Here is a 144,179-nt window from a genome sequence, read left to right as displayed (position 1 = left end):
AGTAAATGCCATGTAGTTGTGGTGTGAGCGCTCCTAGCAATTTAAAATTTGCATGGGCAAAAATGTTACACCCTCTCCTTGGACGTACGCAGACATACACATAAGCTACCTGTTAACATATATGGAATAAGTATGCCCTTAATTCTACAATATAGGGAAACCTTTATTTAAAATAAAAGAGGTTGGGCAAGTGCTCCACCAATAACACTAGAGCAGGGGTTTTCAACTGGTTTTGTCCCAGGGACCACCATTCTGACTAGAAAGTAATCCGCTGCCCACTGATGTGCCTGCGCGCGTGCTTGTGTGCGTTCATTCGTGCATGTATGGGGAGAGGGAAGACCTGTCAGTGTAATATCTGGGCATGGTGAAGTCCACACAGCCTGTCTATTCATGGCGAAATGGTAGACAGCGACAGTCTCATATCATTCTCTTGACCTGTACTTGGCAACTTATCCAGAACTTAAGTCATATGAAAATCACGCAACAGCTGTTGTTGCATGTACTCAATAAGTTGGCATTCAAGAAAACGTAATGCGTCTCCATATGCTGCAATAGTTTCAACGGCTTCATAGCTTCAGTTGACAGTAATGTTGAACACACAAAACACAGTGGTAACTCCTCTCCTGCTCTGGCTATCATCACTGTAAATCCGTATTTGATGTATTCCTCATTGTTTTTTCTTTTTCTTTGTTGACTTTGTTTCCCTGTATCCTGTGAAGGTATAACTTTGTCGTGGCAGCCTGTCTCTCTCCTCACTAAACACCGATCCATTGGTGCTTCTGACCAGCTAACTCCAAGCTAAGGACAGTAGATAACTTCAGTCGTTCACCAAAAGTTTTACTTTTTCGACTAAACTTCAAAAGTACTCGTAGGCTATGCTTAACTGCAGATGCTTGTCAACTTTGCATGTGAGACTGTACGTTATGAATTATCCGGTATGGTGTGACGTTACGAACGCAATGCATTAACATCAGCAAAGCACAGGCTACCATAGACTGGATAGGTTCTGGATACATTCTGTCAGCGTGAATCATCTTTATATTATTTAAGACATATTTTTCTTATTTCAGACATTTTCAAGAGTAATCTGGAAATGTGTTGAAATATCAAAGCAAATAATAATAATTATTATTATTTTTATTTTTTGAAATCGCGGACCCACTGCAATACCGCCGCGGACAACAGGGGGCCGCAGACCCCCGGTTGAAAACCCCTGCACTAGAGCCCTCTCCCTAATGAAGTTCACTAGTTGTCACAACATCAAGTTGTGAAGTTTTAGCTCCAACTTATAAAGCTGATAAATAAATGCAATGCAAGAATATTCATTTTTTTCTGGGTTTACAGGCAGGGATTGGAGCCAGGCAACTGGATAGTATTAGTGTGCATCACACTGAGAAAATGTAGAATCTAAGTGCAGATTTTTAGGAAAAGGTTTTGTCTAGACTTACAAAAACAGTACATCCCAAAAAAAAACACAAAAACACAGAAGGTCCAAAAATAACAAAAGATATTTCGTGGACAAAACAGGGCAGATAAGATGGGCACATTCCAGTTCAAAAATGAGAAAAAACAAACAAGCATCCAACTGCTAAACAGTAGAGCAACAAACCAGTAGGCTAACAGCCACAAAAACTCACGGTAGGTGTAGCTTCTGCGTGGTGAACCAAGTTACACAGATTGTAAGAGCCATTCTTTGTATTTATTGTTTGTATTGTTGTTGTATTTAGAAGATTTAGAATAGGATTTCATATGTATATTTGGACAAACGTTCTGTTGCAAACGTGGTACTAATTGCACCTTGTTAGTGTGGTGTCCTAATTACCCCCTGTAGGTGGCGGCGAGGCTGCTACTTAAGACGGTGTGGTGACGCGGCCCAGACGCTGTAGGGGTGCAATGCGCAACAGTCATTGACCGTGTCCGTACCCGAGAACGAGCCCATGCGCGCGACTGTGCCAGCCTGACCGCGGCCTGTTGCCTCAAGCCAAGCCCCATTGAACCAAATTGAACTCTGCTTTATTTGTTTGATTTACAAGTTTACGTTTACAAGTTTATGTTACCCTTTTTGTTGAATAAACCAACCACTCATCAAGGAGAAAACAATAACGCATCCTCGTCCTTTCACGCGTCAGTCTCTTGCATTCATACAGTCAAAGAACAGTGAACTAAATGGGAAACAAATGGAAACAAGGAATTAAGGAAAATTAACCCGTTTTAATCACTGCAGTAAGTCAATGACTTCGCTGGACTTCGTTGTGGACAACTGAAGAACTTGGAAAAGGATTGTGCATTTCGAAGGAAAAGGAAGGCCGACGCGCCAAACAATTCAAACAAAGGAAAGCCCGAGGTATGTGCTTCTGAAACTCATTATTGGAAGGAAACGCGGACTTTGTGAGTATCGTTTTGTTTGATTAAGAAATTGGAAATTACTTTAGAAATATTTTCCTTTGAGAAGCACAATGTCTGTAACACAGACGGATGAAGTCATGTCCGGAGAGGATTTGAATGTTGTAGCCAGTAAACGAATGCGCGCTGGCAAAGTGTCGCATATTACGCGCAGAATGAAGATTTTAGAAACTCTTATGGCTGGCAATGAGTTTGTTGAGGAAGTGAAGGAAAACTTGACTAAACTTGAAGAAATGTTGAAAGAATTCGAAAGCATCCATAGTGCTTATATTGAAACTTTAAGCATAGAGGCCAAGGAAGCAGATATAAACACTTGGTATGAGCCCCGAAGGAAACAAATTAATTTCTTTCTCTCGAATACTGCGAAATGGATCCACGCTGCTGAAAACCCAGAAGCGCACAGCACTGCTTTACACTCCACTGCTGCTTTACTACCCGATTCTTCTGAACCAGATGCAGATACATATTTGAAAGATTTGGATGCTTGGTCCGTCACTAGCCGACGTTCAATGAGATCCAATGAATCAGCCTCCCAAGCGCTCATTCGCGCCGAGGCAGAGCAAGCGGCGCTATTGGAAAAGGCCGCGCGTTTGCAAGTAAAGCACGCTTTGGAAAAGGAAGATGAACTACTTGAACAGAAAAAGGAAGAAGTAAGAAAAAGACGAGAAACATTAGATTTAGACACAGAAATGGCTGCAAATATGGCAAAAATGTATGTGCTTAAAAATGCTGAACAAGCTGCGTTTGAAAACTTTGAGGAAGAAGAACAACTAGAGCCTAGGGATGCAATGATTGAATACTTTGACGCAGAAGAGCAACCATCAGCACATTATGAGGTCATGCCTGAACCAGATGTAAGGCTAAAGCAGGGAGTTAAAGTTCAGTTCCCCTATCGTACTCATTCTTCTGTGCAGGATCATGATAATGTCCAACAGACTTATTCTGTTCGCTCTAAGAGTTCATTTACTCAAACCCAAAATACAGTTCCAGTTAGGCAAGCCAGTAGTCAGGCTAGCGGCCATGCCAGCAGTCACACAAACACTACAAGCGGGCAGCCTAGCCCAATGTCTGCTCCATCAATGAAGCAGCCACCATCACATGATCTCTCTGATATTCTTAGGAGGCAAAATGAGCTGACCAACATCCTTGTGAAACAGCAAGTGCTCTCTACTTTACCACAAGGGGGCATTACACCTTTTGATGGAGACATCCTCCAGTACAAATCGTTCATTCATTCTTTTGAACACATGATTGAGAGAAAAACAGACAACAACCAAGACAAATTACAGTTTTTAAGTCAATACACAAAAGGAACAGCATTGGATCTTGTGAAAAGTTGTCAACATATGGACGCAGACAGAGGATACCCAAAAGCAAAAAAACTACTAAAAGAAAACTTCGGAAATGACTACAGAATTTCCTGTGCATACATGGAGAAGGTATTCAACTGGCCAGCCATCAAACCTGAGGACACAAAGGCATTGCGTGAGTATGCATTATTCCTTAGAACTTGTTGTACTGCTATGGAAGAAATTGACTACATGACTGAATTGGATACCATCTCTAATATGAGGAATGTTGTATTGAAACTCCCATATAAGTTGAGAGAGAAGTGGCGTGCAAAGGCATGTGATCTGCAAAGCAAAGGCAGAGTCAAAATGGAAAATGTAGTCTCTTATGTTGAAGGTCAAGCAAAGATCATGTCAGATCCTGTATTTGGCAACATACAGGACTCAAGTCATACCCAAACAAAGTCCAAATCAGTGTTGAAACCCAAAGGAAGCTTTGCAACTAATGTGAATGTGAAACCAAATCAAACACAGAAAGGCCCAAATAGCCCATGCCTGTTCTGTAAAGGTGACCATGAACTGAAGTCATGTGATGAATTGGAGAAAAAAGTGCACAAAGATAAGATCACATTTCTAAGACAAAATGGTGTCTGTTTTGGATGTTTAATGAAAGCAGGGCATATAAGCAAAGACTGCACAGGGCGTCTAAGCTGCTCTGTATGCAAGAAAAAACACCCAAGTGTGCTGCACATCAAGACAGATCAGACTTCAGCAAAGCCTACCATTAACAGTGGGCAGGTGTCACTCAGAGCTGGAGAGCATTCTGGGGCCGGTGATAGAGATGGCAGTAGAGAGTGCATGATGTCAATTGTTCCAGTGAAGGTGAAGCACTGCAAAGGAACTGAGGTGATAAATACTTACGCTTTTCTTGATCCTGGCAGCTCTTCAACCTTCTGTACAAAGAGTCTAGCCAACAAGCTGAACCTAACAGGGCGAAAAACTAACATCCTGCTCCGAACCATGTCTCAGGAAAAGTCAGTGAGCGCAGACATCATCACAGGCCTGGAGGTGTCTGCAATTGATAAGTCCCACTTCATCACGTTGCCAGATGTGTACAGTCAAAGCAGAATGCCAGTTGACACAAGTAACATTCCCAACAATGATGACCTATCTAAATATACTTACCTCAGTAAAGTGAGCATTCCCAAAATCGAAGCTGATGTAGAACTGCTGATTGGCAGCAATGTTCCGAAAGCGCTAGAGCCATGGGAAGTGGTAAACAGCCAAGCAGATGGTCCGTTTGCGGTCCGAACGAAACTTGGATGGTTCGTTAACGGTCCTCTTATTGACAGTGGCAGCTCCAGCACTCTTTCTGCTACTGTTAATAGGATATCTGTGGAAAAATTGAATGACACGTTAATACAACAATACAATCATGACTTTAATGAAAGCAAGGAAGACAAACCAGAAATGTCTGTTGAAGACAAAAAGTTCATCGAAATAATGGAAAAATCTGTCTGTCTCAGGAATGGACATTACACATTGGACTTACCTTTCAGGAAGAAAAATTTAGTTATGCCAAATAACCATCAGGTGGCAGAGCAGCGTCTTGCCAGTCTAAAGAGAAGGTTCCAAAGGAATGAAAAGTTTAAAACAGAATATACCAACTTTCTCACAGACGTCATCAACAAAGGACATGCTGAAGTTGTTCCACAAAATGAGCTGAAAAGATCTGATGGACGAATCTTTTATATCCCACATCATGGAGTCTACCACCCAAAGAAGGGCACCATTAGGGTTGTCTTTGATTGTGGTGCTAAATTCCGTGGTACGTCTCTGAATACAGAATTATTGCAAGGTCCTGACCTAACAAGCTCTCTGTTTGGTGTGCTCACTAGGTTTCGCCAAGAGCCTGCTGCTGTCATGACGGACATTCAGACAATGTTCCACCAGGTCCGAGTGTCAAAAGAGCACATTGACTACCTCAGATTCCTCTGGTGGCCCAATGGTGACACTAGTCAGCCTCCAGCTGAACACCGCATGTTAGTGCACCTCTTTGGTGCAGTGTCGTCACCAAGTTGTGCAAACTTTGCACTTAGGCAAACTGCTAAGGACAACAAGGCCATGTTCCATCCAAACATAATCAGCACAGTTGACAATAACTTTTATGTTGATGATTGCCTTAAGTCTCTCCCCTCTGAACAGGACGCAGTGCAGCTGGTGAAAAAACTAACACATCTCTGTCAAAAGGGAGGATTCCGACTGACTAAATGGATGAGCAACAGCCGGACCGTCCTGGGACACATCCCAAAAGAGGACAGAGCCTTTGAGGTCAGAAAACTGGACTTGGACAGAGATAAGTTACCAATTGAAAGAGCCTTGGGTCTGCTATGGAGTGTTGAAGATGACATGTTTAAATTCAACATCATTGTGAAGGACAAGCCTCACACACGTAGAAACATGCTATCCATTGTGAGCTCAATTTATGACCCACTGGGGTTTCTATGCCCTCTCACTCTACCTGCAAAGTTGTTGTTACAGGCTCTGTGCAGAAACAAGCATGACTGGGATGGCAGAATACCCCAAGCTGCATCTGATAAGTGGGGAAGATGGATTGAAGACTTGAGTGTGCTGGAGGGCTTTGAAGTGGCTCGCTGCGTGAAACCGCATGGATTCAAACCAGTCAGACAAGCTGAGCTACACCACTTCGCTGATGCCAGTGAGCATGGATACGGCACCGTGAGTTACATCAGAATGACTACTGACAGTGGTGACATACACGTCTCCTTCATGAATGGCAAAGCAAGAGTCGCGCCGATGAAACAGATGACCATCCCACGCCTGGAACTGGCAGCTGCAGTGCTGGCAGTTAAAGTGGACAAGATACTCAGGAGGGAGATGGAGTGGACACTGTCACAGTCAACCTTTTGGACTGATAGTCAGTCAGTTCTAAAGTACATAGCTAACGAGCAGGCAAGATTTCACACCTTTGTAGCAAATAGGATAGCTGTCATTAGGGACAACACAGATGTGTCACAATGGAGGCACATTAGAACAAAGCTGAATCCAGCTGACAGGGCGTCAAGAGGAGTGAGCGCCAGCACATTTGTGAAGTCAAAGGAATGGATCCAGGGACCAGACTTTCTCTGGAAGATGGAAGAGGAATGGCCTCAAACCCCCATGGAACCCCTCTCACTCTCGGAAGATCATCCAGAGGTGAAAAGAAACACCACTGTGTTCAGTGTGATCACCAAGAAGGAAGAGGAAAACCCAACCGAGAAGCTACTGGAGCATTTCTCAAGTTGGCACAAATTGAAAAGAGCAGTAGCATGGTACCTAAAACTGAAAGACATACTTAGAGAAAAAAGGAATGTACAAACAAAAGATGTAAAGGCAAAAAAGCATACCTCTTCCCTCAGTCTGAGTGATCTGTGGAGAGTAGAAAAAGCCATCATTGTGTTTTGCCAGAGACAAAGATATCCAGGTGAGATGGCACAACTGGAAAAGACACCCACAGCTGGAAAAGCAGCAGTAGGCAGGCAAAGCAACATCTACAAACTCGATCCAGTGCTTGACGATGGAGTTCTGCGAGTCGGAGGGAGACTAAGCAGATCAGCAATGCCAGAAGAAGCGAAGCGGCCGATGATTCTGCCAAAGGACTACCACATCTCCACTCTTCTGCTTCGTCACATCCATGAACATCTGGGGCATGCTGGGAGAAATCACATCCTCTCCACTCTGCGAAAAAAGTACTGGATAGTCAATGCCAACTCTGCTGCACGCAAGATTCTCTCCAAGTGTACTGTGTGCAAACGCACAAGAGGCAAGATGGGGGAACAGAAAATGGCAGACCTCCCCAAGGAGAGAGTTGAGGCAGACCTGCCACCATTCAGTAATGTAGGTGTGGACTACTTCGGGCCCTTCGAAGTGAAGAGAGGAAGGAGTCTTGTCAAAAGATATGGAGTCATATTTACCTGTATGACAAGCAGGGCTCTGCATCTAGAGATGGCTCATTCTTTGGACACCGACTCCTGCCTAAATGCCCTGCGAAGGTTTGTGTGCAGAAGAGGACAGGTCAGACACATCCGATCAGACAATGGTACAAACCTGGTAGGAGCCAAAAGAGAACTGGAAAAAGCCCTGTCTGAACTGAATCACAGCAAGATTGAAAAGGATATGCTACAGAGAGGAGTACAGTGGAGTTTCAATCCGCCAGCCGCTTCACATCATGGTGGAGTGTGGGAGCGTCTCATCCGCATGGTACGGCAGGTTCTTTACTCCATCCTAAAAGAACAACATCTTGATGATGAAGGTCTACAAACACTACTGTGTGAAGTAGAAGCCATCTTGAACAGCCGTCCCATCACCACGGTGACAGAGGATGAACGGGACCTGGAAGCGCTGACTCCGAACCACATCCTCCTCCTGAAAGCTCAACCTGCATACCCACCAGGACTGTTTCAGAAAACCGACTTGTACATTAGAAGACGTTGGAAACAGGTCCAGTACCTAGCAGAACTGTTTTGGAAAAGATGGACACATGAGTATTTACCATTACTGCAGGAAAGACAAAAGTGGCACATGGAGAAAAGAGGATTCCAGAGAGGTGATGTCGTAATGGTCGTCGACAGCACAGCGCCACGAGGATCCTGGCCACTTGGAAGAATCCAAAAGGTCTATCCTGACTCAAAGGGCCTTGTGAGAGCCGTGACCTTGAAGACCAAGTCTGGCGTTTTAACCAGACCAGTGACAAAGCTGTGCCTCCTCCTTGAGGCAGCAGAGGACGCTGATTGAAGATAAGTGTACATTTGTCAGCACTTATCTACCTTGTTTAATAGATTATTAAGTAAATATGGCTCTCTATACAGTATTTCTTTTGGTAATTGATGTACACACACAATTAGGGGCCGGTGTGTAAGAGCCATTCTTTGTATTTATTGTTTGTATTGTTGTTGTATTTAGAAGATTTAGAATAGGATTTCATATGTATATTTGGACAAACGTTCTGTTGCAAACGTGGTACTAATTGCACCTTGTTAGTGTGGTGTCCTAATTACCCCCTGTAGGTGGCGGCGAGGCTGCTACTTAAGACGGTGTGGTGACGCGGCCCAGACGCTGTAGGGGTGCAATGCGCAACAGTCATTGACCGTGTCCGTACCCGAGAACGAGCCCATGCGCGCGACTGTGCCAGCCTGACCGCGGCCTGTTGCCTCAAGCCAAGCCCCATTGAACCAAATTGAACTCTGCTTTATTTGTTTGATTTACAAGTTTACGTTTACAAGTTTATGTTACCCTTTTTGTTGAATAAACCAACCACTCATCAAGGAGAAAACAATAACGCATCCTCGTCCTTTCACGCGTCAGTCTCTTGCATTCATACAGTCAAAGAACAGTGAACTAAATGGGAAACAAATGGAAACAAGGAATTAAGGAAAATTAACCCGTTTTAATCACTACACAGATCACTAAGACTCTGTGATGAGTTTGCCAAAGGGCCAGGTATAAATAATAGAGTAATTAGTCATGTGACTGTCTGATGAGCAGGTGGGTATAGAAAAAGGCGGGAAAAGCAAACAAAGGCAGGAAATAAACACAAAAGGTGAGAGGTCAGGACTAGCGCACATGGACAATATGAACAGAACACATGGCGACAACAAACACAGGTATAGAATCCATGGCGGCCTCTAAAGGCCAACAAATGTCCCAACTCGTGACACCTTCATCTGGCCCACAGGCCATATTTTTCCCCGGTCTGTTTTAGAAAGATAAATACTAATGAACAGATTGCACAACAATGACAACAGTGTACCAGTTATGTTTTTTATTTATTTAAGAAAAATCGTACATGTGTTGGCGAATGCGATGTTGACTGTATCAAAATATTGGCATAACAATAATAGCATATTCATATTTGCACGGATCACACTTTGTTAATTATGTCATTAAGTGGCAATGTTGTATCATTGTATGGTCTGGGTATCATAGTTACAGTTTCCAGACAGTTTAGCAGCAGATCAGCTGAACTCGTGCTTTTTATCACACAGCAGTCACGTATCACAGTTCTCAAGCGCAGCTAAGCAAGCCACTTGTTTATTGACAGTGCAATTGCCTTCTTTGGGCTCTCATTTAAATACAAATATTTACTGTATAATATAACAAAACATGGCATACAATGTCTGATTAAGTAACAACATACTTAATTTGTATTTTCTTGTCTGCAGACATAACCCAAAGAGCCTTGAGAATGCACTATGTGTTGGTCTTTGGTCCAAGCGTTCTTATGTTCACTGCATTTGTGCTATGGGGCGTTATTGAGGGTAAGTGTTATTTATCATATTATCAAAGTATTTACAAATATGATATTATCTAATTTGTGAAGGATGGCTTGAATTTATGTACTGTATGTTTAATGTTCTCATGTCTTGCCTTTGTAGGATTCCTGGGTGAGGTGGTTATCTGCTCAACTCTCAACCTGATTCGCTTCATTGTGCTGTTCAAGACTAGTCTGTATCAGGAGAAACTCCCAGGTTTGAGATTGATGAAGCCCAGCTTCCAGTAGTGTATTTGGAACATTGTCTTGGCCATGTCTTAAGCATGGAATTCAATTTAAAACTGACAGGATAGTAAAAGTATAGAATGGACATGATCAGTTTAATAATCAAACACATGCTCTACAAAAACACAGCCTATGTAAGTACACCTTCAGTGTTGACATTTATTGTTCTACCTGTCCAGCACAGGATGCCTATCTGCACCGATATCATCATCATCATCATGTTATTCATGTCAATATTATTATCATCATGCTCAAATTTACACCACAGACATGAACCGGACCCTACAGATACTCCTAATTACACAGTTAAAATGTTTGATGATTAAGATGTTTAAAAGAGGTTGTTTTTAATTTCTTAATTAATCATGTGTGTGTTTTGGGTGGAACATGCAATAAACCAAAGTTGCCAAGAAGTGAGAAAGAAGGTTTTCCTCTGCCGATGAAACAGATTTCACTTTCACTTCTCACACACAAGCATCTACAGCCAAAGCAGGATTCTACCAAACCTCCCAGACTTAAAATATCTTGATGTGTTCAGTAATAATCTTTCACACTGCAATTTTATTTGTAATCCTTTTGCAAGATGTGCGCTGTTCTGCATCCCTGTTTGTGTAACAAGAAGAGTGTTAACGTGTTGTGCACCTGCCTATGTAGATGCATGTTAGATGCACCCTTAAATAACAGTGAAATACTCTGACGTCAATCGCGCAATTGCTTTCAGCTGCCTCATGATAGCAATGCATCAACAATGTGCCTGAACACACCTAATTTAAAAAAAAAAAACACACACCTTCGTATGGGCGCTCAGATGGCCACAGGTACATTTGGCATTTAAACAAAGTGCTGAATGGGTAAATGATAACTGTGCCAGTCTGAATCTAGTGAAGACACTTTCTTTGCATATGGCGTCGCTTTGTAAGAAAGGGCCCACTATCTAGTATTATAATAAATTACACTCCTATTCTAAGTGTAAAGGATGATGTGGTAGTTTAACTGTCTAAAATTCTCATTGGATATGTAGTACATTTCCTTTCTAAATTATTTTTCTAAAATCTTTCTCTTGGCTTATTGTGGTACATCTGACATTAACCTAATGTGTTGCTTCTACAGAAATGATCAAGACCATCATGGAGAAACCATTTGTGTTTGAGTACATCATTGTTGTCAGCGTTTTGTGTTATGGTAAATATTCAGTCACTTTCTGTGGGGTTTGTGTGACAAAAGAGTAAAAACCAGATCAAGGGATTCTCTTCAAGCATATGCAATAAACACCAGACTCATATGGCATGGGAACATGTGGGAAGTCCAAATTTGGAAGTTATTGATGAGATTTATTTTTGTACGCTAAATAGGGGTTAGTGTTGTGGTTATTTTTTATAGTTTTTTTTACAAAGTACAGGAAGCTACAAAGCAAAGAGGTAAAGAATATATATCTAGTGTTTTAAGGTAATAACACATTTCTGATTTTTTTTTTTAAATCAAGACCATCGACAGCAAAAACAAAAACACACAACAACAATAGCAAACATAAATTGATATGGTAGGTAGTGTACTATTATATCAGATGTTCAGTATTAGGGTGCGTCGCCCAAGACCGATCTGCACTACGGTCCAGACCAGGGAGGGATTATATGTACAGACATGGAGAATGTGAGGAAGTACCAACCACATTCATTTCAAAGGCTGATGCTCACTTTCGGCATCATTCATATGTAAAGCCAATTAGGTGCCACATTACAGATGGCCACAAAAGTATATCGTCTATGCGGATTGATAAATGTTTCCAGCTTGAAAACTGCTATTCATGCTTGAGTTTAGTGTCGGGCACGAGCCTCCTCATGCATGCATGTTAACAACATTCCTTATTTTAGAAAAGCGATGAAAGAGACTGGCTGATAATATTTGTCTCAAGACTGCCTAAGGGTGTGCGCTTGGTAGGTTTCTTTGAGTTGGCTAGATTTAATTATCAAAAGGATAATTACAAACCTGGCACACAAAACATCTTATACTTTAATTAGGCTTTTTTCAATCCAGATAGAGGACACAGTATTGCACTATTTTCTAGTGCCTTTTGTCATATGTTATGTGGTGCGTTATTGGCTTTTTCGTAGGAATGGTGCCTGAAGTGAGCAGTGTACACAATAAGATTGACACATTTGCTATGCTTTGTCAAAAATCCATTCCTCACTTTCTTTCACAGCTTTTACAGCAATGTTGCTTAAAACCACTGCCCAGTGTGTCATCAGTTACTTATCAGTTAGAAACTCGCACAGTGACAGCTGTTGAAATAAGGGAAAAATCACTAATGTCCTTTATTTGAATGTCCCTCTTCATTCCAGTCGTCTTCTATAGTGTTTGGAGTATTGAAAGAGAGAGCAAAGGCATGGCTTTCATCTGTATCATCTATGGATCATCATTACACATGGGCATGAAGATATTCTGTAGAGGTATGAATAATGTAGTTATAGCATGCTTCTGTTTAGTTACATATATACATATGTATATTTCTGATGCGGTAAAATTTAATTATTGGAAGTTGATTTTTTTTTTTGTGTTATGATATGGAATTCAAATTTTCTCTTGCCATCACTACCATTAAGAAACAAAACACTGAAAACTCAGCTTTTATACCTAGCTATCGGGTCACTGGCTTAAACCCTGCCCAGTGTTTCATCACTTAGTCATCAGTTAATGACTCACTCAGTGACAGCTGTTGAAATCAGGTAAAAATCATTACGTCTTTTATTTGAATGTCCCTCTTCATTCCAGACATCATCTCCAGACGTTTTGGTTTTCTACGATGGTTCAGATCTGCATTCAACCGTAGATTTTCTTTTTACATGTTTGAATTCTTAAGAGGTATGTTTCTGTCTAGTTACAGGCTCACACAAAGATAACATAACTGTTCACAGAGAATATTTCTGATGCTGTAAGAATGTTATTATTCTGGAAGTTGGATGTTTTGTGTCATAGTAATGAGACAATTCGATAATGTAACCTGATTCATATGCATTTCAGCTGGGAGTTTCATGTACATTCTGGACTTTTCATACCTGTTCACTATGTCTTTCCTGTCTCGCACATTCAGTGACAGTATGTGTACCTTTTTTGTTATAATATAGATTTTTTCCTTTTATAACGTATTTAAATACAAATACACCTCATGCAAGAGAACAGTAAATAACCCTCATAATTGTTTTCCTCATTTGCAGCTGCTTTCATAAGCATGTTTGCTGGAATGTTTGTAGTTCCTATATCCAACTGGATTTTAATAGTCATTGTTGCCAAAAAATATCCTTTTCTGGGGAAATCAAGTAAGTGTCATGCTCACATTATTAATAACATTTTGGCTCCACCAACAATGTAAAGCCTCCAGAAAGGCAATACTAAAATGAATACTTTGTGTCAACTAAAGTGTAATTTGAAATAATATTATTTAATAATGTGATTTAAAATAGAATATTAATAATTCTGAAATATTAGTGTCCTGCTAGTTTTACACAAGAATAGATAGACTTCTGTGTCAAGGAATGTCAAGGCCAGGTAGGTGTCACTTTATGTTCATATCCTATGTCTACTAATACAAACATTATTTTTTAGAATTGTTTCCAACGCTTATGATGGCCTGGATGACACTTGCACGTCTCATCATAAGTGTTGTAGTTTTCTACTTCTTTGATCAAATTCTGGAAAGAAATGAAGGTGAGTAGCATTTATGCCAGAACAACCAAAAGTGCAAAATACTTATTTTGAGTTATTTCTGTAAATGCATGTTATTACTTATGGTATGACATATGGATCATTTGTAAATGAGGAAATGAGAATGGCCACTTATAATGTTGGATATCCCTGTTATCTGCAGAGCGGGCTGGATTGCTGTCTGTGACTGCGCTGCTCCAACTCCTGTCTCTGGCTGGAACATTTGACAATGATTATTGGCAATTCATTGCTGGTACAGTTTTCTTCTCCCTCTGTCAAACTTTTACAAAGGGAAAACAACTCCATGGCCGCTGAAATTAGTTGTGAGGTTCATAATTTCCGGGGCTCAGACACATGTTCAGTGTCTGGTGTGCCGTGTTTACATCACTATGGGTTTGAGTCAATGACTGTACAAAGCATGGACAGCATGGCGTCATGCCCTTCAGTTACACATGAAACAGCGGTTCCCCTAACCCTAACCCAGGCCCCCAGAAAACATTGTGCACCGGCCCCTTGTATCCCCCTTTACTGTGTAGGTTATTTCTGGGTAAGACCGAAAGTGGAACTAGATTGTAAAACACACAGTAGGAGTGCTGCTTTCCATGAGTATGTATGTAGTACTACGAGTATGTATGAAGTACTACTATCTCATAACCGAATAGGTAGTTACTGGCTACTATGCTGTAAGAATACTGCCATTCTTATTTTGACCAGTAGTTGGTTGTGTAGGGTTCTCGTTCTATTTTTTGCCCCACATCCCCTATGCTGTCACCCCGTGGACCCCCTGGAGGGCCCGGCCCACACCCGGCCCGGCCCACTGATATAAATTAAGCCAAAATCCCTGAAAATTAGTAAAGCAATATGTTCAAATTGAAGCTGGATTCTGTGCAATGCTTTTAAAAGAATGAATAGTAGATAATATCGTTCAGGAAAAATCTCCTCTGTTCTTTCTTTCCGTCCATTTGCTTGACTTTTTAAATGAGCGTTGTCCGTGCATTTATTTAAATTGCCTGGTGCATTTCAAATGTAACACTTGAAGTCTGTTTTTTGGTTTTGTTTTTATGCTACATTCAAACATACCAGAACAAAACCGCATAATGTGTAGAATCAGATACTCTAACAGTAATCAGAATATTGAGCTCTTATGTAAACTCTTGTGCTCTTTTGTAATTAAAGTAATAATATTTTTTTTTAGCTATCAAAGAAACACCTAGGACTATTCTCTACATGTATGGAGCTTTTGGTGTAGTTGCAGTTAATGCTATTACCCTGGCAACAGAATTATTACTGAAATCACGTAAGTAGTCTGATTAAAACATACATTTTGACTTGTCAGTCAGAGCTGTTATCTTAACACATGCATGTTATTACATATACATTTGTACAAGTGACCTTTCCTCTTCACTATATTTTATAGAAACAAATTGACTAGTTAACTTCTATATTTTTGTATAAATTGTGAAGCTATATTTTTAAGTTAATTATGAAGTGACAGCAGCATGGTTAGTAAGATCAAACAGTAATATTGAGTCATAGATCATTACTACACAAAACATTAGTGCTGTACGGTGTGCTGCAGAGTCCTGTGATCAAGCAGCAAGATGGAGTGTTGAACTGAAATTGCTTTACTCTATAATAATTACATTCATCAGACCTGCTAACAACAGCACAGGTTTACTTGTTGGAGCATAATACATCTGCTGCAGTGGCCCCACAATTACCAAAGGCATACTGCAGCATACATTGACCTTTTAGATATTTAATGTATCCTTGCCCCTTGAATTATTAGAATATAGTCATCATATTATATTACTGATGATCGTGAAGCTGGTTGATCTGTTCATTTTAGTGAAAGGACAACGGACTTTGACAGATCTCCGTGTCATAGTTCTACCATTTGAATGTGTTTTCGTCTTAAGCTGGATAGCTCTACAGAGCCATGCTCTCAGTGAGTATAATTAACAAAATAACCTCATCACTATGATATAAAGTTTTTGTGGATGACATATTAAATAACTGTTTATATTATAAAATATAGGCACTTCAGGTGTCCTCATGTATCGGTATGTACCTTTTTTCTGATTTATCTTTGTTGATGCAAATGCTTCTCTCATTGAACTAGGAATTATTTTGTGTTGAAAATTACAAAATAAATGAATGGTTGCCTCATCACAGGCATGTATCATTACCCTCATGTTTATTACTGTTATGATAACTTTCCATAGAACTAAGAAAGAAGTGGCGGAAATTCGGAGACATGGTTGTAGGCATTGGTGGAAGGTTTGTCATACAGCATTTTTCTTTTTCATCTATATTAATTTGTGTAACATTATGTTTTATACACTATACAAGGTTTATAATGATAAGCATCAACTACTTTCTTGAAATACTGAAACTAATGAGTTGGAAGATAATTAAATTTTGTGTCTATGAGCGCTCAATGAAAAGCTTTTCCAGGAACTGGAAAGTCGATTAGAGCTTTTTGATTATTCTGTGGGGAAATGTTTAAACTATACTATATCTGCATAATCACATTTGCATAATTATTCTGGCATTGTTTGTTGCAGATTGTATTTTTTTTCCAAGCTCTGACAAACTTCTTAAGTACATTATTACTGCAGTACTGAATGATCAAGTTAATGCCTCCTTTAACAGACTTTGAGGGATGGTGGTAAACCATCTGAGGCTCATGAGATGTTAAGTCAGTCTGCAACTCCACCTGCTGGATCAGACTCAGAGGTACTAATGTATCGGGAAATGCATTGTTTACATATAATGTAATGGGTTAGAAAGCATTTGAAAGCATTAGAAAGGTTTTGTTTTAAGAATTCTTCCATCAGTACTCTACTGCAGGAAAGTTAGGAAAGTTTTTTTTGTAGTTACTATTCATATTAGTCATCATTGTTGAGTAATGATTTCCTCCTGTCATGTATTTTTTGTGTTTGTGATGCCTTGTTGTCTAATTAAGGCGAGACATGGCAGGTGAATAGGGTAACATTTTTAAATGCAAGGGATCACCATGAAACTTTACCAGTTGATTACATACATCATTATAAGAAAAAAATGTATTACAAGTTTTAGAATTTTGCATATTGAATTATGCTAATTAGGCTGGATCTCATTAAATATGCACGTTTTTGCATATATTTCCGGTGCATGCAGTGCCGCTGCTAGCTATTTTGGGGCCCTAAGCATAACTCCTTTATTGGGCCCCCCCCCCCCCCGAAAAAAAGAATTGGTTTTTGCCAGTTTAACATTTTATTAAAATGCAAAAGTCAAATTTGTAATTTGCTACTTTGTAAACACAGTACACAGAACAGCCAAAACATACATACTGATGGGATTTTAAATGGACCTCTTTGTACCATTTCAACGCGATGCGCATCTAAAACATGTGGCGGCCAAAGAGCAGGATCAGTTGGAGGGGGCACACAGGTCTCTACATTGTCACCTACTGATGGACTCTCAATGACACTTGTGCTTTCAGAGGTGGTGGTTCTCTGCGGATCTGTTCTTAAACTGCTGGTTGAGGGTTGTTCATCATCTTGGCTTGGTGTGGTGGTGTCTACAGACCTGCAAGACGGTTGCTCCTCCTCTGCATCTTCTTGGTCACGTGCTCCCACTTGCACATATTTCAGCATAGACCCTGCAATAATTTAGAAATACAACGAAAAAGGATCAGTATAGAAAGAGACAAAAATATTCAAACAAAGAATCTTAAGAATTATAAGAATTAAGAATTATAAACATTTAAAACTAAGGTGCTCTCCCCCTTTATTGATCAACTATTTGATAAATGTAATCTAATATAATAGCATAATAGAATGTAAAGTAAAGTAACATTTAGCTGGCGTCAGTTCAAGTCAATTCAAGTCTTTTATTGTCAGATGCACAGAACAACAGAGTCAGACTGGGCACTGAAATTCTTAGGACAGGACACCGTACCACACTACCATAACATTACAAGGCATAACATATAAGTACTCCACGTGATATAACATAACATAACTTAACAATAAGAACTTAACAAACGATATACCTATGAAAGACAAATAATAGTAGACCTACTAGATAAACATATTGCACAATTTGCAATATAGATCCTAAACATAAATACACGCACTAAACAGATACACATACGTACCTACATGTCTTTCACTATCTGCTAGAGCTATACTGAACATAGGCTAGTTAGGCCTACTGGTAAAATGCATAATGTTTAACAGTAAAATCTCAATTTAGCTTGCACCTAGGGTTGCCAACTTCCTAAACCCCAAATGAGGGACACTTTCTTCCAGGTGCGCACACGCGCCAACAGCTGACCAACAATAATGGAAATTGCAAGGTTTCATTAGCCATACCATAAACCACCGTGGTAAAGTTGGTTGGAAGTTGGATATTCAACAGACATTCGGACACCCGTATGTTTAGGGACCATCAACAAATTACACATTTAAAATTTCAAAAGTCAATAGCTTTTCAACAACATGAACTAAAAACATAAAAATTACGTATGCATACACATTGCACAGCCTTTAGTTTTTTCATTTTCACTTCACACTATTTTCAGTGAATTTATGAAAGTCTGAAACTTCAATAGCTTTTCGGTCATGTGACTTATCATCCTCAAACTAGTTTCAGAGTGTTCATTGACTATGTATACATGTTGCACAGCCTTTAGTTTTTTCATTTTCACCTTACACTATTTTCAGTGAATTTTTGAAAATGAGAAACTTCAATAGCTTTTTGGTCATGTGACTAATCATTCTCAAACTAGTTTCAGAGTGTTCATTGACTATGTATACATGTTGCACAGCCTTTAGTTTTTTCATTTTCACCTCACACTATTTTCAGTGAATTTTTGAACATTTGAAACTTCAATAGCTTTTTGGTCATGTGACCTATCATCATCAAATCTATTTATTTCACCTCACACTATTTTCAGTGAATTTACGAAAGTTTGAAACTTCAATAGCTTTTTGGTCATGTAACCTATCATCATCAAATCTATTTCAGAGTGTTCACTAACTATGCATACATGTTGCACAGCCTTTAGTTTTTTTTCATTTTCCCCTCAAACTATTTTCAGTGAATTGTTTACTATTTCAAACTTCAATAGCTTTTTGGTCGTGTGCCTTATCATCCTCAAACTAGTTTCAGAGTGTTCATTGACTATGTATACATGTTGCACAGCCTTTAGTTTTTTCTTTTTCACCTCATACTATTTTCAGTGAATTTTTGAACATTTGAAACTTCAATAGCTTTTTGGTCATGTGACTAATCATCATCAAATCTATTTAAGAGTGTTCAATGACTATGTATTCATGTTGCACAGCCTTTAGTTTTTTCATTTTCACTTCACACTTTTTTCAGTGAATTTATGAAAGTCTGAATCTTCAATAGATTTTTGGTCATGTGATTCATCATCATCAAATCTATTTAAGAGTGTTCAATGACTATGTATTCATGTTGCACAGCCTTTTGTTTTTTCATTTTCACTTCACACTATTTTCAGTGAATTTACGAAAGTTTGAAACTTCAATAGCTTTTTGGTCATGTAACCTAGCATCCTCAAATCCATTTCAGAGTGTTCAGTGACTATGTATAAATGTTGCACAGCCTTTAGTTTTTTCATTTTCACTTCACACTATTTTCAGTGAATTTTTAAAAATTTCAAACTTCAATAGCTTTTTGGTCATGTGACTAATCATCCTCAAACTAGTTTCAGAGTGAGCTTGTTGGTCATGTGACCTGTGCAACATGTATACATAGTCAATGAACACTCTGAAACTAGTTTGAGGATGATTAGTCACATGACCAAAAAGCTATTGAAGTTTCAAATTTTCAAAAATTCACTGAAAATAGTGTGAGGTGAAAATGAAAAAACTAAAGGCTGTGCAACATGTATACATAGTCAATGAACAGTCTGAAACTAATTTGAGGATGATAAGTCACATGACCAAAAAGCTATTGAAGTTTCAGACCTTCATAAATTCACTGAAAATAGTGTGAAGTGAAAATGAAAAAACTAAAGGCATTGCAATGTGTATGCATACATTTTGAACAGTTCAACATCATTTTTATGTTTTTAGTTCATGTTGTTGAAAAGCTATTGACTTTTTTTTTTAATTTTAAATGTGTAATTTGTTGATGGTCCCTAAACATATGGGTGTCCGAATGTCTGTTGAATATCCAACTTCCAACCAACTTTACCATGGTCCATAAACCTATTACATTCAGTGTTATTTTGGCAAAACAACTACTGTACTTGCTTGGATGTATTGTTCATAATAATAGTCAAGACAATCGTTACAAGTTTCTCTCAAATTTCATGTTGTTTTCGTTGAAATAGCATTAGACCTGTTTAGCCTTTAGACTCCTGGTTGCAATGGTTATCTAGGTGCTATGCTAGCTAGCTAGCTAGCTAAGGGAACTTTTAATACCCTTAACGATCTAAATGTAAGATTTCCGTTTGCATGAAATTAAAGATAGTTATCTAGCTAATGTTATAGTCTCTCCTCGATTTAATTTCTACAATTATAATGGTTGCTTGAGAAAACTTCGTATGAACGAGATCATGTTCATGAGTTCATATTCACATATATTAACACCAGTTCATCATGTGTAAAGAATTCTGATACGAAATATGAAAACAACATTGTGCAAGCTTCCAATTTAATCGTGATTTAAGATACTTAGATCGCTAAAAGTTTCACCTTTTCGTGTTGGCGTTGCAAATGCTTGTTGTGGAGAGGAGTGCAGTCGAGAGCCGCTTGTCTCCAGTGCACAGACACTAAACTGTCATATTTTTCTCTTTTCACGGATACAAATAAAAAAGGCTGTGAAACGCTGACGGGACAAATCAAAATCATAATTCGGGATGTCCCGGACAATTCGGGACAGTTGGCAACCCTTCTTGCACCTAAGTTATAACATATTTGAGTGTGCTAACATTAGCAATAACGTCAGCTAGTTCGAGGTGTGCATAGGCTAACCATTCAATTAGCAGCACATTTCCTGTATTTTACAATGATTAAACATGGACTTACCTGATTGTGATGCCAAGGATTAATCTCGCTGTTTCTTCTTCTTCCTTTTTTCTGCCCCTGACTCATGCTGTCTTTTCGAGGCCATTCCGAAAAGTTATTTAGAGTCCTGTCAAGTTCGCTGTCAGGTTCGCCTGGCCACTTTAGACAGGGCAACCACCGCGAGCTTGGGATGTTGCATGTGTATTTGTTGGGGGGGGTGAGGGGGTGGACCATCGTAACTTTTTTTTTAGCAATTAAATTTATCTCTTGTTCTGCCTGTTTTGTGATATGCATGGCTAAAAGGTGCCTTATATTACTATACTGAAATAATATCGGCATTATTATTATTATTATAACTATGATGATTTTTTTTTTTTAAAGTTGCCTATTTTGGTGGCCCCCCTCAGGACTTGGGCCCTACGCGCAGCGCGTAGTGCGCGTTATGGGAGCGGCGGCACTGGGTGCATGAATCTTAAACTGTGATAAAGCCAGGACCAAAATTATTTTTTTATTTTGTTTATATATCAAATGACAAAAAAAATCCTCACATGGATTTTAGGATATCTGCTTTTATGACCTGGGAAATCAAAATATACTATCCATGGCCTTAAAAACCCTATTTTTGCCATGATTTCCAGGTAAAATGACCCATAAATCTGGCCAGGAACAATTTATAAATAAATCCATGTGTAGATGTCTTCATAACAATGCTATGTGTGAAACTGGGAAGTGTGGTGTACCTAGGTTCTACATAGGCTGAGAAATGTGCACCTAAAAATGAAAAAACACTCATTTTGAGAAAACGGCATTTAAAGATTTACATGTGAGGCACTGAGCGAATCACGTTTGCAGAAAAGCGCCGTCAGCCAATGAATCGACTTTAGTTCTTCAGAAAGTCAGGATTGGTTCCTGAAAAGAAAGGAAATGCCCATATTTGGATTGCACAGCCTTCAGATCGAGGCTCAGAGCTTTAAAATCATACCAGACATGACAGATGTCGTGTAAAAAGACGAAACGCTGAACGCGGTTCGAAGGAAGAATTCTTGGTAAATTTAGGAGAAAATGGATGCTGCGGCTGAACTAAATGCAGTGAAACAGACACATAAATGTGTAATTTTTACGTTTTCTTTGTGTTAGTATGAAAGATAACAAGTTAAAGAGGCAAACTAGCCCAAAATCTCAAATTTGACCAGGGCATGAAAAAAAAATCAATATTTCACCTGCCGTGTCTCGCCTTAATGCATTTATATTTTATTTGTCTGTGTTGTTGAGTACATCTGTCTAATTAGTGTTTTGTATTGAACAGGAGAGTCCACCAGAACCTCCTCCTGAAGCAGAGACAGAAATAGATTCCATTGGAAATGTCCCAGAAGATATCGACACAAATTCACCTGCACAAGTTGGAAAGAATGATTCACACTTCCCTGACACAACTCCAGAAAGAGCAGAAGAAGACTGTAAAGTTGAAGTAAATGCAGATACTGGGTCACCACTTTCAGTGGATGTACACATAAACGCACACTTGTGTGAAACAAATACAAGTGAGAATGATTCTTTGCAGAATCAAGGAAGTGCATCTCAAAAAGACTCCACAAAGCCAAGAGACAGTTCATCACAAGAGGGCTCACCACTTCTGGGAAAGGACATCAGTGAAAGAGTCCCATCTTCGGAATCAGAATAACAGACAGATGTATGCCCAACAAGCCCAAACTGCAGTTGTCCAGTAAGGAACAGAAAACGATCATAGTGGACAACAGATCCTATCTGAGAAGCCTTCAGGTTCAGGGTTGCCCTGAGTTAATGTCTTGGAAATCAGTCAGTCACTGTATTTAAACTATGTGTCATGGAATAATTTTTTATTTCGCTTTTTTAACTTGCTGGTCACTTGTCATACTTGCTTTAGTCGTTTGTTAGAGTTGAACAAAGTTCTGAGCAGTGTGATGGAGAGCTGTAATTATGTAATAAGCGGAGCATTTCAGGCTGTTATTAGTTTCTGTTACAGTGATGACTGTGTGTTATATTACCACAATAACGTTAAAAAAGGACATCACCTTTTCCCCAAATTTTCAGATGTTCGATGAATGAAGTAGATAAAATGAACTCTTCTTGATAATTAAATTAGTTCCATAGGCATATTCTCAGCAGGTAGAATTTAAACAAATAAAATAAAATATGTGACTGAACTTAAGTGTAATATTTATTTTTAGCAGTTTTCAAGAACTTTTGAAATGTGATCTCTCTCTGAATTAAATTCTGCATAATTTAGTCAATTTATACTGCAAACATACTGTAAGGAAACGTTCCTTGAACTGAAATCAAATTTCTCAGAAAACGAATTTCTTCGGAAACAACTAACAAGACGTACAACATAGCAATGAGTAAGATGACCTCTGCATAAAGTGAGAGAATGAGCAAGAATTAAGTGAAACTAGAAAATGATTGAAAACATGAACACAGAATAATTAATATATGCATATGTATATTATTATCATTTTTTTGTGGGGGGGGGGGGGGGGGGGGCATTTATTATGTTTTTTTTTAAATAATTTTCATACATAAGGCCTTTGTGGTTATTTAATGATGTGTTTGATTGTTAATTGCATATGAAACATTATAATTCTTTTTTTTTAGAAAATTAACTACAATTAAGTGAAACTACAAAATAAAGACATTATATTTATGTAAAGGTATACTCCCCGCAAACAGGGGACGTCCCCAGGACGTTAACAGGACATTCGCAACGTCCCCAATTGGTCCCCGCCACACGTTCGCTAGAGGACGTTACCAGAAAGTTTTTGACGTTCGTAGCAAGTCTACGTTTGGTCCTCTGCGTGACGTTCGCATGAGCCTTAAATCAGACTTTTAGGGAACGTTCTGATTTGGTCTCTCAGCACACGTCCCCAGGACGTCCTTCTAAAACGTCCCTGTAACCTTTACCTGTGGTCCTCTGCATGACGTTCGCATGAGCCTTAAATCGGACTTTTAGGGAACGTTCTGATTTGGTCTCTCAGCACACGTCCCCAGGACGTCCTTCTAAAACGTCACCGTTCCCTTTACCTGTGGTCCTCTGCGTGCGTTCGCATGAGCCCTAAATCGGACTTTTAGGGAACGTTCTGATTTGGTCTCTCAGCACACGTCCCCAGGACTTCCTTTAAAAAACGTCCCCGTAACCTTTACCTGTGGTCCTCTGCGTGACATTCGCATGAGCCTTAAATTGGACTTGCATCCATGCTTTTATCTCAAGTCGGTGAGATTACTAAAACGCACTCTATGCTGGTCTAACAAAACAGATGTTAAACAAACTTCAACGTATACAAAATGCAGCTGCTAGAATAGTCACTTGGACTTCAAAATTCAATCATATCACCCCTGTTCTTCAATCACTTCACTGGCTCCCTGTACAACAAAGAATTTAGTTTGAAATACTCCTTCTTGTCTATAAATCACTAAACGGCCATGCCCCACCCTGTATTTCCTTCGCGTTGCCCAAGGTCCGCCAAAAAATGTCTTCTCAGCCGTTTCAGCAAAGCTAGATGTGCTTTTGACGAGCTATACAGCTGTTAGACAGTTAGAAACATATTGTAGCGACCTCTATGTGTTGATGTGTTCATGTTCACGTTCATTGTAATGTCTGTGTGCCTGTGTGCCTGTGTCCTAGCTCTCTGTCAGCGACAGCAGCTCATGTGTGGGATGCTATGCGCTGCGGGGCCTGGCAGAGTAGCTGGGGGGCGGCGACACCTGGATGAGAACGCGTTTTGTCATCAGACCTGACAGGGACCGTGTGATGGCAGGAGGGAGCGATGACTGGGAGAGGAAGGATTACGAGTGCTTCCGGGAGAGCGAAAGAACCGCCAGATCAGCTAGATCCACTGGATTTGGCATTTGGCTCATTGGGGTGCGATCATGGATTAAGTAATGAGTGTGTAAGGAGGAAATGGCTCTTTGAAGTGGAAAATCACAGATGGCAGTATTCTTCTGTTAATTAATTCATTTGGTGGGACTGGGTGTTGTTTTATGGTGCCCTGTTGTGCTGGTGTAGTGTTGATCTTCCCAGCCCCCTGCAGAGACTCTTATCTCAGATCTCTGTTCCTGTTTGTCTCTGTGTAAATTGCTGAGGTCAAACTAGGAACAGGACAATGAGGATGAGAGGGTCAAACTCAATGTGATATTAGAAAGTGATTTCTGCATGATGTTTGGACTCATTTTAATGGTCTCAATCTGAGTGGGAAAATGGTCTCAGTTCTACAGCTGTATATATTAAGGAAAACATAGGTAACAGAGACTTGATCCTTTTGGCCTCTGTGAGAGGGCGAAGATGCCCCTGAATAGAGGGGGAGGGAATTCCCTCCATTTGGTTGTTAATGTGTGAATCTCATCTTGAGAAACATCCTGTTAAGGGGGGTTATCATTAGGTTTAGATGCAGGACGAAAATGGGTATTTAAGGGTAAGACAGACAAAGCTCTTGGAGTCTTCTGTCTTCAGATCTCCCTCACATCCGTGTGAGTTAGTCATTTCGCAGCAGCCAGGTATGTTCATGTTCTGTAAGTGTTTTTATGTTTCAGGTAGACTTAACATCCTTCAATTTAGATATGTTCCTTGGTAGTTAGACTGGTTTATTCACTTAGGATTGTTTTATAACTATTAATGGTAACTTGCTTCTTGTTAAAATAAACTTGGTAAATTCTGACCTACGCTGTCTTCTTCTGAAATCATTAACTGATGTTATGATATAGTGTCCCGCTAATACTGACTAGGGTTAAGTTGCAGACACCAGCATCAAGCTGGGTGTTCCTGGCTATAATCACCTGAGCTAAGACATGCCATAGTGAACTGTTAATTTATAATATAGAGATAGGTAGGTGATCAGCCTCTGTACTGCGTGCGCGTGTTTTAAACTAGGAACGGGCAGCAGTCTGGCGTTCTGTCCCTGAATCACGTGACGCCATCAAGCTGAAAATATACCTTTAGCAGCATTATGAGACCTCTGTGGTTAGCTCAGACTAGATGCATATTATGACGGTGGATCTGTCCAAAAGGGAATCGGCCGGCCGAGGCAAGTCCTTCAATGACGCTATTACTGTGTGGAACACGGTTATTAGAAAGTAAGAGAAGGAATTCAAATACAGATGATGAGTGCATAGGGTTGGAGACCAGCTCACGATTTAATATAAATATATACAGTTTAAGAGAGGAACTTAGACTGGGTTCCCAAAAAAGTAGAGTCAGATCTCAGAGATAATGGAGTCAGATTAAATACGAGCATTAAATGTGAGGTTTAATGAATATTACTTTTCCAGCAAAACGCCGACAGCACCGTTCACTAATACACGCCTTCCAGACGGCCCGGTCCCTTTTTTTGGTTCGGGAAACTTCCGTTTTACAGTGGTGACCCCGACGTGATCGACGTGCTATACGTCCAATCCCATCTGAGTGACGTTTTCTCCGCGCAGTTCGAAATCCCGTGTGACATGAGTTTTTCGATTCTTGTTCGCGGCCTACAGCTGTGGTGGTGAGTATAGAGTTTTGTTCTTTATTGTATGAAATTGAGGGCAAGTTACTGCATTCATACATATATACACATTGTAGAATGGGTCGACATACCCACTGATACATACCGGAGATCGTAGAAATCCGGTGGGGGAAAACTTAGTGGAAACATGACATTTCAGGGACATGAACATATTGACGGAGAAGTCAGAAAGTTAAAACAACTAAATGGCACATTCCGTCGCCTGAGCTCAGAAAGCATTACTTTAACATCGAGTAATGACCCGGAATTAGTATGGTTTGCAAGAGAAGGTTGCGAGTTCCGAGACGTTCATGCGTTAATTTATGGATGGGCTGAAGTGTGTGTGCTTTCATTCACATGGAATAATCAATTTCATTATCTGTTTTTAAACTCAGCGAAGTGGTTAGAAAGGCACTTGAATTTGTTATCTAATTGGTGAAATATAGCATTAATAGTTATACAACAGGTGGGGTGTTAATCTCATTAATGGTAAAGCTACGGTATAAAACCAGGAAACGCCTCCTGGTCCGTGCAAGGAAATTGCATCGGGTATGTGCCGGGCTGGTGAAACAGAGGCAGGCTTGTTATCAGTGTCTATGAGACAGCTGGGTTACTGCTGCCTGGTTTCCCTTTTTAGGCTACATACTAACCTACGGGCTGAGGGTACTTTCAAGTATCTTGGCTGGGTAGAAGCAGCACACAGATAAGGCTAAGACAGACGTGACGGAGGGTAGCAACATTTACTTTCAGAATGAAATAAACAGCCCCGACATCGTCGGAAAATTATTAAAAGGAAATGACTAGAAGGTTCACCTTGTGAAAATGAATAGTGAGAGTAGTAAATGGGAAATATTTGTCAATCGACAGCGAATGTTCAAACAGCATGATCCAACCCATACATTAATTCAAAAGTAAGGGTCCATAGGCCTATAGACTACAGCGGCGGGAGCCTGATGGGCGGTTAGCAGGAAAGGAAAGAAAAGTGGGAAAAGGAAAAAGAAAGTCAAGAAGAGTGGAAGAAGGAAAGAGGAGTGAACAAGAGTGGCTCGGGAAAAAGATCTAAAGAGGGAGCGAGGTAGAGAGACTGAGGGTGAGAGAAAGTAGACTGAGAGGGATCGAGAGAAAGATGGAGAGAAGAGGTTCCGTGGATTTGGCTTAGCCAGGTGCCAGTGAAGCGCAAGCCAATTTAAAGACCAATGTATCAATGGGAGAAATTTATGGTTTTAAGTAGAATACATGGGAATAAGATAGTTTTGGCAGAAAACATACGTAACGGTATATAGGACGTGTTATCTGGTCCCATGCTGTTTGATCATTGCGCGTTCTGGCTGATAAAATTAGGCCATTGAATACTGCAGCATTAGGCTGGTTGGTTATTAAGTAAGATGGAAATAGATCAGCTAAATTAACAAAAGTCTTAGACAATCATGTCCAACAGTGAAAGAAAGCACACAACAAGAGAGCCCTCCTAACCTCCGATTTCGCTTTACTACCCGCGTAAGCGCGTGAATGGGAGAAGGTGCGTAATTTGGGGGAATACGTGTTTTGCGTTTTTTTGCATAGGTAAAAATCACCAGTCAACTAAAGCGATGACCAATGCAGTCAGCAGATTCGCGCAGTATAGTGGTTGAGAACAGCAATAGAGCTCATTGTTTGTTTGTAGGCCATGGGGGTGCATAACAAGCACACGCTGCTGCATGGCCGAATGATATGCGTCACTGCTCAGAGATCGGTTAGGTGATTAATAGACGTGATAGAGATCTAGAAATGCAATTCAGGCGCGCAAATCTTCCGTATCGATTGTAAATGTACGCACATATATAATCAAAATTCCGAATGAACACAAGCAACAGAACAGCAGTGTTGATATGATATTACTACTGATTAAGAGGTACATAGCTGATGCGACTCATGACTTGTCTGTGATTCTGTGAATCAAGACATACCAGGTTGCATCTGATTGCGCAGGCCTGAATCACCAGAGAGTCCCGTGGGAGAACCTAGAGATGGATTTCATTGGTCCGCTATAGTGCCAAGGGGGGTATCACTATTGTTTCGTGATCATTGATACATTTTTCAAAAATAGTAGAAGGACTTCCTGCTCGTAACAATACAGCGCAAACAGTGGCACGGACGTTAGCGAACCATATTATCCCTCTCTTGGGCGCACCAATTTAAATAAAATCTGTTTAGGTAACCCAGTTCACAGGGCAGGTGATGAATGACATGGGTAAAACTTTAAGCATTGTGCAGAACTTCCACATCCATGCAGACCTCAAAACTCTGGAATGGTTGAACACAAAAACCAAGCCATCATGAAAATAAATTGTAAAACATATAGCTCACATAACAACAACTGGTCTGATGCACTGTCTACGTTTATCACCATTGCGGAGGGCAATGGTATTAAAACCCACAGGCATTAGTCCATATGAGCTAATGACAGGGTGGTCATGGATGTACCATTGAGCCCAAACTCTGAAGTCAAATTTGGAGGCGGAGATATGGTGATGGGGCCTGTGTGTGTGTGTGAAAGAAAGGGCCTGGGCTTCCCAGGTGTCACAAGCCATATCGGATCAAAGCAGACTGGAACAGCTGCTTGGCTGTGACCATTGAAGGGAAGCTATAAAGGTACCATATGTTACGATGTAAAAGTTTAAAAATCAGTCAGTCAATAACTGTTTTGTGTTGTGTTGTGTCCAGGTCAGTCACCACCATATCATGGGCACCGACGCCAGGAAAGAGTCGGGCCAACAGCCATAAATTCCAGTGCGGGAGATGAGTATGGAAATATTCTAAGGGGCCATACACACTTCATAAACGAATTTTATTTTAGCAGATATTAACATGGCCTCCCGGATTAGCACCGGAACCAAATTGTAATAAACGGATTTGCTGTAAATCAGGATCCACCCATCTCCATAGATTAAATATCACTGGACATATGTTTTGTTAGACTTTAATATACCACAGTCGGGTAACAACTAAAAAGCATTCTGGTTCTGACGTAAGCGTCATGAACATAATTTATTGGCAAGAGAACAACGGTCTAGATCCTAAAAAGGGTCTCAGCACTAAGGAGCTAGAACTGTCCGCATACCAGTGCACACACATAGTACCACATAGAGTCATACATATAGGATACACAAACACAAAAATAACCTTAAATCTTTCTTCTCCAACAGGTGTCTTACAACATTTCCAATGTAATGTCAGCATATGTAGAACACTGTAGTAATGCAGATGAGGAAAATAGGCATGGCTACAGGCACGCATCGATGATTTCGTTTCTGATTATGAAAGCAGATTTGTTGTTCCAGCTTTAAACTGCACAAGCAAAGCAAGACCTAATAGCAGATATGATTGGTCTCTTTGACGCAGCTAATTCTCTTGACAACATATACAGTCTTACTGGACAATCTCAATATTCAGCATGGTGGGCAAGCCAGGTCGCTACTGGTTTTCAACACCTCACTAATAGCAACAGCATTTTTTAATCAAAGCGGTTAAATCCGAGGCGCTGGCGCCTCTAACCGATAGTCACCCAAATATTCAATCAGACCCGTACCATCGAACGTGCCTTAGTCTGCAGAACATATACACAGGACTTGTTCACCACTACCAGGCAAAAAGTATCACAAAGTATCTGTGCCTGCGCAAGTCACCTAAACATGCTTAAGGGATCATTGGCATCCTGGATCTGCATAGGTGGCTTGCGTCTGAACAAATCAAAAAATATCCAGTATTCAAAAATGGGAACATTAAAGATGTGTACAGAAAGTGAATATACCGGCTGCATAGGGTTCTTGGCTGCCTTTCTTTTAAGTCACCCTGAACAAGTCTTTCTCAATTCTACCCCCAAACGTTCAATAGGACTAGTGGTAAAGAATCAAGTATTGCAATGAGATCACACAATAGAATAGATGACAGTGAGAAGGACTGAGACCTTGTTTTCCACTCTGACTTATTGCCATGAGATATCATGTTATGTTGTATGTACCTGTATTACTTTGCAACCTTTCTCCTTTAATGGTACTTAATGCATGTACAGTCACTCCATGGATATGCTGATGCCATTCAGGGGTCACGCACACAAGAGTGTATCCTCCGTGAGATGAACTCCTTCCCTATGGAGGTCTGACCTGCCCAACAAACAACAGTGTTGTCTGGAGGTAACCGAGGACTCCATGGGGCAGTTCAACTTTATAAAAAGAGTTCCACTGGACATGAATGTTTCTCCCTAGGGGGGAGGACACCTTTTGTGAGGAAGGTATGCAGGCTCTTACTAACACCATGAGCCTGGTGCAACAGGTCAGACAACAGACCAAATACCTCCTGAAACCTGGATCAGGGGTGGTACTCAAACGCTTCATTTATGCCCTGAAAAGGGACACAAAGACATTTTCATTCTCAGACAATTACATACATCAGCAACAACAAGTGAGAATTGGAAGAGCCATCCTGCCACAGGTAAAACTGCCCGAATGACTCCTATGGGGTCATGTTCATATTTGACCCCAATGGGGTCAAGGGGGGTCTGTAAGGAGGAAATGGCTCTTTGAAGTGGAAAATCACAGATGGCAGTATTCTTCTGTTAATTAATTCATTTGGTGGGACTGGGTGTTGTTTTATGGTGCCCTGTTGTGCTGGTGTAGTGTTGATCTTCCCAGCCCCCTGCAGAGACTCTTATCTCAGATCTCTGTTCCTGTTTGTCTCTGTGTAAATTGCTGAGGTCAAACTAGGAACAGGACAATGAGGATGAGAGGGTCAAACTCAATGTGATATTAGAAAGTGATTTCTGCATGATGTTTGGACTCATTTTAATGGTCTCAATCTGAGTGGGAAAATGGTCTCAGTTCTACAGCTGTATATATTAAGGAAAACATAGGTAACAGAGACTTGATCCTTTTGGCCTCTGTGAGAGGGCGAAGATGCCCCTGAATAGAGGGGGAGGGAATTCCCTCCATTTGGTTGTTAATGTGTGAATCTCATCTTGAGAAACATCCTGTTAAGGGGGGTTATCATTAGGTTTAGATGCAGGACGAAAATGGGTATTTAAGGGTAAGACAGACAAAGCTCTTGGAGTCTTCTGTCTTCAGATCTCCCTCACATCCGTGTGAGTTAGTCATTTCGCAGCAGCCAGGTATGTTCATGTTCTGTAAGTGTTTTTATGTTTCAGGTAGACTTAACATCCTTCAATTTAGATATGTTCCTTGGTAGTTAGACTGGTTTATTCACTTAGGATTGTTTTATAACTATTAATGGTAACTTGCTTCTTGTTAAAATAAACTTGGTAAATTCTGACCTACGCTGTCTTCTTCTGAAATCATTAACTGATGTTATGATATAGTGTCCCGCTAATACTGACTAGGGTTAAGTTGCAGACACCAGCATCAAGCTGGGTGTTCCTGGCTATAATCACCTGAGCTAAGACATGCCATAGTGAACTGTTAATTTATAATATAGAGATAGGTAGGTGATCAGCCTCTGTACTGCGTGCGCGTGTTTTAAACTAGGAACGGGCAGCAGTCTGGCGTTCTGTCCCTGAATCACGTGACGCCATCAAGCTGAAAATATACCTTTAGCAGCATTATGAGACCTCTGTGGTTAGCTCAGACTAGATGCATATTATGACGGTGGATCTGTCCAAAAGGGAATCGGCCGGCCGAGGCAAGTCCTTCAATGACGCTATTACTGTGTGGAACACGGTTATTAGAAAGTAAGAGAAGGAATTCAAATACAGATGATGAGTGCATAGGGTTGGAGACCAGCTCACGATTTAATATAAATATATACAGTTTAAGAGAGGAACTTAGACTGGGTTCCCAAAAAAGTAGAGTCAGATCTCAGAGATAATGGAGTCAGATTAAATACGAGCATTAAATGTGAGGTTTAATGAATATTACTTTTCCAGCAAAACGCCGACAGCACCGTTCACTAATACACGCCTTCCAGACGGCCCGGTCCCTTTTTTTGGTTCGGGAAACTTCCGTTTTACAGTAGTGGATAAGTAATGACTTGGAGGAATTGTCAGAGAATGATGATCGAAGTATAAGTGGAAACGAAAATAACTCAGATGAGTGGAAAATGGTTGGAAATGGATCAAAGAAAAGGAAGGGAATTGATAAACAGGAAGAAGCGAAAAGAGTGAGAACGGATGTGAAAGTTGTGATAAGGTTTCAAACCCCATGCACACTAAACCCATTGAAAGTCAGTGAAGCTATATATAAATTAATAGGTGAAGTTCGCGCCGTCAGAACGCTAAGAGACGGCAACCTGTTGGTAGTTTGTCAAGATCGGGATCAAAGAATGGGATTGATGCAACTTAAAACTTTACTGGGGAAAAGTGTCAAAGCCCAAGATTGGGAAGAAAGAGGTAAAACAATGGTAGTGATTACTGGTGTAACAACCGACTTGTCGGAAGATGAGATTAAAAACAACGTTAAAGGAGTCAGAATTAATAAAGTCAAGCGGTTGCCGGTACTAAGGAATGGAACTAGAGGCCCGAGTTTGTCTGTCTTGTTAGTATTGGATGAGGATAAAATGCCGGAACGGATCATGATTGGATATATGAGTTATTTGACAAGACCATACATCCCCCCACCAACAAGATGCTTTAAGTGCCAACGGTATGGACATATAGCTTCTGCGTGTAAATCAAAAGTCAGATGTGCCAAATGTGGAGGCGAACATGACTATGGCAAATGTGAGGAAGGAACTAAAATCAAGTGTTGTAATTGCGGAGGTGAACATAGTGCGGCCTATAAAGGATGTGAGAAACATCAAAGAGCAGTTCAAGTGCAAAATGTTAAGGTAATAGAGAATGTCACTTATGCTGAAGCCATTAAAAAGGTTGACAAAGAAAACCAAGGAAAAGCTAGGGTTAAAAATGATATGGCACCTGCAGGAGTACCCCTTAGACAAACTCAAAATACACAGAAATGCTGTAAAGTAACTGAAGATACCTTAGTTGTGGACAAGAAGAACTTCATTGCTTTTATGGTCGAAGTGGTTAATTGCTCAGCACAAGTGGCAAGTAGAATTGACAGAATTAAAATAATCAAAAAAGCAGCGGAAAAGTATCTAGACATTCATGAATTGTCAGTTGATGCCATTCATAATATGGTACTAGGGGTACCTGATAGTCAAACATCAGGTAATAATGAAAAATGACGTTATCTATCTTTCAGTGGAATGCCAGGAGCTTAATTGCTAATGGTCAGGAGCTAAAACAATTTATTGAGGAACAAACGATTAAACCAAACATTATCTGTATACAAGAAACCTGGTTAAAACCATCACTTGACTTTATAATATATGGATACACAGCAGTACGTAAAGATAGGGATACCACAGGAGGTGGAGTGGCCACGTTTATTCAACAAGGAATCAATTATAGAGCATTAAATGACAATAAAGAAATAGAAGCAATTATGGTTGAGATATGGGTAGGTAAAACTAAGATTAAAATTGTGAATTTTTATAACCCTTGTAAAAAAAATAGTAAGAGAGATGCTAGATGGTATGTGTGACGGGGCAAATGGTAAGTTAGTAATCTGTGGGGATTTCAATGCACACAATAGCCTGTGGGGAAGTACTAAGGTGGATGAAAATGGGAGCACTATAGAGGAATTTATGGATGATTGTAAATTGGTTTGCTTAAATGATGGTAGAAACACTAGATTTGATGCTTTTCATGGAACAGAGTCAGCAATAGATATCACAATAGTTTCTGACCAGATAGCAGGGGTAAGTGAATGGGAGGTTAATACAAACTCTCTTGGAAGTGATCATTATACTATCTGGATAAGTATTAGAAATCAAAATGTCTGCCTTGAAGATAACTGGTTTCCAAGATGGAAGATGAAAGAAGCAAATTGGGGGCTATATAACATGAAGGCAAGTGGTAGGCTGATAGAATTAATGTCAGATATGAGTAATGATGTTGATGAGTTAAACTCAATAATCACAAATATATTGTGCGAGTCAGCAGAAGAGATTCTTGGCAAGTCTTCTGAGATAAGGAAAAAGAAAATGGTACCCTGGTGGTCAGAAGAGTGTAAGGAAGCAATTAAAGCCAGAAATAAGGCTCTCAAAACTGTTAAGTCAAACCATTCTTTCACCAACTTAATGGAATATAAAAAATTACATTCAAAGGTTAAAAGAATCATAAAAGAGGCTAAAAGGAAATACTGGCGTGAATTCTGTTGTAGAATAGGGGCAGAAATTAAAGTGGGTGATGTTTGGAGAATGATTAAAAAAATGGGAGGCATCAGAAGGGAGTTTTCGATACCTGTGATTAAAAACAATGGTGTGGAGGCAGTAACCAACAAAGAGAAAGCCGAAATACTGGCAAAAAGTTTTGTTAAGGTACATAGTTCACAAAATTTAACTAATGAGGAATTGGAGTGGAGAGGGAAAGTAACAGAAGAGAATAAAGAAGTACTAGGAAAACAGGCAATAAGTGATAACGTAAGTGATAAGGTTTTTACGTTATTTGAGCTTAAAAGAGCGTTAAGTGGAGCTAGAAACACGTCACCAGGGAAAGATGGTATATGTTATAAGATGATTAATGAAGTTAATGATGTGGCTAAATGTGTCATCTTAAAGCTTTATAATAAGATTTGGGAGCAAGGTAGATTGCCTCTATGCTGGAAACATTCGGTAGTAGTTCCGATTGGGAAGCCAGGGAAAGATAAGACAGAGGCTAAAAGTTACAGGCCAATAGCACTAACTTCAAATTTATGTAAACTCATGGAAAAAATGATCACTAGAAGACTAATGTATGAAATTGATAAAAGAGGTCTTATATCCCCGCACCAGAGTGGATTTCGTGGCGGACGCACTACAATGGATCCTGTAGTATGTTTAGAAAATGAGGTAAGGAAAGCGCAAGTAAATAAAGAATCAGTTTTAGCAACATTCTTTGATATAGAGAAAGCGTATGACATGTTATGGAAGGAGGGACTATTAATCAAACTGAATGGAATGGGTATTGGTGGTAAAATGTTTAATTGGATAAGAGATTTTCTTAGAAATAGAACAATAGAAGTAAGAGTTGGGGTAAACTTCTCTAATGTATATTCAATAGAGAATGGAACACCTCAGGGGAGTGTATGTAGTCCAGTCCTGTTTAACATTATGATAAATGATATTTTTAGTACAATAAAAGATGCTAAAATTAATAGAGCATTATATGCGGATGATGGAGCTTTATGGATAAAAGGACGAAATATAGATCATATTAGAACTAAAATGCAATTGGCTATAAGCAAAGTAGAAAAATGGACATGTGAATGGGGTTTTCATTTATCTATTGAGAAAACTCAGTTTATTTGTTTTTCAAAGAAACGAGTGAAGCCTACGATGGAGCTTAAGCTTTACAACCAGTCATTGGAACAAGTTAGCATTATAAGGTACTTAGGAGTGTGGCTGGATGCAAAGCTAACATTTAAGGAACATATACAGAAAATAATTGAAAAATGCAAGAAGGGAATAAATGTATTGAAATGCTTGGCAGGGTATAATTGGGGAGCTTCAGGGGTGTCCCTTAAAATTATTTATATTGCACTGATGAGATCAGTTTTAGATTATGGGTGTATAGTGTACCGTTCAGCATCTAAAACACTGCTAAATGAGCTCAATAGAGTGCAGGCAAAAGGTCTGAGGATATGTTGTGGGGCATTTAGAACTTCTCCCATACCAGCTTTACAAGTAGAGTCAGGAGAAATGCCATTAAGTCTAAGACGCATCAAGTTGAGTATGGCTTACTGGGTTAATTTAAAAGGGCATGATATGGCACACCCTACCAAGAATATTCTGAATGATTGTTGGGAGTATGGAAGATTCCAGAAGTGTAGCTTTGGTTGGGATGGTAACAAAATAGCAAATGACTTGGGAATTAGTGAAATTGGCTGTAGCAAGACTGTGCCCCTGGGAACAATTCCACCTTGGTTGTTTTGCTCCCCTATGGTAGACATGGAAACTAAAGAAATAGCAAAATCTGGAGGAGTGTACCAGAATGTAGAGCAATATCTGGAAAGGAGATACGATGACGTGATACAGATTTATACAGATGCATCTAAAGATTCAGAAGGTAAAACAGGTATAGGAGTTTACATCCCTGATCATGGAATTTGTATAAAAAATAGAACATCAGATCACTTGTCCATATTTGCAGCTGAAATGATGGCAATTATAATTGCGTTACAGTGGATAGAAGAAATCAGGCCCCCTAAGGCAGTTGTTTGTTCTGACTCTCTATCATCTCTCACATCCATTCAAAGTGGAGAATCATCATGTAGACAGGACTTATTAAATGAAATTAACAGCATCATTTTTAAAACCAATGAACAGGGAATATCAATTCAGTTTGTGTGGGTCCCTGCCCATAAAGGAATAGATGGAAACGAGAAAGCCGATAAGCTGGCAAAAGAGGCAACAAAAGAAGAGGTTATTCAGTTAAATGTTCCACTCAGTAAGTCAGAAATCAAGGTACTCATTCAACAAAAAATTAAAATCATATGGCAAACAGAATGGGATAAGGAGGTAAAGGGTAGACACCTGTACAAAATTCAAAAAGATATTTCAAATAGTAAATCTAGCTACTCGAACAGACAGGAGGAGGTTTGGTTTACAAGGATGAGAATAGGCCATACTGGTTTAAATAGCAACTTGCAGACGATACATAAACATCCATCCGGAAAATGTGATATTTGTGCAGTCACAAAAGATGTTGAACATGTTCTTTTATGGTGTTCAAAATTCTCCAGACAAAGAGAAAAAGTAAAGAGGGAAGTGGAGAAAGTGAAAAAGGTTTTTTCATTAGACACCTTATTAGGTCAGCCTAGGTCAGAAAATATAACCAGTGCTTTGATTATTTTCATTAAAGAAACGAAATTAGCAGATAGGATTTAAGTTTGTTGTTTTCTGTTGTTTTTCCTTTATTATTATTATTATTACTATATATATATATATATATATATATATATAATTTAATTTTTTTTTTTACCCTTTTATCTACATTCTCGACAATTGACAGCCAACATTCATTACAGAAGCAAATTAGTAAATAGGAATTAAGTTTGTTGTTTTCTGTTGTTTTCCCTTTATTATTATTATTTTTGATATCCAATTGATCGCACCTCAAGTCCAGTAGATGGCGGTAGTGCACATTGCTTGCAAACTGCCAATAAACAATACAGAAGAAGAAGAAGAAGGGACCGGACAGTGGGTAGAGATTGGCAGAGGGGAGAGCGATGACTGGGAGAGGAAGGATTACGAGTGCTTCCGGGAGAGCGAAAGAGCCGCCAGATCAGCCAGATCCACTGGATTTGGCATTTGGCCCATTGGGGTGCGATCATGGATTAAGTAATGAATATACAAGTAATGACTTGGAGGAATTGTCAGAGAATGATGATCTAAGTATAAGTGGAAACGAAAATAATTCAGATGAGTGGAAAATGGTTGGAAATGGATCAAAGAAAAGGAAGGGAATTGATAAACAGGAAGAAGCGAAAAGAGTGAGAACGGATGTGAAAGTTGTGATAAGGTTTCAAACCCCATGCACACTAAACCCATTGAAAGTCAGTGAAGCTGTATATAAGTTAGTAGGTGAAGTTCGCGCCGTCAGAACGCTAAGAGACGGCAACCTGTTGGTAGTTTGTCAAGATCGGGATCAAAGAATGGGATTGATGCAACTTAAAACTTTACTGGGGAAAAGTGTCAAAGCCCAAGATTGGGAAGAAAGAGGTAAAACAATGGTAGTGATTACTGGTGTAACAACCGACTTGTCGGAAGATGAGATTAAAAACAACGTTAAAGGAGTCAGAATAAATAAAGTCAAGCGGTTGCCGGTACTAAGGAATGGAACTAAAGGCCCGAGTTTGTCTGTCTTGTTAGTATTGGATGAGGATAAAATGCCGAAACGGATCATGATTGGATATATGAGTTATTTGACAAAACCATACATCCCCCCACCAACAAGATGTTTTAAGTGCCAACGGTATGGACATATAGCTTCTGCGTGTAAATCAAAAGTCAGATGTGCCAAATGTGGAGGCGAACATGACTATGGCAAATGTGAGGAAGGAACTAAAATCAAGTGTTGTAATTGCGGAGGTGAACATAGTGCGGCCTATTAAGGATGTGAGAAACATAAAAGAGCAGTTCAAGTGCAAAATGTTAAGGTAATAGAGAATGTTACTTATGCTGAAGCCATTAAAAAGGTTGACAAAGAAAACCAAGGAAAAGCTAGGGTTAAAAATGATATGGCACCTGCAGGAGTACCCCTTAGACAAACTCAAAATACACAGAAATGCTGTAAAGTAACTGAAGATACCTTAGTTGTGGACAAGAAGAACTTCATTGCTTTTATGGTGGAAGTGGTTAATTGCTCAGCACAAGTGGCAAGTAGAATTGACAGAATTAAAATAATCAAAAAAGCAGCGGAAAAGTATCTAGACATTCATGAATTGTCAGTTGATGCCATTCATAATATGGTACTAGGGGTACCTGATAGTCAAACATCAGGTAATAATGAAAAATGACGTTATCTATCTTTCAGTGGAATGCCAGGAGCTTAATTGCTAATGGTCAGGAGCTAAAACAATTTATTGAGGAACAAACGATTAAACCAAACATTATCTGTATACAAGAAACCTGGTTAAAACCATCACTTGACTTTATAATATATGGATACACAGCAGTACGTAAAGATAGGGATACCACAGGAGGTGGAGTGGCCACGTTTATTCAACAAGGAATCAATTATAGAGCATTAAATGACAATAAAGAAATAGAAGCAATTATGGTTGAGATATGGGTAGGTAAAACTAAGATTAAAATTGTGAATTTTTATAACCCTTGTAAAAAAAATAGTAAGAGAGATGCTAGATGGTATGTGTGACGGGGCAAATGGTAAGTTAGTAATCTGTGGGGATTTCAATGCACACAATAGCCTGTGGGGAAGTACTAAGGTGGATGAAAATGGGAGCACTATAGAGGAATTTATGGATGATTGTAAATTGGTTTGCTTAAATGATGGTAGAAACACTAGATTTGATGCTTTTCATGGAACAGAGTCAGCAATAGATATCACAATAGTTTCTGACCAGATAGCAGGGGTAAGAGAATGGGAGGTTAATACAAACTCTCTTGGAAGTGATCATTATACTATCTGGATAAGTATTAGAAATCAAAATGTCTGCCTTGAAGATAACTGGTTTCCAAGATGGAAGATGAAAGAAGCAAATTGGGGGCTATATAACATGAAGGCAAGTGGTAGGCTGATAGAATTAATGTCAGATATGAGTAATGATGTTGATGAGTTAAACTCAATAATCACAAATATATTGTGCGAGTCAGCTGAAGAGATTCTTGGCAAGTCTTCTGAGATAAGGAAAAGGAAAATGGTACCCTGGTGGTCAGAAGAGTGTAAGGAAGCAATTAAAGCCAGAAATAAGGCTCTCAAAACTGTTAAGTCAAACCATTCTTTCACCAACTTAATGGAATATAAAAAATTACATTCAAAGGTTAAAAGAATCATAAAAGAGGCTAAAAGGAAATACTGGCGCGAATTCTGTTGTATAATAGGGGCAGAAATTAAAGTGGGTGATGTTTGGAGAATGATTAAAAAAATGGGAGGCATCAGAAGGGAGTTTTCGATACCTGTGATTAAAAACAATGGTGTGGAGGCAGTAACCAACAAAGAGAAAGCCGAAATACTGGCAAAAAGTTTTGTTAAGGTACATAGTTCACAAAATTTAACTAATGAGGAATTGGAGTGGAGAGGGAAAGTAACAGAAGAGAATAAAGAAGTACTAGAAAAACAGGCAATAAGTGATAGCGTAAGTGATAAGGTTTTTACGTTATTTGAGCTTAAAAGAGCGTTAAGTGGAGCTAGAAACACGTCACCAGGGAAAGATGGTATATGTTATAAGATGATTAATGAAGTTAATGATGTGGCTAAATGTGTCATTTTAAAGCTTTATAATAAGATTTGGGAGCAAGGTAGATTGCCTCTATGCTGGAAACATTCTGTAGTAGTTCCGATTGGGAAGCCAGGGAAAGATAAGACAGAGGCTAAAAGTTACAGGCCAATAGCACTAACTTCAAATTTATGTAAGCTCATGGAAAAAATGATCACTAGAAGACTAATGTATGAAATTGATAAAAGAGGTCTTATATCCCCGCACCAGAGTGGATTTCGTGGCGGACGCACTACAATGGATCCTGTAGTATGTTTAGAAAATGAGGTAAGGAAAGCGCAAGTAAATAAAGAATCAGTTTTAGCAACATTCTTTGATATAGAGAAAGCGTATGACATGTTATGGAAGGAGGGACTATTAATCAAACTGAATGGAATGGGTATTGGTGGTAAAATGTTTAATTGGATAAGAGATTTTCTTAGAAATAGAACAATAGAAGTAAGAGTTGGGGTAAACTTCTCTAATGTATATTCAATAGAGAATGGAACACCTCAGGGGAGTGTATGTAGTCCAGTCCTGTTTAACATTATGATAAATGATATTTTTAGCACAATAAAAGATGCTAAAATAAATAGAGCATTATATGCGGATGATGGAGCTTTATGGATAAAAGGACGAAATATAGATCATATTAGAACTAAAATGCAGTTGGCTATAAGCAAAGTAGAAAAATGGACATGTGAATGGGGTTTTCATTTATCTATTGAGAAAACTCAGTTTATTTGTTTTTCAAAGAAACGAGTGAAGCCTACGATGGAGCTTAAGCTGTACAACCAGTCATTGGAACAAGTTAGCATTATAAGGTACTTAGGAGTGTGGCTGGATGCAAAGCTAACATTTAAGGAACATATACAGAAAATAATTGAAAAATGCAAGAAGGGAATAAATGTATTGAAATGCTTGGCAGGGTATAATTGGGGAGCTTCAGGGGTGTCCCTTAAAATTATTTATATTGCACTGATAAGATCAGTTTTAGATTATGGGTGTATAGTGTACCGTTCAGCATCTAAAACACTGCTAAATGAGCTCAATAGAGTGCAGGCAAAAGGTCTGAGGATATGTTGTGGGGCATTTAGAACTTCTCCCATACCAGCTTTACAAGTAGAGTCAGGAGAAATGCCATTAAGTCTAAGACGCATCAAGTTGAGTATGGCTTACTGGGTTAACTTAAAAGGGCATGATATGGCACACCCTACCAAGAATATTCTGAATGATTGTTGGGAGTATGGAAGATTCCAGAAGTGTAGCTTTGGTTGGGATGGTAACAAAATAGCAAATGACTTGGAAATTAGTGAAATTGGCTGTAGCAAGACTGTGCCCCTGGGAACAATTCCACCTTGGTTGTTTTGCTCCCCTATGGTAGACATGGAAACTAAAGAAATAGCTAAATCTGGAGGAGTGTACCAGAATGTAGAGCAATATCTGGAAAGGAGATACGATGACGTGATACAGATTTATACAGATGCATCTAAAGATTCAGAAGGTAAAACAGGTATAGGAGTTTACATCCCTGATCATGGAATTTGTATAAAAAATAGAACATCAGATCACTTGTCCATATTTGCAGCTGAAATGATGGCAATTATAATTGCGTTACAGTGGATAGAAGAAATCAGGCCCCCTAAGGCAGTTGTTTGTTCTGACTCTCTATCATCTCTCACATCCATTCAAAGTGGAGAATCATCATGTAGACAGGACTTATTAAATGAAATTAACAGTATCATTTTTAAAACCAATGAACAGGGAATATCAATTCAGTTTGTGTGGGTCCCTGCCCATAAAGGAATAGATGGAAACGAGAAAGCCGATAAGCTGGCAAAATAGGCAACAAAAGAAGAGGTTATTCAGTTAAATGTTCCACTCAGTAAGTCAGAAATCAAGGTACTCATTCAACAAAAAATTAAAATCATATGGCAAACAGAATGGGATAAGGAGGTAAAGGGTAGACACCTGTACAAAATTCAAAAAGATATTTCAAATAGTAAATCTAGCTACTCGAACAGACAGGAGGAGGTTTGGTTTACAAGGATGAGAATAGGCCATACTGGTTTAAATAGCAACTTGCAGACGATACATAAACATCCATCCGGAAAATGTGATATTTGTGCAGTCACAGAAGATGTTGAACATGTTCTTTTATGGTGTTCAAAATTCTCCAGACAAAGAGAAAAAGTAAAGAGGGAAGTGGAGAAAGTGAAAAAGGTTTTTTCATTAGACACCTTATTAGGTCAGCCTAGGTCAGAAAATATAACCAGTGCTTTGATTATTTTCATTAAAGAAACGAAATTAGCAGATAGGATTTAAGTTTTTTGTTTTCTGTTGTTTTTCCTTTATTATTATTATTACTATATATATATGTATATATATATAATTTTTTTTTGTTTTTTTTTCCCTTTTATCCACATTCTCGACAATTGACAGCCAACATTCATTACAGAAGCAAATTAGTAAATAGGATTTAAGTTTGTTGTTTTCTGTTGTTTTCCCTTTATTATTATTATTTTTGATATCCAATTGATCGCACCTCAAGTCCAGTAGATGGCGGTAGTGCACATTGCTTGCAAACTGCCAATAAACAATACAGAAGAAGAAGAAGAAGAAGAAGAAGAAGAAGGGACCGTGTGATGTCAGAGTAACGCATGCGCGAGTAAGACTGTGCGGAAGATGGCAGCTTAGACGCTAAACAAACTTTCCCCCTTCTCTCACTGTTTATCCCTTCATCTCGTTTCTATCACCCGTTGGATTAATCACATTTAAAATATCACGACTTCTTATCTTAGTACTGGACTATTGCTTCACTCGTCGCTCTGGAAGAACTCGAGGATTTCATCAGCACACGCTACGACCAACTTAATAGTAAATCTGTACAAGATCTCGAGGACTACATCAACTCACAATACGACTACATCATGTCCGCTGGCAAATCATCTCAAAAGACTCCAAAAAGAATGCGTAAAGAAGGATCCGGTTCTGATTCACCACCATCTAAATGCTGTGCCGAAAACAAGGTAATTCTACTCTCCATTCAATCTCAACTCACAGGATTCGACACCAGACTATCAATTCTTGAAGCCGTCCACGAAGAAATCCGATCACTCCGTCATAGCCTTGAATTCAGCCAGGAACAAATAGACAGTCTCAAACACGAAAACAATTCACTCACGACATCTGTACAATCACTCACTAATGAACTTTCCACTACAACCGCTGAGCTGAAATCTATGAAATCAACCATTCTTGACATTCAATCACGCAGTATGAGAGACAATCTCATCTTCTCAGGCATCCCGGAAAAACAGTCAGAAAACCCTGAAGAAACAATCCGTTCGTTCATGTCTGATCAGCTAAAACTTCCAACACACACCGTGCAATCCATCACTTTTCACCGGGTACACCGCATACAACCCAGGAATAATCAAGATGACCGCCCTCGTCCCATTGTCGCAAAATTCGAACATTACAAGCATAAGGATCTGGTTCACCGTCAAGGAAAGCAACTCAAAGACACCAACTTCGGACTTAACGACCAATTCCCCAAAGAAGTAATTCAACGACGCAAACATCTATTTCCCATCCGTAAGCAAATGATAAAAGAAGGTAAAAAAGCAGTTGTAGTAGTTGATAAACTTTTCATTGACAATCAGTTATTCCGCGATAAGAACATCACCCCTTGGCTCTTCTAAATCCTGGACTGGTAATTACGCAACCCCCCCCCCCCTTTCTCGCTCTCTCTTTCTTTCCATCTCTCTCTGCCATCAAAATTGCTTATCAATAAAGTTGAATATCAGCACATGTCTTGCAACTACAATTATTTTCCTATAAGCTACCATGTTATCATTATTACTGTCTATGTTATTGTGTTTTTGTATGTTGTTCTTGTCGTTGTTATTAATGTCATTGATCGCTTTATTTTTGTTAGTTTTTGTCATCATGTCTACCTTGCCCCCTGTTAGCCCCTGCCCCATCTCTCACCCCTGCTCCTACTGTCCTCCTTCCCAGCCCACACACTTACACTCAATTACTTATGATAACACACTCACACTCCCACTCACTCATGTTCACCATTGCAATGCTCTCAGCTATTTTAAACAGAAACAGACCCTACAAGTAATAATACATAGGACAACATTAACAATAACAACATGTCTTCTATATCACTACTAACATGGAACATCCGCGGTATTGGAACTCAGGCAAAGAGGGCCAAGGTGCTTGACCATCTAGATAAATTTCATGCCGACATTTGCCTCCTTCAAGAAACTAATTTCTCAGAACCTGACCATAAAAGAATCAAATCTGCTCAATACAATCACGTATTTGCAGCAAATTACAATTCGAAACAACGAGGAGTCTGCATAATTATTAATTCACAAAAAAATTACATTTGTTCATAACGCTACCATTTCCGATCCTGAGGGGCGCTATATTATCATTAACATCTCAATTGACAATAGCCCAATTACAATTGCAAACATATATGGTCCAAACTCCGATGATCCAGCCTTTTTTCAATCCTTTTTTTCTGCCATATCAAACATGACTGATTGCCCGGTAATAATTGCAGGAGATTTCAACACCGTTCTTGATCCTTCAAAAGATCGTTCTAATAATTCAAAAAGCAAATTAACCTGGCAATCTACTTCAACCATAAAACAGTTTATGAGTGATTATGGCCTTGCCGACAGCTGGCGCTTACAACACCCAAACATCAGAGAATATTCATTCTTTTCACCAGTCCACCGCTATACTCTCGCCTTGATTTCTTCCTTACAAGCAACCCTGATACCGAATATTACTCAATCAACCATCCACCCAATAATCATCAGTGATCACGCCCCTGTAACAATTAAATGGACTATGCATCATTCATGCAAACCAAAACCCAGATGGCGCTTTAACACTTCCCTTTTGCAAGATCCTCAATTTGACAGCCTTATCAGGAGAGAGTGGGCATTCTTTCTAGAAATAAATGACTCCCCGGAGTCATCGCCGTCTCTCTTGTGGGAAACAGGAAAAGCAGTGCTTCGAGGTATTATCATATCATTTTCAGTCCACAAAAAAAAAAATTGAAAAAGAAAAGGAAACTCATTTGGAACAACTAATCAAACACTTAGAAAACATCAATATGACGAATCCATCAGTCGAAATTCAAAATAAGTTAGATAAACACAAATCAGAACTCAATGAAATTATTAACAAACGGATCCAATTCTTAATACATAGGCTAAGACAGGAAAACTTTGACCATGGCAACAAATCTGGCAAATACCTGGCAAACCAAATAAAAAGAAACATAGAAAAAACTACAATTACAGCGTTACAAGACTCAGCAGGGAATATTACCCACACACCAACGGAAATAAATCAGATTTTTTATAATTTCTACAATCGGCTTTACTCTACAGAAATAGACCCAGATAGCAAAGACATTAAACATTTTCTCGACAACATCGACTTACCAATAATTGACCATGATCAAAAAAAAATAATAGAAACCCCATTTTCCCAAGATGAATACCATGCTGCATTAAAATCAATGCCAAACAATAGATCCCCTGGCCCAGATGGTTTTCCGGCTGAATTCTTTTGCCATTTCTGGTCAATTCTAGCCCCACTATTCTCCCGAATGGTCCACGAATCAATTCACAACTCTAGGTTTCTAGCTACTTCAAATACCGCATCAATCTCACTTCTACTCAAACCCAATAAAGACCCAACCCTTCCATCAAGCTACAGGCCAATTTCATTAATCAACGTAGATATCAAAATTATCGCTAAAACCCTAGCAATCAGATTAGAAAAGGCAATTTCACCCATAATCCATCCAGATCAAACAGGTTTTGTAAAAGGCAGGCTATCTTCAAATAACACACTCAGACTATTTAATATCATGCACCACTCTAATAACTCGGAAATCAACACAGTCATTGTCACATTAGATGCAGAAAAGGCATTTGACAGAGTCAACTGGAAATTCCTGTTTTCCACACTAGAGCGGTTTGGCTTTGGGGACTCATTCATCAACTGGGTCAAATTATTATACAACTCACCATCAGCTACCATCACCACTAATGGACTAACCTCACAAAGCTTCACTCTACACAGGGGAACTAGACAGGGTTGCCCACTCTCTCCTCTATTGTTCACTATCTTCATCGAACCTCTAGCCGCAGCCATACGCCAAAACTCGCTCATCACAGGTATCAGGACCAAAAATATGCACCATAAAATCAGCCTCTATGCAGAAGACATATTACTGTTCTTACAAAACCCCCTTATTTCATTACAAGAGACAATCCAAGTCATAAACTCATTTGCTAGCATCTCAGAATACTCAATCAACTGGAATAAATCATCTGTTCTCCCGTTACAACCACAAAGTTGGAATGCAGCAGCAAACACTCTACCTATCTCACTATGTACTGATCACATCACCTACTTGGGCATAAGAATTTCCCCTAGGCTGACAGACTTATTTGCATTGAACTTCACCCCCCTTCTAAAATCAATTCAAGAAGACTTGCAACACTGGACAAATCACCCACTATCCATCATGGGCAGAATATCCACAATAAAAATGACAATTCTACCCAAAGTAAATTACCTCCTGTCTATGACTCCAGTACAACCAACCACTTCCTGGTTTAAATCCCTAGACTCAGCGATTACAAAATTTTACTGGAAAAACAAGACACCCAGAATCAAACTATCCACTCTGCAAAAACCAAAAACCCTAGGAGGATTAGAAGCACCAAATTTCACCTTGCACTGCCTGGCCAATCATCTTCAATATGTGCACAAATGGATCCACCACAACCAATCAGACATCACCTGGTTAGACTTAGAACAGACAATTTGCAATGACATCCAGATTTCTGACATGCCCTTTCTCACTCCAACAATCAAAAAACATCCCAGTTTCAAAGCCCCCACAATCAGCTCGGGTCTGTCAGCCTGGTGGAAATTCCACAACATTACTAACTCAAAACACTCACCCTCAAAATTCTCCCCAATTTGGAATAACCCTGATTTCACTTGTAATAAAATAACCCTAAACCTCCACTCCTGGAAAGATAAAGGCATTACACATATTCAACACTTGCTCACCGACGGAAAATTCTCCACATTCGCGGACTTGGTCCAGAAATTCGGCATCACCCACAACCACATTTTACAATATCTACAGATTAAATCCGCAATTAAAGCAACCGTGAATACCGCAAAAGCCAATTTAGATCTACCTACACCTGTCTCACAGCTTATTAACATACCATCGCCCAAAAAATTACTATCCAAAATCTACAAAATAATGATACAGACAGACACCACAACAAGTCTACCATCTGCCAAATGGGAATCAGATCTCTCTATCTCTACCGATGCCAATTTCTGGACTCAAATCTGCAAAAATACCTTTCTCATGACCAAAAATACAAACCTACAGTTAATACAATATAAAATTATCCACAGGACTCACCTAACAGGACATAAACTATTTCGCATGGGTTTCACCTCAGACATCTGCCCCCATTGCACCCAAAACTTCCCGGACACCTATATTCATGCACTTTGGCACTGCACCCCTATTACACATTTCTGGGAGAAGATCACAGGGCAACTCACCACGTTCTTTGGCTGCTGCATCCCAACCTCCCCGTCACTCTGTCTGCTTGGAGATACCACTACAATCAACCTAAATCACTTTAGCAATACAACCTTGTTGGTTGCGCTGGCTGTCGCCAAGAAGACGATCCTCATAAACTGGAAATCAAAAAATAATATTCATATTTCAATCTGGAAAAACCTACTATTAGATCACATCTCACTAGAACTCTCAAACAACTCAACTGGTAATAACCCAACCTGGCCCTCACTTTCCAACTTCCTAAAGTCATAGCTCCGCTGGCCCCCTCTGCCTGAGACACGGCCCTCGCATCCCACTTACCAGTACTCCCACCAAATAGGCCTCACCTCCATTACCACTGTTTATCAATCAATAGGGTTGTGATGAGGCCCATCCACCCCCGTCTTTTATTTTTGCATATTTGTTTATTTAGTTCATTTAATTACTCTCTCTCCCTTTCTCCGTAACTATAACCTACACATATCAACTCATTTCACCAGACTGAAACTCACTTCTGTGCTGCTCTGGCCTCCCGTGGCCGGGGGCCGGCTGCCCTGGGGAGGGGGGGGTTCATCAGGGGGGATAAGGTGCTTCGGGCGTGACCACCCCACTACCGCCTTTCCGTGGCTCTCATCCCCCTCAGAGACTGGCCGGGGCTAATACCATTCTGCTCACCTCACTTTTTAATGCCACTCACACTAGAGGTCTCATCATCCCACTCAAGAACACAAAACAAACGATTAGGAAAAGGGCAAAGTGGGGCGCTCTGTGGAGGGGCTTGTGAGAAGGCCCTGAGCAGCTGCGCCCCATTTTTTTTTATCGCACTTATTGAGGAAGGCGAGGGAAAGGCATGAGGGAAGTCCTGAATAAGGCCTCCCCTTTGCTCTGCACCTTTTTTAATGCACTTAGACACTGGAAGGAACACCTAGGGTTAGTGGGGTTTGTGGATGGATTGGTCCTAGGACTCCAACTCAGCCTGGGGGGGATGTGGGGGTGGGCCACGTGTCCAGGGCCTCCCTCTTTCTGTTCACCCCGCCCTGGGTCGGCCCTTTCCTCTATCGCGTTGGGGGTCGGAGATGCCGGAGGAAAGCAGCTGGCCACACACACACACGCACACACACACGCACACACACACACACACACGCACACACACACACACACACACACCTCCCCAAACCCTCTCGTAATCTCTCCTTGTCCCTGTATAATTCTTTATGTTTTGGTATATGTTAAATGTCTGTCGCACGTATCTGGGTTTTGTCGTGTTATGTGGGGTCTGTAAATGTATGTTTGCACTTTGGAAAATAAAAGGTTAAAAAAAAAAAAAAAAAAGAACGCGTTTTGTTGTTGTTAAGCATCCTCGTGCTTGCGGTTTTGAGTCAAGCAGTCGCAGTGATGTACGTGCCACAGTGATGTGCGGTGAGGTATCAGTTTTCCTGGTTTTACTATTTATTGGTATGTGTTTGAGTTAAATGTTCATTTTTGTTTCATTCTATAAACTACTGGCAACATTCCTACCAAATTTCAAATACAAATATTGTCATTTAGAGCATTTATTTGCAGAAAAATGACAATTGGTCAAAATAGCAAAAAAGATGCAGTGTCTTCAGATCTCGAATAATGCAAAGAAAACAAGCTCATATTAATTTTTAAACTACACAATACTAATGTTTTAACTTAGGAAGAGTTCAGAAATCAATATTTGGTGGAATAACCTTGATTTAAAATCACAACTTTCATGTGTTTTGGCATGCTTTCCACCAGTCTTTCACATTGCCGTTGGGTGACTTTATGCTACTCCTGACGCAAAAATTCAAGCAGCTCGGCTTTGTTTGATGGCTTATGACCTTCCATCTTCCTCTCGATCACATTCCACCGCTTTTAAATGGGATTCAGGTCTGGAGATTGGGCTAGCCATGACAGGGTCCTGATGTGGTGGTCCTTCATCCACACCTTCACTGACCTGGCTGTGTGGCATGGAGCCTTATCTGCTGGAAAAAAGACTCCTCAGAGTTGGGGGACATTGTCAAAGCAAAAGGAAGCAAGGTTTCTTCCAGGAAAACTTTGTACCTCGCTTGATTCATGCGTCCTTCACAAAGACAAATCTTCCCCATTCCAGCCTTGCTGAGGCACCCCCAGATCACCCCCGATCCTCCACCAAATTTCACAGTAGGTGCAAGACTCTGTGGCTTGAAGGCCTCTCCAGGTCTCCGTCTAACCATCAGACGACCATGTGTTGGGCAAAGCTGAAAATTGGACTCATCAGAGAAGACGAACTTAGAAGAACCTCCAGTCCGCTTTGGTTCAATCCTGATGGTCTTTACAAACCTCAGCCAGGCAAAGTACAACGTTGTCCCGGAAGAAAAACTTGCTTCCTTTTGCTCTGACAATGTTCCCCAACTCTGAGGAGTGTTTTATCCAGCAGGGCACTGCTCCATGCCACACAGCCAGGCCAGTAAAGGTGTGGATGAAGGACCACCAGATCAGGACCCTGTCATGGCTAGCCCAATTCCGAGACCTGAATCCCATAAAAAAAACTCTGAAATGTGATCAAGAGGAAGATGGATGGTCACAAGCAATGAAAAGAAGCCGAGCCGCTTGAATTTTTGCATCAGGAGTAGCATAAAGTCACCCAATGGCAATGTGAAGGACTGAGGGAGAGCATGCCAAAACACATGAAAGTTGTGATTTTAAATCAAGGTTATTCCACCAAATATTGATTTCTGAACTCTTCCTAAGTTAAAACATTAGTATTGTGTAGTTTAAAAATGAATATGAGCTTGTTTTCTTTGCATTATTCGAGATCTGAAGACACTGCATCGTTTTTGCTATTTTGACCAATTGTCATTTTTCTGCAAATAAATGCTCTAAATGACAATATTTTTATTTGAAATTTGGTAGGAATGTTGCCAGTAGGTAGCACGGGTTTCTGGCCGAGGCGCATCGTCGGGGAAGCGGGTGAGAGATAACCCGCTACGGTACCTCCACTGGCGGGAAGGAGAGGTAGCCCCTCTCCTAAGCACGATCCAGCTGAAGGTAAGCCGCAAAGCCCGGAACCGGAGCGCGCCCTGAGTAGGGCACAGCCCATGAGGTTTCCAGCTCCTCGTGAACCTCTTCAAAGAAGGGGATCTGCGTAGGAGCTGCAGTGGGTGGGCCAACATAAAACTCCCCGTCCAACAATGCAGAACGCACGCTGGGTGGGGGCGGGAGGGGGAGACCAAGACGTCTCGCCGGCTTCCTTGCTACCTTGTGTAGCTGTTGGCCCAGGGTCCGGGAGAGCGCCACGGGCTGCGTAGCCCGCGGCACATCACCCAGAACCATGTCTGTGTCCTCCCCGTCCGAGGCTGGCGCGAACGAGTCGTCCAACAGACTCTCTCCCTCCAAGTCATAGCGGCACAGAGCGCACACGCGGCGGGGATCTCCCTGGACAACACTGCCTCGGCGTGTGCTCTGCCCAGGCCAGGATAGGTCTTGGACATTTTCGGAAATGAAACAAAGGTTAGCAAAGGAACTCAACGTAGCACGTTGTAAGCAGTGGCTAGACGGCAAGTCGAAGACGAGCGTGGTCACCAGCTAGACAGCAACTTTACTTTAAGGCGTTGAATTATCCTTGTAGTACTCAGAGCTAGTAAGGGAATTAAATTCGACAACTCACCAAATCGAACGAGTAAAATAGCACACAAGAAAGAAGCAATGCTGAGCGTAACGAAGGACTATCGAGGTCTTAACTTCGGGAAGCGAAGAGTTGAAAGAGGCAGGGCGGGCTCAGTTCAGGCCGGTGTGAATAGATAGTGCCTCGATTGGTCCATAACAGAGTCATGTCCCAATTGACCTGTCGCTAAGCGCCGCCCTTAGAACGCAGATGAACCAATGACATTCCAGCCTGAACTGGACTCGGACATCGGCTCCGATAACTCCATTGAAAACAACAGGGAGGAGACATGTTACAATAATTTAATGATCGATTGATGTTGCTTATGAAAAAAAAAAAAAACATGGTCAAACGATGTGCCTGGGGTACATGTAACACCGACAGTAGGTATCCCGATAGGCTGCAGAATGGGGTATATTTCATCCCTTTCCCCAAGCCACAACGGGACAAAAAGTGTTAGTTGTGGTAATGTAGTTTCAACATAAATGGCCAAACGATGTGCATGGGGTAGATAAAACACTGATACGAGTTATCGTGAGAAGATAGGCAATGGGGTATATTGTATCTCATTTCCTAAACGAAAACAAGACCAGTCCAAAATATCTCCGGTGGATTAAGCTGTGTGACAGACCACACGAACTATACGTTCATTAGCTTTCTGCCATACTCTTGTTAGAATTTCCCTTTGCTAAAGCAATCAACTAAGCCTACATGATAAAAGGCATAGGCCTACTCATTATTCACAGTACCTGCTTACTTTCACCACTGATGTTATGCTAGGCTTAGGCAAGTTATCTCTGGTTCAAATTAGCTAACGTTAATGATTCAATAGCTGCGCTAGCGGAACTTTGTCAGTTATGGGACAGTTTATTAAACAAACGATAGGTTTAATAATGGATTAACATGACAACGTGAACGAAACACACGCATGCCGGTAATTAAAAAGGTTACATTAACAAGCTAGCTAGACAGTTAGGACCATAGCCTATGGTTAGGACACTGTCCTGTCAGGGGCAGGTTCCTGCTAGTTAATAAACGTAGGTGTACATATCGGTGCCTTCCAGATTAGTTAAATTAACTGACTGTAAATTCATTGTATCTTTCCCATGCGGTGCATGAACAATGCTGGTATTGGATGTATTTATCTGCCATCGCGATGACCGTGAGTTGAGGCTTCTCCCTCTTGCATTGAGCTCTGTAAATTCTCGCCTCAAATTTAAGCTTGTTATCCACCATATCGAGTTTTAAATTGTATACATATCCCTCCATTGCATATTTAAGTCCCTTTTGAAGGCTTCTAGGCGAAATCAGGTCCTTTTGTCTCCAAAAGTTGTCTAGAGCCTCTTGGGATATAGTTTCGTCACTGATAGCTGCCATTGTAGACTCTAGTCAGCTCTGATAAAGTGTCCGATTTAGCAGCTGTCACAAAGGGGGGGGGGGGGGGGGGGGGGGGGGGGCTTAGCGATAGGTCAATTGTTACATCGCAGTCCACTGTGATAGGGAACCCTATGCTTCATTTACTTTTTTTTATTTACAAGGAATGCAATTTATCTCACCTCAGTTGTCTATGAATATCTACTTGTCCTTTTTTTGTTGCCAGACTACCGAGACATGTAGCAGTTGTGGCATAAATGAAATGAAAGCACAGGAAAGTGATGTTGTGTATCTTGGTACACAATACCATACTGAAACTGTGATAAAGAGAATGCAGAATGTGAAACCAAATAGCTTGTTTGTTTCCTGAACATAATGTGCTGAAAGTGGGAGGCTGTCCTTTGACTTTACACTCAATTCAGTTCAGTTATGTTTTGGTGAGAAATGCATAATCATCAAAACTGTATAGAGCATTCTATATAGAGATGACTTTGTTTATCTCTGTAACGGTGCTGCTGCCCGTTACCTTGTCGGTAAGATACTGCGGGGCTAAAATACACACAGAAGACGGCTTGGAGTATATGTACACAGTTTATTTCCACACAAACATCACTAGCGGATTTCACCGCGATCGGGACTGCATCTGTGACGAGACACACATCACGGTAACTGAATGGCCTTTCATTCGGCGTGTGGCATACGGGGCTGGACAGCAGCGGAGTGCTGTGGAGTGTGGCCTTCTAGACGCAGCCCAGAGGAGCAACCCGATGGAAAGTCGGTAAGGACATTTGAACTGTGGGGGCATGGTGCAGGAACGTCTAACGTGAACAAGCCTAAGGGGTGATGAATTGTAATTTGTTTAGAATACTTACGATTGTCTGTGTGTAAGCCCGTGTGTGATTGCTATAGAGAAAGGTATTTAGTGATAATGAGTCGAAATAGGTATTTGTTATTGATGATTGATTTTTAGTGCGATGTGCGTAATGGTTCAGGCCGGGTAATTAAATACCGACACAGAACAGGTGTTCGAGAGCGTCGAGTCTGAGGGGAACAACTTCCCACCCCTGTAGACGGAGAGGTTCAATGTTTAGATTGGAGCGCGACACATATGTTAAGTTGACTCATGATTATTTAGAGTTTACCTGTGCATTTGTGTAGCTGAATTGTTTAGGGCTGTTCATTTGTTTAGTTTGGAGCGCGACACATTTGTTAAATTTACTCAGAGCGATTGAGAGTTTACCTGTGGAGCTGAATTGTTTAGGGCTTTTTTGTTTCTGTTTATTTTTTTCTAAAAAGCTAAAGGGCGCTGTGGTATCACAGCAGCTGACTGATATAGCTGCTGCCTTACATTCTTGTAATCCAAACATACTCTCAGATAGTCAAGGATTTCGATTTTTTTTTTTTTTTTTTTATGGCTGAGGGATGCTCCCCCTTTTAGTGGATGGAAACAGACTAAGTCAGTGTAACATACTTGTTGGTAAAATGATTTAAAAAATAATAATTTACACATCTTTGTATAAATATGTGCGTGCATATAACACTATTTTGCAGGTGTTTATTCTAATGAAGTCTCATCAAATGTATCTATGTTCTCCAGATGTCTACCCTCCCCTCTTTAAAGGCCTCTGAAGAGGGAGGTGGAGTGCAGTGCATGTGGGACAGGTGGACAGTCACGCTGAGGCTCTGCTGGCTGTCTGCCTAAGGGCTGATCTGTACCTGCTGGGTGAGGCTTTAAGCCCCAGTCTGCCTCCCCTCATGTAGAAACAAGGTCCTCTTCGATTCATTAGCCAGCACCCTAAACACTTTAACAGCAGAGTGAGCTGCTATCACACACACACTCACAAGTATGCACTCAGACACTTCCGCTTCAGACACTTCCTAATTAACTGGGTAATTTTAAATTCCCTCTTAATTGACAAGAATCTAGAGTGATTATCTCTGTTACTTTTGTGGATTACCATTGTGCAGCACCTTGTTTTTGTCCTCGTAAAGGAAGTTCAGACGAGCCCAAAGCATGTTGACAACATCTCTGGCAGACACAGAGTCTCTTCAACAGCCCATCTGACCTGTGATAAAAATGGATAAAAAGTAATCGTTCACTAAGCAGCGAGCTTGTCCGACCATCCTGTGTCTTTGGAGATTAGACGGATGGGTGCTAACCTGGAACAGAGATCAGACTGATCAGACAGTGGCTTTGATTCGTCTGGTTTATGAGGGCCACTGCTGTGACAGTGCAGAGATGTGATGGCTGAAAAAAGCCAACAGAGGCCCACAAACGGGGTGGTGGACTTTGAAAGAAGTCTCTGAAAACAAAACCCACGTTTTCTTTGTCAAAATGCGAGATAAAGACCAGTGTTAATGACACACATAGTATTTTTTTCAGACAGCTATAAATAAATTACAATTAAGAAAAGTATGTGTCATTTGTGTTTTTGAAGCCTACAAGACTTTCTGAAGATTCCTTCCAGATTTCTCGAAGTGGCTGCAAGAGACCAAACAATACATAGTCCACATCCATATAGTTTGTCCAAAGGCAGAGCAAAATTGGCAGTGGCAGAAGCAGAACCGAAAAGCTTTTGAAGTGCAGAGGAACAACAGCGATAATTCTGTCGAAATGACTCCCCAGCAGACCTACTGTTATGTGTACGGCCTCTCACACTACGTTATCAGTGGCAGTAAATGCCTGACTGATGGGATATTCCATGACATCAAAGAAGGGTGACACAAAGGCTGTTCTATTACAGGTGGCCCCTTACTATAAGGGCCCCCCTAAGCTAAAACAGACAGTTCTGAGTAGCCCTCTCCTGGGCCCCACTGCCATAACAGTACACAACTCTACTGAACACACTGAAGACTGTGCGAGTTTGTCTCCTGTCTTGTCAAGGGTCACTACTTTACTGACCCTCCATCATAATAGCTTCTCCATGCAATTAAGGCTTGACTGTTTCTGGTGATGTGAATGTGGGTCAAGTCAAGACTAAGTGGAAGAGACATCTTTAATTTATGTTAATAACGGTCTGTGATTCTGTTGAACCAGGCCGGTTAAACGTGCCAGATTGCAGATTGTAAGATAACTGATGAAGCTAATATGTTTTACTCCAAAATACATTACATTTTCTAAGATTGCGTTACAGAATGAACATGATCTTATCTGTGCAATTCTCAAGACAGGGTCACTGTATGCAAGATTGACATTCATCTAGATGAGTTCCTTCAGACACAACTCTACTAGTTTGTGTTTAGATTATAAATGTAGCCTGACACAGACCAATTCTTCCCTGGAGCATCTACTTTATTGATAGCTATCAGAATGTAAAAGCTCTTAGAAAAAATTACATGCTGCAGTGACAGTATACTGTACATTAGGGGTGGGTATTGCCAAAGAAGTCACGATTCGATTCGTATCACGATTCACATGCCACGATGCGATTATATCACGATGCATCGCGATACTTGAATCATTGCGATGCATTGCGATGCATTGCGATGCATTGCGAATTTTCACTGAACACTGTTAGAAAAAAATTAAGCCATTACCAGTGGCTGACTGGCTGTGTGTGATCTGGATAGTGTGTTCAATTGATAACTCAAAGCAACTCAGTTCATACATAGCTGTATTTATTTAAACGACTTTTGAAGGTTACTTAACACAAATATTATTATTACTGGATACACTGCATGTTTTGTTTATGAATGACTTGTCGCAGTATCGCGCGGCCGGAAATGCTTGATGTTCGCCAACCATTCATGCAATAAAAAAAAAAAAACTATTTTTTTTTTTTTTTTTTTATTAATAATCGATACTTGGCGTCAACAATCGATGCAGTAGATCGTGAAAATTAGAATCGCGATGCATCGTCATGACGATTATTTGGCACACCCCTACTGTACATACATAATCCATATGTCCACCACCTGGCAAAGGTAAGGTATCTAAGGACATACTTTCATACTGTTTAAAGGCAGGTGATTCTGGATTCCCTACTGAGTTCAAAGTGTCAATGAATTTATTAACATTTATGTTGCACAGCTCACAGTAAAACCAACTTCTTACTACCTCAATTATTAAAACCTTGTCCTTCCCAGAAGGTTGTAGTAAATATAGCTGATTAATGTTTCATATTTTTCCACACAAACACTTATCCAGTTTTTGCATTCACCAGACAGAAAGAAGCTTTACGAGCTGAAAAAAAAATGGACAACCATATGTCGTCTATGTCTCTATAAACGAAACAAGTAACTTTACGTTCTGCATTTTTGTTGGCCATGAAAAAGTCAGCCATGGTTCCGTGCACTTTGGCCCACAGCTGCCAGAGTATTTTTCATGTCCACAAACAACGAAAGGTTGTCCACTTTGCTCAGGTTTATGTCATTAATCACCAGTATTTCCAGGGAAGGAACAAAATACTGTCAAGTTTGGGATAAGCAAATCAAGACTTCTTTTGAAAACTCTTTGTTTCAATGCAATGTGTGCAAGATTCATGGGGTAACCACACACATATACTGTTTTTATCAGAAACATATCAAAATATGAAGAGGCGAAGAGCTATCCAAACTGCTGTGATATGGGCAGTCTATATTCTAATAATCTATGAGTTGAATCTAGGCACTCTAACGTCCTGTAACCCAGGAGGGTCCTTGTTTCCCTCTGCTTATTCGGGCAGGTAATCCCTGAAGGACCCAAAGCTGAAGCTGCGTCCCGTGGCGCCCATTGCTGTGCCAGAGTGAATTCTGGGTATTTTCTCCATGAGTTTGGAGACGGCCCTGCGGCGGAAGGAGGGTGGCGAGGCATCCAGCTGCTGTGCCACATCAGTGTGGAGGGCGTGGAACACAGCGGCAGTCTCCTCCCAGCTGTCTCGCGCCGAGATCTCGTGGAAGGGGAGCTTGAGCCCGCGCGACAGGTTCTCGCCGTCTTCCGGGGTCACCATGCGGTCATACTCTAGGTCTTTCTTATTGGCCACGATGAGTGTGGGTGGCGGATCGGTATTGCTCCGCCCCCTGCTGGCCCCAGCATGGATATGATTGACCAGGAAGCAGAGGCGCATGACCTCATCGAAGCTGCACCTGTCAGTGACGGAGTAGACAATGAGGAAGCCGTCCCCCCACCTGATCTTCTCCTCAATCAACAGCGCGTCTTCCTCCTGGTCGGGCAGGGATTGGGAGTTAGGATAAAATCGTCATGTTAAGATCTGAGCAGTTGGTGTTCAGTAATATGAATGTTAGAAAATGTTCAACATCATGCATGCATGTCCTTGGAGGTATTGAAACAAATTGCAATCTTTTCCATTACAAGATTCCTACCTCAAAGTGTCTATCGACATCTATCATCTGCTGCATCTTGCCATATTCTTTTTTTGGTTGCAAATAATACTTAGTTTTAAAGTTTTGTGTGATACAGTTAAAACGATCACATAAATCCATGAAATATGAATTGTTTGGATGTTGGCTCTAAAATGCTGGACTATTATCTCTGAACATATTATCTTTGCTCAACTCTTATCTCCTGATTTTACTAGTATTTTCATTTCAGGTCTGTTCTGTGTTATATGGCATTATGCCTCAATAGTTTCTGTAAAACAACATAACTTGCATATTTCTCATGAAAAGGTGTTATGGAAATTAACTTATTACCACTAAGATTGTTATCATTGTTTTTCCCTTTAACAAAACAATCACTCATTGTTCTCAGCAGAACCTGACTTTCTGACCCCTGGGTGTGTATTGTTCGCTACAGCTGACTGCACAGAGAAAGGTATATATATGAGCACATTTAGAGAATGTATGTGTGAGTGTGTGCGGATGGGTGGGTATGTGAAAGGCTATGTGTATTTGTGTTGTGTCTGTGTGTCTCTGTGTGTGTGTGTTTGAGAGAGAGAGAGTGAGTGAGTCAGAAAAAGAGAGGCTGTATGAGGGATGTGTGTGTATGTGCATGTGTGTGTATGGGATGTGTGTGTATGTCCCTGAAGATTTACTCCTGGCGAGTTCAAGTGAGGTGGTGCATATCTCTCCATGATGCCAGGACCTGATTCTCATTCACTGTGAAAGACAATAACTCTAACAAGATCCGGCACACATCTGCTTCTCTGAGGCCCCCTTTTTTTCATGACAGACCTTATTCTTCCACTAAGGTCACAACAGCACCTTTCACTACCTGCACACATTAAACACTACCCTTACGCTTCCCGCAGCCTCTAAGTATACATGACAGAAGTGGTGGACTGGAGAAGACTGAAACACTGTCTGGGATCTGCTGCTTTGACATCAACAATCTTGATAATTGAGTGCTTTAACACAGGGGAGAGACAGAACAGAAGCAATATTGAGAGAAGTGCCTTTGTGTTCAGAGCTTCAGCCCCCGACAAAAGCGGGTTAAAAGTTCATAATGAGTTATGACCCATTTCAAATGAGTGTCACTTGAAAAGAAGAATGAGTGGTGTCTTCCAGTTTGGGACTGCATTAATGGGGTTTAGTCATTAGATTAATTATCACTGATTTAGAAGAAGTCATTAGCATCAGTCTGCTGGCTGTTTTTTTTTTTAATTCTGCTTGTTATTATAATTACAAGATTTCTATGCCAAAAGGAGTTAGATCAGTTCCCAGTAAAATTATGTAACCCGTTTTTGTTTTAATTATCAAGCTGTGGTTGAAAAGCAGAAAAACTGGATCTGCAGAGGACTGAGGTTGCTCCTCTGAGCATGAGCAAACATGCATAATCCATCTGTTTCTTTTTTGCCTTGGACAGGTTCAAAAGTGAAATGAATAGCTCCTAGGGGTTCTTCAAACCAAGTGATAAACTCTTCTATTTTTTTTTAACGGCTTTCTTTAAACCCAGAACCACATTTTTTTAGAAGAGCGAACAAAGATATGAGGTGTCTTTGAAATTGCAGAGGAATACATGGTGCCCCTGTTTCAAAAGCTTCAAACCCTTTGGTTTTAGTGACAATTCAAGTTTTAAGATGCCTCTTTTGGCTAGCACATTGTGATGCACTAAACTGCCTACAAACATGTTAAAATGCATGTTTTAATGTTCAGGCTAGATTAAATAGGTAGTGACTGATAGTAAAGGCCATGCCAGGATGAGAGGGTGAGTTTGTCATGTTTTGGAGGAACACCTCTCATACTTGAGCTGTGCTGTGTGGGAACGTTAATTTCAGCTGTCAGATTTCCCTCCCTTCATAATCACTGCCAGCATGCCAATCCCCTCAGTGGAGAGCAGTTCCAGAGGAAGCACTGCGGGGCTCTCTCAGACCAGGCTCTGTGGGCCTGCTGTGTGTGCATCAGATCTGCAAACTCATTAACACTATTGCTTTCTTTTATTAGCTGAACATGTGCTGTAGCGAGTCCTGATGAAAGACGCTGCTAATTGTACATTGTGTTTCACAAGCGAAGGTACTGTAAGACAGAAAGGCTGTTGACTGCTGTGGGTTATTCATAGGTCAGGTTGATAATATAGTATTGTGGGAAATGGTTTCTTATCCAACATGTCAGGTCATGTTGTTTTTGAAGGGTATTGAATTTTTTCTCAACACCTATGTATGACCGCTCTCTAACTCAGGTATGTAGTAGAGTCTGGGCAATGCACAGCACTAGTCACCCTATCTAGCATCTGGGAGATTTGAGATTTAGAGCCAAAATTGTATTTGAAGATGGAGCTGCCTACCTGGCTCATGGTATTTCATGTTATGTGTATTCTTGTCGATACATATGGAAGTGACATCTATCTGGCTAACAACCAGCTTGCAAATATTCTGGAAATCTCCTGACCTTTCGCCCTATGCAATAAGCCCAATCAAAGAAAAAAACATGCACAGTGAAACTAACAATAGTTTTTATTACCAATTTACACGCTTTTACAGATTTAACAGTTTTAACAGATATTGTATTTTTCCGAGGCTTGGTTAAAATACAGTCTTCATATATCTGTGTTTCAGGTGTTTTATTTTCAAATGCACACCGCTATTGAGGAACAGGCTCGTTTCACTGTGGTTTGAGAAATATGTCACTTTTGTATGACTCAGAAAATTTTGAGTTTCAACAAAAGCAGACAGCTGCACCTTTAATGGCAGAATTTAAGGACAGCGGGTAAGGTACAGTAGACAACAGGGGGGCAAGCAGAGGTAGACTGACGAGAAAGTAACCAGTTAACCTGATGTAAAATGTATGTGGGTGTCCATTAGAGCAATGTCAGCAAATCCTGTTTCTACTGATCCACAAGACACATACTGAATGCTGTTTTTTCTCATCTTAATCAGTTGAATCTCCCTGCTTCAGCTAGTCAAGGGCTTTATAATCAATTCAGTCAAGTGCGTAAAACCAGGGGGGACACACTACACACAGTACTGTGGATACTCATGGGTAGGACTGAGGTTATGTAAACTTTTTAGTGACCTTAGTAGTCTTGACCTCTACATATCAGCAAACATAGGGGAACAGCTGATGTTAGGTGTAGGCCTACCAACAAAAAGCCTACTACAATGTTGTTGTTTTTTCATAAAGGAAAGAGGCTGAACATCTTGATGGAAATACCGTTCTCACCTGCCCAGCTGTATCCAATATCTCGAAGTGTACCACATCTCCATTTATGGCCACCTCATGTCTGTAGATAGTCTCTGTTTAACATGGAAGCAATCCATCAACAATCTCATATTTAACCGATTTCCTGTTTTACAGTCTTAATATGAGCAGAAGACGGTACATTGTCTTTTACCTAATAGGGTGGATTAGAACACCCGTGTTATATTGGCACACTAAGGATACTTAATCTGTTAATGTATCAAAATTTATCCGACAGCAAATTAATCCTCTCTCCCTTCCCACCACACCTACCGAGAGTAGGGTCGTACTCGCCGATGAATCTCTTGGTGATAAATCGCACTGCCATGGCTGGAGGAAAATGTTTGAATAATTTAAGAGCAGAATCGATAAGACTGCTGGAAAATCCTGCAGTGCTAAAGATGCCTTTCATCCATCATTGTAAAGGCTTAATATTGCATGCAGAAAAAACACAATTTCAACGTTGTTGTTTAAGCCGGTACAATTTAACCAATCACGTCAGTTTCATAGAAACTACAGAATTGAAGGAAAAATGTTATCACCGAGTATAGACAAACGCGATTTATATTTCAGTTGCTGATGCTCACCCGTTTTTCCAACAGCAGCTTGACCCAAAATCACAATCCTAATAGTTCGGGATGCAGGTAAACTTCCACTTCTTCTCAAAGTTCTTGGCAATCCACGGGTTGTGGTCATGGTGATTTTGTTTTCAATTACACCAATGGATGCTTTCGTTATAGATTCATTGCAAAATGAGCAACAGGCAGCATTCTGAAAGCATTAAGGCTTAACGAAAAGTAGGCTAATGAAGAACACACTTATTCAAAACTAAACGAACAGTTGAGGGAGTACAACGCGTTCCAAGAGTCTGAGCGAAGACAGTTTTGTAAACCTACTGGTCTGTGCGCACACACACTGAAATACATACCCATCAGTGACGTCGCACCTCCTTTCTCCCTCTCCCCACCCAGATCAATCGTGAGCAAGTAAGCAAAACATTCTCCCCCCCCAAAAAAATCTTGCAATATACAGCCCATGTGTTGTGGAGCGGGTCAATTACGTCCCTTTCACATTCCACCCTCCTTAACACCCGTTCACCCATCTTCCTCGCCCGAAAAAAATAACACACAAATAAAAAATAATGGCCAAAGCCACGTGCTCTTACCCTCGGGTAGCCTACTCATGGAAACAGATGCCATCTGTTTATGTTCCAGAGGCCGAGCAAGGACCATTTCACCTCTGTATTCCTTACTGATACCTTTCTGGTTTAGTGTCATAGCCTCACCCGACTTCTTTGCTATGGTTTTGGTACAATGCACCAATAATTATCATAACACTTACATACTTTTATCAATATTGGTAAAACATGTGTGCAACAAAGCACAGAATATCCGTCTTCAATACATAGATACTCTGTAGACACTGTTACTTGTATCGTGTGCATAGCTTTAAGAAAATAACATAATAGCATTATATCTGACTGCGATGAAGCCTCGACAAAATGGCAAAATATTAAACAGTCCTTCAAAGTGTTTCCTGGCTCTCTCTCCCCAAGACAGAAGAAAATGAGAAGAAAATAAAGCCATAAACTGCAGGGATAAATGTTTTTGCAAAGTTTACTTACACAGCCAAATAGTTAGCCACAAATCAAAGGATATGATTACAGAAACACATTAGTTTATTTACAGAGTGGAATCAACTCAATCTCGGCGCTACTTGAATGGAATTTATCCGAAGAACTGTCTGGGGCTGGATGATAACTGGAAAAGATTGGACAAAAACAAACAGACAAGTTATTCTGAAGATATATGACAAAACTGCACAACAATCAACTAGACACTGAAGAGCAAAACTGAATTTTACAAAATGTTTGAACACACACAGCTATTTTGGAGGCTGGTAATATGGGAATATTTTGCCATATGATACGTATGAGTTGATGTGGTATCTAAACCACTGCGGTATAAACCTAAGGGAGATGGTTTGTGTTTTCCTATACCTTTCTATGTGATGTATAAGACTGTCCTATTGTCTAGTGTGTACAACAAGTACGTATGTTCCCTTGAAAGTGAAACCTGTCTCTCCCCATGTCCAAGAAGCTGGGGGGATTTCCGCTTTCCAGGCAAATAGTATGTTCCTGTTTACTTCAAATAAACATCAAACTAAATTTAGCTTGTAATTGGTCTTTGAGCATGCAGCAATTCAGGCCATTCATTGTGCCTGCTAAAAAGACTTTGCCACAAATGACACACTAGTTCAGCTAGGAAGGCCAGACTTGGAGTGATACGCTTTGTAACAACAAAAAATGCCTTCTGCTTGCCATTGGGTAATTTGGCTATGTGTAGAGTTTTCCAACTAAGGCAGGGTGAACCTACCACTAGTGTGAAAATGCTTGGAACAAAGGAACACACCATCCGATTCATAAGATTGTGTTCGGCAGTCTGAATGGGTACAAGCCTTACTAGGGCTAACATGAAAGAAAACACACTCATGAAGCCAAAGATTTCAGCATAAACAAACTCAAGGCTTTGAGGGACCACAGTAGTCAATCACTTCTTGTGACTTGGACACAATCCAAGGTCTTTTGTGCATTTTTGCATATTTTGTGTAGGGTTAAAATCAAGGTCCACAAAGGCTGACCCGCTGTCTTTGACATTTAACAATAATAATAATTATTATTATTATTTTTAAAACAGTTATCTTTGTATACACTGCCAATTCAATTAGACAGCTAGCACAATCATACATTGTTTCATCAGTAGCTAAATGGCAGAAGAATGCCATTCCAAAAGAAAAACATACTTCTTTTCCTCTGGTATCTGTGTCTTTTCCAAAACCTCATGTGAACCATAGGCCAAGACTCAGTCTTTTCGATGACGGTTGCCTCAACCCTGACCAGATCACACCTGGGTGTGAAGAGACAAGGGGAGACAAGGAGAGTGTGTTAGCAGTGTTGTCAAAGGGGTTTTAGTTCCAGAGACCTACCTCTTCTGAGAACTCACTGTCAAAGTAAACACTACTAGATCAACATGGACTCTACATTTTATCTGGGAAGCCACTGAGATTTTCTTATAACCGTAAGAAGACACAATATCTTGCACATTGGTCTGTACTGAAAAGGTAAATAAACACATCAAAACCTTAGCCCTGCTGGTGAAGGCAGAATACAATACGTCATTACCCTGTGGCATCTCAATATGACACGTCATGCCCTGTACTAGCTACAGCTTTTTGAACATTGAGTGTCTGAAGAAATGTTTAACTTTTATCCTTAGCATGCATTTGCTTGGCCTGCTTGGTTGATAATTCCAAAAAGGTTGTTTAGGAACAACCAAACGATCCTGGGATGTGTTTCTCGAATAACGATGGCATTGTTGGCTGAACGTCCGGACCTACTCACTACTGGTTCTCGAAACGGTAGTGGCCCTGTTGCAAAGGACCAGTTCCATCGCTCAAACCACCATAGCTCCAACAATGTTGTTAATGCAGGATTTAGAGGTTAAAAATGTGTCCTAAACATTTACTAGAGCAGCTGATTGAGCTGTTTTAAAAATGGTTGAGAATGAAGAACTAACTTATAATGAATGTAAGAAGAGTTTTATGTTCCCATGTATCCTAACATTGATTAATTACAGCCTATCGACTACCTGCACATGAGTAGTGGCACTAGATTTAGTAACAGGTTACGTTGGCGTACTTTTCTCTCTCAACGTAATAAAGTTTATTCCTGGTATTCCCATTCGATAGTTTTTTTTTTGGTCTCAGATAAACTGTATATACAGTGCCACTTTAAAGTATGTGAACCCCTTGACCACTTAGGAGTTTTCTGTTGTTTTACCATGATTTTTCATTTTTTTCATCACCAATTTTCCATAGAAGGAATGTCAGGTTTATGTTTATCATTTGCATGTACTTTTTTTTAGAGGGAATTGTTTGAGTACCCAAAAGACTACATGAAACATGGAATTAGTCCATTTCAAAAGTAATTGAACCCCCAGCTGAATTGGTAAAGTCAAGCAGGTAACAGATTCAGTGAAACTTATTTGGGTGCTTAATTAGTCAATTAAGCAAACAGATCATCTGAGACATCCTTAGGGAAAGGTTTGGGCAACACAGATTAAAAGAGAAAGGAAACCAACCAAACTACTGTAGTGCCAAGGTGTACCCACACAGATCAACAATGCCGAAAGGAAACGAGATATCCGAGAACATCAGGAAGAAGGTTCTGACAGCCCATCAGTCTTGGGAAAGCTATAAGACCATCTCCAAAAGATTCCAGCTCCATCCATCCATCCAAGACAAATAATTTAGAAATGGAGGGTATTCAACATGACCGCATCTCTGCCTAGAAGTGGATGCCCATCAAGACCATCACCAAGAAGCACCAGAAGAAGAATAAATCAGGTAAAAGTCAACCAACACATCACCTCTAAAGAGTTTCAGACCTCTCTGGCAGCATCTGGGGTAAATGTACATGGGTCTACAATCAGACGAAAATTGAATAGACATGACATTCATGATCGGGTTGCTAGAAGGAAGCCTCTGCTCTCAAGAAAGAACAAAACTGCCCGTTTCAACTTTGCCAGAGAGCACTTGGATAAACCAAAGGCCTTCTGGAAGTCCCTTCTTTAAACAGATGAGTCCGAGATAGAATTATTTTGTCACGATCAAAACCAACAATTTTCGTCTGATTGTAGACCCATGTACATTTACCCCAGATGCTGCCAGAGAGGTCCGAAACTCTTTAGAGGTGATGTGTGGGTTGACTTTTACCTGATTTATTCTTCTTCTGGTGCTTCTTGGTGATGGTCTTGATGGGCGTCCACTTCTAGGCAGAGATGCGGTCATGTTGAATGCCCTCCATTTCAAAATTATTTGTCTTGGATGGATGGATGGAGCTGGAATCTTTTGGAGATGGTCTTATAGCTTTCCCAAGACTGATGGGCTGTCAGAACCTTCTTCCTGATGTTCTCGGATATCTCGTTTCCTCTCGGCATTGTTGATCTGTGTGGGTACACCTTGGCACTACAGTAGTTTGGTTGGTTTCCTCTCTCTTTTAATCTGTGTTGCCCAAACCTTTCCCTAAGGATGTCTCAGATGATCGGTTTGCTCAATTGACTAATTAATCACCCAAATAAGTTTCACTGAATCTGTTACCTGCTTGACTTTATCAATTCAGCTGGGGGTTCACTTACTTTTGAAATGGACTAATTCCATGTTTCATGTAGTTTTTCGGCTACTCAAACAATTTCCTTGTCTGGGAATTCCCTGCCCCTTCACTGCATTCCATTTGTTCAGTTGGTCTGGCCAACTCTCAACGGCGCTCCACTTCAGCCACCTTATTGGACAGTCCTTTAACCAATCAGACCAACGATACTATACAACGATACAACGATCGGTAATAAAGCAAACACATATTTTTTCTGTATGAATTGTTCCAGGGCAAGTTTCTGTTCTGTTTTCAAAGAAAACTTGCCTTATCGAAGTTTTGCGGTGCTTCGGCGGCCACCATGTCCAATGTTTAAAAACTCTCCATGCAGGAGATTTTATAACGTAGCCGTGGTAAGTTTAAATCCGCCAATGGCGCGCCAGATAGCCAAAAGCCAGTTTGTGATTGGCTCCAAGGATTCTGGAAACCTTGAAATGAACGGGTATGCAAACTTGGCCAGACCCAGTTCTGAGGCAAAATCAATTTGGCCGGAAGAAGTGGGGCGGGACTTCCCAGACTAACAATTTCCTCTAAACAAGTACATGCAAATGATGAAAATAAACCTGACATTTCATCCATGGAAAATTGGTGATAAAAAAATGAAAAATCATGGTAAAACAACAGAAAACGCTTAAGTGCTCAAGGGGTTCACATACTTTCAAGTGGCACTGTAAATGTCTACAATTCTGTTAATTGTTAATATTGGGATTTAATGTAGGCTTTTAATGGTATTCCATATGAATTGCTTTGTATGACTGGTGTTTTAATTGCTAAATACAATTTCGTATGGGCTAGGCCTACCTAGACCACATGAAATAATATATAATCTTATAGAAATAGAAAATATACAGTCAGTCACCGGTTGGAGGTTAAGGGTGCTTTAGTCATGACTAATAAGGATTCATTTGTAAATTTACGATAATTGAAAATCTTAGTAGGTGGGTGTTCAGGTAGATAAGGAGATGGTCAATCTTGTCAGACTAACGCAATTTAAATGTTGACAACAGCAACTATCCATCCACGCTCCTAACTATTGGTCACAATCAGTAGTTCCAATCACCCAACCTGGCAATTGATTGTTGGAACTATGCAACTGAAAATGTAATCATTTTGGAACATTCAGCTTTCTTGTGATTACACAAAGTGTTGGTCTTACCCAAGCAGTGGTCGTCCAATGAGAGTGAAGTTTTCTCCACCGAGCAGCAGTACCTAAAACAAAGGAAATCAAATAATGTAGCAAACACCCACTTGACGAGCAACAATAGCTAGTTATGTTCATCTACAACTCACAACATCTCATGTCACAAGCTTCACAGCACCCAATTATATGTATTATGTAATCTCATGTGTGAATTTTGGTTATCAGCGGCTGACAATTGAAAAAGGGATCACATGCATCACTGCATTCTTGCCTGGCCCCATCTCCCATTATATTCCATCACACTATTCATAAAACACTTGCAATTCAGAATTCATTGTATTTACTCTTCTTGTTAACCCCCTCTGTCACAAAACAGGATTACAGCAGAGCAGATCAAGACACAGAGCCAATGTAACTAACCGAAAACAAAAACTACAAATCGTGACACAAACCTTCTCCATTCGTATCCTGTCACCGCACTCTGCATCTATGTGATTCTCGATGAGGATCAGATCCTCGTTTGTCACTTTCCACTGTCGGCTTGCAAAGTGAACAACAGCAAACAGCCTCCCATAATCCCCTTTCTCTAGGAGTGTGTTAACCTTTCCAACCACAGCTGTGGAAAGAGGGAGGCCAAGGCATGACATTTACATTAAACATCATAATACACGTCATATTAAAATACAAAAAAATTAAGCACACAAATTCAGGTGGTAAAGACAACCACATGAACAATTACGTAAACAGCCAGTAATGTTCTAACAGTTTAATTGTGAAGTAGTTTCTGTTGTCACAAAATGAAAATAATTCTGGACTTGCAATGATGATGGAAGGCTGAATGCATGGTGCATGAATGGTATATTCCCTGATATTACTGCGCACTATACACACAGTGCGGGCACATGATGGCAGTACTCCGATCCGATCCGATTCTCTCCATGGGGTCTCCATGGGGGGTTAACTGCTCTATCTCAAAGCACATGGCAGTGACAAATCCAGATCTTGGCCGCGTCAGTTCAAATCAAATGCGGAATGTTTACATCTGCTACCGTTGATTATACAGTAAACACACAGTGAAATGAAACAAAAACACACCACAGTTAACGTTGTATTAGTATTGATTGATTCACATCGATATGAATGGATTACATGACTAACAACTGGTGGAAAAGTAATATGAAAATATTTGTTCACTGAATTAGCTTGTTAAGTCCCAAACAGTTGCGTTCCAGTTTCAAAGTTTCAGTTTCGGTTTCAGTATTTCAACGTGAATGAGAGGGAGCACAAGAACTGAGCGTCTAGCAGCGATTATCATATCATAGTCATATATGATGCATGTGTCTGTGGGCAGGATCTCAAGCACGGGCAAAAGTTGTTGTTGTCCAATTTGAATCTAGATTCGAGAGACACATGCGCGCCCAGTCCAATTCCCAGCGGAATCGAATCGTGTATCCAGTCAGTGTGGACACATGCGTCCAATTTCCGATTTCAGTCCGATTTAAATTGGATATTGGACACATGTGACTCCCCAGAACTAGATTCATTGTGTCCAGCTTGAGTCCGACTGGACTCCGATGTAAACCCCTGGACACACGATTCGATTCCGCTGGGAATTGGACTGGGCACGCATGTGTCTCTCGAAACTAGATTGAAATTGGACAACAACAACTTTTGCACGTGCTTGAGATCGTGCCCACAGACATATACATGCATAATATATGTCTATGATATGATTATCGCTGCTAGACGCTCAGTTCTTGTGCTCCCTCTCATTCACGTTGAAATACTGAAAGCGAAACTGAAACTTATAAACTGCAACGCAACTGTTTGGGACAGAATGCGCTAATTCAGTGAACAAATCTTTTCATATGACTTTTTCACCAGTTGTTAGTCATGTAATCCTTTCATATCGATGTGAATCAATCAATACTAATACAAATTTAACTGTGGTGTGTTTTTGTTTCATTTCACAACGTATTTACTGTATAATCAACGGTAGCAGATGTAAACATTCCGCATTTGATTTGAACTGACATGGCCAAGAACTAGTTGTGTCACTGCCATGTGCTTAGAGATAGAGCCGTTAACCCCCCATGGAGACCCCATGGAGAGAATTGAATGGGATCGAAGTGCTGCCATCATGTGCCCGCACTGCAGGGGTTTACATCGGAGTCCAGTGGGACTCAAGTCGGACACAAGAAATCTAGATTTGGGGAGACACATGTGTCCAATCTCCAATTTAAATCGGACTGAAATCGGAAATTGGACACATGTGTCCACACTGACAGTTGAAGGCTGTTCACACCTTGCAGTAACATGCATCTTGTTGTGGACAGCTCTAAGTGAGTCAGTTCACACCTCGGCAAACAAACACGCGTTTGCATCCTTTCCGTATGCAAAGACCAAATGCAGGAGGGGGATGGTGCCCTAACCCTAAATCTTATAATTTTCATAATGACATGGAAAATATCTCTAGTACTTTGTCATGACATGCATATTAACATAATAATGAAACCTGAAAAGTGAAAACTGACTAAAAAGATGTGCAAAAAGCACACACCCTTAGCCCAATATAGAAGGATGATGTGAGAACGGTTTAGATAGGCTTCATGATTCTGGCTCTACATTTACATTTTTCTTTCAACAAAAACACCTTAAACTGAAAGACCTCGATATGATGCAACAATCTGTAACCTTCCCTTCGTCGCAGACAGAAAGACTTGAGGTGTCTCGTAAGAGGGGGTTTATTATTATTATGCTTTGCAAAGAGGATCTGGTATTACATTCTCTTGGATATGAATATACTTTAGTTCCCCCCTGATTTTCACAATAATTACACTGGGGTTCCCTCCATTTGGATAAAAAATTAAGGTGCCTTAATAAAGTAAATACTACAAGTGGGCACATCTATTAGTCATACTCTATTATGGTGGGTGTTTGGTATTTCCTCTGTGAATCTGGCATCTCATTTTCTTTTGCTGCTGTAGTGCTTTTTTGTAGTATAATTATGACATGTATTTATGAATCACATTTGTAAATAAATGCACACGAGAGACCAAGACATTTAAACAAACTACGAAAGTTAACCAAGCTAGCATTTCTGATAATTTGTGATATCAATTATAGTTTACACTATTTTTATTTTTTATTTAAGATTTTATTTAAGACATTTAGGATTTAATCTGCAAGCAAGTCAACACTAACCATTGACCTACATACATGAAAAACCAAACCAGCTAGATGAACTTTGAGTGAATCTCATGATAATCAAGTTCCAGCACTGAACCAGTTTACATATGCTCAAAATACTCTGCCATTAAAAACTGTACTACACATACTTTTATTTGTATCAGTACCAGTTCTTTCAGATGTGCAACCGTGGGACAGTGTGTGTGTGCAGCACTCTGCTTCTACTCCCTGCAGACATAGTTGGCGTGCCAATAATTTTTTCCCCTGTCAAATACACGCTGCAGCTTTCATGGTGACCAAACGAGAGGCATAGAGGCATGGCTGCAAAGTGCTCTTGCCAACAGTCCACGGCTTGTCGACAAAACAAATGCACAAAGCATAACATGGCATTATACCACTTACATAGCCGATTGTCAGATCAAACACTATGACCTTGATCTAATTTATTTGCAATGATTAAATAAGTAATGTTATAAATGCACTAATTAATGGTCAAAATCACATCTACAACCCTTAATAGCTCATATACTACAATTTAACTGAGCATGAAAATAATAAACATAAATTACATTAACTGTAACTGTAATGGTAATGAGGCTCAAACCCAGGATTCTTAGTCTCCATACTACAGCAGTGCACTGAAGTAGACTGAAGTCAAAGTCAAAGACTGAACACAAATTACTCAGTACATCTCCTTGGTAGAGGTCTGCGCTCTACTGTTCCTTTATGGCTTCTTTTCATAACCTCCACTGCCTTGCAATGACATGGTCAAGACATTTTAATTTTTATTGATTTTTTGGTTCTGTCAACCGTTTTTCCATAACTTTTCCAGATGTTTTAGGTTTTTGCCTGGTATTGTTTCAGTATCGGTATTGATATATTTAGCCAGGTATAGTATCTCGGTCAAATATTTGGTATTGTGACGACAATATGTATGTATATAGAGCACGCAAAACCCATTTACCCTCCGATTGCTGAACGACTTGCCTATCTCCTGAACCACTATCGCCCCCGAAAAGAGAGTTCGGTTCAGACAAGTGGTTCTGTAGCATATTTAACTGTTGTGTAATGTGTACAGTCATGTAGGTTGTGCAAATCCAAACACCAAACATAAAATTCACCCCTCCAAACCTTGATGCTGCTTTGCCTCTTCCTCAGGATCTATAAGTGTCACCTCTGGCCATGGGGGTCTAGATAATGAAGTCTCTGGAACATAGCTGTGTGCAAAACAAGAGGAAGAACAACACTTAGGGTCTCTTTGTCATTTACCCTGGCCCTGCAAGATCACATTGGTAACATTGGTAACAGGGCAATCAGGTTCATGTAGCTCACACTGTGGTGGGGATGATTTCAGCTCCCCAGTTTCAGTATTGAGAAGAGTCCACTTCAGCAATCAAACCAGCAACCGACTCAAGATTATGACCACAATGCAGGTGCAATCACGTCAACATCTTCAATCACTAATGAACTGTTAGTACCATGTACCATAATGTGCACAAATTACATTGATGAATTTGAACACATGAGTGTGCGTGTGTTGATATTTAATTTTGTTTACCTGGGTGGGTACTTCAGGTTCTGAGAGCTATGTTGACGAACGAAGGCAGGTAACACACAGCCTAACAGAAGAAAAACAGACGGCAAACATGACTAAACAGATAGTCTTAACAGCCAACTAAGCCAGTGGTTCTCAACCGGGGGTCTGCGTACCCCTGGGGGTATGTGAAGGTAGTCCAGGGGGTAAGTGAGATTTTTAAAAGATATATTTAAAATAAGCATCCATTCAAAAATCATTTAAAAATAGTTATTTTACGGCTCTTCAGAATGTTCCAAAATGTAGGCCTACGTTGATTTGTATGGGCCATATGTGGATTAAATGTCTGCGTTCGCAGGTTTGTAATCCCTTGATATTCACTCCTGCTGAAAGTTTATCACCGCTGTCATTGGCAACAGGTTTTTTTGCTTGTAATTCACATCTTTCATATCATTCCGCAAGTAGTCCGGTTAGTTAACGTAACGGAAGGTCATTGAAACTTGAAGTCAGAAGGTGGATTGCTCAGCATTTGCATGCAGAACAATTTTTTTCTTAGCGGAAATCACAAAATGGCAACAAACTCATTCAAAAGAGGTATTCTGGAGGAATGTCTTCTATCGTTTTGGCAAGTAACTGTATAATAAGCGCGCTGAATATGTCTGCAGGGAAAGGACACCAGCATTTTAAACCTGTATGACAAGGTGGGAGGCTTCTCGAAGAAAGCAGAGCTGTGGAGAAGAGCCTCTGCACAGGGGGATTTCACCTGCTTTCCTCAGATGGATGATTTTCTCTCTAGTGAGGATGTGGACAGAGCTCCAGTCCAGTTGGTCATCGTGGGACATTAGACCAATTTGATTCAACATTTTAATTTTCAATTTCCTACTTTCCTGACATGGAGGAGAAATCTACACAGCTGGATTGGGTGAAAAACCCATTTCTCTTGTCCGAAGCATGTGGAAGCTCTGTCACTAATCAGGAAACACTCATGGAAGTGTCATCTGACCGTGGGCTCCAGATGAAGTTTGCCACATCCACACTCACACAGTTTTGGATTTGTGTAAAGCAGGAGCACCCTGACCTGGGAGAGAAAGCTTTGGAGCAGCTACTACCCTATGCCTCCACATATTTATGTGAGGCCTCCTTCTCTGCAATGACTGTGATCAAAACAAAGCAGAGAAACAGACTGTGCCTGGAGAAGAGCTTGATCACAGCAGTTGCCTCCTTGCCACCAAGACTGAAAGATTTTCAGAGAAGCACAAGCTTCTTACTAAATTGTAATTGCAAACGCACTCAGTTCAATGCAACAATATTCCATGTTCAATCTTCAGTGCTGACAGTTTAATAAATCAGACAATGATGGCATAGCGCTGTGTAAAACATATTTTTTTTTCAATCAAAAATGCTTTGCGCTGGTTAGGGGGAACTTGGCTGAAAAAATATTTCACAGGGGGTACAATACTGAAAAAAGGTTGAGAACCACTGATCTAAGCAATGCTTACTGGTGAGAAAAAAGGTTGAGAACCACTGATCTAAGCAATGCTTACTGGTGAGAAAATGCTCGAACTCAACAGCCAACTCGAACAAGCAACACTTCAAACTAGCTGTAAACCTACCCTATCAACTACCTATGTTTCTGTATTTCAAACACTTCATTGTCATTGAAACGATCAAGTAAACTTGATAACAAAAACACATTAATGCATTTGAATACTTGAGAAGAAACACTAAAGAACACGAACAGGAAAACATTGGCTGACGTTAAGCCTACATGACAGGTGAGACCAATGACACGAGTACTTTACATTGACTATTAGTCAGTACTATTACTTAAGTGCACCATTTCATTACCAAGCACAGATTAATTGCTGCATTCTCAAGCGTCCAGATATTGTCGGGGCATGATTACAAAAACGAATATGTAGGCACTTAGGAAGCTACCATTACTGCAGCACTACAGTACACAAACACATGTTTGGTCCACTGCCCTCTGCCCGGGAAATCCCTAAATGAATAGATAGGAAAGTTGTGTACACCAACCTAAGGGTTTGTCCAAAGAGAGTTGCAAATTATGTGACCCTAATCTCCAACAGGTTCGGAGAAATTCACTACACCCGTTCCTCAAAGTCACCGCCATCTTCGAAGCGTGACACTGGCGGAAATGCAGACGGATTGCTTCCGGTCCCGATTTCTGGACAGGAGGCTTTAAAAATTCAAAGTAAAAGCCTAAAAACACAGTATAATTGCACGAACGAAACCTTTTTTTTAACCTTAATCCATAAAGAGCATAGGCGTAGATTACGGGGGGGGGGGGGACATATCCCCACCACTATTCATAATTTGAAATTGTCCCCAACACCTTTAAGAATGTGCAAACCAATTGTGACCGAAAAAATCCCCACATACTCAAAGTCGAGTCTAAATCATGCGATAGGCGCGCACGATTACACCCACAGCATGCACCTGCCTGGCTGCGTGTGGAGCAAATGAGTTATAAATACAATTTCTATAAGCCTTTGCAGACATCACAAGTCCAGTTTTCTGTAAAAACTGAAACATTCAAAAGGCAAGCACTAACTGAATTTATAGTCATACTCGCGATCTGTCTTCACACTTATGGTGACTATTTTTCGATATTTTTTTTCACTTAAAAAAAATGTGTTTTTCTTAAGTTCAACGTAAGAAAATATCTCCACTTTATTAATGAACACCTGAAAATTGGTTCTTACACAGCCGAATTGTTCTCAGCTGTGCCGATTGAGGTAGAGGATTCTTAAATTCGGATTTGCATACATACTCGCAACACGCCCCGCCAGGGCACGCAACCGTAGTGACGTGTGCAGTCAGCCCTAGCCCTTCTAACACGGATGAGGCACAGCTTGTCGCTGCCTCTGTCAATCTCTTCCATCAGTCTAATTTTGTTTTAGGTGTTATTAAATGTCAATAACTCTAGCCTACATTTAATTTGGAAAACCACAGACTGGTGACAGTGATAAGGTAAGATGTGGCGTTGACCTTGCCAAATGTTAGCTTGCTATTCACAGATGAGGTAATGTTCCCTACAACTAGCCTAGCTAACGGTATGTCTTAAATTGAGACCATTATGACCTGGTAAATTAAGCAAGCTGGTGCTGTTGTCAACATCGAGATTAACTATTTTTTATTGTTCAAATGGGATTTTCAACACCTGACAATTTTCAACACCTGACAATACACTGTAGTAGAGCATATTGTAATGCAACGTTGAATGGATGAATAGCTTACATAAGGGTACCCAGCACTTTTCATGGTTCCAGTCTGGGCTCAGGATGAAGTGCATACATTAAATTGAACACTGAAAGCCTACACAACACTTTTTAATATACACAACACAATGTATATCTTAATTTGACAGTTTACACAATTTACTACTTTTTACCAAGCGCCAACAGTATACTTAATGCATGACGTTGAAGGTAATACAGCGTAGCCTTTTATTTTACCAGATCAAGATATTTCCACAGGTGCTCTTTCCACTCCAGACCTAATAAGTCTGGGTCTGGAGTTGATAGAGCACCGCACACTGCATTTGAAAAAAAGTTTACTCGCATCTATTATCCTTGGGGTCATTTGACACCAGTTATATAAACCTCCAAAAATATTGTAATTATATGTTTATAGGTCAGGTACTTATGGTTTGTTTGTTGACTACCTAAATAGCCCTTAAAGATAAAACAATACCCCCACCCATCCCCCTTATACATCCAGAATACATGTTACGCGACTATGGAGAAATATGCAGATCACCATTAAATCTCACTGATTGATCTAAAATTGTAAAGATATATCCTTCTGGTGTTTCTATGGCTTCATATTATTTCGAAGTACATATTTTCGTTATCTAAAACATTTGGAATAGAAAACTATTTCTTTTATCAAGAATAGTAACAATGTGATGAAAAAAGTTGATGTTTCTTATATATTTTATACAATTAAAACAGCCTGGGGTCAAATTGACCCCAAACAACACCTATGCGTAAAGCATGTGTACAGGACATTGAAAACATATCATCATGTTCATGTTGTGTTTACCCAGTTGTCCCCATTAAATAAGGAAAAGTCATAAAATATGAAGCAAAAAAAAAAAAATATTTCAATAATTTATTTAGAGACGTTTAAAATTGAATGGGGTCAAATTGACTCCAAACATAGTAGGAGGGTTAAATTAATACATCTTGTAAATAAATCTGTGAAGATTCAATCTTTAGGTAATGCAGGCCTAGTTGGCAGGTGTTTATGTGCTACTTCACATGCTACTGGCATGTAGTTGGTCTGCAGTATGTGGGCCTCCTCGTTTTTTAACAATTTGATTCAAATGATACCCCCCCGCTCCCCGCCTTCATTTATTCCCATTTTCTATGTTGCCATGTTTAGGCAAGGTCTTTAACGCATTCTGAATAGCCACGCCATTCACAGGAGTGTGTCCTGTTGCTCTAAGGTTGGGCCATTGTCTGTTTCTTTCTATAGGACACAGGTGCATTTTTCAACCAAAGGTGTCCCCCTCATTGATATTTTCAGTGCCCTTTTTGTGCATACAGCCTTCGTGATGTTGTGGGAATACCCTCTGGCCATGCCCATCACTGGTGGGAAGAAGGGATCAAAGTCAAGACCCTAGTCTGCAGTCCAGTTCAGTGCACTGCTACTGAACAACAGCCCCAGGCAGTCATCAGCCAGCCCACAACACGCATCTGAAATATATCCCAGCGTCCAGTGTCTGGGCAGAGCTTTTGCTGTGGTGTTTGTGAGTGTGTACGTGCTGTGGTGTGTGTGTGTTAGTGTGTTTGTGTCTGTCTGTGTGTGTGTGCTGTGCTGAGTTGTGTGTGCGGTATGATGTCTTTTGTTCTCACAGTAAGATTGTTGCTGCCCCCATCAACTGTTATTTTCTTAATGCAAACAGGCCAAATAGAAGAGCTTGGAGCCCAACTGAAGCAGCACAATTAATATTCAGGCACAGCACAGCATGGTTACAGCTCCCTCTAGTGGTAATAAACAGAGATGAACAAAGCTTTGTTGGCACCTATGGCTTGCAGGCATGAGCAAGGTTTGTTAAATAGAATATTAAGATTTATCTTAACGTATTTATGGATAATCCATAATGCAGTCATATTTCTTTTTTGGATTGTTCTGACTCAATTGATATTCAATAAAGTAATACTATGTCCTGCCAATTGCGCAATGTCTTCCAAATTAACCTTTCTACAAGAGGCCTTTCCGGTGTATTTGAATAATGTTTTCTTCAGTATCTTTTCTTGTCAGTGAGGATGGATACCCCTGACTGGCCTTAAAGTGGTTTCTCTTTCATTCTAGAACTTAACGCTGTGTCCTTAGCGTTGTTATAATGTTCAGATGAGAGAGGGCTAGTAGGGATTATGCTGCTTGCTCCTGTATGGGTGCCTTTACTTGCGCCCTTGAGTTTGAAGTCAGTGTGTGGTCTACCGTGTGCAGTGTTACCACAGACGTGCCGTGGACGACCACTTAACGGATTTCACTGTTCAGGAGAGATGACACTAAGCTCCATCCTCAATCCTCAATCAATCATTTATTCATCAATACTGTCCTTCAGCCTCTCTGTCTGATGAGGAGCCAGCTGTCACTCCTGATGTATACTGTTTGGATTAGGGTGGCTGTCCATGTCCAGACAATCTCCAGTTATGTTGGGATGTGAGGAAGGCCAAGTGTAATCTACTGCATAATAGAATTGGCAACTACCTTTTATTATTATATCCATCAACAGTCTTTGCAGTTGACTCTTGTGCCACATCATGTTCTTTAGTTCTTTGACAGTGATGTCGTTCTTTGACGACTTCTCAATCCGGCGCCGACGCAAGTGGCAGCCTTTCCACGTAGCACTGTTGTTTTCTCTTAATTTCCCTCGGGATCAATAAAGTATCCATCTACTGTATCTATCTATCTATGTTCTATTGACCTAAATTAATCCAGTGTAATCACGTTTCATCCCCACTAAATGTGATGAGAGAGGCCAGTAAAGGTCTGCATCACAGAGATTTGAAACAAGTTTCATTGAGTTTTCTGTGATGCTGTGTTGCAATTTTTTTTTAAGGAATTCATGATGATGCCCTAAACCACTGCAGTTCTTATATTTCGAAAGGAACTTTGTACACATATAATGAGTCAGGATGGTATTGTCTTTATATATTACACATCACCTGTAGAAAGCAGGTCTGTGCTTAATCCTTGTCTGAAACCCGACACCATCCCCAGTGGCTTGGGTCAAGCATGCCCCAGGGAGCACTCTCTCAGGAAGTGTTGACCATCTCCTACTGTTCGATCTCGCCAAGGTCACAGCTCGCTGTCAGAGCAGGGTCACTGAATCAGGTGGGATTAGCTAGAGAGTGGGGTGGGGCAGATGCACCTGTGGGCCGTGTACTATACCGTCTGTGTAATCAATTCCAGCCGGTTCGTGTCAAAGACGTGCAAAAGGAGAGTATGCAGGAGATCTCTAATCTCTATTATTCTCACGCCTCCTTGAGAGCCATGTGAGCGTCTGCAGCAGTGTTTGCTTGGGGCGGGATAATGCAGACACCTGGGATGTATTATAAATACATTACACCATGCAAACAGACTGAGGAAGAGGCACAGCCCTCGTTCAGCTAGACGAGAACAGCCCAAGGTTGTGTCATTATATAAACTAGAATGCTCTCTTGGATTTGGACACAATTGTATTATTAGGACAGAGATCAAAATAATTCTAAGGGAGAGAGAGAGAAATGCAAATAAAAGTAATTTTAAATTTACCAGCATCCATATTACAGAACCACAGCCCCAGGCTTTCTATTCCCTCTTCTCATAAGTTGAAACAGAGGTTTGCTCTGCAGTCAGCACAAGAGTATAGTCTGTCTTATAATGCAAACACAAATGCATGTGAATGAATACAGGCTCGCAGTGTTCCTAAATCAGTATTCATATTGTCTACTTTCAAAAGCGTACGATACACATTGCAGTCCTGCAACACAATGTTCCGCAGACGATACTTTCCATACACAAAGTCTTGGTGTGCATGTATTTCACAGTGACACAGATGCATACAGATAGATTAACACATTGCATTCAAGAAGTTGGGAATCATTTAAGAACTGGGAAAATAAGCTTTGGGTTCAACTACACTCTGGATCATGAGAGTGGATGCTTTCATTTGAGAGAGTGGGAGATACTTTAGCATATATCACTGTCTACTGGACATTCATATTTATCCAGTCTTGGTTGTGTTCTTCATCTTTGCTCTTAATGGTAGGGGACTGCACAGGGATGTTTTGGGTAATGATATAAATATTGGACATTCAATTCGGGTGCATTACAATGAGGGATGGATTAACTGTATTGGTTAGAGTTAGGTTTAGGGTGCATTACAATGAGGGATGGATGAACTATATTGGTGAAGTTCCACACATGGGTCTTTTTTTAGGGAAGGTGCAGGGATGCAGTATGGGTTGAGGTGCACATCAAGACTAGGCTGAAGTCATCCCTTTAGCTGAGCTCTCTGGTTGCCAGAAATAATTCAAATCCAGATGCATGCATGCCTTGTCTTTTCATGCCAGACAAAGTTTAACATAAAAAAGAAATGAATCTGATGAGCTTATTAGCCTTGACTCACTTCACACATAACTGATTTTTATGAACAAATGAAGCAGTGATCTAAACCTTAATAGCATGTTGGATTGTATCCAACTGACAATCTTCTCCTTTGATGTAGAGACTTCAAACCATCTCCGCGAGTTGTCTGACTGCGTGCACAGCAACCCTCATCATACCCAAGGTTCTGTCTACCCATCCATTAATCTGTTTTCACAAAAATAGGTAATAATCCTCCACACTGCAAAAGACAGATTGGCACACTTTGTTGGACACAGTAAATTGCGAAGAAGAAGAAGGAAAAGAAAATATGCGCTGCAGAGGTCTTTATTTTGTGAGTACCAGGATGCAGGGTAACCGGTCTTGAGTGGACAGCTTTATTTGGTTTGGGGGGATTCATGCTTCTGTCAGGGCCACGGTGTGATCTGTGTCTCCTGGGGAGCAGTAGGGAGATGAGCTGTGACTTCGCTTGTCCCACGGCCATATATTTATCTCCAATATCTGCTAGGCTGCACCAGGCCTGGTGGCGGCCAATTTTCTATATTTCAAAAGGCTGGCTTGGAAATGAACATTAAATATTGATGTCAGGTTGCACAGTGGGGTCAAGCTACCCCTCCAGCCAATCTATGAAAGTGTGTGTGTGTATGCTTCAGTATGTATGTGTTAGAGAGACAGTGAAAGAGAGAAAGAGAGAGAGAGAGAGAGAGACAGAAAGTTTGTCTCAGGTCTTATCTCTGTTAGTCATGAGGAGTTGTTAGAAGTTCAAGATGAGGCTCCCTCTCCATTTCTTCTATTTCTAGTTCTTTGGACTGCCCAACATGACAGCGTAGAGATCTGTGGCAGAGTGGAGAGCGTGTGTCCCTGCAGGTTTTCGCTTTCTTTTTTTCTGCATGCTTTAGTATTAAAAAAAAAACAAGAACTGGGAGATGTAAAGTCTCCAACCCACTGACTGCATCAGTCATAATCAAGATAACTGCTGATGCCAGAACCAATGCACAGCACCCACTGAGGCCAGCGTCATATTCAAATCAGAGGATTACATCTCCAGCTCTTTCCTTGCCCCAATCTTCCTATCTGATTTTACACTCTGATGCAAATGTTTCAGCTAATAATCTACCATGGAATTAGAAGCGTAATGGAGTTTGGAGGACATAAAGGAACCTTGAACAGAATGAGGGCAAAAATTGCCAGATTATATTTTTCACAGAGGTTTCAGTTAGGGCAAAACTCTGTCGCTCCCAACTTTCTTTCCTAAATCATAATCGGCAGTAATTGTAAAAGCCTAACTAATAGAACTCTTTATATTCTCTGATTCTGAGTGAGGTATTGCAAACTACTCTCAGATACTCTGGCCTTGAAGCAACCAGTATGATTGCCACATCCTGTGTCCTAGGACAGTGTAGCACACAAGAAATACCACAGGTACACAGCCAGTCTGTACGACTAGTAAAGACCAAGGAGCTAACAACCCCAAGTTGCAAAATGGAGGAAATCGCGTGGCCGACCCTTTAACCGGGTTTCATTTCAATTTGTGTGAAAACCTTACTTGAATGAAAAACATTATCACATGAAAACCATTTGTTAATGCATTTAATTATTCAATTACATTTTATTTATATAGCGCTAAAACAATAACATTGTTTCAAGACGCTTTACAGAGCCCAGTGCCTGGACCCCCAGAGCAAGCACAATGGCAACAGGGGCAAGGAAAAACTTCATGTTAATCAGGGAGGAACCTAAAGCAGAACCACGGCACATAATGAAGGACCCATTTGCTTGAGAGTCTGATACGTTCTAATGTAACATTCAAGAATCACGTCTTCAAATACATTTTAATGGAATATGGTCATGTGAAGGACTTTTAAAAACACCGGTCCATCCCTTTAGCCATCCTGGCTATGCATTATGTAGTTCTGTGGTTTCAGTGCAAATGTGGCGGTTGGTGGTGTTTGCAAGGTTTCCACATGCTTTTTAAGCAAAACTCCCTAATGCTTCCTTAAGTGCAAATTAAAGCATAAATGATCAACCCCCTAAGGACAATGCGGAATTGAAAACTGATATCTCAGTGATCCTCTTTGAAGTCCTGGGGTAATAGAATGTTTCTTCTGCCTGCCTCATGTGTCGTTATCAAAGCGAGCGGCCGAGACATTTCAAAGGCAGCGTGGGCCCTCTGTGAGTAGCGGCAGTCTCAGTGCCACCCTTGTGGGTTCCTGGAAGGGGTCCTGGAGTGACGCCAGCACACCAGGAGGAAGAAAACCTCCCCTCAATGCACCACACCAGCCATAGATGCTGCAGCCTAGAAGTTGGTCACCATCACCCACCCATCTATCTCCCTGCTGCATCTCTGCATGATACCTCCTCATATATTCCCTCTGATCAGAGAGAGTGGCAAATTCCCTTGAGAGAATGTGTGGGATGAAGTAGGAGGCAACGTGAGAGTCTGGAAAACTGTATTTAATTGAGCTGACTCTGGTGATAAAAACAAGAGAGAGAAAAGTCATTGGAAAGGAAAATGCAAGGGATACAAATAACAGCTGAGGTGACCGAGATGCCCTCCATTTCGAATTATTTTAACAGTGTATCACTTCAAAACAAATGCTGAAAGAAAACCTTCTTTAAGGTTCTGCTGGTATTTTCTGTGTCCTGGAAGCCTGGCGTGCCTCAACCCAGCGTAGCCTGTTGATGTCCTGCTGTGCTCGACATTCAGCTGATTCCCAGGTGGCATCAGAGGCTTTTCAGAGGCTCTCCTCGCTGATGAAAGGGTGGCCCAGATCTGTGTAGTGGCCACATGAAGCGATTTTAAAAGCTCTCCTGGGTCAGGCAGAGCACTCAGTCCATCTCCTTCCCCTGTCTAAGTGCAGCCACCGCAGCTAATGCACTCTAGGAGGACCATCCACATGTGGGTGTTTGGATGCACGCAAGTTTATTACCACCGCCACATGGTTCAATGCAACCCTGCAACAGACAGTGTCCATAATGGGCTACCTGGGTGAAAAATAAAATGACCAAAAATTGTCAGGATATGTATGGTGCCGTGTTTTCAGTTATAAGTGACTTGCCTTGTAGCATGTTATTTTTGGATGGTAGCAGAGGGACAGCAACAGACAATAAACAGATCGAATGCAGGGTCTCTCAAGCAGTTATTAAACTGCCATGGGTGTTATCGATTTTCCAAAACCCGATTCATTCCGTTTGAAACCGGAACATGTCAGAATGCTAATCCACCGGATACAAAATGACGACTGTCAGTCCCACACTCTGTACAGTTTTTCACTATTGTTAAGAAGTAAAAAGCGAAAATTCGGCACAATATGCACAACCTTCACGTCATGTATCAATCGCTCGCCCCAAGTGGGAAATACTTAAGACTCCCTTATCTGCATTAGACTCTGATTTTCCTTGTGAACACACTGATGTCCATTACACATCACGTTGTTGTCAAAACACTGTACACAAAGTTCTGTTGTTGCACACACTGCTCAAGTAAAATCTCAAAGCATCAACCTGCAAGACACAAATAGTCAATTGCGGTGAGGACTGCACCATAAAAGTGTCTCGAGCCTCTGTTTTGTTTGGTAAACCATTGAAAACTTTGAAAAGATCGACAACCAGAGAAGGAGAGGGGTAAGAGAGAGGAGGAGGAAGAGGAGGACAAGAAGGAGGAGGAGTAGGAGGTTGAGGAGTAGGAGGACAGAGAGAAGGAATAGGAGGACAAGGAGGAGGAAGAGAATGAGGACAAGGTGAAGAAGGAGGAGGAGGAGGAGAAAGAAGAAGGAGAATGGTCATCTCTAATGAGATATGGGCCACTGTGGTAGACCATGTTTTCATGTTTTTTCATTAGAACCTTCAGGATAGAGAACAAGTACGAAATCTGTTTGCCTTGTGTACTGTAATACTGCATATCAATAGAATATAGTGTGCTCACAGTATTTGTATTTTGCAGCAGGACTGAAAGAGAACCACACTGTGGAGGAAGAAAACACACTTTCACAATATAATTTATATAAAGGGTTTTTCATTTTTTGTTAGTTGTGTTGGGATTTGTGTTTAGAGTTTTGAGAAAACGAGGCATGCTTTCAAAAATGTGTGTAAGCAATTGAGAAAAACTGTAAGCATTTTGTATACAATATTATGTCAACACAATCTAGTGTTTGGTGGAACAGGAGACTGAAATTGTAAATAATGGTTTGTGAGAACAACGGTAGCCTATTGCTGTTTTACGTTTGACTATGAAAAATGTAGGCCTACACTGATACATTTTACAAAAGGAGAAATGGCTCAATGAGTCATTGTCATTCATATGATATGGTGTTTCGATGATTGTGTTTTCAATTTTGCACTTCTGTGTGCTGTAAATGCTTGGTAGTGTGCAGCAAATGCTTAGTTGTGTGTACTAAATGAATGTATGTGTGTGTGTTTTGAAAATATGGCTGTGAGTACCAAATGAAAACACGAGTTCCATTTTGTGAACAGTTAAGAGATTTGATAGCAAAGAGTCATCTTGCAAAGGGAGTGTGTCAGGTTTAACAATTTGTGTGTGAGGTTTTCAGTTTTCTGTGTGCAGTTTTGAGAAAGCCGTTATTGTTTTGAAAAACGGGTTTTGGCAACAGTGAAAAACTGTAAACAGACCTTATATGGGTTTATGAGTTGGCAAATACTGTGTCATCTACTGTGCATGAACACATCACACGCTGGATCACTCACGTGGCTCGAAGGGAAGCTGATCAGCTGACGCCGCTGTCACATGATTCAGTCCACGCGATCAAGATGGCCGCTAGTCAGAGGTGAGTTGTCAGCTCTTCCATGCCAACTCTGTCTGTATGCATTTACGAAATATGGGTTGGCTGGAAATAGATTGGTATGACTGCGTAGTGTTCTTCTTGGACCTTGTGCTGGAAGTCTGGCGTGCCTCAGTTCAGCCCAGTAGTAGCCTACGGAATATGATTTATTCTCTTGTTTATACAGATGTGAATGCGTGCAGTCTTTGTTTCTCTGTGTTTTAAAGCAGTAAGTTGCAGCAAAACATAGCTTTGTCACATATTTCTGTAAGAATAGAACTGTGGTTGGTCCAAGCGTCCTTTCCTTGAGAAAGGACACAGTCCGTGCTGTAAATAGGATTCATACTGAGTTTGCAGTTATGTTCTCTGCAAATCCATCTTTTTTTATTGTCCTACGGTACCCTCGTCATATCTGTAGTTTTCTCGGGCGGTAGGTAATGTAATGCATTGAGCTGCTCTTAGTTTTACTAGTGTGACGGGGTTAATTTGTAATACATTTTCACTCTTCTGCCGTCCATACTAGATTGTTCTGTGGTTTGGACCAGACAAACGTTGACTAACTGGCTGGCACGAATCATAGCCTACCTAGAATTGCTCACCTATACAGCTGATAAAATAAATGGCACCCAGTCCAGTCAGTTATTATCTGATTACCCAACCACTGTGCAAGTTACAATAAACCTCTGCATTTTCTTTACAGCAGTTTCCCCATCAAATCTTACTTTTGGCTGCACAGTTTATATTTAGATTAGATTTGAGTGGTAAAGGTTGTCGAGTGCCCTTTGATTGCAGGTCAAAGCTCAGATCAGGGCACTTTTTATGGCATTATGGCTCCTTATCTCAGAACAGAGAATACGATACTATCTGTCTTATCCGCAGATGATCATATTCTGTCCTAAGAGTGCTCTCTTGGAAGGGCCTTTTGTCACAGACTCAGAGGTCAGATAATGCAAGATTTGATCAGAATGGCAAGCCACTGACAACTTGTTGATTTGACTTTTTTTTTAATGTCATGGTTAACTGCTTAACTACAAAATAACCCTTGTGGCTTTTAGTACAAAAATTGACAAAAATACACTAAATTGAATGTCCGCAGTAGGCAAATAATAGCCTACATGTTGAGAAATGCAATAAGCAGGAGATGAAATTGAATTTCTTTTATGTCGGTGTCGATAACAGGAAGTGGCTTCAACAGCACATGACGTCTTGGTCTACACAGCAGTTTTTGAAGTTTAAACTGCCCAGATGTGTAGCTGTGCATGCAGTCACTATTCTACAACAAGGACTCAGAGTGCACTAATCAACAACATGACCTTTGACAATTATTTACTTGTGTAATGTTGACCAAAGGCCCCTGTTTGGGGAACGTAGTAACACATTGTTCCCCAGATATGGAAGTGTAGTTTTGTTTATGGCAAGTATTCACCTCAAAACTGCTGTGCATACTATCCTGGCGTCTTATTTGAAAAGTGTGGTTTGATATTTCACCTCTAAGTTGTAGTCTAGGAGGTAGGTCACAGGCTGTTTCCCATATCTTTATCCTTTTTTTTCTAGCAGAAGGAATTGAACATCCAGAACTGTTATGTATTGCAAGTGCTTGAAAGTTTACTAAATGAGCCAAAATGGGAAAGTTAGACCTAGATATAACCCTTGAGAACCTTTCTGATTGAGTATATCAATGTCATTACATTATGCAGATATAATGCATGCTTTAATTAAAAAATAAATATGAGTATCAACCTTATTATGATGTATGAGCAATTCAAACTTTTCAAAAGTAAAGAGTTGGGTCGAAGTTGGTCAACATGGGGATTTAAGTATGAATAATGTATCATAACAACTCGTCTTAATCAAATCTAGACTGCTGTGATCAATAAATCATGTTGGTTGTATCACCTGTTGAATATTAGGCTAATTAATTTTGTTTTGACCATGGCTGATGGCAAGATAGAATGAAGGACTTTGACATTCTGCAGCTAATTAACTAGGCCTACTGATTACATGCTGCTGTATAAAATCAATCACCGGAAGTCATTTTTTTGACTTCACAGCCATGGTCTTGGAATCATCTGATGCGTGTTCTGTAGTTTATCAATGAGCTACTTAACCAAATCCTGAATATAATATAATTAATAATAAATGCAAATTATTTCACGTTGTCAACTTTTAAAATGTCATTCTACCACTATAAGTTAATGTTACCCACAAGTTCTGTCAAGCAAGCTAGCCCACTGAGTGACTTTTTATCTGTCATTGTGGTCCTTGTGTCTACAGAGCAGTGTACTGGCTGGGGAAGGACACTCTGAGGGTGTCTGCTGCACTGTTTGCAGAGAACCGCAGACGCCTCAGCAAGGCCCTGAAGGCCACAGACGGAGTTCAGCCCAAGTCCTTGGTGCTGCTGCAGGGAGGGGAGCAGCAGCAGAGGAACTGCACAGACACCGATCTCCTCTTCAGACAGGTAGGGGACACGAGGCGTTCATACATCTTACAGTCACTTTACGTAGATGCCATGTCTCTCACTATATGCAGTATGCAGTAACATTCTGATCAAGCTACTGTATTTCAGTATATTGAGATGATGGAAAAATTAATTTGATTGGCAACACATTGTAGTTCATTTTATGGCCACCAGGGGTCTTAAGTGGGGTGTACTAGGAACTACTGCAGAACTATTTCATGTCCTACTGCTCTGCCTTGCTGTGCTGAAATTAATTGGTGGAGACACGCTTATTGGTCAAACTGCTTGTAACTTACTAGTCAAACCTGCAAGCATTCAACAAGCAATCTTAATTAAAATCATATGCAGAATTATGTGTCGCGAGCACTTCATGAAGAAGAGACATGGCATCTGCAAAAAGGGGCCATTCTGAACTGCTACATTTAAATTTTTGTATCTTTGTTTGTAAGACAGCTATTGTAATCGACTTCTTTTGAATACTTAACATTCAAAGGGGTTGTCATATTTTCAGTTTTCTTTAGGAGGATTTAATGATGTGCTGCGATTAATATTTAAAGTTGACATAGTTATGAATATGTCCTTGACCATGTTTTGTCACTGGAGGGGTGAGATACATATCCTTCCACTCACACATCACAGTGCCTGCTTTACCCAGTTCTGTCCATCCTGCAAAACTCTGTTGTCTCACATCTTCTCATTTTCACTTGTGTGGTTCAACACAGGCCAGGGATTCATCCACTCCTTAATGACACATAGTCTGCTACATAATCGTGCATCATTTACATAGGGCTCTGTGAGCGTGTGTGCAGGAGGGAGTCAGTGACTGACTGAGTGAGTGACAGAGAGAGAGAGAGAGCGCACTATACATAGTGATCTAAGATAAGGAATGAGGTCACTCCCCCATCACTCCTGAGAATACTTACCGTTCTCCTCTGCAACCCCACTTTCTCAGAGCCCCCCACTCTAGCAGAGACTTTACCACAGGGAGGCCGAATCATACCCCCCCCCCCCCACACACACACACTACCCCTCTAAGCCTCTCTTCCCCCTGATCATCCATCACCCCGTCCTCAGGTTGTGGGGGACACAAGCTGCAGCAAAGAACACGATCCCCACATTCATCAGAATCAGGCTCAAGGGGAAGTCACTCACAGACCTCCCAAGCTGACAGGCTAAGGTGGTGTGTGTGTGTGCGTCTGTGTGTGTGCATCTGTATGTGTGTGTGAATGTAGGCTTGTGTCTCTAGAATTCTCTACAGATCTGTGTGTGTGCATGTGAGTGTTCTTATGAGGACTGAATGCTTACTCTTCCTCTGATAAGATACTATGAGTTGCTGCACTTATAACTGCTTTCTATAGATATTTACTGTCTTCCATGGCACAGTCTGACTTCCACATCATTATGCCCTCAGCTTCCTCTCATCCTTCAGCTCCGCTATTAGAGCTTTGCGCCCCTAAATAATTTGACAGGAAAAATTCAGGGAGACTAAGGTCCATATTAAAAAAAGCTACTCTGGATGCAATTGTAGGATGGATGAATAGCATGTACCCATAATGTTCTCATGGGTGTGAGTGAGTCTTTGGGCACTGCAGGATGTCTGTGTTTATATGGAGGTTGCTGAGAACTCTGTGAGGTGTGGCATGGAAACTCACTCCGGAGCAGCCCTGACTGCCTGTGTGTGCTGTGCCCCCCCCCCCCCCCCACTCTGCAGGAGTCCTTCTTCCACTGGGCTTTTGGAGTGACTGAGGCCGACTGCTATGGAGCCATCCATGCCGACTCGGGGAGGTCCCTCCTCTTCATCCCCAAGCTGCCGGAGAGCTACGCCACCTGGATGGGAGAGTGAGTCTCCTCTCCTGCTCCTCGGTTCAACTGAGGGAACAGGGATCTTTTTCACCCTTTATTTCACACTTTACTGCTCTGTTAAAAAAAACTTAAATGTGTGTTTGATATGAAAGTGCCTGAGCAGCTTATAAACTGTTCTTGTTCTTTCTCTGAGGGTGTCATTCCTTCAGCTGTTTCACACAAATTTCCTGAACCCTACCAAAATGTTGTCTGTAATGGGATTCATATTGAGAAATGTTTGTTTTGAGCTCCCCATGATAGCTGCTGTATTACCGTATTTATGTAAATGCTTTTTTTGTCAGGGCCATTTTCATAAGCGGAGCTTTGAAATCATCTGCTAAAGTAGTCATTATTTCTCTGTATCTTCTCTAATGGCTCAGCATTTCTGCTGTCTATGATTGCTTGGCAGTGTTACAATTTTCCGTTTGGGTAGTTTTCCCTTCTCCTGAGTCACCACCAGGAGTAAATGGTACTGAGCAAGCCATACAGTTCTTATGAAATGTCTGCCTACTTTCTCTGTGAAGTTTCTCTCTCAATGACCTGCTGCTGAGAATAATACAATATGAATTGTAAAAGGGCTTCACTTCAAGGTAATCGAGAAGCAGCATTAGGGCTGACAAGCTCTTTGATCTTGGCTTTTCATTGTATTACATTCAAAGGTACCAGTTGTAAAGATGGCTCTCTACTCTACTATTGTGATAGAGACTCAGACCCAGCTATAATCCCCAATATTGAAAGGCCTTATTCCATCCCTGCATTTATGTAATTATCTCTCGCTTGACATGCGTAGAGAAACTCTCAGTTAATGATAGTCGCTGAGTCACACTGCGGTCTGGTCTCCATGTTTAGATTGAGGAGCTTGTGCTCTCTGGCTTGTTATTTATACCTGGAAATGCGTCGGATTACTCAAGATTCATTATATTTCTTTAAGATTAGAGAGTTAAGTCCATATGTTGTGTTTTATGCTGCGAGTGCGAGTGACACCAGGACATGATGTGAGTGTTATCTTCTTTTTTTAGACTAGAACTCTCATGGGTAGCACTGTCTTTCTGATTCACCCAACACTCCAAAGGCCCCAAGAGTAAATTCACTGGTGTAAAACGGATGCAGTTTAAGAGAGCTTTAAACACTCCCTCCAGGATAGCTCATTAAAAAGCATCTCTCTGATGTCTGTCGACAGGATCTATCCACGGGAGCACTTCAAGGAGAAATATGATGTTGATGAAGTGCACTACACCTGTGATGTAAGTATGGAGAGAGTTCTTCTTTAACAAGAGAAAGTAATAGAAGGGAATTGTGTGTGAAATGCTGTGATAAAACGAAAATATTATAATGAAAATGCCGTGGTAAAACTGAAAGATTGTGATATAGAATGAAATATATAATTATTCAATGATTACATAATGATACTTAGTTAATTGATTAATGATACCCGCTGCATTGCTACATTGCTGCCAGGTGGTATGTGATCTTTATTAAGGTGCCCAATTAAAAGTTAAACTCTAGAGTGGAAGAATATGCAAAAATGCTGTATATTCCCTCTCTATGCATAGTTTATTTAAGGTCTTTCTGGTTTGGTTTCTGCTTGTTTAACATGTAAAAAATATGACTACACATTAGCATGTCATTCCTGGATGGCCATTTTTTTCCCCTGTTGCAGCATTCGCTAACCACTAATTAGCAGGACTGGGATGAAAGCCCATTAGCCCTCCCTGCTTATCATGTGTTTTCCAGATGAAAATTAATGACAATGTAATAGCCTGAATGATGTTGAACAACATTAAACATGACTGAGATCCAAAGGCCATGCACTGTTACACAGGCAAAATCAAACCAGTGTTCCACATATTTTTTACGCACGGCAACCATCCTGCTTCGCTCCGTCAGCACTCTGGGAACTGCGTACAGTTATAATGGGCGATAAAATAAAACTAGAAGTAACTGCACAGTGCTGCTGGAGAAATTTGACACAGTTTATGTTTGTATTTGGCATTATGCCCAGTAATCTTTCTTTTTTGTAGCATTTCTGCTTATCCTGTTAGCGCCTCTCACTCCAGGCTAGTCTGTGTCAGAATAGGACATGCTGCCTCGGATGCCCTCTGGAAGGAGCACACCAGGAGGGTGGCTTCCCAAAATCTGAAATTATTATATATACACATTGGTAGTTCAAAGTGCTTTACAAATGAGCAGGTATAAGAACACAGAAAAAAAAGATATTCAGAAAGGTAAAGTGCATTGAAACCGAACCGAAGAACACAGAAAAATATAAGGTTAAAAAGGAAGAGAACATTCAGAGAACATCAGGTAAATGACCATTGAACAGTTAGCAAAAAGTATCTGAGAACAGTTCGGGTTTAGTCTAAATTTGAAACTGGCTACTGTTTGAGATTCTTTGAGGTCTTCAGGAGGTTGGTACCAGAGCTGAGCAGCATAGCAGCTAAAAGCTGCTTCACCATGTTAAATTCTGACTGGAGATCTTACCAACAGAGAGGTATTTTGGTCCTGCTCCATTTAGTGATTTATAAACAAGCAGCAGTACTTCAAAATCAGTTCTAACTCACTTCAACCTGGAAGGCACTTTAAGGACTTAAGATTTGAAGTAATGTGGTCAGTCCTTTTTTTTTGCCAGAACTTTAGCAGTTGCATTTTGTACATATATAGTATGCATAGAACTTCAAGTTATGGGGTGGTGGTGATGGTGACAAGCAGTCAAGGAAGTTTGGGTGGGATGTTGCTGTGTGTGATTCAGCTTGGCCCTCCTTTTTAGAAAGCCTGTCCTCAGCCTTGGAAGCCTTGGCATAGTGATGATAATGGTTGCTGCACACTAGTGTTATCTATTTCTGTGAGCTCTCTCTGTTTGAGCGCTCTAGATGACTGGTGAGATCCCGGGGGACGTTGGAGCAGATGGTTGGCTTTGCGTCATCTCAGCAATGTCCTTGTTGTCGTGCTCTTGCGTCATTCCATTTGAGGTGTTTCAGCTTTAGGCACCACCGTGCACATTTGAGCTGTTTTAAAAGCGCTATTGAAAATAGTGACACTGGATATTCCCTTTACTGGAGATGTGACTGCCATAATGATATTTAATGGTTTCCCTAGACACAGTTTCACGCATCTTTAGTGGAGAGAAAGCAAGGGATGATTTCTCGGATGGTTTTCATGTGGAGGGCTGGATTGGGTCCTAATGAAAAGACACTCAGTTGGGTTGTCTGTAAGCCTCAGCAGAATAAAGTGAACATCAATGCCCTCATCCATCAGTTTAATGGCACAGATATCCTTGGTCAATGCAATCAGTGTTTAACTATCTGCATAAATAACGGTTACTTAATGGTCTTTAGGCTTGGGAATTCTTATTTAAATGACTGTATTTAATGTAAAAGCAGATTAACAAGAATCCCCATTTGTTTTCCCTGTTTAGGAAACACACATACTGTCAGCTTGCCCGCTGTTAACTGTGTCCACACTAATCTCACAATCCCAGGGATGCACATGATTGGCGGCTGGATGCTGATGTAATGTTGCAGGCTGGCATGGGTCTAATTAATGAATGAAAACACCTCTGGACCTGCTCTGGGTACTGCCTGCATTTGGCAGTATTGTGCCATGGTACCAGTGCATTGCATTAATAAGTTGTTCATAAATGGAGTTGTATTATTCTGAATCATTGGGTGAATTTCTTCTGAAGGTGAAATAATTTGTCCAAACAAGGCTACATTCAGGTAATCAGCACGGATATGTATCATGTGTTATACGAGCGTGGATCCAGATTAGCCCTTTCTCACCCTCGCTTCCCTTTTTAAAACTGGTTTTCCCATATACAATGAGGAATAGAACTGGAGTGATGTAACTCCTGTGCCCTTTTTTGCCCTCTTTGTGGAAGTTCTGCGCAAGCCCGTTTTCAGGGAAGAATAGCTGCTAGCCTGTTCCCGCCTCAGGGCGTGTGGTTGGTGCTCTTGACCTGCACTGTCAGGTGGCCATGGAAACTAACCCATGTGCTCACTCACCAGAGAAACGTCTCCAGATTGCCTCTTGAATGGTTAATGCCACTGGGTGTCCCCAAAAAGTCAGCCGGTCTCCTTCGACTTCATGGAGTTACTGAGAAATGATTGAAGAGGTCTGTTTTGTACATTTCAACTCATGCGTCAATTTTTAATTTTCTTCTTTTTTTTGGAAAGGTAATAGGTGAAATTAAATAATTTTCATAAATGCAGTGTTTAAGGGTGACGCATCCTTTCTTGGTGCCAGATTTGCTACAGTGAATTGAAATAACTCTAGAAATGGCCACCAAAACTTAATGTCAATTTTCACTCTCACGAGCAGAGAAAACTTAATTTTTAAATGATATTTGGGCTATTCTAGCCTATAGAACAGCGAAGAGTAGGCTGAAATGAATGGGTGTAAGATGGGATGTGGGGCCAAGAAATTACCACAGCCTGCATTTTAAACCTGAGGCCCTGTGTTGGGCCCTGGGTTGGGCCCTGTGTGGGGCACTGTGTGGGGCACTGTGTGGGGCCCTGTGTTGGGCCCTGTGTTGGGCACTGTGTGGGGCACTAAGGCCCTGTTCAGAGGGGGTTCTTAAAATATATGAAACTTTCATGTCTGGCCTTTCTCCTTTATTCATTATTGTGTGAGGTGTGGCTTAGAAACTTCTGGCAAACAGCCATAACATCTTCACTCTTCACTGATTTCCAGTTAAGGATATGAAAAAAAGTGGTTTTCGTAGTTTGTTTGCAAGAGAGCCTTTGGTGAGATATCCAGCAGAAATGTTTAGATGGATAGCTGTGACAGAAGCTGAGGGGATTTCAAAAGGGATTTTGCAGTCTGAGCTTTTTGTATTGATTTCAGTGTTTGAGTTATGTCTGTGTTCATGCTGATCTATTTGGAGCTCAGGTTTGTGTGTGTGTGTGTGTGTGTGTGTGTGTGTGTGTGTGTGTTTGTGTGTTTGTACTGAATCTACTAGCTCATTTCTTCTAAAATCTTTGTGTTGCTGTGACTCATTGTCTCATTGTAAGGCATAAGCAGACCACAGAGCTTTAATAAAGTCTACTGAGCTCATCTGAGTTTTGTCATTTCCTGTTGTCTCCATCAAGACGGCTCTGTCAGCTCTACTGATGTGCGATGCCTTCCTTCCTGACCACAGCACAGGATGATAAGGCAATTAGATCAGCCTCCCTGATTCTTAATGACCGTCCACTCTGCTCTCTCACCAGCGCTGCTCTTCTCTGCTCCACAGATTGCTGATGTCCTGGCCAAGCTGAGTCCAGCAGTCCTCCTGACACTGGTAGGTCCACTGCCATCATGGCATCACTGTCAGCATCTGTACAATATCCTGGGCCTTAGTAGCAGCAGTAGTCTTCATCAGTGAAAGTCAACTGAGGGCAGAGATGAGAGTAGTGATGCAGTGAGAGCGTCGGGAAAGAGAGACTTAATAGTGATGGTTAACTATTTTTTCATATTTTCCACATCTCGTTTAAACATTTTAAACTTAAAAAAAAAAAAAAAGAAAAACCTGGTCTGGTCATAATACCACAGCTTAATAAAGTAAGCGTTTATGTGGACTCCTATGTATGTTTTTTTTTTTTTTTTTTATTAAAATCTTAAATCAAGACAAAGTGTATCCTCTGGCCACCACGCCAGTGGTAAATAAAGAAGGAATTTATTTGAATTTGTCTGTTCTAAGCTATCTGTCTTGATGAACATTTCCTGTTTTTTGTACACACACTATGTCATGACGCGATGGCGCACAAAATTTCACTGCATGGTTTGGTTACTCCATAGATGAAACGATCATTCCCCACAGTCAACATCACTGTCACTCCTTTGTCGATCCTCAGTGGGTTTGTTGTCATGAATTGGAATAAGTCCATTTGGCTCTCTCTGACAGCTATCGATTGTGTGGCTTTGTGTTCCTTCAGCGGATGGGCATCATTACGGACTTGAAAGTGTCCTCTGAAATGTTTCTGCTTTTTTCTGCTTCCTTTCTGTCTCTCTGCAGCGCGGTTTGAACACCGACAGTGGGAGTACCTGTCGCGAGGCCTCCTTTGAAGGAATAAGCCAGTAGGTTTCAGCAACATCAATTATTCATTAGTGTAATTATCAATGGTTCTACAAGCTCATTTCCCTCCATATGAGCAGACATGCTCAGCCGCAGAATGGAATTATTTTGATTATGGTTGTTATTTGGCCGAAAGAACGTTATCCACTCTAGGAGAAATACTCCGTTGCTCATATGTGTCTGAGAACACATTTAAATTCCATGCAGATCCGGCATTTCACCTGGAAACCTGGGTATTTTACCCATGCATTTCTTCTGATGCATTTTGAGATTTTGAATTTGAATGACATTGATAACTAAGTGTGCGTTCTAAGTGTGCGTTCTCATTAAGATCAAAGAGAGTATTTTGAGAAAAGACCATTGTGTGCTTTGGACACCTGTCTTCCCATGCCATGTAATATGAAAGCAATGACCTTTTCTGCAGTGGAAATAGTGTGATCCTGCTGGGTTGGGTATGTGCTCACATTTCCAAACAAAGGATTACTGTGTATATGGAACTGTTGTAGGAGCAGGAGATGTTCTGAATACAATGTGGAGAATGAAGCTAGATGTGTTTGTCCTTGTGCATTGTTTTTATGCGTACATTTTACGTTTACAGATTCACAGTAAACAACACCCTCCTGCACCCTGTAATTGTGGAATGGTAAGTGGGGATTTTGTATTTATGAAAATAATAACAGATAAGTTTCGGTATGCCACTTTCTTTCCACACTGATGGCAAGATATGGGTTTTTGGACAGTGTCAGTGTTAAAGTAATATCAGCGTTATTTTATTGTATTTGCATTGTATGACAAAGGTTGCAAATTGTAAATGTGAATTAGGGACATGTGCATATGGAATGCTGAAAGTGTTTTACACAATGATCTGAATTGTCAGAAAAGTCATAAAAAAAGTCAAAAATCAACTTTTTCAAGTAAAAGGTAGTTGAGTGCTTTTGGGAAAATGCTAGTCACTGATCAGCCAATCAAAGCATCACCATTTTCACAATTAAGATACACATTACACAATGAGTATTTGCATTGTTAACATTTATGCCAAGGGCGTAGGTTTGCATAGGGTTGGTAGGGACTAGTCACGACCAAGTTTGGGAAAGACAAAAAAGTCCCCACCAATATTTTGTTAATTTGAGAAAAAAAAATGTGCACAATATATTTGCAAACTCATTCGTATCATTATCAATACTATGTTCGTCGCCCAAAATATTGAAAAATACATTTCCAAGTTTTCCAATTCCCTCGAGCCTGCGAGACAAAATGCTGTTATTTAATTGGCTGAAGTGGCAGTCAGAAACACGTCGTGAAAGCTGACTTGCAGAAAACAGCTGCTACTGGCAGTAGTCTCTCACGGTAAGCTACTAAATACACCAGGAAATAATAAAGCTTCATATCGGTATTTCGTTTGGTCTCAGCATTAATATTCTGACCCTTTTGTGCTTTGTAGATAGGAAAAACCCACCTAAAAAGAAGAGAGATGCCAGAAGTTTTTTTCTACCCAGAGAGACAGGCGCTACCAAGAAGCCCATGTCGTCGTTAGCTAGCTAGTAGGAACACTACCCACACAGTGCGACCCTGCTAGCCTTACTTTGCCACCCATTCTACAATGGAAACATGTTTTAAAAGTTGTTAGTGTGTACTGTAGAGCATGTACCTTTTGCTTATATTAAATCTATCCCTATCGTCTGCAATCTTTCGACCAGTGTGTTAGCAGTAGCTGGTCTTGTTGAAGGCAAAAGTAATCAGCAGTCTTTTTAGCATGGTTAGTGATCGTATTGAATTGATGAATTGCTGTGCAGGATAAAATTCAGCCTGAAGCTACAGATGAGGGGTTCAGATAAGACGTTGAATTGTCCATTTTTGGTAAAGATTGCATTCAAATACTGTTTTTTAAGGGATGGTAAGACAATGTGACCCATGAATGTTATCATTCACACTGGCTATTTTGAGAATAAATGTTATACATTGTAGGTAGTAAAAATGTGCAATAAATTGGGATGCCCAAATGTATGCAGCATATAATTAATCAATACAATATTACATTGCACTGCAATCCAGTAGGGTAGAGTGGGGTGAGTTGTGCCAGTTTTTTTTTTTTTAAAGTGACTTTTAAGCGAGGCCATGACAGTAATGCTTCCAACTTAAATATGTACATATATTTTAGGATGTGGTGCATCCTTGGGAACAATCACTTTGGATCTGAAATATAGTATTTAAGAAATATAGCTTTCTGAAAAAAAGTGTTCGGGGGCAAGTTGTGCCATTAAAGAGAATACATTGGGGTAAATTGTGCCAGAAACTGTGATGCTATATAAAAGCTAGACAAATTCAATGCAAAATTACTCATTTAAGGTTTATTTAAAGTTATTTTACAACATCAAAGGCCTATTATAGTGTAGCTTACCAAAGCACTGAAACATGTGTGAAATGTTTTCAAACTTGTCTATAACTGTTAAGACACAACAATCAAAAAACTGTGATCATAGACATTTTACTTTGAAAGGCAAAAAAACTGTTTTTTGAACTTAAACATGATTATCTCTCATGCAAAGAGGCTCTCTTCTTTGCAGGATGAGTTAAATGGCTGACTCTTCAAAAATGTGTGGTCACAATTTTTTCTATGGTTCCCTAGAAATAAGGGGTGTCACAACTTCCCTGCTGGCACAAATTACCCCACTCTCCCTTACAGATGATGTAGGCTTAGTACAGCTCCATAAAACCTGAACCAATTACCTACATATTACAAATTAATTTCAGAACAAACAAATGCACTTCATGTACTTCTCAGTTATGTAATTTGTTCATTAAGGTAATATTTTGACATGCATTCAGGAAACTTAGAAATCCAGTGCAGATGTAGTGCAGGTTGAGGAAGCAGCAGCTGGACCATAAGGGCTTCAGATGAGGAGGAGAACGTTTCGTTTTTTATTTAAACTAAGGTTTTATTATTCTTATTATGTTTAAATCAGTTCCAAGTTCCACAAGTTAGTACACACATGTTAATACATTTAAATAAAGTTTGCCTGTTCAATATAACATCAACTATGTTTTTTTTTAATATGGGGGGCGGTGTCCCTACCAATGCTGAGACCAAACCTACGCCCTTGATTTATGCTCTAGTATATTTATGAAATGCAAAATAAGTGATTTGTGTACTAACGTTAAAAATAAATGAATTCAAAATATACTACTTGCTTAATTATTCAAACCCCTTTGCTTTTGAATTCCATATTAAGGCATTCATTAAAGTGATTCACTCATGATACAGAGGTGTCACTTATTTGAGCGTAACTAAACACAGTTAGGTACTACTTATGTGTGTTTAACGTAGAGATCTCCTTATGGATATAAAGATCGTTCGGTCCAGCTAGGTTGTGAAATAACAGAGGGTATGAAGACTAAAGAGACAAGGTGATTCAAATGCTCAAATGAGGAAAAGCTCAAAGTGTGTTGATGTCCAACTGAGCACCATTGGATTCATATGAATAATGTGGAAGTTGCATCTCAACACCCAGATTCTGTGTAGAGAAGCCTGTCCCCCAAACCAATCATCCAAGGAAGATATTAAATGGTGAGGGAGGCCACCACTGTTTACATTGGGGTTGGGGTGCTGGTGGAGGACAATCTTAAGAGCTCTAATACTGATGGGAAAATAAATATCTTTTGTAAAAAATAAAATGAAGATGGCTTTTAAGGGGGTTGAATACCTTTGCAAGCCACTGTGTATCCCCTTGCTGCTTTGATTTAAGATGAGTGCGATTCTCCCGTGCACGTAAGTTAAAAAATACCCTTTGGGTATTCTCCCCTTGACTTCAGTGTCAGATTTTCACAACATGAAGGCAGTTATGCTCTTTGGGCGGAGCCATTCCAAAATCTTATGTCTTCTTATCTAAACACCATTTATGCGTCTACTGCCCTTGCAGGAAGCTACGAAGTTCCGATGACTATAGTAAGTTTAGAGCCACTTAAAAGTGAAACACCATATTGCATCTCACGTTGGCAGTAGGCATTTTTTGACATTATACATGCACCAGTACCGAATGTTACAAACTGACAAAAGCACAATATATATGAGTGTCAAATTTCACCTACAGAAATAACATTATTTCCATTAACATTGAAAGGAAGGGAGCATATTAGGCCTACATTAGGGTGTATTACATTGTTAAACAGAAACATATGTTTTAATCACATCATCTTGTGAACATGCCTGGCAAGCAATTGGTTAAATTAGAATAAAACTCAATTAAAGACCGAAAAGAGGTTATTAGAATAAAACCATTTCAACTAAAGATTGAAAAAAGATGTCATTAGAATTAAACTCCATATAAATTAAATAATAAATTAAAGATGGAAAATAGGTCGTCAAGTGCAAAGAAAGAGGCTTTGAGTGTTCTGACCTTGTTTAAATAAACTGGATCTTACAGACGCTCAGTCTATTCAGTGATTTCAACTAGAACCATGAAGCCATCATCCACTACACTTGTTTAGATCCCTGGATGAACAACTTCCAAGCCACAGGAATCATCCACATTCTCTGCTGGTCCTCATCCAAATGATTAGTGTTCTGTCTGTTCTATCATTTAGTGCGTTTCAGAGGGTGGTTGCTATGGTTGTGTCCTGTTTTCTTAGACCTGTATTCCGAACCACACCACTAGGTGTCAGTGTAAAGCTTCTTAAGGGTAGAGAAGTGAAGAAATTAGTTCTATGTATGTCATGTGAAGCTGCTGTCACTTACCTTATGAGATCCATAAATTAGTTCCAGTTAAACTTGCGTCCACTTTCTGTGCCTTATTACTTAAAAATACAACCGGTATGATGCCTGTATCTTAAAGGAACAGTATGCAACAATTCCACATTATTTGAGGTATTATTTTAGGCAACTAGTTTTGGTATCATCCGCAAATTCATTTTGATAGCATATGGTCATGTGAAGGACAGATAAACACCTGTGTCTTCCCCACTGGCCATCCAGGTTGTGCCCTATTTAGTTATGTGTTCCGGGCTAGAACACCCTGCAAAAATGGGGCTGAGACATTGAAACGTGCATTTATAAAAATGAATCATTAATCTTAACATCTCAACTACGTTTTTATAAGTAGGCCTTGCAAATGTGTAATTTGGGTAATATAATAATTTGTTTATGTGATCGAAAAACAAATGTTTTCGTTTAAAGTTGTTCGTAATACAGGTCTTCCCTTGCAAAATCGAAGTCTGGTTTATGTTTTCCATTCCACGACATTCACAAGGTTAATGATAGTCCATGCTCCACATTTTCGAGACAGCCAGAATAAACAAGCTTGCGACTTCTATTTTAGATTAACTTCACCTTTTCCACGAGCGTGCCTTTATTCTGAAGGTAAGCGCTTTGGGCGAGATCAGAGTGCGTAGGGGAGAATAACTTGAGGTGCGCAAAACATTGACTTGTGCGAATGGAAGAATCCCACTCTAAATGAATTAATGTTATTGGAGACTACAAAAGAAAGTTATGCATATTAAGGTTTGGTACAGCAATACTACTAGTTTATAATGCCTAATTCACAGTAGTGCTTGTAAATAACTCTCAGGTTCAAATTTTACATATTAACAAACAACCAACCTGAAAAGGATTATTGCACTGCCCCCCTCTGGATCCATTCAACAACACTGTTGTCAAGACAGTAGTTTTGAAGTTTGATACTGACCAATTTTAGAGCACAGTCAATCAATACCTTAGCAGCCTTCAAACGGACCTGCTAGCACTAACCATAACTAACTTAGCTAACCCTAACCCTATGGGTGTCAAGGTCTGTGATCAGCAGAGTGCTATTTTGAAAAGCCTCAGACATTACACCCTTCATAGGATATTATCACTGCAGTCTAATACATCAGTGAGGTGTGATCAAAGGCCAGTGAAATGTCTGAAATGCACAGAAAGACACACACATACAACTGTTTAATGCAAATGTTGACCATTTCTAAGGAAGTCCTGATTGTAAACGCTTAAAATTTGCTCAAATCATCCAAGTTGAATAAGAAATATATTCGCTGACAGAGACTCTCAATTCGCATAGGATATAATGCGACTAAGGTTGATGGAAATGGGCTTATTCACATTAAATCACATGTGCTGCGATTTTGTTTCCAGTAAAGTCGCTTCAAATGTAGGAATGAGTTGGATGGAAACCCAGGTACACACACACACACACCTGCCTACTGAAGAGGAGTGTGTGTGATATTTTTGAGTAGGTTTCACTTCAGTGTCTTTCTCCTGCCTTGTCTCTGGGCTGGGTGCCTGTGTGGGTCTATCACAGCAGAGATCATCATCTGACATTCACTTTACATGACTCTAGTGTGCCCCCTCTCCTGGCAAATATAGCTGTCTGCGGGTGCAGCTTTAACTCTATGTGCAGTTTGGGGAAGATGCTTTATGTCGACGCTGTCACTTTAAGATGGCCGTGTTGAGAAGAGGAGCACTGTGGGATTGCCCTGTAGAATACTGGGGGCAGTGTCTGTAAAATAGCATCTCCACTCAAGAAGAAATTGTTGGTTTGATTAGATTTTTTTTTTCCTCAAAGTTGTGTAGCATAGCGTTTTCATTGCCGGACTGTCAGTGTGCGCTTGTGAACAGTGCTGTACAAGTAAAAATGTATTGTTCCAGTGAAGTACAGTTGCCCCATCTTCTGGCAGTAATTTCAAATGTATTCAATACTGTCAGGGGTCTCCATGGAGAGCTGAGAGACGATGCCTGGACATCAGAGTGTGGTGCAGAGAAGCAGCGCACTGTCTGCAGAACAGGCAGGAGTTCAGTTCCAGTGGCACATCAGGTCTTTTCCCAGCAGCTGCCTAGAGATGTGGGTCTTACCAAGCTTTAGTCTGAAAATATTCCATTAGAAGTGGTACATACTCTTGAACAGGATTTAAGCAATTTTTTTGATAAATCAGTATCAAGCATGGATTAAAACTTAGTTTGGCTTGCTTTAAGGCATATGGATGTAGAATGGGTAGAGCTGAGGGGTAGGGCAATGGTAAGCTTTCCTCTGCTAGAGCAATGTAAGTGTATACTAGATTTGTATGAGGGGTTCTGTTCCTGAAGCAAATAAAATCTATTGGCAATGCACAGTTCAAAAGAGCAACTATTAGTGAACTTAAGTGCTTATCAGATGCTGGCAGTAAATGTCAGACCGTAGCTGTGCATCAAGGATGCAGTAGATGTTACTTAGCGTTAACTAAGTGTTCCTTCAGTGTAGTGGGTGTAAAGCACAGAAGAGAAAATGGATGGGTTGTCTTATATCCATTGTTTTACTGGCAGAATAAAGTTAAAATATGTATCAGTTTACATTAAACTGAAAACATTAAAAACTCTCTGATGCCCGTTCTATGCAGCCCAAGCCAAGACAGGAGGGTTCAGATCTTCTTTATGGGGTAACTGCATGCTTGCTCCCAGAAGCAGAGGCTTTTCTCTGTGCTGTGAGGGCCCTCCCAGGCAGACCCATAAGCCATCCTGCTCGGCTGTAATGGTCTTTTCGCCTGGTTGCCCCTGGTATTGGGCTCAGGCTGTCATTATTCGCTGGAAAGCCTCTTCATTATGGAGACTCTTCAGCCCACTGCAAACTTTCCATTTCCTACTCCCCTTCTGCTTATTACCCAGCATTACCAACAAGGGTTCAAGGGCCATCCCGACCAGATGAACAAGCCTCTCCCAAAAACGAAAGCCCACCACACATTCTTAAGTCATGGCCATAAAAAAATCCATCTTTCATCCATAAACAAATTCAACACTTTTCGATTCGATGCATGTTTGCATTTTATACATACAATACATGAGAATGTGTGAAAAATAGTCTTATTGCCCAGTCCTCACTGAAACAAAATTGGCTCAATCTGATATCTCAGAGAGGTGTGTCTGAATAGTAGCCTGACGATGTCATACTCATAATTCTAGTCAGAATATGAGTCTGATACTGACCCATTGGGCTGTGATTATGGGGCGTGTTTCAGCGAACAAGGGGGAAAAAATGCCTCTTTGCTCAATTGGATACCTAGAACCAATCAGAGCAACGTAGTATTACCATCTGATACATTAAAACTTTAACCTGATCCCGTAGGATGGACGGCAAAAACATATTTTCGATCGACAAATGCCTTGATCGCGTTTCTCTGTTCCTCTTTCAAAATGAATGCGCTGTCAATATCTGTTAAGATATGCCTGCTCATGTTACTTATTAGCTGCAAGGCTAGCTAGCTACTATGTGTTTTAATGGATTTTTGGTGTAAGCGTTAGCAATGACCTAACAATAATGGTCTAGAGCGCTTCAGTTAAGACATACAATCCTCGGCAACATTCGTGTTGCACATACACAACTAACCGAGTCAATGTAGACATAAAAATAGTCGTGTAGATAGCATAATTCACATAAAATATGTCCCACTAACAGGCTCAGGATACGCTGCCATCTTGGGAGGATTTCGAATCTACCGCTTGATCATCTGTCCATCATCGTATAAAGCCTGCCCTGACATTTTGATTGGTACGGAATAATCCGACCGATGATACTCTCTCCCAACTAGCACAGAGCCAGACCGAATCTCCCAGACCAAAACTTTTGTGGGCGGGGTTCGGGCTGGTATCCAGGCTATCTGAATAGCTCACTTTGGCTGTTTGGCGATAAGTCATTCAGCTAATTAAGAGAGTTGACCAACAAAAAATGTCAAGAAGTACACCTTGCTAATGAGACTTCTGACAGCTTTGATCTTTGAGTGTGCGTGTATGTGTGTGTCAGGTTAACTCCCTCTACCTCAGTCAGAGAGTGATGACTAAGTGTGTGTCGCTGTGTTCTGTTCTCCTGCTGTTACTGTGAGTCATTCATCCGAAAGGTGTTTATTGGAATTTCACAGGTGATGCAGCCACTGGATGCTATTTGTGGACAGCCTTAGTACAGTAATGAGTGGAAGTGAAGATAAAGATTTTTCTGTTCTTTAGTGTAAAAGACAGACTTGTTAAGTTGTTAGTGTGCATGTGTGTGTGAATGGTTTGTGCCGGCATATATACGTTTGTGTGTGTTGAGGGTATATACGTGGGGAGCAGGTAGAGATGGGGGGAGGGGGTATTATAGTACCCTGGGACCTCCTGTCTCTGCCTGGCAAGGTTACCTGTCTCTATAATGAAAAAACGTCTCGCCTACACTGTAGAGCAATGGGAAAATACACACTGTGCTCACAAACGCCGTAGGCAATGTCATATCAACCAAAGCTCAGGCAAGACAAGTGCAACTCACAGCATCACATGTAATGGCATAACTTGTTGAAGGAGAGATACAGCGACAATACTCTATAATACATTGAGGCAAATCTTGACTTATTTATTTGATGTTGTACAGTGAGGTTTCTGTGAAGGTAAAATAAGTTTGCTTTCTATGTAATGTGTGAATTGAGAATGGCTTACATTACTTCAGATGCTGATGGCACTGGAAGACTGATAGCATTGCTAGCTTTCTGTTTGCTATTGAGTGGAGAGCTTTGAAAGAGGATTGGATCCTTAATGTTCCTTTAGACTCTGGGCTTTGTAAATCGCCTAGAGACAATTATATTGTTTTGGGGCTATATAAATAAAGTTGGATTGAATTGAATTGCTTTTGTGTTTTTTTTTCCCCCAACAGCCGACTGCTGAAGACCGACATGGAGCTGGAGGTCCTTCGCTACACCAACCGCATCTCCAGTGAGGCCCACAAAGAGGTGTGTGTGTGTGTGTGTGTGCGTGTGCGTGTGTGTGTACACTGATGTGGTTGTGTATGGTGCTAGTCTGGTCTGCTTCCATAGTTCTATGGAGAAACTGGGATAATGGTATATTGAACAGGCTATTACACCAGAAACTTTCTTTGAAACTAAGCTTATAAGTATTAAAGCAGACGATTGTTTCATCTTGCAGTTTAAATAACTGTGCTCATTGTACTGTTGTGTTGTTGCGTTTTCCCAATACTCCTCCACTATAATGAAATGACATGACACCAACACCTCATCTGCGAGTGTGCTGTCTCCTCTACATCTCGCTGAGGTTGGGGAGAGCCATGTTGAAGAAATCCTCAGAAAAATGAGATCGTGTACCTGTACCCTGGACCCCATTCCCACTGCTCTGCTTAAGTCACACATCCCCACTCTCAGTCCTTTCATCACCAAAGTCGTTAACCTTTCCCTTCAGTCTGGCTATGTCCCACCTGCTCTCAAGGTTGCTGTCATCCGTCCCCTTCTTAAGAAGCCCACCCTGGACCCGGAGGTTCTAGCCAACTACAGGCTTGCCTTCCTGTCCAAGGTGTTAGAGAAGGTAGTTGCTTCTCAACTTCAGGACCACCTCAAACACAACAACTTGTTTGAAAAATTTCAATCAGGATTTCGTTCAGCCCACAGCACTGAAACAGCTTTGCTCAGGGTGACAAATGACCTGCTGATGACAGCCGATGCAGGATCACCCTCACTCCTCATCCTCCTGGACCTGACTGCTGCATTTGACACAGTGTACCACACTATCCGGCTAGAGCGCCGCCACACCACCATTGGACTATCAGACTCTGCACTCAAGTGGTTTCAGTCCTACCTTTCTGGCAGAACTGAATATGTCTCACTGGGAAGTTGCAAGTCCAGACAGCTCCCTGTCTCCTGTGGTGTTCCACAAGGGTCGGTCCTCTGCCCCATCCTCTTCATTATGTACATGCTCCCCCTCGGACGCGTCATCAGCAGACATGGGATGTCTTTCCACTGTTATGCTGATGACGCACAGCTTTATATCAAAACTGCCCCAAGCCCCACTGCAGCCATGTCATCTCTCAACGCCTGTCTTGGGGAGATAAAGACATGGATGAGCAACAACTTTCTCCAGCTTAATAGTAGCAAAACTGAAGCCCTTCTTGTTGGCACTCCACACCAGGTTCAGTCATCCTCCTTGACTCATCTCACCTTCGACAGCCAGGTCATCCCCCTCTCCTCCACAGTCACTAATCTCGGAGTTAGGTTTGACTCTCACCTGAACTTTAATGATCATATAAAACACCTGTGCAAAACCTCTTTTTATCATCTGAGAAACATCTCCAAACTCCGCCCCACTTTAACCCTATCAGATGCAGAGAAGCTTGTCCACGCCTTTATCTCCTCAAGACTGGACTATTGTAATTCACTTTTCTATGGGATCACTGGCAAGAACATCCAGAAGCTGCAATACATCTAAAACAGCGCTGCCAGGATTCTGATGAAGGTCCGGAAATATGAGCACATAACACCAATATTACACTCACTACACTGGCTCCCTGTCTCTTTCCGGATAGACTACAAAGTCCTTATAATCACCCATACATGCATTAATGGACATGCACCTCCTTACCTGCAAGAATTAATTACTCCCCAAACCTCCACCTGCACCCTCAGGTCTTCAAACAGCTCGCTCCTCCGCGTCCCCAAAACCAAGCTCCGCACCATGGGCGACCGGGCCTTTTGCTCGGCAGCGCCACATTTATCGAACAGCCTCCCTGACCACCTTGCCATCATCACACAGAGAAAGGTGCTCTGTTCCTCTTCTCAGCTTCTTGCTGTACAGGTTTGGCTTGCGAGGCTGAAGGCCTGTACCATTGGGATCAAAATATGAACAAAACAATAGTGGGTGGTTGTCTACACAGCATCACTACTTGGTCTGAATAACTGGTGTCCCAACATTTAGCACTGAGTTTTAACAATATCAGGAATTTATTACATTATCAGGTTCTGCAAAATTGAGGCTAACCTGATAATGTAATAACTTCCAATCAATGTAACATTTTATTACATTATTGGTATGGCGATTGTTACATTATTGGGAAATGCACTTTATTACATTATTGGGATATTATTACATTATCAGGTTTTATTACATCTTTTAGGGACTTATGAGGGATTTTTTTTATTACATTATCAGGGTTATTACGTTATCAGGAAATTATTACATTATCAGGTTCTACAGGGAGCACAAGAACTGAGCGTCTAGCAGCGATTATCATATCATGATAGACATATATATGATGCATGTATATGAAGAGAATTAGGCCTATGTATTGCTTGTTTTTTTTTCATGATAAAAAAAAACAAAAACATCCCCCCCTCTGGTTTTTGGACAAATCGCACCCTGTTTACAACACCCCTCCCCACGCCTCCATACGCTATAGACAGATGAGTTCTGCTGATGCACTGCTACCTATCTAGCAGACCTCCAAGGTAGTCGAGAGAACACTGAAGATGTGCGGCTTTAATGTCTCAACTAAAACAAAACACTAGAGTGTAGCAGACTACTTTGCCAACTGTTAAAAAGTCTGAAAAAATAACTAGTGTCCAGAGATTCCCCCCAAACGAACTGGAGACCTTAGCAGGTTCTCTCGAAATAGATGAGTCATGATCCCAGGCTCTCTGTTCCTGTTTCTGCTGCGTCATCATCAGTAGCTCAGTCCCAGAGTCTCAGCTCAGTGCAGCAGACTCGTCCCTGGTCTCCCCCTCCTCTCTCGGGCTGAGTGCTGGAGACCTGGGCTGGCTCTGGGCAGCAGCGCTCTCTGCCATGGAAGGCTGGAGCCCACGCCAGCGAGGCGGCAGCCTGGGGCTCAGGGGACGTGTGCCTTGTCCTCGGGGCCCAGAGAGGAGCTGATCAGGGCCACTGGCACAGGAACACAAGTCCTAGACTCCTGCTGTAAAGGGGCCAGATTATCCTGTCAAAGTGTGGCCCACTTCACCTATGTGCCCGTTTTAAACACCACAGGGAGTTCACACACACACACACACACATGTACACACACACACACACTCCCTCTGCCTCAAGAAAGGTTCAATGAGTGTGTGGTAGTTGAACTGGTAGTTCAAGAGCTCTATCAGAGTTGGAGAAAGACAAATTCTCATTTCAGGAAGAAAGTTGAAACGTCCATCTCCCCGTCTTTATTGTGTTGTTCCTGGCTTAGAGATACTGACTGATCCAGACTGATGACCACAGTGCAGATGGTCACAACGTGACAGAATAAATTCTAGGTGTACATTCAATAATGGGGAGAATTTTCAAGTAGGTGTAATAACAAGTACTACTGGTTTGGTGTTATAAATGTCTCAAGTAGGTATGTTTTTGGGTGATTTGGAAGTATAAAAGATTGAGAACCATTTTAAACCACCCTTTTTGCAATAAAAGCTATCCATAAACCGTATTGCAGCAAATACATCATATCAATCCCGACTCTAATCCAAAATGTATGTAAATGTTAGAATAAATCTGCCTAAAATGTCACTTATGTGGGAGTTCTATAAAGCATGTACTGTAGACTTCCAATTCAGCAGATTATAGAATGCCTCTAATGGCAGTGTTTATTCTATTATTACTGTGGCCTTTGCCAGCTAGGGCCAATTGCCTCCTTAGGGTCTGTCCAAGTTCTGAGAGCCTGCAGGTCCAAATCTACTCTGGGCTAATTTTCAGCAGTAGAGGCACTAATGTGTATTAAGTGACATAGGTCTCCATAACTGCCAGATTCACTGAGGGGGTAGATCAAGACAAACGGTGCTGCCTTCTTGCCCCGCACACTCTTCTCTTTTATTATTTGATATTCATTCTGAGGGGTACAGGCCTCTGGGGGCTACAATGAAGTGAAAACAAATGGCTGCAGAATATCAGCAGAGGAGGAAAATCCAATAGTTACTGGGTTCACTTCAGGGCCATACAAACCCCTCAGTACGTTGGGGCCTGAGAGGTCATCAGAGCTGGTCATGCGAGGAGATACGTTTTCACAAATGATTATCAGTCAAACCACTCAAGAATTAGCAGGCCAGTGAGCTTGCACTGATGTGTCAACAATATATATTTTTAATGCATGCAGTCAAGTGCATCCATTCAAATTATGTCTGTTTTTCTCAGTCTGTGCCCTAATTAAGATTTTAGATGTAGCCTGAACTATGTATTTGCTTCCACATAAGTATTGACCCCAATTTTCTGTCTGTCTAATTGGTCCAGATGTTTGTTAGATTCAGTTAGACAGTTTGCCTAATTTTGCAACAAAATATAGTTGTATGTAGTCTATGTGCATCATAACAGTCTTTCATGTGTGTGTTTAGTTTGAGTAATATAGTACTACTGTATTACAGCTGGCATTAAAATTGCTGTTTTGTTGTGAAATATGTGTTGCGGGAACCAAATGTGGCTGAAATGTGTTTTAATGCTGCTTGTTGGCATTCAGAATAGTGTTCCAGTTTTGAACACTTGTTAATTGTCTTATGCCACTTTGTGAATAAACCCGTGGATGTACAGGTGTGAGTGTGTGTGTGCGGTGTGTGTGTGGGCGTGCTCGTGATGGCCAGATGCTGAAACTTTATATCTATAGACACATTCACACTAAAACTCTATGAATGTGCAAGCTTTTGAAAGGTTTAGCGTGAAATAATATCTTTATCAAACTGTGGACTCCAGACAAGTAGATAGTTCATGGTTTATGCTGTACACCTTGGTAATAGTTGAATGAAGTGCAGACTTTTTTTTTATGCAAAAGTGAAAATACAAAAAAAGTTTAGAACAGCTCAGGGCACACGTGTATTATCCTGGACTTTATCATCCTTTTTATTCTCTCTCTTCACTCTCTCACAGCTTTCTCTTGTGTCATCCTCTCTCTCTCTCTCTCTCTCTCTCTCTCTAACTCTCTCTCTCTCTCTCTCTCTAATCTTTCTACCTCTCTCTCTCTAATCACCTCTGTCAAAGAGCTGGCAGCTCAGTGAGCTCAAGTGGATATCAATCATAACATCAGATGAGCAAAATAGTGTGTAATTTGAGACAATTGTCCCTCATTTTCCAGGCTTTCCTCTGACACTCAAAAATGCCCCTTTTCTGTGAGTTTGTGTGTGTGTCTGTGATGTATGTGTGTGTGTCATTAGCCTACAGCCAAAGCAGGAATGACTCACCCTAAACCGGCCTTAGAAATGAAGACATAATAAGATTATCATTCTATTATTCTGAATAACAAGACTCCAATTCTCCCCCGCAGGTCATGAAACATGTGAGGCCTGGGCAGAAGGAATATGAAATGGAGAGGTATGTCACTTTTAGTTTATTTCTTTTTTTCACCTTACATGAATGCAACATTACTGACTTAAAAGGCCATCAGTGACAAGTGCATCCTTTTGTCCCCATATGCAGAGATAATCTTCTCTAGAGTAAGCTCTCTTAGTGGAGGCGCAGTTTCTCTCCTATCTGTGTGTGTGCGTGCATGTGTGTGTGTGTGTGTGTGATCCTGTAGCTGTTCTACACTGGCGCTACAGCTGATAACACACCCTGCCACTTATTCTACCAAGCAGCCTTGAGGCAGTTCACTCAGGTCCGTTTCTACTTTAAACAAGGCTGGAGATAAGCTTTGGCGTTCCGATGGGATTTTCTCTTCTCCTTTGCCCAAACAGACACAGAGAGGAAAGCACAGATAGCAGACAGGAGAGGTGAAAGGTGGGGGAGAACCACTCTGAGGTTTGAGATGACTAGGAAGTCCATTGTGCCAATCTTTAGAGACAGACACACCAGAAACACAAAGAGAACTCCCATTTGAGAGAAGTTGATTCAAAGTGGGTTGTTGTTGTTTACTTTCATATCCATTCATAAACAAATATATCAGAAACAATACAGGACTTTTCACATCATAAAGTCATTCACCTCTGTGTATGATACGATAGGTGAAGGATCAGAACAAACAGACATGTGACAAATATGTACATGCCGGGACCCAGTTCTGGGATCAGGTCGGTGTCATGTAGGGGCGCCGTTGGCTCTGTTCTGCACCTTACTCTACTGGCGAGGGAGAAAGGAGGGGGGGGGGCAGGCAAGAGCAGGTAGGAGTGAGTCGGAGAAAGCAGGGCTGGAGGAGGTGGTCACGTAAGGCTTCTGTATACTGGCTCTGAGGAATGCTGCCTGACATAGATGCACATAGACTGGAAACACACACACACACACACACATACATAAACTGTCCCATAGACGCACATTTTTATGAAAATGCATGCCCACACACATTCAAGGAAACATACAGACATAAACATTTATGCCTTCTGCACACAGTCATGCCTTAATCTCACAGTGGAAATTCTACTTTCACACTAGAAAGATTGGACATCTCACATAAACACATTTCCACAATTGTTTGTACACACACACACACATACACATTCGCATTTTATGGGCATACCATGTCCAAACCCCTAGAAACAAACTCATCCCTTTTTGTTCCCAAAGGCTGGTGATAGTCAAAGCTTAAACTGGCCAGAGCTGTACAGTTGGACAGGTATTTCCAAAACATGATTTAGTCATGTTGCAGTGATTAGCATTAACTGGAGGATGAGGAGGAGGAGGAGGAGGAGGAGGAGGAGGAGAGCAGGAGCAGGTAGCAGCGAGTCTGAGAGGAGGACAGCAGGGCTGCAGGGGAGGTTATGCAAGGCTGCTGTTTACTTGCTCTGAGGAATGCTGCCTGACAGACACACAGAGGCCTGGGACACATACACACATGTGCACACACACACACACACACACACACACACACACTCTAAAATTCACATAAAGATGCATTCACACGTAATATTCATTTAGACACATGGCCTTGGATGTCCCACACCAACACTCACATAACACATTCAAACATGCACAAGTGGAAGATGCACATCCAGTCTCAGGCCTTCTCATAATATTATAATACACACCCACACACGTATACTAGCTCACTTCTGTACACAGTCACTTAATAGACTCTGACATCCCACTGTTGCTATCACATAACACTTCCCTCTCACACACACCCACAAACACACACACGCACACACACACACACATTTCCACACAATTGCAAGCTTTCACCTCTCGGTGATACCTGTGGTCAAATATAGCTCATTGAAAAGCCACCATCCTCTGCATCTGTTCATCATAAGTAACCAGGAGTGCTGTCGTCAGAACATCATTAATTATCCAGGAACATTTCTCCAGCTCCAAACACCTCTCACTTACATCTCTGTGTGGAATTCGCTGTGAACTCACACCATGCATACCTCTGATAAATAATGAACAGGTGAGAATCCTACACACACACACACACACACACACACACACACACACACACACACACACACTCACACTCACACTCACTATGTGGTGTGTCAACGGCTGGGCCGTGCACCACAGAGGTAAGGAGCCATTTTCAGCACCATGGAGAGCAGCAAGCCACTGGGCGTGGTGCTGGAGAACGTGGTGCAGATCTCCCATCCTTGTGGAGTCAGTATGCTAAGACATGCTCCTACTGTTTAATTAATTGAGTTTGGTCTTGGGGAGTGATCACAATTAGAATCAGGGAGTGTGCTGCAATACTGGTAATGTAATCACTTGGAAAGTAATTATTTTATTTAAATTTGCTCTGTGCTGGACATTTGCCATGCTGTGACATTTTTTGCATTCTAAGTGAGCTGGTGTGACTTGATAAATTTGCATACTTGGCAATTCTTTCACACAAACCTGTCTGTTTATGTGTGAAGTTAAGGGTTTGTTATTGTATTTGTGTATATTATGATATGTGACGCATATGTTCAGACATATATGTTTAGATCCGTGTTTAGACATATATAGACACATCTTTTTCGTTATCTTAAGAATTGTATTTATTCTTTTAATTGTATCTTGTGATTATTATCTGACAGTGTCATAGACTGAGGCCTAATCCTGCCAAGAGCCCATTGTGTTGTTGGAAATAAAGAACCTTATTACTAGGAAGGAATCATAAGCAGTACTCAGCTGAAAATGTGCAGCACCAACCTGACTTAAGCTGACCTGTGAGAGAACAGGGGGGGAAAGTATTAATAATCAAAATAAAGGCAGCAGGGTGTCATCTGGATCATAAAAGAAGTGAGGCAGGTATACACGCAAAAGTGGGTTTACATGCAGCACTTTCAGAGCAAAGCAGTATGGACTGATGTATGCTAGAACCACAGTAGCAGATAGTATAACTAGTCAGTATGAATTTAGTTGAGTGAATGCAGTTGTTACTGTACAATGTATACTTAAAGTCTAAGTGTAAAGCATAGTAGCACAGTAACATACTTTGATGTGCATCCTTACATGAACTTAAAGCAGCATTAGGGAGTTTTGGTCTAAAACTAGTGAGCTACCCACCTAAAAAGTATGCAAAAAACCTTGCAAAACCACCAACAGCGCAGATGGCACTCATAAAAGTTGCTCATAAAAACATACCTCAAATAGTGGCAAACTGTTGCATAGTGTTACTTTAATGCACCTCTCTCTGAATTATATCATTGTCTTGACGAACTTTAAATTATGAGTCGTGAGCATCTCAGCTGACTAAGCATGTTACCTGAACAAAGCTCTGCTGACTTTACACACACACACACACACACACACACACACACACACTATTATGCTAACCAGTAAGCTAACACACTTTGGAGATGACATTTATCTTCCCTGTGAGATAGATTGTATTAAATTGACTTATACTTGCTACACTGACAGGGCGGGCAGATGGTTGTGCATTTTAAAAGCAGTTAGATGGCTGCTGTTTGCTGAGTGGTCGGCTAGAAGTTTGGGCCAGTAACAGCTTTTTTTTTTAGGAAACTTTTGAGAAACAAAAGCGACTTGAGATTTCCAGGATCAAGCATGTCATCGCTCATGTTTCAAATTGCTTAGATTTTTTCCCCCAGGAGAGGTACAAGAATAGCCGTCCTAATGTTCCCAGTTCAGTTAATTTAATTCAATTAGGCTTTATTTTCCTCATCTCATTTCTCATCCTTGTCATTTAGTGATCCTTTAGTGAGTTTCTTAGTCGTGGCTATAGAGCCTTCTCTCCTGATAGGGCAGGCCAGCTAGCACCAGGCTGCCCCTCTAAATGTGAGTGGAGAGTAGGCACCTGGCTGCCTCAGTCGGCTGCCTCAGTCGGTGTGCAAACGCTGGTCCAATTAACCTCATTATGCTCAGGGAGAAAAGGGCCCATCTCTCCTGTCAGATGTTCCAGTTCAGTGGAACTGTTGGATTTTTAAAATGGTGTGAAGGTCTGCGAAGTGTGGATCATGATTACAGTTAATAAATTAGCAGATGCATAGTTAAATAAATAAATAAATAAACAAACAAACAAACAACAACAGTAGCTAGCAGTGGTGGTTCGTCTCCCCAGGCAACACCTTCTGAAGCATCCATAAATATGAGAAATGAGCCCAGTAGCACAAGCTGCTTTAATTAAAAGCGGTCACATTGCAAAGCTGCTTGTTTGCAAGTTCACAGAGATTGTGTAAATTGCCTATCAAAGACAGAAAGCAATTAAATGTTAAAAAGAAATTAAGGTTTAGTGAATGAAAGATGGTGGAACTGGGTGGAAACGCCAACTATAAGATCAGTGTGTTCCGACGGATTTCATGTGAATACACGACTGTTGTGCTTTATTATAACAGAGCTCTATTTTAGCTCTGAAGATAGTGGTTGCGTGATTTTGCAAAGGACTCGATGAAATGCCAGTCTGATGGGTAGGTTGTTGGATTATTCTGTGCATCAGACCAGAAGAACAGACAACCTGTTTGCAACGTAGAGAGAGAAGGAGGGATGGTTAGGAGATACTGTCCTTAGTGTAGTGACTCTTCTGTGTTGGCCTTGTCTTCAAAGGCGGCGATGTTTCTTCAGCATTACTCCTTGCTCCGTTCTCTCACCACAAGTAACGGACGGTGTCTCCACACGGCAAACCCACTGAAAATCCTAAATCTGCGTCATGTTCTGTATGATGGCCTTCACTTCTCCTCTCTTAGCATAAAGGAAGGTAGTATACACAACTTAACATAATGTGTGTGTCTAGGGGTCTATTTCAAAGTGTAAGGTGGGGCATGTTAGGAAGGGGGTCTACCTAGATATGAAAAGTGTGAAGGTCTGCAGAGAGGAAAGGTCTGTCTGACCATTTGAGTGTTAAAGAACTTGGTGCATATGTTATGCATTCTTGGGGGGAATGATTCACCCACGGGTTACGACTACTGGCTTTAAAGTATCCCTACCCCAATCTTTTCTCTATAAGAATTGTTGCAGTCCTAAGCTTTGCACATTAGCACAGGACTCCCTGCTAAGTAATCTCATCAGAAATGCTAAATTACTTTTATACGAGATTAAAGAATTTGTAGAATAATAGAATTCTGATCACTCTTAATCCAAATGGATTGCTCCACAAAAGCATATTTGTTTATCTATTATTTCCTGGTTTTAAAATGCTGCCAAGTGTCTGCTCCATGCTGAGGGATCAGCCAGCCTTGTGTTGCCCTCATGTCAGAGAGGCCCCTCACATTCCCTGGTCAGTAGCTGGATTTTGTAGGACTGAATGTGAAACCAGTCCACACATTGCAGGCAGGCTAGCTTTCCTTCCAGACGAAAATTAAGCCATTGACTGCTCTGTCGTGTCTGAAAGTGTTGGAGGATTTCATACTTGCATGTCCAGCTGTTCAGCCTCTGGTTGGGTCCTTTGTGATGTAGAGTCACTTTGGCACTGAAATAGAAGTCAGTGATCAGCACATCACTGACATTCCCCTGTCTGTCTTCCTCCTCTGGCGTTTGACAAGCTGAAGCAAATATTACTGCTGCAGCAAAAGTCATTCAGATCAGGCCAGTCTTGGTGTACTCCTCCTGTATCCTGTAGCTCTGGGATCAGCAACCTTTCTGTTGGGTTTCTTTTTGAAGTCGAAGGAAACACACACACACACACATTTCCTCCCTTCTCTTAGTTCTCGTTTCACTCATTTACCTGTTCAGATTTCTCTAAACACGCTAGCACCAGAGTGAGGGTAATTTTATCGTAGGGTGAGACAACTCATCTCTGAGCAAACTTGGTTTGTTTTGACATTCTGCGGTCTTTCATAGAGTAGGAAGTTATCCAGACAGAGCGCTCCATCTCTTTGTTCCCCAGGTTCTTTCATCCCCTCCTTCCTCCCTGGTGTCTGTTGTTGTTTCCCATCTCGGTTCTGCTGAATGAAAGGTTTCACATTACACAGGAGTCTCTTGATTAAGGACATTAAAATAAATTCAGCAATGAGCAGCTTTTGTCTCTTGTAATCATATTTATCTTTTTTTTCCACTTAACTCGCATTGCTCTGGTGAAAGCTCTGTAAACAAGCTCAGAGAGGAGCGTGTTTTTGCAAGGACCAAAAGACAAGCAGTGACAGGAATCCTCCAACATTAGGCAAGGAATACGCCTGTTGTTATGGTTACAAAGTTATAAATAGTGTCGTATAGCAGACAGGTGACAGGGGAGCTGAGCAAAAAGGATAAAAGGCTGTGCTGAAATCTTTCCCAGAATCCTCCACTGCTGCTACTCTGTGGGGAGAAAATTCATTCACAAGTCCCTTTAAAACCCCCACTAAAATGGAAGAACATCAAATGTTATGTACTTCTACCTGACTCAGTTACCCAGCTTCATTAATTAGGTTCATTAACCTTGCCCCCAGTGCATTTCACCACTAATCCTTGACCTTACAGTGTGACACAGCATGTTCTCAGTCCTTTAAAAAATAAGAGCCATTTGTTTGAAAACATCATAAAGCCCTTTTCTCTCACCCCCCACCACACATTGTTACCCCCCACAATGTTGTTAGTGTTAATTTATGCTTCTGTTGTTCATCCTCCTGTGCTCCTCTGTGTCCCCTGCCTCTACTTGGAGTTTGTCATGTATGTCAGGCTCATTTTTCCTCCTGTGCCCCCCACCCCCTTACTTACACCCTTCACCCCCCATCAAGGATGGCATGATGCAGCCGGTAGCAAACTGTGTGTCTGCCTCCTCATTAGATCTCAGTACAAACACTCACTTATGCACATACACACACACACACACACATACAAACACTCATACACACTTTCACACACACACACACACACACACACACACACACACACACACACACACACACACACACACACACTCCCACTCCCACTCACTGCGTGGCAGGCCTGGTTTGAAAAGCAGTCAGAGGCCATGACATCAAAGACGCTGATATGACAGTGGAGCGTGGGGCCACAGAGAAGAGGAGAGGAGAGAAGCAGGGAGGAGAGGAGTGTTTAGGCCTTGGCCTGGCACTGCTCCTCATCTAGGAGGTGGTGGAGGGTTGGGGTGTTGATGGGGTGTGCGGTGTCTGTGTGGGGTGGTGTGGTGTGTTGCAGGGTGGGATGGTGATGTGTCTACATGTGCCTGTTAGAAGTGGGCATTGAGGCATCATTGCCAGGGAGGCCGGGGTGAGGAGGGTGACTAAACCAGTTCTTGTCTTCCGGTGCCTTTTTTTCACCTCACCCTTCTTTCTTTTGTCCACTGAGCAAAGCTTCAGACAAGGCTAATTGTCTTATTTGCCCTAAGTCCTTAAACTCTGTACTCGGCTACACATCCACTTAGAGCTCTGCGGACTTCCTGTCCCAGATATGCTCATATGACCCTAAAAACAGGTTTGCATCCCGCATCCCAATCACAAAGGCGGCAAAGTACTTGACCTCATTCTCATTCGAAATTGCAACAGTCACACTCTATGACCATTCGATTCATCCACTTCACTGTATGCCTCCTGGAACAGCCCTCTGTTTCTCCACCTCTGGTCTCGTTCCGGTATAACCTCTGCAGCCTTTCTCCCACCCACTTTTCCTCAGTGGTCTCCTCTGCTCTACCTCTTTTTAGCACATTTTCCTCACTAGAAGTCAGATTCTCTGCTCTACACTGAGTTCAGTCTGAATAGCCCGTGTCCTCTATCCACCGAACTGGCTCGCTTTAATCAGCCTCACCCATTGCTAAACGATACCATCCAAAAGCTGCATGCGACATCAGAGCTGCTGAGAGAAAATGGCGTAAATCCAGCGACCCTGCTGATCTCAAGGATTATCAGTCGCCTCTCATCCAGCATCAGGGATGCTAAAACTGCTTTTTACAATGGGAAGATCAGCAGTACCACAGACACTTGGAAATAATGTTCTGCTTTCAAAGCAGTACTCAATCCTCATCCAGACATGAACCTCTCAGCTGATGTTTTGCCTCTTTCTTTACTAAAAAAAGCGGCCATCAGTAGTGATGAGCTCTGAGCTACTAAGACACAACCAGTCTCCCCAATTAAGGGCGCATCACTCCCTCTGGCCAGCCCTCTCACTAAGGGCAGGGCACCTGCAGGCTTAACACGTAGCAGTCCTACAGCGTGCTCAATTACTTGTATTTGAAATACTAGTGAATTTACTTTTGAGTATTTTGTAATTTGTATTTGATAGGGGCGATAAAAAAATCGAATGTAATTTGTAACAAAATACTTTAGAGTGGAGTAATTTTGTATTTAAAATACTCCAAATACTTTCTCCAGTGTTTAGGCAGAAGGAGATTTTTTTTCTGTCGGATTCTACCACTAGACCATCTGATCTGCCTCTGAATTTCATTGTCGAATCAGGCCTCAGTCAATTTGCCAAAAGTGGTGCTTCCTATGGCCCGCCCCTTTTTGGTGCGAAAAGGAAATCACCCCAGATCTCTCACATTGACTCTCATTAGTTAAATCCATTTTTTTCACAAAACAGGGCTGTGTTCGAAAACTTAGATAGCTGTCTTGATCCTTTTCAATTTATCTTCATTAGTACACCGACTAAAAGGGGGTTCTTTCAAAGAGCGAATTGAGTTGTTGCACTGAACGTTAGCCATCTTGACAGAATATGACTTGATCAAAGCCGTATGATGTCCTTATACGTAATTATGTATGAAGAAAGCACGGTGGGGATAGCCCTCCCGAAAGCCATAGAGATTGCAATGAGAGCCATGTTTTGTAAAAACATGAAAGTTACACAGCTGCTGCCTGCAAATATATATATATACATTATCAATCAAGTTGTTGTCTTTTAATAGCTTTGCTTAGTTACACTGACATTCTGTGACTGTTCTTCCTTTTTTACGGGGTTCACCAGAGCTTTGTGTACATTATATAGCCCCGTAGCCAGGGCCCATAGACATATTTATGTCAATCTAAATAGTCTGAATAGCCATGTCGCATTGCCAAAAATACTGATCTATACCCATATTCAGCGAAAACATTACACTGACCGGTGTAATAGGCGGAATATGTGTGCGGGGGAGGGGCGTGTTTGCGGCGGTTACAAACATGAAAAAAAGGATACGGGACTCAAATGTTTGGGAACCACTGCCTTGCACCACTGACAAGGGCCAGTCATAAAAGCCTGCACCACTACGTTACACCACTGTATAGCCCAAACCTGAATGTTCTCCTATACCAAATTGTGAGAAAACAGAAAATTCAGAAAAAGTATTTCCTATATTTTAAAAATACAAAATACATTGTATTTTGATAAATGTTTTGGCAACAGTATTTTGTATTTTATTTTGATACATTTATTTGAGGGGTATTTTGTATTTTGTATCAAAATACATTTTGATGTATTTTTGCCCATCTCTGAGCGTGCTTTTCTCTGCCTCCTCCAGTCAATGGCTTCCACCTCCCTCAACCCTCTAGCTTGGGGGCAAGGCACCAAAAAGCTGAACATGCCGGAGTCCTACTACATGTAAACACAGTGATATATACTTCAATGGCTCCTGTAATGTTTCCAACCAAATTCAAGCTGGCTCGGGTAACAGCCCTGCTCAAAAAGCCTTCACTCAACCCTGCTCAAGTGAAGAACTATCCACGGGTCTCATTACTTCCATTCTTATCTACGGCTTTTAAAGGGTGGTTTTCAAACAGGTCCCAGAATTCCTCTCAGAGAATGACCTCCATGATCCAAATCAACTTTAAGAGTGGATACAGCACTGAATTGGCTCTGTTGTCTGTGACAGAAGCCCTAAAGGGAGCTGGAACTACAGCTCAGTCCCCGTCCTTATCTTGCTAGACTGATAAGCAGCTTTTGACATGGTGAACCACCGCATCCTTCTATCCGTACACTGTGCTATGGGCATCCCAGGCAAAGGTTTGAATCCTACCTCACTGGGCGTTTTGTCAATGTGTCATGGCAAGGACAAATGTGTGCTCTGACCATCCTTGTTCTTTCTGCTCCATCTGTCATATTTGTGTTTTTTTCCCCCCCTGGCATAACAGGAAAGAGCAGAAAGACGTCAGCGTTGTGACTGGGCAGAATTTCCTTTGCTGGTGTTCGCGTGACGTTGGCCACCAGGGGAATTGGCTTAGCTATGCATAGTTGTGGTTCATTTGTCATCAGAGACAGAGGAGAGGCAGCAGTGTCTGTCTGTTTGTGTGTTTGTGTGTGTGTGTGTGTGTGTGTGTGTGTGTGTGTGTGTGTGTGTGTGTGTGTGTGTGTGTGTGAGTGTGTGTGTGTGAGAGAGAGAGAGAATCATCCTGTGTGCCTCTGAAGGTCAAGGTCTTTCTCTCTTCAGTCTCTGTGAGTCACAGCATTGTCCAAAGCCAAATGAATCAGACCAGCTGTTGTGTTTGTACATCAGAGCTCTGAATGCACAGTGCTCATTTCGAGAAGAGATATGAAAGTATTCATCACTAATGTCAGTCTGATTCATATCAAGTGTCTATCGGTCCTGTCAGTTTGAGCGTTAGTATAGCACATTTGGGTCTTTCAGCCTTCTTACTATCCTTACATTGGTCTTACGTCTTTTGCCTGGTAACGTGTTTGTTTAAACGATGAAGTAGGGATTTCTATTTTTTTGTATTATCTGCATGTTGAACCCTGAATGCAGTCATGGCGCAGTCATAGCATGAACTTACTCCATAAGTTAGTTAGCTGCTGGGTGAAGGCAGAAGTATGTATAGTGCAGTCACTCTCTGGTCCGGCTCTTCTCCCCTCTCTGCTGCTCTGGGTCTGCTGCCTTTGATAAATTTGCTGTCTACTTCCATCGCTTGCCGGTCCAAGACGGGTTGCAGAGGAGCGGTTCTGGGCAGGCGCAGACCCGGGTCTTTCCGGAGCGGGCCAGAGACATTAATCAAAGCTCGTCTTGACGCTTGTTACCACGGCAGCAGGACGGGACAGGCCCCTGTGGAGGATGCAAGGTCGTTCACGCTGCCCTCAAGGTCGTGCGGCTGCCTCAGTAGGGCCATGTTTGTCGGGTACATAGTCAGCAGCAAGGCCCTCTGGGATGGTAATAAGACGGAAACACGTCCCCGTTGCCCGCTGTGGAAAATCCATCTCCAGGCTTGGCATCTGGAGAGAGGAGGGGAGCGGGCACACGTGGCAGTGGTGCCACCAGTGGAAGTACTTATGAGGCCCTCTCAAGAGAGACGGGTCTGGGCCACTGTGGCAGCATGAAAGGTGTTTGAAGGGGAGCCTGCCGAGGGTTTGGGGAAAGGACACACCAGTAGCTCAGCCAAGCTCAGCAGAGCTCAATGCTCTGTCTTTCCCTCTTTCTGTGTCTGTGTTTGTGTCCGTTTTCCTGTCTGCCTGTCTGCCTGTCTGTGGGTGCTGTCTGTGTGTCTTACTGTGTTTATATGACAGCATCACGCTCCACTGCTTGTGCCTTGCTTGAATGAATGCAAGATGTATGAATGTCTTCTCTTGCATGAATATGTTTATGAATGTCTACATACGTTTGTACTGTATTAATACAGATTGGAAATGTAGCGTGTTCTGGCACTGACATATTTAATTTGATCACCACTGACCATGCGACAGGTGAAATATATTACCTAATTGCTGAACACGGCAGACAGCCTTGTTCTCCCAGATCGCCCCGAATTTCTCTCTGAGGATTTATGTCCTGGGAGGCAGCCATGTGTAAGCGCTGGGGTTAATCTGTCTGCTGTCGGGGCAGCACAACCATCACTCACAGCAGCTGCGGAGGGAGGCAGCGGTTTGATGTCTTAATTATTTCTTGTTTGCATTTTAAACGGCTTTCATCATACAAAAATAGAGCTGCAAATAGACCGCTTGTTTGTCCAATTTAACAAGGCTGTCATATAAGAGTAAAACACTTTCCATATTATAATTATATGCCTGTGAGAAGAGACTAGTTTAATAAATGTGTTATATACAGACACTTCTTAGGATCTACCTATACACCAATCTGAGAGACTGATGACTATTAAACCAGTCTGTCATATTGAGATTCTGCATTACAATGCAGTTGAGGTCACGTGCATGACAAGTGTACACAAGTCTGCCAATTAAAACTGACTGCAACCTTTTCAAGGTGACAGGCTCACACAGTGAACTTTTGGTTGCAGCATTTGAGTGAGATCTTCCTGACACAGACTAAAGGTCCTGGAATAATCGCCCCATGGTCAAGGATTGATTCTTTGGTTGGACAACAGTCAGTCTGTCAGTCTGCGATTTAAAACTTGTGCATCACTTCTCGGTTTGCTAAGCCATTACGCATTCATGCATTCAAGCCGTAGTTATATTCTGTCATTAAAGCTAATCTGTGACATGTTTGACATTTCACCCAATCGCATTTGAGCGTAAGTGGCTCGATTTTGAGAGTTTGTCTTAGCCACCTGTAATCACAGAATATTGAAAAACATATTTTCGCTCTCTGTACCAGAGGGGATGTTTTGTATTTAAACTAGAAGTCCCCAAAGTCGCCACACCTCAGGTTAAAAAAAAAAAAAGAAGCAAACAATTTCTTCATCTGAAAATATGAAAACCTGCATTCTGATCATTGATGCACCAGCAGTAAGTGCCCGCCCAGAAGAGTCGATGTCCTGTTTGATGTTGGCAGCTCAGTGTTTTAATTAAACCTTCATCTTGGTGGCTGAGGACATGAGCACAGATAGCAAACCCTCACCAGCTCACTATCTGCCTAATTGAGCCCCAGCACTTTCCCACAGAAAGCCGCCTCTTCTGATCCACTGGGGGAGGAGCGAGGCTGACTCATTCTGCCCGACAGTTATCTTCCCCTCTCTCCTTTTCTTCATGCCTTCTCATTCCAAACTGGTTATGAATGCGACTTTCTCTTCATAATTCATGCTATTCTCTCTGATGGCTTAGAGAGGGCTGTGTCTGTGTTTGAGGACGTCACTGTTTGAATGTTTGGAGTCAGTAAAGAGCCTTTTTTTTTCTTTCTTTTTTTGTATCCATAATAACCAGGTAATGATGGTGTAGTTGTGTAAATGAATTGGTCTCCTTTACCCTTCCTTGCTCAAACATGCACCCAATGGATTTGTCACTCTAATTTGAATCTACAGTCATAGATTTTGAATTCCCAATTTGTCTGCGGACACATTCACTGGGACACAAGGTTTATTCGGAGCCTGGAGGAACTGTTATTACTAGCCTGAGTTTTTAAAATATTAGGCTGTTAAGTTTCTGTTATTTTCTGTTATTATTATTCTGTTAACACACAACAGCTGCTGGTGCCTAAATATTATTCATATTCTTTAAACTCGGGTTTTGTTTGATAGGCCTAGTACTCTCTCCAAATTAGTCCAGCCCATTTCTACAGTCAGTGCATGGGTGCTGAGATGATGTCCCTTAGCTGCTAATGAACCGGGTGTGTCTACAGAAACGTCGCCTCCGCTCGCTCAGTCCAGAACGTTTCAAACGAGAGCCCTGAGGTGTCTTAACTGCAGTGTGTGAGTGAGTGGATCTGTGCTTCTGTGTTGCAGTCTGTTCCAGCACTACTGCTTCTCTCGTGGGGGAATGCGTAACGTCTCCTACACATGCATCTGTGGAAGGTAAGGTTTCATCCTCCCTCAACCCTTCTGGGGAAGATATGACACACACAGTTTCCGTCAGAACTATAGCAGTGGGCACGGGGACTGGTGCTATTGATGTCAGACTTTAAGTGGGCATAGCTCTTGCATGGCAGCGGTTCAGCCTCTTTGAAATCAGCTCCTCATTTCTCACTACTGCAAGCCTCATCAGAAATGTGCTCTGGGTCTTCCTCAGGGCAAGTTTCCTCAGTTCAAATCCCTGCCTTTCAAATGCATCCCCACAACATGCAGCTGGTTTCACTGATAAACTTCCAGATGCTGGAGTCCCTAAGCAATGTCTTTCTCCTCACCTCTGTGACATGAGACCAGACTCCTTCCACATCAGCTGGTTTGCCCTACATATGAAACCCCACTGTTGGCTCAGTAAGGGTGATCCTTACTGCAAAGACACCTAATAGCCTTAAAACCAAGTTGTCAGTGTTTAAGTTTGTGTACAACCCCTCTAGTCTGTTGAAGTCACGATTCCTTATTGTTGGGTTCAAATTCCATTCCTACTCAAGGAAAGATGGGTGACCCTCGTGTAATTTTGTGTTTGACAGCGGACACAATGCCTCAGTTCTCCACTATGGCCATGCTGGAGCTCCCAATGACAAGACTATCAATGATGGAGACATGTGGTAAGTGTTCATGTATTAAACCCACCCACATGCTTTGACTGTGAATGCCACTGTCAGCAAGGACAATCAGATCATTGTAATCATTTTCAAATGGGCTTTTTAGCTGTTTTTAAAAGTGTATTTGTGTAACACACTGCGGTAGGTTTTTACAGTGCAGAGTTACACTGCTATTTCATGTCTGTTTTTATCACAGAAGGAAAGATATGCAGATTTAATATCCTGTGACTCTGATCTGTCGTGTCCATTCTAACACTGGCAGTGAGAAGCTGATGAGTGCTGTATTTCTAAATAAATAATCCTCGTTTGGATATTCTGTTCCTTATGATAGATGCTTACATGGAAGTACCAGCAGACTGTTTTAAACTTTAAATCAGAAGATGTCTGGCCCCACCAGACCACTCGCTACTTTACTCTCTCTGCAACGCGGCGGAGTGTGTGTTTGATGACAGCGGAGTGTGTGTTTGATGACAGCGGAGTGTGTGTTTGATGACAGCGGAGTGTGTGTTTGATGACAGCAGAGTGTGTGTCTGATGGCAGAGGAGTTCGTTCTGCGGCTGAACCTGAGAGTCCTGTGGGTGTGTTGATAGAGATTTGAAGCAGCACTTTAGAGAGCTCATGTTAACACCACACTAGTAGGTCTGAAAGACGCGTAGTCCTGGCCTAAAGCTGATCTGCTGTTTACAGTATCTACTAGTCAGGCTCCTCGTGATTGGTATTGGAAATAAATCTCTGGTTGTCCAACTTTAGTTGAATCAAAGGATTTGTGTTGTTTCTTATTTCAACAGCCTGTTTGACATGGGTGGAGAGTACTACTGCTACTCTTCCGACATCACCTGCTCTTTTCCTGCCAATGGCAAATTTACGCCAGACCAGAAGGCTATCTACGAGGCCGTGCTCAAGTCTTCTCTAGCTGTCATGGCCGCCATTAAGCCAGGTACTGGGGGATGAGTTTTTAAGCTTACAAAGAATTTATAGAATTTAAAGATTTAAAGATATTTTCCCTTCAAAGGTGTAAATATCAGTGTAAGTATTACTCTAAATGGAGAAATATTGACTTTATAGTATATTATAAGTGTATTTCTAATTCAGAGTATTACTCTCCCTAGAAAGCATAATCAAAAAAATTACCAGATTCAATACGTTTATTTTTGGGTGCATTTGTTTTTAGGAGCGAAATGGACTGACATGCATCGTCTGGCTGACCGTGTCCATCTGGAGGAGCTGGTGAAGATTGGCATCCTGAAGGGTGATGTTGAGGACATGCTGAAGGTGCATATGGGCTCTGTGTTCATGCCCCACGGCCTGGGTCACCTTCTGGGCATTGATGTCCATGATGTGGGTGGCTACCCTGAGGCAAGTACCGTCACGGAGCTAACTTCTACCAGTTCAACTCTTCAGGTTTTCTCAAGGAAAGGTAAAAGCCTTATCCTTACAGATGGACACAGCTACCAATGGGTGTTTTAGAGTTTATGACAGTTCCAGATTGAACCTTGAAAGGTGTTTTGTTGGACAGCAGAAGAACTGGTTTCAAGATCATCTATCCATGTGAATGTGAATGCTATCAGTACTCCATGTCTGTAACAGTGCTATCAGTACGCCATGTCTGTAACAGTGCTATCAGTACTGCATGTCTGTAACAGTGCTATCAGTACTCCATGTCTGTAACAGTGCTATCAATACTGCATGCCTGTAACAGTGATATCAGTACTCCATGTCTGTAACAGTGCTATCAATACTGCATGTCTGTAACAGTGCTATCAATACTGCATGCCTGTAACAGTGATATCAGTACTCCATGTCTGTAACAGTGCTATCAGTTCTCCATGTCTGTAACAATGCTATCATTACTGCACGTCTGTAACAGTGCTATAAGTACTGCATGTCTGTAACAATGCTATCAGTACTGCACGTCTGTAACAGTGCCTCTGGCCCTGTGTTGTCTTAGGGGGTAGAGCGCATCCAGGAGCCAGGCCTGAAAAGCTTGCGCATGGGCCGCTTGGTTCAGGAGCGTATGGTTCTGACCGTGGAGCCGGGCATCTACTTCATCGACCACCTGCTGGACCTGGCCCTGGCCTCCCCTGAACAGCGCTGCTTCATCAACAGTGATGTGCTGGCTCGCTTCCGCAGATTTGGAGGGGTCAGAGTTTACACACACACACACACACACTCAAATTCTGTTACATACAAGCAACACACACACAGTATAGCAAGGTCAGTCTTTGTAAAAATACTTCAGGCTAGTTTTAATTACCTAACTTTTGGGAATCATAATTGTCTGTACATACCGGTTTTCTTGTATTTGTTGTTACTGAGAGACATAATCATGTAACCAACAGCTCTTATGACACTTTGAGGTTTTGACTCTCTAAGAAGCGGTCTGAGAGCCTGAGTCAGCTGTGTCACCTGCCTCCGTTGTCTTCATCTCCTCAACAGGTGCGCATTGAGGATGACATTGCTGTGACTGCGGATGGGATGGAGCTGCTCACCTGTGTCCCCCGCACCGTCGAGGATATTGAGGAGTTCATGGAGGAGGCCAGGGGGAACCCCAAGTCCTTCAGCGGGAAGGTCTGAGGGGTGCAGGCTGGAACTGCTCTCTGCCACAGACATGCGGTTTCATCCCACATTTCACGATAGCTTTAATTTCCATATCTATACTGTGACTGACTTCATATGTATGAAATGAAAGTCTTTAAACTCATCTGATTTGCTGGTATGTAATGCCTGTTAATTTACTCAGATCCTCCAGTAAATGTCTATACCACTCAGTTGTTCAGTGATAGCATTACATCTAAAAACAACAAAAAGGCATTGGGAGAATGTAGCTCCACCATAAAAAAAAAACAGTATTAAATGATTATTTTTTCAGAATTGTATCATATGCATGTATTGTACCCAATTTATACTTTTATTAGCCATAACAAAATCTTAATCATTTATTAATAAAATATTTCTGCAGCATCTGTGACATGTTCCTCTTATTTTAGAAGCCCTAGTGAAGCATGTGCGGTAGCTGCTTTTGGGAACAGTTCTAAAACCAGTGAGTGAATTTGTGTCGCAAAATGTAATAAAACAATTAACTCCAGAGATTACTGAATTAAGGCTTGGAGCAGGTACAGTTCAGGAAGAGCCTGTTTTTACCTGCATCGAGAGAACTTTCTCATTTAATTATCTTGACATTGTGATGCGTTGACCTTTTGGCAGCCGAAAATTAAATTCCAGTCTGATTGACTCAGCTGGAACTCATGAGTCATTAAACTCCATGCTGTGAGAAGAACTGAACTGGGCCGAACTGATCCTGACAGCAGAGCAGCAACCAGGCAAGAAAAGTCTCTTATAAACAATCGTGTTGTCATAGAGACTACAGTTTAGGGTTACTACAGAATTCTTTTATGATTTTTTTATGATCCCATATCTAGATTTTATCATCTAAATGTAGTGGGTGCCTTAATGCAAAGCATTGATAACAATTTGAATGAAAAAAGTGTCAAAATGATTGCTTCAAGACAAATCAGCCGTTCTGTTTGGCTCTCAAAGGCAGCGAGTAAAGGTGTGAGATGGAGTAGCCATGCATCCTGCGAGGATGTAACCGTGTGTAACTGTCCAGGTCCCCATGGTGTGTGTGTGTGTGTGTGTGTGTGTGTGATGCATGAACTAAAAAAGCATTCTCTTCACAGATGTGTGTGTGTAGAGGTTTGTTGTAGTGTAAAGGGAAAGGATTTAAGTTCATGCACCAGATGTTTGTGTAGAGGACTGTCAGGTTTCAGACGTGAGTGTGTGTGTAGAGGAGGATTGTAGCTCATGCATTAGACATTTGTGTTGAGGGGGAGGTTTTAATTTAGGCGTCGTGTGTATGCGTAAAGGAGGGTTGCTCATTGTTCTTCCCTTTTTGTTTCACCCATGTGATGTGAGCTATTACACCCTGGTTAATTATTTTAAAGGCGTAATCAAAGCTGGTGGTTAAGCACTTTACACATTATGCACAGAATGCAAATGAAGTTGCTGGAAGAGGAAAATCCCCCTTTTGAGATTGACACACTACATTATAGCAGAATGAAACTACTGATGTGTTTTTTGCTAAATTTGCTAAACATCTTAAAAGTGCATATTGTAACAAATATGCACAGACTTTACAAAAGCTACTGGAAATAATGTGCATCAATCAAGCCTGCAAGCAATCCTGAATAGAAAGATGAGAGATGATGCCTAAGAACAGCACTGAAGATCACTGAGACTCTTGCTCAGTGCACTGCTTTAGAGGACCAGCCTGTGTTTTATCAAAAGAAATCCTAACTAGGATTGTAGCTACTGCCAATAACTACGATGCTGGTTGGACTGATGACCGTGCTTCTCTCATCTAGTCATTAACTATTTGTGTAGCTAAATTGTCATGGAACAGCCTAGGCTTCTGTATTAGAATGTGTGTGTGTGTGGGGGATATTGTATTATCTGTGGATATCTAGCCACAGCACCCCAGGCACGCTGAAGGGAGAAGCTAGCGCAGTTTTGGCTGTATGGACATTATGGCAGAGGCTCCGCAGCTTTAGGGGAAGCTCAGTAGGTGTATCAGCGGAACTATCCACATGTGTTCTGGGACCTACCCACTTCTCTCCCAGAAGCTATTCATTTGTAGCCTGGACCCTTCCCATTTCTCTTACGCGAGCTACTCTCTTGTATCCCGGGAGCTACTCAGTTGGGCCTCAACCTTGAAAACGGGTGCAGAAAACAGACCAAATATGACCCGATCCTCCAATTTAAAAATGACATGACCCACAGGGAAGGGTCAAGGAAGATTAAGAAAGATGGTTCATCAGGTGTATAAAAAGGGCTTTCAAAACTTGCTCAGGTTTATGTTGTTGGTATTATACTGGCTTAATAAACCTTTATTGCTCCACACTGTCCAGTCTTTTTCCTGAACGTTAGGAATAAAGACTTGTATCCAGATTGGAAAAGAAGAGCTTTTGCCTCGACAGTGTCCTAAAGTATGGGGGATCAGTCATAGATGAAAGAGTAGATGCAGGTTCATCATGCAGTCCCCTTTCCTGTGCTTTATGCCAAACACCAATACCAGCTGACTGAGAGTAGATGTGGGTTCATCATGCAGTCCTCTTTGCTGTGCTGGAGGCCAAAGATACCAGCTGACTCTGGAGTGGGTTCAGCTCTCTGGGAATATGGACACTTCCTCCAGATGGACACGTGGTCACCTCTAAAACTCTCCACCAATCGTATTCCAGACCACTGACCAGATAAGTGAATGTCACTCACTGCTGCTGTCAATATGCCCCCTGGGTCAGGTGCGTTGTTCTGAAAGAAAACTGCGGGTCCATATGTTTTATATGGACACCTTACCGTCTGCTTCCTTCATTAATTTCCACAGCATGCACACACAGGACGTCTTCTCGACCGCAGGGGGAATTTACTACAATATGCTGAGACAGGTGTCAGGTCCAGGGTTTAATGATGACCATTACAGAAAAGCACCGGAGCACAAACCAGGCCTCAGAGCTGCAGTAAGCTTGTCTGATTTGGCTGACAGGAGGATGTTGTTCTGGCAAGCGTCTAACAATACACCAGGAAAAACATGTGATGGTGTATGAGTCTAACAACATAGGAGAACAGTCTTTATTTAACTATTGTGTCTATAGGAACACAGGTCTTTATGCAAGTTTAAAAAAGAAAATGGAACACAAGCTTAGTGAAAAAATCATGACACATCATGCAGACTTGGAACCAAAGCTGTTGGTTTTGACAGACAAGAGAAAGAGAGAAAGGGCCACAGGCTCTCAAGGCTGCTGCTTTAAACCACCATCATCACACCCACTGGAGCTTGACTATCTTTTAACTCCAACTACTGTGCAACCAACTCAGCAAGAGTACACACACATTACACACACACTTACACATAACACACATCACACACACACAGACACACACACACACCAAGGTGATAACTAAGAGAGGAAGGATGGGCACATTTTATAATACTCATAATAATACTTGTACTATAAGTATAAAAATCACTTCCTCCACCTCTGTTTTAATATCATTTTTATTCACTAACTTTTCTTTCATTCTGTTGCCATGCCTCTAATTCTGTATCTGTCCCTTGTTGTTTGTACAGCACTTTGGTCCTCTTAAGCTGTGTTTAAATGTGCTCCAGTAATAAATCGTACTTATTATAATACGACCAATATCTAAATCCTGAAGTGAAATGCCGGAAATATGCACAGAGATAAGTAGCCTAATATTCAGATGTTGGCAATTCAGATGTTGGTTTTATTTCATTATGGACTAGAGCTGTCTCTGAGTCAGAACGTTCAAGGCAACATAACGAACACAGCAATCACTGTGGCACAAGAAGCACCAGGGGAGAATGCAAAGCATGTTTTTATTGTTGCCTTATTGCTTTTTGGGGAAATACGCATATTGAAAACTCTTATGGAAGCAGCTTGAGAGCCTAAGAACATAAAACTGTGAATATGATGAAACTTCAATGTCTCCAGGGTTTCAGTGAATATGGGCCCAAGAGGGACTCCATTACGCAGCCCAAACTCCCCACCCCCCACTGTTGGCCAGCCTTTGCAGCATTCTAGTAAACACAGGCACATTGGGAAGAATTAGCATCCGAGTAAGTTTTGAATAACCTCTTATGGAAATGACTACTTCCCTTTTTTTCGCCATTCTCCTTCAAAGGAAAAACATAATTGGAAAAGGAACTTTTTTGAAAGATATATCTAAAGGATCTTTGGAAGAATACATTCTACAGTGGCAGTAATGAACCCCTCTGAAAATCATTTTCTGGTTAAGAAAGTTACTCACACATGTTTTCCCATTCAGTATTTTTATTGTAAAAACTTAAATATTTTGTATATTTCTACAGACTGAACACTAAACATGTAATTTGTCTACTGGAATTAAATGTTCTGCTTGCATAATTGACCGTTGCAGGAGGTAATTCATGCCTAACGCAATAGCTATCTACAATGGCTCTCCTCTGTGCCTGGAGAGACTTCCTCTGAGATACAATACATATTTCATTTGAAAATTAATAGCAATGTCATCCTCCCTTCAGTTCTGATAGGTTTCCCAGTTCCTGCAGGCGTGAAATATACCCAAAGCTTGATATTACCACTGCCATATTTTGTCACAACTGGTGAGGCCAAGGGTGTGATGATTGGACCCAAAAGCAGGAGTGAGAAAAAAAAACCTTTGATTTTAAGAAATTTGTAACAGTACAAGCTGCCAGGCCAAGCTCTGTGAAAAAAAAACTGTTCAGTGATTCAACAGTCTGTTGATACACAAAATACAACAGACTGAAATTCATAGGGGAAGACCAGAGAGTAGTAAAACAAATAGAGCTATGAATAGAGATATAAAAAAAGAAAAAAAGCCTCTCAGATCAGGCAGAAAACAGTTCATAATCTACAAAGGCAAAATTCCTAAAACACAAGGTTCCAGAGAGGCAAATTCGTATCCAAAAACCCAGAGGCAGGACCAACAGGCGGAGCTGGTCAGGAGGGCTGCCGGGCTAACAGGCTTGGCTGATCCAGGAACTTAGTTTTTCCAGGATTAGGATGTTTCTAGAGGCATTGGCAGTGGTAAATTTACGCCACATGTAGCGCTTTGAGGACTGGCCAAAAAGCTCTATTTTGGTCTCATATGTCCAAAAAAACTTTTGCCATTTCCTAAGCAGCCCCATTTCAAAAACAATGGCTTCTTCTTGCCAACCTCAAGTAGAATTCAGTTTTAGGATAACTTTTAAGATTGAGGACTCCTTCACCTTCACTTTGTGGATTATTTGGGGGTAATGGCTAGACTATGGTGGCCTCCCTCATCAGTTAATATCTTCCTCAGATCCTTGGTGATCAGATGCAACTCAGATGCAACTTCCACTTCCTATTGATGAATCCAGTGGTGCTCAGTTGCAAACCAAAAAACCTGTTGTCCCTTCCTCTTCTCTCCATTTCCTCTGTTATTTCATAACCTAACACTCAGTTTCCAGTTAGAGCCCTGGTAACCAAGAGGAGGAATGACATTTTTCCCCCCCCCCAGCTGTTGATAATAAGTTGTGGACAGATTTCTCAAGGATGGCTCTAACATTAAGCCTGTCATGTAATAGACTAGGCTACTACACTAATGTAGCCAAACAAATTAATGTTGTTAAAAAATAGATGCAAAGAGGTTATGCTTATGTCGTGATTTGTTTCTGTCTGTAAACAGGATTACTCCAAAACTTCCAGACAGATTTTCATGAAACCTGGTGAAAAGGTGTAGCACGGACCCATGGAACTGATCTTGAACTGTTCCTGATCTTGAACTGAACTTATGTAAGTAGTATATTTCAATTTTGAATTACTTACTTTTAATGTTAGCAGCCAAATAACTTATATTGCCTTTAGAAATATACTACAGCAAACATTTTCATATTTGTGAGTACGGCTTTCAGATAGTTAGCTTTCATTGCCCAGCTATATTGTAACACTTCGATACACGTCAATACAGCACTCCATGCAGCACCATTTGCCCTGCTCCGGTTTACATTGCAAAGCCTAAAATGTGTCTTTAAATTGATTTAAATAGGTAGGATTTCACCCCTTGCTGGGAAATTATAGAATCTAATTTGATTTGTTAAACTTATGGGCAGATGTTATTTGTATCCTGCAGAGGAGTGCATTTGTGCAGGCTCGACTAAAAACAGCTTTATTGCTTACAGGTTGCATTTTGGCCTTGGTATACATTTGAAAGGCAAAGTAAGCTACTGTATGGGTCTCGCTGATGGTCCTTAAATGTATTCAGTAGGGTTTTATAGCGTCTTCTATTAGAGGCCTTCCTAGTGGCTTTTGGTGTGACACACTAGTGTTTGCAGACACTATTTGCTAAACGTAGCTGAGAGCTATCCCACCTATTTTTGTCCTTGAATATGAATGGTTCTCATTGCTAATGGATGTGTTGTCAACATGCACTAAAATCATGTGGATCAAGGTTTCTAAGAATGTTTTTTTTTTCATGTTTGCATGACAAAAATTCTCTGAGTGTTTTAGAGCTGTTTTGTTAAATCTATGAATTTTTGCAGTAGTTGGCATAGCTGACCCCATGTCTTTATTGACATGAATGAAAACCTATTTATTTCCTCTCAAGGCATGCCTGTGAACAGACTGAGGCATTTAAATAATTCTCATCATGTTGCCAAGCCGTGAGAAAATATTTAATTTGTGGATTAGGTAAGAGGTTTTTCACTTCTGAGTCTCTTATAATGATAGACGCATTACCATAAGCGTTTATTCAGAAGATGTGAAGGTCTTGTGGTTCTCACTATAATTCATTAACTTTCTGTCACAGCATTTGTAACATTATTTGTGATGCTGATTTGTTTGGCAATTGGACGTTTCACAGGTTAGCAGTTTTGTACTGATATGAATGAAATGAAGGTTTCATTTTTGGAGGCTTATAAAACTGTGAAACCAATCTTTCAACCTTCTAAGAATGGGAACTGTGAAGAGCTTTTCTCCTTGGCAATAAAGCAGCTGCTTTTATAAAGTAGAGTCAAGATCTTGACTTTCCATTTCACTGCATTCAGAATACTGATATATTTGAACCAGATTTACTTCCTGACAATGAAAGATATTAGTGTGCCCAACTAGTTTTCAGCTTCAGCCTCCAGACATACTGTTGATGGTTACACTCTTTCCTTTCCTTTCTGTTGAAACAAATTTTGATTGCTTTTAGTTTTATAGTGTTATGTAGTATATATATATATATATATATATATATATATTGTAACAGGTTGCAGGGTGGGCAGTGTAGCTAATTGAGGAATCAGTCAGAACTGGCAGTCAAAAGAGGGTTTTTAATTCAGTTTCTCACTCAAAACAGGTACAACTCAGGATTTTCTTCAAACACAACTTAAAATGTCCAAACAGAAAATGTTCTTTTTCCCTCTTCCTTCAGGGTTTTCAAATAAACATAAACTTCAAACTACTTTCCTTGTCGATCGGTTTCCAGTGGGCAGTCTGGTCATTTCAGGCTTGGGCTTATCCTTCTCCCTTGCTGTTGCGCTTTACTAAGCGCTTCTCCAAGCACTTCTGTAAGCGCTTCCACGCACGCTCAAAACGCACGTCAGGTGCACTCTGTTCTCTCTGGCTCTCTCGTGTTTCTCCCACACAACAGGCACCACCTGTCTTAAAGGCTCCTTCATCAATTAGGTGCCTGAAGCACCTACACCTGGGGAAGTTCTGCTGCATTGTGGAGGATGTAGTTTGACTGGCGGTCATCTTGTGGTGTGGCAGCCAGTCCTCCAGGAAAATGTCACACCCCACTACAAGCTGGCCCACCGTGATGCCACAATATACAATATGTTTTATTATATTATAAATTGATATAGTCACCTGATATCAAGATATTATCATATTTTCAGACATTATTATAATAATGACAGAGTTTCTCAACATAACAGTATCAGAAAACAATGAGATATCTTGACATAAAGACAATTTAATTATTATGTTTAAAAAATGACATAATTCTTTTCAACACTTTTTATTTAGAACTTAATGTAATGCAACTGTGTGGTTTTGATCATGTACAGTTCAACCTTTTTGAAAAGGAAATATGACCCCATGATCATAGGTAAAAGTATTTCCTGTGAACTGTTGCAGGACCAATTACAAGCACCCGACTGTGTATCAGTGTTGTGAAAAATCCCCTGTCAAAGGCTTCAGTCGAGTACCTAATGCTTAGTTGTTTGTTTGAAAGTATGATTGTAATTGCCATTAAGCCCCTTTTTAATGTTGTGCCCATGAGAGCTTGGTCCCATGGTCTCTTTACCATCAGCAGACAGTGGAGCGCAGGCAGCGTGGCCCTGTTTCCATTTCTGATCACTGAAGCGAAGCCTCATCTCCAGAGATGCAGCACGGCTCCAGTCAAACAGATCATTTGGAAGAGCAAACAGGGAGAAGGAAAACATACGAAGCAAAAGTGGAGCAAACACAATGGGAGATGGGAAATCTCCTAAAACAAACACGAGCAGGGAGGTAAACACAAGGCCAGTGCTAATCCATCCTAATCCATCCCACTCTTCTCTCACTCATGCCGGGCTGCCAATGAACCCACACCTCCACCACGTGGATTAGCATATGTTGGTGTAATTGTTTTGAACAAAAATTCTCTATTGCTCTCCAGAGGATCCACTTATTTAAATGTATCGTACCATGTCATTTCCATTCAGGCTCAGTTGAACAGAAAGGGGCCACAATATTCTAATTTTACAAGGTCTTGCTCTTGCATTGTATCTACAATTGGGTTTAAGTGGTTTAGTTTCATTCTGTGAAAGCGAAACCTGAATTAATGGTATGAAGTAATTTTACACAACAACAGTGTGGAACATGCCCTCCGCTCTATCAGACCTCTGTAACTGCAGAAGCACATTGTGTGTCGGTGTGTGTGTTTGTGTGTGTGAGTGAGTGAGCGTGTGTGTGTGTGAGGAAGGTGAGGAAGCAAAAAAGCTGAGTATATATTTGAGAGAGAGAAAGATTTCTTTGTTTGCTCAAAGAGCGTTGTCATTTCTATCCCCCAGTGCTGTAATTAAGGGAGCCTGATTCCTCCACCATGCGAAAACAAGCTTTTTATTGCACTGTAATGACCTGTCATTTTCCGCTTGGAAAACATACTACCCAGACAATTCTGATTTGACATTCAAACCCAATGAGATGAAATGATTATATGCCTTTGTTTAAAAGTGCAGGATGTAGTTTTGTTTTCAAAAATTAAATATACTTGTAGAGCTACTTTCATCAAATCAATCTGACAGCATGATTTAAAAGCAGTTGCTTCATGCATTCTAATCATGTGCTATATATATCTGAAACAAGTGCCTTCTGTTCCATTTTTCTTGCCTTTCTAAACACGCTGGCCCTGGATTATATAAACAACTGCATTCCAAATCACCACAGACAAAGAATCAAGATGCAAAGCATGCACACTTAAGGGATCCATTTATTGAGAATAACATTCATGTGGGCCCTAGCACTGTTTGGTATTCTACAGCTTTGAATGCACTGTTTAATTAGTTTCAGGGGCACTGCTGAACGCCTGAACTGCTGAATGGCTGTTTCATCACACACATCACACCCTAATTTATAATCCCTGTGAATGAAGTTCAAGTTTCATGGCCTTTACATTGTTCCTGCTTGTTTGTAATTTGTTGGTTTCGCTACATTAAGTATCATACGGATCCTCATGTGCTTTTGTGTCATTAATCATAGGCTTTGGCTGGACTTATTACTGAGAAGAAAGCTTAGTCAGGCTTCATTTACTGGCCTTCATGACTGGCCTTTCTCCTTTATTCTTTATTAATTAAAGCATGGGGAGAAACCTTAAGCCACTTCTCACAAACAGTTAGAGTTTAGTGTTGGAATAAAAAACTAATTTTGCAATGTCTGGCCTCAGTTTGAGTATTCCCTTTTGTTTATTGCGGAGTGAAGCATGGATGAGAAGCTTAAGCCACGCCAAACACACACAAAGACACGGTAATAATCTGTGGTCAAATTTCCACCCGATTTCTAGGTCTGGTTTAGCCTGGTGACACCAGCCTACGTATTTCCGCCTGAATTGATTTCAAGCTCATACTCAGTCTGGCCCAACCCCATTGACAATCGTCTCCAGAACTCAAAATTTTGCAGGACCAATCAGCGAACAGTTCAGAGCTGTGACGCAAAACTCGCCTTGGAGGAAAAGACACGAAAAGCTATCGGAAAAGTTGTCTCAACTCTCGAGAACATCATAAAATTAAAAGGAGAACAAGAGTATTTTCTTGTAAGTTTTATGATTGGAAAGGACGTCGTAGCTCTTCTCCCAACTGGCTTTGGGAAGAGTTTAATCTACCGAATGCTTACTAAACGTTGCTGATTGGTTAAGGGAACTCCAATGATTTTAAACCTCAAGATAAGCACCCGCCCATCTCGGAAACCAAAATGCATTGGGTTGGCCCAGACTGAAAGACGGAATGAAATGGAGTCACAGGCTGGTAATGGCCAGGCTAGGTCTGGTTATGTGTTTACAGGAGAGCTTTTTATAAGACAAAACAACAGGAGAGTTTAGATGAATCAGCGGTCGTACATATGTATACGGAAATTTTGAACATACAAATTTGTAACAATGCTTAAGAAATAAAGTGAAATTTTGAACATACTAATTTGTAGTGATACATACAAAATAAATAGAGACTGGCTGTTCCATGCAGGATAACTTTATATGATCGATTTTATAGAAGAAGTTGAAAAGAATTAAATATCCTAATTGTTTGAACTACAAAGTAGACCTAGCCCGAGGAAACTAGTCACGATTACATCCAATAGCACTCTAAATAGCACGTCAAAACGTAACCTTAGAATAGTTTTTTCTTTTTTATATGGAGATGACAGTATGAGCGTTCTGATTGGCTATGCACAGTGATGCCAACAGCGTATTGCCCTCCGCACGGATCCATCCTGGCCACCGACGATAATTTCCAAATTAGCGAAAGCGATTAAACGAATTATGCGTTCCATGAAAATGTGATACAACATTTACTTACTAGATTACACACGATCTGAGCAAAGCTTTGTCTGGCAAATTATCGTCTGCACTCAGTTTGTAACCATGGTAACCCTGAAACGGAAATTTCTAGTGAACTACAAACGTTTTTGAACTACAAAATCCAGCGCCATTTCTTTAAAAAACGGCCGAAAAAACAGTATACATCATGGGAAATTAAGTCAATGGAAACTCAATGGGAAATTACGTCAATGGAGCCAGCTCTAACGTACTTAAGTATGAATTTGTAGTGCAGGTATAATGTTTAATTAAATGTTAATTATCCACTGTTGAAACAAATAAATTCTTCAAGTCTTAAAGCTGCTATTTCTTTTTATTTAGTAAGAAGGTAACAAAAATTATGAAAGGGTACCAGGGATTGCAATGACATTAAAGCTTCCATTTCAATGAGAGGCAGACGACTGATTGCGATGAGCTGAAGTTAATTTCAATCTTGCAGAAATGCAATCTTTCTGCCAAAAATCACAGGCTTGACCCCACTAGGTCCTGACTGCCTGCCTGACTACCCAGTAGACTCTGGGCCTCAGCAGTGAACTCCCCTAGGCCCTGACTGCCTGCCAGGCTACCCAGCTCACTCAGGGTCACAGGCATGACCCCACTAGGCTCAGTAGGGTCTTTCTACCTGGCTTTACTTGACACTTGTTTTTGCACACAGGACTCTCTGCCTGACCTTTCGTGGCACTTGTTTTGCAAGGCTGCTCCATGTTCACAACATCACTGCACTGCAACCATTGTATTTATCTACATCCACCTTAACCATTGTATTTTTCTACATCCACCTTTCCTGAAACAGCTGAAACAATGAGTCAGATATTATTCTATTCTTGCATCACATGTCTGTTACAATGCCATTATGCTGTGGCTGTAACATCACGTTGTATGTTACAGTATGAGATGATACAAAATAACAGCAGAATAGTTATATTTGATTCTATCAGTCTCCCATATGAGCATTACTATTCTCACACACGGATTTCCATGTGGAGGGTCTTTCTGCCATGTATGTTAGTGTTCTGGGTGGGAATTATCTACCATGTCAAGAAGTGCTGAATCAAGTATTTCAAGTATAGTATTCAAGTATTTATTTATTTGTCATATACACAGAAAAACAGAGTCAGACTGGGCATTGAAATTCTTGGGACAAGACACCGTACAACAACCTACCATAGCATAACATAAAATAACATAACATAACATAACATAACATATAAGTACTCTGAACATAAATTCCACATATAATAAATATACAAAATAAATATAAATATACAATACCATCTGCTAAACATATAATACACATATAGTAACCTAAACTAACCTAATATACCTATACTAACCTAAAGACAAATCAAATGTGTATCAAACTCTATCACTGTCCATTTAAAAGCCTGATGGCCCTGGGAAAGAAACTGCTCTCCAATCTACGGGTCGAGATTGAATACTTCGGTAACGCCTACCAGATGGCAAAGGGGGAAAAAATCAGGAACAGTTTCAAAAGTGATCTTTCAAGGATGTGGCTGGCTTTGTATACCTTTTGGCCATTTGATTATCAATAGTCCTTCATTTTAGTGTGAGTATGTGCATCTCTTGACAGTCAAGATGTGGTCCCCTTCTCCCCAGATAGCTTCCTTCCTGCTATCACATTCAATTTTGACAATAATAACAAAAAAAATAACAAAAACTATGAAATGTATAAAGTATGCCTCAAACAAATGAACTAATTAGACAACCAAGTCCTATTCTATCCTCTTTCTATCCCATTTCTACCGAGTTGTGTTCTTTTTCATATTTGAATAATTTAAATCTGTTTTGAACTGGAATTGACAATCATAGCAAGCATAAAGATCTTAACAGTTTGACATGTTTTTATTTTTCCCAGACCAGCCCGACACATATACGAATGCCTTGATCGCGTTTCTCTGTTCCTCTTTCAAAATTAATGCGCTGTCAATATCTGTGAGATGTGCCTGCTCACGTACGTATTAGCACAAGGCTAGCTAGCTACTATGTGTTTCAACGGATTTTTTGTCTAAGCGTTAGCAATAACCTATCAATAATGGTCTAGAGCGCTTCAGTTAAGACCTACAATCCTCGGCAACATTCGTGTTGCACATACACAACTAACCGAGTCAATGTAGACATAAAAAAGTCGTGTAGATAGCTTAAATCATATAAAATATGTCCCACTAAGATCCAGAGACGGCGCCATCTTTGTTCCATTTATAATCTATCTATCTAATCAACTCAAGCGTTGGTTGGTCATCTGTCCATCAACGTATAAAGCCCGCCCTTACAATTTGATTAGTCAGATTGCTTTTCCGAAAAACTTGAATCTCTCCCAACTAGCTCAAAGCCAGACTGAATCTCCCAGACCAAAAAAGTTGTGGGCGGAGTTCAGGCTGGTATCCAGGCTACTGGAGAACTGCAGGAATTCGGAACTCTCAGAGCGCAACACATAGTTTCAGGGGCGGTGCGTCCCATTGGGCAAGTCGGGCAGTTGCCCAGGGCCTCGGCTACCAGGCGTCGTCGTCGTATTTCCGTTTTTTTGTTTTGAATAATAATTAAAAATAAATAACTTGCCATTGAAAAAGAATAACATTCATAATAACTTTCTGAACACGATTATTTCATTTTAAGTGTCAACCTTAAAGGTTTCTTAAATCCATCATGGAACAAATTAGTCCAGGTCACATGACGTTTCTGTCACAGACAATGTTTCGTGTGGTGACGTGTGTGGTTGCAAAGTTAAGCATGAAACGATTTTGGCAGTTAGAAAAGAAAGAGGAAAAGGAAGGATGAGAAGTTTAGGGAGAAATTACCTAAGGTTACACAATATTTCCAATGAAGGAATTCGTCGGTTGAAATGAAAGACATTTCTGATAATGTTTCGAGTTCATCTGATAATGTTTCAAGTACAGCTGAGCCAAGTTTAGCTAACGCTAGCAGCAGCAGACAACAGCTAGCTAATACAGCACAATTAGCTGTTATACAATACAAACGGTGAGCCATCATGTACAACAGCTGCCCATATCCGGGACACTGACACCTGCACTGACGACGCGCATGATAGTGCCATTGTCATCATCACTGCTCAAGCACAGCTGGATGATAACGAGAGCAGTGATGTCAACAATATAGGGAACACCAATGGTGGTGATACAGTGATCAGTGAAGACCCAGTATTATGGCTTGACAAATTAACAGATAGAGAGAGTATTCAAATTGTTAAAAGAGGACCTGTACAAATTCGGAACTTTCAGTTAAAAATATTTAGTAAGTAGTAAGTAGGTAAGCTTTATTTATAGAGCACATTTATATACAGCATAAACTGACCTAAGTGCTTTACAATGACATAAAAGGCAAATAATACAGTATAACAATAATACAATAACAGCCCACATAGGCAAGAACAGGGGGTTAACAGTTCAGAGGGAAAGGAAGGCCAGGGAGTAAAGGTGGGTTTTTAGCCTAGACTTGAAGGCAGAAATAGAGGGGGCGGATCTAATGTCCTGAGGGATTTAGAAAAAGAAGTATGAAGAATTAATCAAATGTAACAAGTAACATTGTTTGATAAAGTAATCAATAAGTTACACTACTATTACACTGCACTCAAAACTTCATAATTCAAAAAAGAAACTGACATATAAATAAACAACTTGTTCAAGTCATATACTCACAAAAAATGTCAGTTTCACATAACATTAAGTCTGTGTGTGTGTGTGTCTGGGTGGGTGTGGGGTTGGAAGGGATTGGTGCTTTGGTGGATTTCTTTTTTTTTTTCATTGTTCTTTTCCCAGAGCCTCCAATTTGATAAAACCGCACCTGCGTAGTTTCATCATCTTCGTCCCCACCAACGTCCCTATTAGGGCTAATGATGAAAGGCCAAATTAATGTTTCGCTTAATAAAAATCAAGTAAACAATTTGGATAATTGAAATTGCATCAGTCAACAGCACTGTCCTTAGGACAAAAACATGTGTAAAACATTTTGCTCAATCTATAGCCTATAAAAAGTCTGATAGTGATAGTTTTCAGTAGGAGATATGGCTGCATTGTCGTTGTTAGAGTATATTGCCAACCACACAGGATGATGTATGGTTGATAAGCAGGTAGCGCTTGCCAAGAACGGCTCTGTTAGAGCTTTGTGCCCAAATGGGCAGAGGAAGCTGGTGAAGGCCGGCAACACCCTGATGCAAGTCGGGCCGGCGAGGCCCCGATGCTGGTGCAGCAGGTGGTCCTGCCGCAGATGCGGCTTCTGGTGCTGCTCGTGCCACAGGTGTGCCGTTGGTGCTTCGGAGACGTGTCTACTACCATGTCACATACTTGCCATTTGCCATTACGCCACCTGACAGGCTTTCGTACAATGCTTTGGCCCACATCTGCCCTTCCATCAGCAGATGGCTTCTACGCAACATTTTATAAATGAGGCCCAAGGTGAAACCCAACAGTGTCCTACTTAACACAGACCAAGACTGAGCTCTGTGCTAATGTACATCCAGATCTCAAAACAGAACAGTTAAGAGAAAAGCACTGAATTTGAATGTACTGTGCGAACTAGGGCAAGCTAGCTAACATTATAGCAATACAGCTAGCAATGTAGCCCTGATGTGATACCTTAACATGGAAGATGGAGCTATAATAATTGACAATTTCTCAAGATGTTACGAAAATTAAAGAATCCAAATCAATAGTTTCTGACCCATATAAAAATAAGACAGATCAGCTTTATTCTAGTCGCACAACCCACCATTTTCATGAAGGCATTCTCAGAGCTGAACAGAAGGCCGATGCCCTTATAGTGCCACCTGCTGTTTTGGTGCCTAGACATTTGCAACTCATAAAAGAGGAATAACAGTGCCAAGTCACATGATCACATGATCCATATATATGACATGGTTGCAGTACACTTGGCATTTTCATTGAAAAGTGTTATGTATTTGTAAAGCATTGCATTCACATTTGCAAGTCGTGGGGCATAAATAAAGATAACATTCTGTTAAAAAAATAGGGGTATTTGTTTCACATTCAGTTTGTAACATTATTGCAACTCATTTCTAAAAACAAAATTGTTTAAACCATTGCCCCAGTTGTGGTGTGCAAATTGTCACTAGTCATTTTCTGACTTCACAATAGGCTTAAGCTGATAAATTAGTCAAGTTTATTTTAAACAAACTGTTTGGTTACCAAAGAGAAAAATTTAGAATTTGTGTTGAACACTCAAGTAAATGCACTAGAACCATTTCAAGCCACCAGCTTTGGATAAATGTGGTGCAAATCTTCTCTTTAAAAAAAAATTAAAAACGTACAAGGCGATGACCAGCTGCTTAAACAATTGTATTTATTTCCACAAAGTTACACATTGAGGGATACTTCCACATTCTGACCACATTGTTCCTGGTATAAAAGGAAAAAAGGCACATATTCTGACAACTGAAGTCTCCTCTCAATTACTCCTGATCTGGAGACATTTATTGAAAGGAACGTAGCCAGCATGTCATGTGGGACTAACGGGTGTGTTCTCCACTGGACTAATGAGTCACATGTTCATTGGGGTCGTTCGTGCACAGAGTTCATAAACGGGTAATTTTGAGAAAACACCTGGGTTCAAGATTTGGTCTTGGTCTTCGGTTGGTCAGGATCAGAGGGATTAACGAACTTGAGAAAAAAAAAAAAAGGTTTGAAGGGTTCATTGTAGTTGGGAATCTGCTCCTGCAGACTCTGTGGTGGTGGAGATGCTGCTGAGGCAGATTTTTTATCAGGGCAGCTCTTTGTTGGCAGTTCTGATGGAATGGTCGTGGATGAAGCCACTTCTGTAGTTGGAGCTACAGTAGTT

General features: G+C 40.9%; 3 protein-coding genes across 3 annotated transcripts; 1 reads left to right on the top strand and 2 right to left on the bottom strand.

The window, feature by feature from the left end:
* Positions 1-57,775: 57,775 nt before the first annotated feature.
* LOC308369451 (ras-related and estrogen-regulated growth inhibitor-like) lies at positions 57,776-62,441 on the bottom strand (the record flags this gene model as incomplete). Its single annotated transcript, XM_080843897.1, has 4 exons — positions 62,264-62,441; positions 61,950-62,006; positions 61,659-61,732; positions 57,776-58,264 (listed from the first exon to the last, which is right to left on the bottom strand). The coding sequence occupies exons 1-4, from the start codon at positions 62,370-62,372 to the stop codon at positions 57,776-57,778; spliced, it is 729 nt and encodes a 242-aa protein (XP_080700023.1). The 5' UTR covers positions 62,373-62,441.
* An 862-nt stretch (positions 62,442-63,303) lies between these two features.
* On the bottom strand, positions 63,304-74,895 carry mrpl21 (mitochondrial ribosomal protein L21). The gene is made up of 7 exons (XM_080843312.1): positions 74,787-74,895; positions 72,774-72,834; positions 72,347-72,432; positions 68,479-68,642; positions 68,042-68,094; positions 64,479-64,582; positions 63,304-63,436 (listed from the first exon to the last, which is right to left on the bottom strand). Exons 1-7 carry the CDS (start codon positions 74,881-74,883, stop codon positions 63,372-63,374), a joined length of 630 nt encoding a protein of 209 aa, XP_080699438.1. The 5' UTR covers positions 74,884-74,895; the 3' UTR covers positions 63,304-63,371.
* Positions 74,896-85,138: 10,243 nt separating this feature from the next.
* On the top strand, positions 85,139-127,721 carry pepd (peptidase D). The gene is made up of 15 exons (XM_080843013.1): positions 85,139-85,159; positions 87,428-87,611; positions 89,323-89,450; positions 90,634-90,697; positions 94,684-94,731; positions 95,446-95,507; positions 96,104-96,148; positions 105,138-105,213; positions 110,496-110,542; positions 124,039-124,107; positions 124,686-124,763; positions 125,549-125,697; positions 125,932-126,116; positions 126,709-126,900; positions 127,197-127,721. The coding sequence occupies exons 1-15, from the start codon at positions 85,143-85,145 to the stop codon at positions 127,332-127,334; spliced, it is 1,482 nt and encodes a 493-aa protein (XP_080699139.1). The 5' UTR covers positions 85,139-85,142; the 3' UTR covers positions 127,335-127,721.
* The last annotated feature ends 16,458 nt before the right edge of the window (positions 127,722-144,179 follow it).

The sequence above is a fragment of the Sprattus sprattus genome (genome assembly GCF_963457725.1).
Source record: "Sprattus sprattus genome assembly, chromosome: 8".
In the NCBI taxonomy this organism is placed as follows: Eukaryota; Metazoa; Chordata; class Actinopteri; order Clupeiformes; family Clupeidae; genus Sprattus; species Sprattus sprattus.
Note: the sequence above shows the minus strand (reverse complement) of the source record. Positions and strands in the feature narration are given on the sequence as shown.

Coding starts and splice junctions, on each gene's coding strand:
- mrpl21 (XM_080843312.1), bottom strand. CDS start 74,883: ATGGCGGTGACTTTGAGGAACGGGTGTAGTGAATTTCTCCGAACCTGT. Junction 72,433..72,773: donor AACCTGAAGTACCCACCCAG/GTAAACAAAATT, acceptor TTTTGCACACAG/CTATGTTCCAGAGACTTCAT. Junction 64,583..68,041: donor ATTGGACGACCACTGCTTGG/GTAAGACCAACA, acceptor CTTCACACCCAG/GTGTGATCTGGTCAGGGTTG.
- pepd (XM_080843013.1), top strand. Junction 94,732..95,445: donor CAGCAGTCCTCCTGACACTG/GTAGGTCCACTG, acceptor GTCTCTCTGCAG/CGCGGTTTGAACACCGACAG. Junction 95,508..96,103: donor TCCTTTGAAGGAATAAGCCA/GTAGGTTTCAGC, acceptor TTACGTTTACAG/ATTCACAGTAAACAACACCC.